The sequence below is a fragment of the Rhinolophus hipposideros genome (assembly GCF_964194185.1).
Source record: "Rhinolophus hipposideros genome assembly, chromosome: 9".
NCBI classification, from domain to species: Eukaryota; Metazoa; Chordata; class Mammalia; order Chiroptera; family Rhinolophidae; genus Rhinolophus; species Rhinolophus hipposideros.
Genome location: NC_138055.1, coordinates 55,115,153 through 55,259,331, shown reverse-complemented (window position 1 = coordinate 55,259,331; position 144,179 = coordinate 55,115,153). Strand labels below are relative to the sequence as shown.

Genomic DNA, 144,179 nt, shown 5'->3' with positions numbered 1-144,179 from the left:
ATTTCAATCTCTTTTGTAAAATGCTCATGGTGTTCTTTGATTGTGTTTCTGAGTTCATTAAACTGCCTTTCTGTGTTTTCTTGCATCTCGTTCAGTTTTTTCAGAATTGCGATCTTGAATTCTCTGTCATTTAAATCACAAAGGTCCATATCTCTAAGTTCCTTTTCTGGAGACTTTTCACTTTCTTTCTGAGCTATCTTGTTGCCTTGGTTATTCATGGCAATCACTGATTTACTATTTCTCTTCCTAGACATCTACAGGAGTGTCTTCTGCAACAGGTTGATAGGTATGCGAAGAGCTTTTGGAGTTCCAAAGCTCTTTCTGCACCAGATTCAGAGCCCGTTTGTTTCAGCAGTTCTGTTTACTCCTGCAGGGATCCGCCCAGATAGGTGGGGCCAGGGGCGGGGTGAGTTGTGAGAGGTGGCCCAGAGCAATGGCGGCGACCACCACCACAGCCAGTCCTGCTTCCACAGCTCCCTCCCCTTTGCCGGAACTAGTTGAGCTGCGAATCTGTGTCTGCGGTCCACAGTTCTCAGAGCAGCAAATATTCTGTCCTTTGATCCGACACTGCTACTTTATCGCTTCTAGCACCGGGCAGGTGGGGGCGGGGCGAGCTCTGGGAGTGTAGGGAGGGGGCAGCTAGTCTCCGTGCCTAGGGCTTCCGTTCTCCGCTCGGCAGTGAGGGCTTAAACCACCGATTTCAGCCCTCTTCCCTCAGTCTCTGCTCCGAGGTCTGCCGTGAGCGAGCGTTGGGTTCAGCGGTTTTGTATGCTGCCCCCTCAGCCCTGCGGGCCGTGAGCGGAGCCCTAGCAGTCCGAGTCCTTCCCTCTCCCGCAGTTGCGGAAGATCCAGGCGCAGCGGGCTCCGAGCACTGAGCTAGGTCTGTGTCCTGCGCCCGCGCAGCTCCGTCTCCGCACTTCTCCTCTCCCTCCTCCCCTGCTCGCGCGATTCACCCACCTGGAGGTGAATTCAGTAGTCGGCCTCTTCGTCTTGCCTGTCTGCTGTGCAAGGAGTCCTTTGTGGAGTTATTGTTGTCCGATTCGTTGTAAATTCCAGGGGAGCGTTACAGAGCCTCACCTCACGCCGCCATTTTTTTTTCGTCTCTGTCTATGAGTTTTTGTTTCTCATTTGTTTGGATTTATAGACGATGTAATACAGAATTGTACACCTGAAATCTATGTAAATTTACTAACAATTGTCACCCCAATAAATTTAATTAAAAAAAAAAAGAAACAAGAACTCATAGACACAGACAACCGTTTAATGGTTTCCAGAGGGTAAGGGGGTTAGGAAGGATGATAGAAAAGGGTAAATGGGGTCAAATATCAGGTGATGGAAGGAGAACGGACTCTGGGTGGTGAGCACAAAATGTGATATATACATGATGTATTACAGAATTGTACACTTGAAAACTATGTAACTTTACTAACCATTGTCACCCCAATAAACTTTAATTTAAAAAATTTGAATTTCTAATTTGCTCTTATGCATCTATTCTAATTTTGTAACCCATAATAAGTGACATTATGTTTAAATGTATTTTAAATTAAATGTATGCCTTTTCAGGAATTTCATGAATATAAATAAATTGCTAAACAGTAGTCCCCCCTTATTTGAATTTTCGATTTTGCGGTTTCTGTTACCCAGGGTCAGCTTTGGTCTAAAAATAATAAATAGAAAATTCCAGAAATAAACAATTCATAAGACTTAAATTGCTTGTGTTCTGAGTAGTGTGATGAAATCTCGTGCTGTCACTCTCTATCCCATCTGGACCTGAATCATCCCTTTGTCCACACTCTGTATGCCACCTGTCCATTAGTCACTAAGTAGCCGTCTTGATTATCAAATGGACTGTCATGGTATCACAGTGCTTGTGTTCAAGTAATCCTTATTTCATGGAATGATGGCTCCAAAACACAAGAGTCGTGATGCTGACAATTTGACTATGCCAAATAGAAGCCATGAAGTGCTTCTTTCAAGTGAAAAGGTATGCATGTATAAGAGAAAACATAGCATGTATAGGGTTTGGTATTACCTCAGATTTCAGGCATCTCCTGGGTGTCTTGGAACATGTCCCTTCCAGATATGTGAGGACTACTATACATCTTATCAGTGATTATGAAGATGTTTCCACTTCTTCAATACTGATTATTCCCAAATTCACACTAATATCTCTCTTTCCACTTTGTTGTTTTCATTATGTTAATTAGCCTAGAAGGCCTTATTTGGTTTAATTTATTTTTAATAGATGCTTGCTCTTGCTGTTTTCTATTTTTTGTTTTATTCTTAGATTTATGATATTAATTTTGATAACTTTGTCTTAGAGATAGAAACTAGTACTATTACTACATACTGTGTCTGGTATATAATTCATATACTTTTAAATATCATTACGTTCTGTTCTTCCCAAGAGCACTGAAGAAAGCACTATGTCAGAAATGGAGGCAAGTTTAATTACTTGGAAATATATTTTTTAGCATCACAAATGGGAAAAACATGATGTATGAGTTTTGTTTGGAAGAAGGAGTTTAAGATGAGATTAGAATGCACCATTAAATGACTTTGAGAAGGTTAGTAAGAGTAAATTACAGGCACAAAACAATGAAAAACATAGAAGCTGTAGTTAAATATTTAGAAGACTTTCTTCTTTCATTTTACTCTGTCTTATTCATCAAAACTTCGATTTCTTTGAGAGAAATAGTATTCTCTTTATGGAGTCATTGAAAGCTTGTTTCACTTGCTTATTCCTCAGGGTGTAAATGAAAGGGTTCAACAAGGGGGCAACAGAAGTAGTTAGCATGAATACGCCTTTGTTAATGGCCACTCCTTCCTTTGCTGAGGGCTTGATATAGATGAAGATGCAGCTTCCATAGGTGATGGAAACCACAATCATATGGGATGAGCAGGTAGAAAAGGCCTTTTTTTTTTGTTGGACAGAGGGGAATCTCAGAATAGTCCTGATAATGTATGTGTAGGACAGAAACACACACACTAGGGTGATAACGAGTGCAAATACAGCCACGAGGATAACCATTTGTTCCATTACCCATGTATCTGAGCATGAGATCTTTAGGAGGGGACCTCCATCACAGCTAAAATGATCAATGGCATTGGAGTCACAGAATTCAAGCTGGAGGCCCAAGCTAAGGGGTGGGAGAATGATCAGCAAGCCAGACACCCAACAACATAGGACTAAGAATGTACAGACCCTATTGTTCATGATGGTCATGTAATGAAGGGGTTTACAGATAGCAACGTAGCGGTCATAAGACATGGCTGCCAGGAGAAAAAATTCTGTTGCTCCGAAGAGAGTAACAAAAAATATTTGACTTGCGCAAGCATTGTAGGTAATGCTATTGTCCCCGGTTGATATACTGTACAGGAATCTAGGAATACAGACAGTGGTAAATGAGATTTCTAAGATGGAAAAATTTCTGAGGAAAAAGTACATAGGAGTTTTAAGATGGGAGTCCACCAATGTGAGAGTGATGATAGTCAGGTTCCCTGTTACACTCAATAAGTAGGTGAGAAATAGAAAGATAAACAGCAGAATTTGCAGTTGTGGATCATTCGTCAGTCCCAGCAGGATGAAAGTTGTTATTGGTGTGTGGTTTCTCATCACTGACTGTTGAAAACTATCCAATCAGCATATAAAAATAAGAGATTTTATTGGGACCTAGATATTTGAATTCTGTGCATATAAAGACTGTGCATATAAAAACCAAGAAATCCGGTGTAAATTTATTTTCTCCTTTCACATTATAATCAATATTGCCATTATTCCAGTAGCCTTTCTGAATATTGTTGTATAAGCGGTGGATTATTCCTTCAGGATTCTTGTTATTGTAAAATAATCTAAGTTTTTCTCAGATAATTTTTATGCTCCTTAAAATGTATAAATGTAGTTGATTGTTTGTAATTCATTACATGGATTGGATTTACACATAAGTTAGGGGAAAAAAAGATGGTGTTACGTCATGTGTACTTAATCCTTCTTCATCGAAGACAAACCTTGGATACAGGACATATCCACATAGTTAAGAACATGAATGCTTTTCAGTTGTTAGTATCAAAAGATTGTTTTAAGGGTAAGATGCTTTCTCCTGGAAAACAAACAAATAACAATGACAACAAAACACAACCCTGGATCCTGAGATTTTCCTTTGATTGTTCTTCTCTATTTATATTCCTTGTTCTTAACTCAAGGTGTTTCGATGTACATCTATTTTATTTATAGTGTGACAAAATGTATTCAATATATTTACAAAAAGACACCCTCATATACATTCATGTTATTTTTGTTAATTGACCACAGTACTCTTTCTCTCAAAGTCCCTGAAGCTAAAAATACATTTAATAATCACTACTTGTAATCTTCCAGGTTGTGTTTTTTTATTAGGCTTTCAATTTCTTAAAAAGATAGTGTCTGTACCTTCTCATGTGACTTCTACTCCATTTAAGCTTTATACTTCTGCAAACTGACTGTCACTTCAAACCCCCAACTGCTTTTTAAATTTTTTATTAACTTTTTTTATTTAAGTGTGGTTGGTATACAATCTTATATTAGTTATATTAATTTCAGGTGTAGAATACAGTGGTTCGACATTTTTATACCTTACAATGTGATCACCCCACTAATTCTGTTAACCATCTGTCACTGTGTAAGCTTATAACAATGTTATTGACTATATTCCTTTCCCCCTTTTCACCCAACCCTGCCTGCCCCTCTTCTGGTAACCATTCCTTTATTCTCTGTTTCTGTGAGTCAGTTATTGTTTTGCTTGTTTGTTTTGTTTTGTTTTTATACTCCACGTATAAGTGAAAACACATGGTATTTGTCATCTCAGTTTGACTTATTTCACTTATAATTCATATACTCTCTTATATATATTCATAATCCTCTCTAGATCCACCCATGTTGTTATAAATGGCAGTATTTCTTTTTTCATTATGACTGAGTAATATTTATTTACACCTACAATAACTTCATTACTGTTGAAGACAATGGCACTTTTCTTTGTAATTATTTTTCTAGCATCTCCACAATATTTTTTAAATAATTACAGTTCAGTCGTCTAATATTTGAATCCTTTGTGAACCAACTGTTGGTGAATCACAACCACAATTATTAGAGAAACAATATTACTTGGAAAGAATAGAATACTAATTCTGAGTATCTTAAGGACAAAATGTACCTACCTCTAAGACCTGTAGTTTGCTTTTAAAATTTCTTCCATTGTTAAATTTGACCCTTTATCCATACTTTAAATTCAACCTGATTCTCAGAGTCAAAGTGAAAGAGTAGAAATTGATACTTCAAGCAAATGGTATCCAGAGAAAATCAGGTATAGCTATGCTGATATTAGATGAAACAGACTTCAGGGTGAAAAAGGTAACAAAAGATAAAGATGGACATTTCATAATGGTAAAGGGGACTATACAACAAAAAGACATAACAGTCATCGATATTTATGCCCCCAATCAGGGAGCACCGAAATATACCAAGCCACTACTAACAGAACTAAAGGGAGAAATTGAACAAAACACTATTATACTAAGGGACTTAAATACAGCATTGACAGCTATGGATAGATTATCCAAACAGAAAACAAATAACGAAATAGCAGCCCTAAATGACACATTAGATGAAATGGACATAATTGACATTTATAGAGCACTTCATCTTAAAACATCAGACTATACATTTTTTTCTAGTGTACATGGAATATTCTCAAGGATAGACCATATATTGGGACATAAAACTAACCTCAGCAAATTTAAGAAGATTGAAATCATAGGAAGCTTATTCTCTGATCACAAGGCTTTGAAATTGGCTATGAAATGCTAAAAGAAATGCTAAAAGAAAGCAGAAAAAACCACAAATACATGGAGATTAAACAACATACTTTTAAAGAACAAGCAGATCAAAGAAGAAATTAGAGGAGCGATCAAAAGATACATGGAAACAAATGACAATGAAAATACATCCTACCAAAATTTTTAAATTTTTAACACTGCAACGAAAGCAGTTTTCAGGGGGACATTTATATCATTGCAGGCCTATCTCAAGAAACAAGTAAAATCCCAAATAAATAACCTCACATTAAACCTTAAAGAACTAGAAAAAGAAGAAAAAATGAAACCCAAGGTCAGCAGAAGAAAGGAAATAATAAATATCAGAGCAGAACTAAATGAAACAGAGAACAAAAAGACAATAGAAAAAATTAATGTGATAAAGAGCTGGTTCTTTGAAAAGATTAACAAATTGACAAACCCTTGGCTAGACTCACTAAGATAAGAGAAAAGCCACTAATTAACAAAATCAGAAATGAAAAAGGGGAAGTTATCACGGACACCACAGAAATACAAAGGATCATCCAAGAATACTATGAAGGACTATATGCCACCGAATTCAATAACCTAGAAGAAATGGACATACAGCCTTTCTAGGCTGAACCATGAAGAACTTGAAAATCTAAACAGACCGATCACCAGTAACGAAATTGAATCAGTTATCCAAAACCTTCCCCAAAGCAAAAGTCCTGGACCAGATGGCTTCACTAGTGAATTCTACCAAACCTTCAAAGAGGATCTATACTAATCATTTTGAAACTCTTCCAAAAAAAATGAAGAAGAGATAGTGCTCCCCAACTCATTTTGTGAGGCCAGTATTACCCTGACACCAAAACCCGGTAAGGACAACACAAAAAAAAGAGAACTACAGACCAATATCTCTGATGAATACAGATGCAAAAATCCTACAAAAAATTCTAGCAAATCGAATGCAACAATGCATTAAAAAGATTATTCTTCACGACCAAATGGGGTTCACCCAAGGGGCACAAGCATGGTTCAACATTCGCAAATCCATCAATGGGATACATCACATAAACAAAATAAAGAACAAAAATCATATGATTATATCAATTGATGCAGAAAAAGCATTTATAATTAAAACACTTAATAAAATAGGTATAGAAGGAAAATACCTTAACGTAATAAAGGCCATATATGACAAACCCTCAGCTAATCTCATAATTAATGGTGGAAAACTGAAGCCCTTTGCTCTACATTCAGGAACACGACAGGGCTGTCCCCTATCACCTCTGCTTTTCAACATAGAGTTGGAAGTCCTTGCCAGAGCACTCAGGCAAGAGAAATAAATAAAGGCATTCAAATTGGGAATGAAGAAGTTAAATTGTCACTCTTTGCAGATGACATGATGCTATATATAGAAAACCCTACTAGAAAAAACTATTAGAAAATCCTATTAGAAAAATTAGAAAAACCCTATTAGAAAAAACTATTAGAAAAAACTATTAGAAACAATCAAGGAATACAGTAAAGTTGCCAACTACAAAATCAATGTTCAAAAGTTCGTTGCATTCCTATATACTATCAACGAAATCTCAGAAAAAGAAGTAAAAACACAACTCCTTTGCAATTGCAGCAAAAAGAATAACATACCTAGGAATAAACTTAACCAAGGATGTGAAAGACCTATATGCTGAAAACAACAAGACATTTTTAAAAGAAATTGAAGAACGCAGAAAGAAATGGAAATACATTCCATGGTCATGGATTGAAAGAATCAACATAGTTGAAAGGGTCATATTACCCAAAGCAATATACAGATTTAATGCAATCCCCATCAAAATCCCATTGGCACTTTTTAAAGAAATAGAACAAATAATCATCAGATTTGTCTGAAACCACAAAAGACCCTGAATAGCCAAAGCAATCTTAAGAAAAAACAACAATGCTGGAGGTACCACACTCCAGACTTTAGCTTGTACTACAGGGCTACAATAATCCAAACAGCATGGTATTGGCAGAAAAACAGACACATAGACCAATGGAATAGAATTGAGACCTCAGAAATAAAACCACATAAATATGGACAGATAATTTTTGACAAAGAAGCCAAAAACATACAATGGAGAAAGACAGCCTCTTCAATAAATGGTGCGGGGAGAATTGTAAAGCCACATGCAAAAGAATTAAACCGGACTGCTATCTGTCACCATGTACCAAAATTAATTCAATGGATCAGAGACTTAAGCATGAGACCTGAAACAAGAAACTGCGAAGAAGAAAACATAGGTATTAAACTTATGGACCTTGTGTTCAAAGAGTATTTTATGAATTTGACTCCAAAGGCAAAGGATGTAAAAGCTAAAATAAATGAATGGTACTGTATGAAACTTAAAAGCTTCCACACTGCAAAAGAAACCATTGACAAAATAAAGAGGCAACCAACTGAATGGGAGAAGAGTTTTGCAAACAGTGCCTCCGATAAAGGGCTAATATCCAAAATTGTGGGGAGCCATGATTTCTTGTTTCTCAGGAGTCTTGTGGTCTGGCTTCTAAAACATTATCTCTGCAAAACGCCAAGGGGGCTTGCAGGCTACTGAAGAAATGAGGTGGGAGTTGCCGGTTTTCCCCGGACACAGATAACTGATGGCTATCAGGGCAAATGGTAGTCTCTTTCGTATGTTAATTACTTTGGGGAGTCTTGTAGTGACTCTGTAGTTTCTTTGAAGTTAGAAATTTACCTTCTGTGAGGTAATGCGCACATGTGATTGTTAAACTGCACGTACCCAAAGGATATATATTGGTGAAGATAATTAAACTAGGGGCTCCAGCATCCCTGGGGACCGGCCGCATCATCATTTGTGTGTGCCCCTTTCTTTCATTTCCACTCCCCCTTTCAGGTACCTTTCGACTCGTGGCGGCTGGCCCGTCACACTTGGCGCCCAACGTGGGGCCTGGATACGGGGGTAACAGTGAGGAACACCGTGTGGATAGGGCCCGGCTCGCAAAGAGGAGCTTATTTCATTGGATGCACGGTGAGTAAGGCACGATCCCCCTCGGTTGAATGAGTGTGTGAGTGATTGTTTTCATTGTGTGAAAGAAGGGCCGAGGTTAGGGAAAAGAGATGGGTCACGCTAGCAGCAAGGACCTTTATGTGAGAGGATTGAAAAAATTACTCGCCGCCCGTGGCAGCAGGGTGAGCAGAGAGCAGTTAGATAAGTTTTTAGAATTTGTAAAAAAGGTTTGCCCTCGGTTTCCAGATAAAGGTACCGTCAGCCTGGAAACTTCAGAGAAAGTTGGAGAGCGATTGCAGGATTATTACACTGCCCACGGACCTCAGCGGGTCCCGGTAAAAACATTCGGGCTAATCAGAAACTGTCTAAATCTTAGACATGAAGGATGTAAGCTAGAAAAGGTAAAGCAAGCAGGGAATGCGGAGCTTCCCGTATCTGCCACTTCTCCGGAGAAAGGAGAGGAGGGGGAGGGAGCTCCTGTGCGGAAAAAGGAGTTTACTAGTCAGAAACCATCAGAAGAGTCCTGGGAGGATTTAGATTTGCAAGATCAAAAAGGCTTGGAGGAGACTGTGGCTAAATATGATAAGGAAAAATATCCTCCAGTAGTGGCTGCAGCTCAAGAAAGCAGAGAGCCCGCAGACCCGATTTATACACTTTCTCAACAAATAAAGACTCTTCAGGAACAGCTTGTGAGGCTTAAGGTCAACAAAGAGAGAGAAGGTCGTCTCGGACCTCCCTGCATGCCTTACACTAGGGAAGATATTATCCAACCTCCCTTGATTGATTATACCAAACCATGGAATCCCGGGGGTGGGGATCCCCCTGTGAATAATTCCACTGCTCCGCCTCCTGAGGTGCCTCGCATATGGGATCCCCCATTTCCACCACCGCAGCCGCTGATTTGGGATATGTTTACAAAGCCCCAGCCAGGATATGTTAAATCAGGGTCAGATTCAATTGTACGCTCTCCTCTTCAATTAGCTTGTGAGGAGGCTCATAAGCAGGGAGAGTCTACAAAAAGTTTTGGAGTGTATCCTCTTTTTGATAGAATTGATCAAGCAGGAAACAGGGCTATGGAATGGAGACCTTTTCAGTGGAAGCAAATTAAGGATTTAAAAGAGGCTTGTACTCAGTACGGCCCCATTGCCCCTTTTACCATGGCAATTTTAGATGCTTTGACTAATGATGCTACTCCTCCAGAAGATTGGAAGCACATAGCTCATGCTTGCCTTTCTGGAGGCGATTATCTTTTATGGAAGTCAGAATTTTATGAAAATTGCAAGACAAAGGCAAACGAGAATGCATTAAGGCATATTCCTGTTACTTTAGATATGCTTACAGGTGAAGGCCTTTATGCACATTTAGATCGCCAGATGGGCTACATGCCCGGGGCTTATGGCCAAATTGCTGCAGCAGCTAAGGATGCTTGGAGAATGTTGCCTGATTCTTCACGTAAGGAAGACCAAGTCACAAAAATAATGCAGGGAGCTGACGAAACATTTCAAGATTTTGTCTCCCGCCTTAGCACAGCGGCAGGACGGACATTTGGCTCGTCTGTGGCTACTCAGGCTTTCATAAAACAGCTTGCCTATGAGAATGCTAATTCTGCTTGCCAAGCGGCTATCAGGCCATTCAGAAAGAAAGGGACCTTATCTGATTTCATTCGCCTGTGCTCTGATGTCGGCCCGTCCTTTTCTCAGGGTATAGCTATGGCTGCAGCTTTACAAGGAAAATCTATAAAGGAGGTTATGTTTCAACAGGCAAGACTTAATGCAGGCAGTCGTACAGGAGCTTGCTTTAACTGTGGGAAGAGAGGACATCGAGCAGCTCAGTGCCCGCATAGAGCTGAGCCTGAGAACTCCACGACTCCTATTGCAGCTTCTATAAAAAAGCCTCCAGATGTGTGTCCTAAATGTAGGAGAGGAAAACACTGGGCCAATGAGTGCAGATCCAGAACAGATAAAGATGGAAAACCGATTCAGGGAACTTTTCAGCCATATGTTCTCCCTGGCCTCCCAGTTAATCTTTGGGGACGAGATGTTATGAGCAATATGGGAGTTTATCTTTTCAGTCCAAGCACTCAAGTAACTCAGCAAATGTTTAATCAAGGGCTCCTCCCAGGACAAGGCTTAGGTATTCAGGGACAAGGACGACAGGAACCCATTTCGCCTAATCCTAATTTACAAAGGACAGGCTTGGGGTATTTTCCCCAGGGGTCATAGATTTACCTGTACTCCACCAAAAAACAGCAGAGGCTATGACTTGGAAATCTGATATGCCTGTGTGGATAGATCAGTGGCCCCTTACTCAGGAAAAAATATCAGCCACTCAAGCGCTTGTACAGGAGCAGCTTGAAAAAGGCCATGTGGTTGAATCTACTTCTCCTTGGAACTCGCCTATTTTTGTTATTAAAAAAAAGTCAGGAGGATGGAGATTGTTACAAGATTTAAGAAAAGTCAATGAGACTTTAGAAGTTATGGGCGCCCTCCAGCCAGGGTTGCCACATCCTTCTGCTATTCCTAAAGATACTTACAAAATAGTGTTAGATTTGAAAGACTGTTTTTACAATATATTACTTCACCCTCAAGATTGTAAGAGATTTGCTTTTAGCATTCCTAGCTCAAATTTTCAAGAGCCTGTGAAGAGATATTAGTGGCGAGTCCTTCCCCAGGGCATGGCAAACAGCCCCACCTTATGTCAGAAGTTTGTTAGCCGAAGCAATTGATAACACCAGAAGACAATTCCCTTCTGTTTATATCATCCATTATATGGATGACATATTGTTGGCTTGCAAGAAAGAAGGAGTATTATTAGCTTGCTTTGTAAACATGAAAGAAAATCTTATGGCCTCAGGTCTTATTATTGCACCTGAGAAAGTACAGAGAAGTGAACCTTACTCTTACTTGGGATTTCAGCTGTTTGCTCAGTATTTTTCTCCACAAAAGATAGAACTTAGAAAAGATCATCTCAAATCTCTTAATGATTTTCAAAAGTTGTTAGGAGATATTAATTGGCTGCGCCCTTCTTTGGGTTTAACTACTGGAGATTTAAAACCGCTGTTTGAAATTTTAAAAGGAGATTCTGATCCGACTTCCCCCAGGTCTCTTACTGAGCCTGCAAGGGAAGCTCTTTTTAAAGTTGAAAAAGCCATTCAGCAACAGCATGTTTCTTTTTTAGATTATTCTAAACCTCTGTGTGTATATATTTTACAAACCAAACACACGCCCACCGCAGTGTTGTGGCAGGAGGGGCCACTCAGATGGCTACACCTCCCTGTGGCTGCTCAGAGAAATCTTACTCCTTATCATGATTTTGTAGCCAGTTTAATTCAAGAGAGCCGCTTAGAAGCTCGAAAATATTATGGAAAAGAGCCAGATTCAATTATTGTTCCTTTTACAAAGGAACAGATTCAAAGCCTGGTACAGTTTACAGATAGCTTTCCTATCGCCTTGGCTCATTTTGCAGGAATTTTGGATAATCACTATCCCAAGCATAAATTGCTTCAATTTTTTCAACATCATGATCCAATTTTCCCTTCAATTGTGTCTCATGATCCTATTTCTGCTGTACCTAATGTTTTTACTGATGGATCTAGTAATGGAGTGGCTGTTTATGCGCTCAATCAACAAAATATCAAAAGGCTACAATCGCCTCCAGCATCAGCTCAAATAGTTGAGCTTCGAGCAGTTCATATGGTATTGCTTGATTTTGCTAACCAGTCTTTTAATTTATTCTCTGACAGCCATTATGTGGTCCATGCAGTCAGGAATTTAGAAACTGTACCTTTTATTGCCACTAGTAATCCTGTTATTCAGGATCTGTTTCTTCAGATACAACAAGCCATTCAGCTGCGTTGTAAAAAATTTTATATTGGTCATATTAGAGCTCACTCTAATCTTCCAGGACCTTTAGCTCTAGGAAATCAAATTGCAGATTCTGCTACGCAGCTCATTGCCTTAACTCAAATAGAAAAGGCACAACAGGCTCATAGCCTTCATCATCAAAATAGCCAGAGCCTGAGATTACAGTATAAGATCCCCAGAGAAGCAGCACGCCAGATAGTGAAACAGTGTCCTAACTGTTCACATTTACAGCCTGTACCTCATTATGGAGTTAACCCTCGAGGTTTACGTCCTAATGATCTCTGGCAAATGGATGTAACTCATGTGCCTGAGTTTGGAAAGTTAAAATATGTTCATGTTTCCATAGATACATTCTCTGGATTTATTGTGGCTACAGTTCAAACAGGAAAAGCTAGTTCTCATGTTATTAGACATTGTCTTGCTGCATTTGCCATGATTGGAACTCCTAAAAAACTTAAAACAGATAATGGTTCTGGTTATACCAGCAAAAAATTTGCTTTATTTTGCCAGCAATTTTCAATTAATCATGTTACTGGCATCCCTTACAATCCCCAAGGCCAAGGGATTGTTGAACGCGCTCATGGCACATTAAAGATTAATTTGCAAAAAATAAAAAAGGGGGAGTTATATCCCCTGACGCCTCATAATTACCTGTCTCATTCTCTTTTTATTCAAAATTTTTTGACTTTGGATGCTTATGGCAAGAGTGCAGCAGATCGCTTTTGGCATCCTTCTGCCAGTCCTCAGGCCTTGGTTAAATGGAAGGACCCACTTACGGGTTCGTGGCAAGGCCCAGACCCGGTCCTCATATGGGGCCGAGGACATGTTTGTGTTTTTCCACAGGATGCAGACAGCCCTCGGTGGCTGCCAGAAAGATTGGTGCGACATGTGGACCCTCTACCTACTGATGATGCTGATGACCCTCAGCAGTGCAACAGACGACCAGACGTATTGGGCCTATGTACCTGATCCACCGCTCCTCCACCCTGCTGTGTGGGATGGTCCTGAAATTCCAGTCTATGTCAATGATACTCATGCTTTAGGATTGCCTTCTGATGGACACATGAAATTGCATTTGGAAAAGAATTTCACTTATATTGGTAAAGGAATAGGTTTGCCTATTTGTATTGCCAAAAATAAGTCAACATCTGGGTGCCTGCGTAGTTCTCCGGTTACAATGCACCTTAATGACTCTTTAATTGGATGGACTATTCGTCTCAACATGCTAGGCGACTGGTCTGGAGGACGCCAGGTTATTCTGCCCGTCCCCCCGTCGCGTCCATCTTGTAATATGAGACTGAGATTAAACACAGAGATTGTTCCATGGAAAGACTGTCCAGGCAATGCTTCTTTTCATTATGACATTCCTGAAACGGACAGATATATTATTGACTGGTCGAGGAGTAATCGGTCAGGATGGGACCGAGAATTGATTGCTGGACTCTGGATTTCTGATGCACAATATCAACAAAATTCTTTGTGGAAACTTATGGGAGTAATGGATGAGGTTATTCAAATGGTTGAGTTTTGTAAATCAGGTACTCCTTGTACTCCTGTGACTGTTTTAGAAGACGGATCTAGAGATTGGTCTACTATTACTAAAACTGTTAATGTATCTGCTTGTGTTCCTTCTCCTTATGCTTTATTGATTGGAAATGTTAATGTAAATTTTACAGAGAATCAGTTTCATGTATCTTGCAATAATTGTTCTCTTGCAAATTGTGTCTCATGGGTACCTCAGGGAACTCAAGTTATGGTACTTAAGCAACCTTCATTTGTTATGCTTCCTGTTAATATTTCTGGTCCTTGGTATGCAGAAAAAAGCTTGCAGATTTTTAAAGAAATTGAGTATGCCTTAAGCAGACAAAAACGGTTTGTTGGACTTTTGATTGCAGGAATTATGGCTTTGGTCACTATTATTGCAACTGCTGCTACAGCAGCTGTAGCTCTTTCTCAAACTATTCAAAATGCTCATTATGTTAAAGAATGTTACTTTGGCTTTAGGAATTCAAGAAGATGTTAATGTAAAATTAGAACAAAAGGTAAATGCCCTTTATGATACGGTTCAGTATATGGGAGATGTGATTCAGAGTTTGAAAGTTAGATCTCATTTGGAATGTCATTCAGAATATCATTGGATATGTGTCACTTCTAAAAGGTACAATCAAAGTCAATATAATTGGAATCGGGTTCGTTTACATCTTCAAGGAATTTGGCATGATGCTAATGTGTCTCTAGATATGCTTCAGCTTCATAATGAGATTAAAAATATGAGAGAAGCTGAGCCTTTGAAATTTGATGCTGCCCAGGCTGCTTCAAATTTTATTAATGTTCTTAAGAATGTTATACCTTCTATGCCAAATCTCACTCATTCTATTTTGATTTTTCTTACATTGAGCATCTGTGTCTGTGTGATTCTGTGCTTACTTCCCATCCTCATTAAGCATTTCATTAATCAAATGCTAGAGTTGCGAGCTGACCTTCATCAGCTTAAGCTTAAGACAAGGCCTTGATCCCATCTCCTTCCTGTGCCTAAAGGGACGGGTTAGCCAAAGACAGGTAAGTTTTAAAGAACCTTTCAACGCCTAAGACAGGGCTTGCGTTGTTTAATACAAGCACCTATGACGGGCAAGTTGATAAGGATATCTTGAAACGCCTAAGTCAGGCACCGTCACCTTGTTTTTGCTATAGGAAGAATTCTGCAGCTTTAAAATAAAAAAGGGGGAGATGTGGGGAGCCATGATTTCTTGTTTCTCAGGAGTCTTGTGGTCTGGCTTCTAAAACATTATCTCTGCAAAACGCCAAGGGGGCTTGCAGGCTACTGAAGAAATGAGGTGGGAGTTGCCGGTTTTCCCCGGACACAGATAACTGATGGCTATCAGGGCAAATGGTAGTCTCTTTCGTATGTTAATTACTTTGGGGAGTCTTGTAGTGACTCTGTAGTTTCTTTGAAGTTAGAAATTTACCTTCTGTGAGGTAATGCGCACATGTGATTGTTAAACTGCACGTACCCAAAGGATATATATTGGTGAAGATAATTAAACTAGGGGCTCCAGCATCCCTGGGGACCGGCCGCATCATCATTTGTGTGTGCCCCTTTCTTTCATTTCCACTCCCCCTTTCAGGTACCTTTCGACTCGTGGCGGCTGGCCCGTCACACAAAATATGTAAGGAACTCATGAAACTTAACAACAAAAAAACAAACAACACAATTGAAAAATGGGCAGACGAACTGAACACACTTTTCTCCAAAGAGGACATGCAAATCACAAATAGATATACGAAAAAATGCTCAACATCATTAATCATAGAGAATTGCAAATAAAAACCACAATAAGATATAACCTCAACCCAGTTAGAATGGCTATCATCAACAAGACAAATAGTAACAAGTTTTGGAGAGGCTATGGATAAAAAGGAACCCTCATACACTGTTGGTGGGAATGCAGACGTGCAGCCACTATGGAAGGCAGTGTGGAGGTTCCTTAAAAAATTACGAATAGAATTACCATATGACCCAGCAATCCCTTTCCTGGGTATCTACCCAAAAATCTGAGAACGTTTATTCATAAAGACACGTGTGCTCCAATGTTCGTTGCAGTTTTATTTACTGTGGCCAAAACATGGAAACACCCAAAATGTCCTTCGATAGATGAATGGATAGAGAAGTTGTGGTATATGTACACAATGGAATACCATGTGGAGTTAAGGAAAGATGAAATAGGACCATTTGTGACAACATGGATGGATCTTGAGAGTATAATGCTAAGTGAAACAAGTCAGACAGAAAAAGCAGAGAACCATATGATTTCACTGGCATGTGGTATATAAACCAAAAACAACAAAAGAACAAGACAAACAAATGAGAAACAAAAACTCATAGACACAGACAATAGTTTAGTAGTTACCAGAGGGTAAGGGGGGTGGGGGAGGGACATGAGGGTAAAGGGGATCAAATATATGGCGATGGAAGGAGAAATGACTAGGTGGTGAACACACAATGGGATTTATTGATGATGTAATACAGAATTGTACACCTGAAATCTATGTAACTTTACTAACAATTGTGACCCCAATAAACTTTAATTTAAAAAAAGTTCAATCAGAGAAAAAAACAAAGAAATTTAACCTTCTGTGTTTTTTTCCTTTCAGAAATACAGTATTACTTGCAATCCTCTTTTCCATCTTCACAATTTATTAAGTAAGGGTGACTGTATCATTTCCTTTTTCAGAAGGCAAGAATCATTTCATTCTTTTAATTTATCTGGGTCTTAACCTCTCAGAAATCTATCCACAAGTGTATGGTGGGAAAATTATGACAAAGGTGATGTTTACCTCCATGGCTTTGTTGTCCATACTCATGTACCCACCTAAATTCCCAACCTCCTTTTTGCCTAACTCCTCAAGGTGTACTGGCCTATGCCTTGATTATGTTGTCCTGTAAGACCTGACAATCGGCTTTTCTTTCTGTAATGCAACTGCATGACTTGAGCTTTGATTGCTGAGGTATCCAATTCAAAGAGGCATCATCTTTAAAGATGGCTATCTCCAATAAATACATTGCCAGATGTCCCGACCGGCAGGACAATGCAACGTGGGACGAGGGGAAGAAACCTGTTGAGGATGAAAAAGGGGAGACAGGAGACGCGAAGAATGGAGGCAAGACAGGGATCTGATCAAGCCTCAAAATTTTATTACGATGGCGGGTTATATATATAGCTATGTCAGATGGGGGTGGGATATGCTATGTCATAGGGTGGCGAGGTACTTGTCGCGGGCTGATAGGCTAGGACAGGGCGATGCCATATGAGGTACAAGGAAATGGGCAGGCTCTGGGTTTGGCGCGCGCGGGCTCTGGGTTTGGCGCGCGCGGGCTCTGGGTTTGGTGACCAGGAAGTTCTGCCTAGGCAAGGCCTGGGGATTTCTATGGCTTCCGACATCTCCTCCCTTTTTGTTTGTTTTAAGGAGGTGGGCCTTGACCGAGTGAGGGAACAGAGGCCTGGTTCCTCCAACGAGCAGAGCTCGTTATTGGATGGTTTTGGGTATCTTTTGTGGAGGAGAGGTAGAGATTTTTTTGATACCAACCTCTATGCAAACCAGGTATGTTCTCAGGAAAGTTAAAGGGAGCCGACCGTTGTGAGTCGAGCCCTTTCCTTGCAAATGCTTTGCTTTGCACTCACCTCGGTGCCCATACCCCTCCCCAACTCGTGGGGGGAGTAGACATACCCTTAGTATTATGTCGTCCCCGTGGGGAGGAAGCCAAGATAGCCTTCTTCGAGGCCGTCCCCTGTTGCTAGCCGCTGATAATGGATTTGGATTGGTTTGGCCAAAACAGCATCGATTTGGTTTTTAATGAGGTCAGTAATGCGCCTAAAAGCCCATGGCCCGAAGGCTATTAAGAGAAGGATGCATAGGAGGGGGCCAAGGGTGGGGAGCAGGTAGGGGAGAAGTCCGTTGAGACCCGTCCAGAGTGGGTTTTCGAAGAGTTCTTTGCGTCTTTTTACTAGGTCCTCTTGTAGTTTTTTGATCTTGTCTCGGACGATCCCAGACTTGTTAGCATAGAAGCAGCAGCGTTCCTGTAAAGCTAAGCAGATACCTCCCTGTTCTGCAGTGAGAAGATCTAGGCCTCGACGGTTTTGTAAGACTACTTCAGCTAAAGAGTCAATCTGATCTTGGAGATCATTGATGGTCCCAGAAAGTGTTTGGACATCATCTATCAGCTGGCGTGATAGTTTATTGTAGGACTGGACTGCAACACCTACTCCCGCGGTACCCGAGGCTATTCCAGCAGTAATTCCTAGCCCTACGAGTAAGGGAATGGCTGTAATAGCACGCTTGTGGCGCCCGGTGGCAAATTCTAGGCTGGGGAGAGGGACAGGTGTGTCTCCTGGGATAATAGAGATATCAGGGAGGAGACTAGCTGAGACACAAAGTCCAGTCCAGTTGGTGGGTAACGTGGTGTAAGCGAGGCTGTTCCCACATATGAAAACTTGTCCAGGGCTAGAACACAAGGTTCCGTTAACTTGAATGATGTCAGAACAGTTAGTAAAAGTGACAAACCCTAGATCTACATCAAAAGTGTTGTTTTGAAATCGTCCCTGATAGCAGGGGGAGGTATTAAATCCTACAGGTTGAACTCTAAGAGGAAGGGAGAGACGGGAACAGTTAGAGATTTGTGTGTTTACTGTGATATTGGAGGGGATTGCAGTAGGTATGGGAGTTCCCATAGTCATGCAAAGCCAGCAGTCCTGGGCAAGAGAAGGGTTGGAATGATTTAAGGCCCAGAAGGTGGATTCGAGAATGTTGTTGGTTTGTGTGTCTAAATCCATATCCCGGGATTTTGGGAGAGCCAAGGGGTGGTAAGTTAAAGGGGGGAATAGGTGGTGGAGTATTTTTTGAATGTGCTCAGTGACAAGAGTCTCTTTTAATATGTCATTTGGCCCTCCGCCATCTGAAATGTGGACAGGCATTTTAGTTGGCCAACAGACTTTATTTCCAATTGTACCACTGCAGCCCGCCTGACTATATTTGTTATTGTCAGAGAGGGAGGTGGAGTCCCAATCGCCTCCGAATGTGGCGGACCTACGTCTCAATAACATGGCTGTGAGATAAGTTTGGTTGTCTGAGCCAGTACAAATTTGGGTGGTTGTGTAGCAGGAAGAATGCATTTGATCAAAATAGCTGCATTCGCTGGGGCAGGGCGGTGGTAGTCCTGCAATGGGGGGAATAATGCGGGGCTTATTGGTACAGGTCCATTGTGTTTCATCTATTCCTAGTCCGAATCCCCCCTTTATATTAGGATTATAGGCGAGGTAGGCTACTTTATTACCGCAATCAGTGGATGCTAAGTATGCTAAATCTACCTGTCCTTGTGGGGCTGGCTCCTCGGTGTGGGCACGGAGGTATCCACTGGGCACTGTGCCTCCCGGGCAGTCACATGGGTTGCCATAGAGCTGTCTGTATAGCTGCTCGCGGCTTACGGGGGGCCCAAACCCTCCGTAAACGGGGATGATGAGGAATGTGAAGAGTGTCAAAGTGAAGGACTCCATGAAGAACTTTATGTCCTGTGAAAAGAGAGAGAGATTTTCTCAGGGAAGATATCCCTGGAGTCTTTATGTGTTATTTGGATTTGGGGTGTTGACAGGCTTAACGAGACGCTCTGGCAGCCATCGCGCGCCGCCTTCCTGAGAATCATAAATGCAGGCTGACCCACGTCCCCAAATGAGGACTGGATCGGGGCCGTTCCATTTGGAGGTTAATGGATCTTTCCACATAACTGTAGCATATTGATTTTTTGTTTCTTGGTGCCAGAAGCGATCGGCAGCCGATTTTCCCTGAGCGTCAAGTTGTAGGAAATTAAGGGTAAACAATGCATGGCTGAGAACATTACGAGGAGATCCTTTGGTCGGATAGGCAGTGGTGGTTTTTAACTTGTTGATGGTGTTTTTGAGTGTCTGGTGGGCTCGCTCTACAATGCCCTGGCCTTGGGGATTGTAAGGGATGCCAGTGACGTGTTTGATTTGGAATTGAGCACAAAAGGCTTGAAATGCCTGGGAGGTATACCCTGGTCCATTGTCTGTTTTTATAGTTTGAGGTTTTCCTAGTGTGGTAAGGCATTGGAGGGTATGGGCTATGATGTTTTTTGTAGCCTCGCCCCCATGAAGGGTGGCAACCATGAAGCCGCTGAAGGTATCTATAGTTACGTGTACATACTTTAAATGGCCGAATTCAGGAATATGTGTAATGTCCATCTGCCAGATTTGTCCAGGGAGTAAGCCCCTTGGGTTAACTCCTAGGTGAGGAAGAGGCAGAAAGGTTATGCACCCTGAGCAACTTTTAACAATGTGTCTAGCCTGATCTCGGGTAATTTTGAATAACAAGCGAAGTGTGTGGGCATTGACATGATGTAAGTTGTGGAATTGGGTGGCTCGCGTTATAGGATCTAAGGTTAAGGGACATACTAAGCGGGTATGATTGTCTGCTATAGCATTGCCCTGTGAAAGGGGTCCAGGGAGGTCAGTATGAGCCCGAAGATGACTAAGGAAAAATGGGGTCTGTCTTTGTAGTATGAGATGTTGTAGTTGTTGAAAAAGTTTGGCAGCGCTGGTAGAGGGCTTGATATATGGCACTGTTTCTAGTTGGGGCACAGACAGGGCGATATAGGCACTATCAGTGTACAAGTTAAAGGGTGACTCCTGTAGTTTTTTAAACACTTTTATAACGGCATAAAGTTCAACAAGTTGGGCAGACTGAAATGGAGACTGCACCTGAAATCTTTGTGAGTTAATGACATATGCTGCTACGCCAGAAGAAGACCCATCCGTGAAAACCAAGGCGGCATTTTGTAATGGTTTAGTGGCTGTTATCTTTGGAAAAACAAAGGGATGTAGTCTGGAGAACTGTAGGAGTTTATTAGGGGGATAATGATTATCTATCTTGCCCTGAAATGATGTAAGGGAAATGATCCAGTCATCGTTATTTTGGGTTAGCCAATTAAGCTGTTCTTTAGTGTAGGGGAGAATGAGCTGATCAGGGTCCCTGCCAAAGTGTTGTCGGCTTTTTTCTCTTCCTATCTTAATAAGTTTGACTACCAGGGATGGGTATGTGACTAGGACCTTAGACGGGGAGGAGGGTAAATGAACCCAGAAGAGGGGATTATCTTGCCATAAGACCCCAGTAGGTGTATGAGGGGTTGCACAAATAATGAGGGAGAAGGGCTGTTTGTATGATAGAAAGGTGACTTGTTGTTGTTGAATTGCCTTTTCTAGTCCAGTATCTATCTGAGATGACTGTTGCGTCCGCTCCCGTGTCTATTAAACCTTGAAATTTTTTTCCATCTAAGTACAGGGTTAAAAGTGGCCTCTCTAAAGTGACCTGTTGTATCCAATAGGCATCTGAGGAGCCGAAGGCGGACTCCCGTCTCTTTGGTGTCAGATATTGTTTATTAGAGGTGTCTAATGGGAGAAGCACAAGCTGTGCTATCCTTTGGCCTTTTACTATGGATACAGGGCCCAGAGGGGCCGAGGCTAAGAGTTGTATGAGTCCTGTATAATCATTATCTATGACTCCTGGGATTATATTCAGGCCGGCGAGGGAAGAGCTGCCCCGTCCCAATATAAGTCCAAATGTTTCCGGGGGCATAGGTCCCGTCGTGGTGGTGGGAACGAGTTGGACCCCTTGGTCTGGGGTTAGTATCGAGTCGGCGGCGGCACAGAGGTCCAGTCCTGCGCTTCCGGGGGTAGCCCGGTGGAGGGAACCGACACTTGAGCTGGGAGGATCTGAGGACTTGGTTGTTGGGGAACAAACCTGACAGCCCCTAGGTTGTGTCCCGATGGAGGGGCCAGGGGCTGGCCCCGACTGGGGTTTCCCGGTTTCCTGGAAAGGGGGATACCTTCAATATCTGTTTTAGAATAACAATCAGAGGCCCAATGTTTGCCCCGTCGACATCTTGGGCACACGGTGGAAGGCATTGGTCTGGAGGGTGTCGGTGGGGGCTGTGATGAATTTTGGGGTTGTGGACCTCTATTTTTTATTGGGCAATCTCGACTAAAGTGTCCAGGTTGTTTACAGGAGAAACATAAACATAATCTAGATTGTTGATTAGGAGGCTTGTTTGAGGCAAAGTCTCGGAGGGCGGCTCCGATAGCGAGTCCCAAGGTATGGGAGGCTCCAACCCCTGAGCATAGTTTAATGTAGTCAGCAAGGTTGCCTCCACGGTGGGGGCGAATGGTTGCCTGGCAAGTGGGGTTAGCATTTTCATAGGCTAAATGTTTAACAAAGGCGCTGTCGTTCTCGCCTTCTCCGACCAACCGTTCGGCGGCGTCGGTGAGTCTGCTGATAAACTCACAATATGGCTCCTCGGGGCCCTGACGAATCTTTGCCAGGGAGGTGGTAGCGGAGCCTCTTGGAGGTAGGCGGCGCCACGCCTTGAGACCAGCGTTCTGAATTTGAGCTAACAGCCCCGGGGGAAAAGTTGCCTGGATTTCATTGGTATGATAGGGTTTTTCTCCTAGTAATTTATCCCGAGTCCATGATCTTGTTGTTCTATTTTCACTATTGCGCTGTGCTATCTCTCGGCAGTTTTCTTTAAACTCTGTGTGCCAGAGGACGTGGTCCCCCCCAGAAAGGGTGGCACGAGCTAATTTAAACCAATCATTGGGTGTGAGCCAACGGTCACTGAGACCTTCAAGAATTGCCAAGGTGTAGGGCGCTGTCGGGCCATAAGAGCTTACTGCACCTTTTAAATCTTTAATATGTTTGATGCCTAGCCGGTGATATTTTTGGCCAGTGGGATCATTGGAGTTGGGAGTGTTATCTTCTGGGTCTTCTGTGTCAGAGGCCTCATCGGCCGAGGGGGGATTATGAGAGTCGGGGGGTTCATTGTCAGTCTCTTCCATTGTATCCTCTTGAGAGGGTGGGCCACGGTTTTGGCTGCGGGTAACTGGAAAGGTCATTAGGGTCTTTTTATTAAGTATTGGGCCTTTTTGAGGTTTTTCAGGGTTTTGGTTAGGCATTAAGGTTTTAAGTTCTTTTTCAAGGGCATGCAGCTCCTTTAGGAGTTGCATATGTTCGCGTTTTTGTTGGAGTGTCTCTCTAAGAGAAGAAATTTCTTGGGTAAAGATATTTTTGCCTGCCTAATGGGATCGGTTAAGGATGGGGTGTTTTGAACTAGGGTGTCTTGAGGGAATAGGGGTGGGTTTGGGTTTAAGACTGGGTCATAGAATGTTGGGAGTTCCTGAGGGGGGACATAAGGGGGAGGGGTATGTATTTTTTGTGAAGGGGCGCGCAAGGTTGGCGCGGCGAGGCCCCAGGGATCTTCTTTTTTATTATAGCGGGCAGCTTGTTCCTCTAAATCTATCTGGTCTCTTGGGGAGAGCTGGTCCTGATTATTAAAGGCCAAAAGGGAAGGGTAGATTTTAGGGGGGTCTTTTAATGGGTGATTCTCTAAGGCAGAGGCTTCCTGATTATCAGTTTGTTTTTTAGGTTCCTCTGGCATGTCTATTGAAACAGATTGGCAGACAGAAGGGGGGCGGGAACTCTCTTTTAGGACTGTTTCCCCTGTCTGTAAGATCTCTCTAACATCTGGGTCTGAGGAATGTATTTTTAGGATATCATTAATCAGATTCCAATATGAGAATGCCGATACAGGGACCTTGTTGGGTCCAAAAACCCGATAGTAATCATTAAAACAGTCTCCAACTCTCTTCCAATATTTTTGATCAATCGTCCTTCTTGGGGGAACCAGGGGCAGATATCAGAGACAAAACTGAAAAACTCACGTAAATCTTTCTTTCTAGCCTTAACTCTCCGCATCTTGAGAGATTCCTTAATACCCTTAAGGAAGAGTTCATGTGAACTCAACTCCTGTCCCATGTCAATCACCTACTCACCAATCTCTCGTCCTTCGCTGGGCGGCTACTCCAACGTCGGGCAAACTTGGAGTCTTTTCTTACGGGTGAATACCTCGTGAACTCCAAACGAGCCTTTTTACTGCCGAGGGGGCTGTCGAGTCTTGTCCCTTACGGGCTCGAAACAAGCCACACTCGCGCCGGGGAGGCCCTCGAGTCTTGTCCCACGAGTGAAAACTGCGTGGGCTCGAAAGAAGCCAGCCCGTGGAGGCTCAGGGAGGGGGGGGGGCCGCGGCGGTTTCCAGAGTAGGTGTCCTCATAGAATCTTCGTACCTCGTGCCCCACGTTGGGCGCCAAAATGTCCCGACCGGCAGGACAATGCAACGTGGGACGAGGGGAAGAAACCTGTTGAGGATGAAAAAGGGGAGACAGGAGACGCGAAGAATGGAGGCAAGACAGGGATCTGATCAAGCCTCAAAATTTTATTACGATGGCGGGTTATATATATAGCTATGTCAGATGGGGGTGGGATATGCTATGTCATAGGGTGGCGAGGTACTTGTCGCGGGCTGATAGGCTAGGACAGGGCGATGCCATATGAGGTACAAGGAAATGGGCAGGCTCTGGGTTTGGCGCGCGCGGGCTCTGGGTTTGGCGCGCGCGGGCTCTGGGTTTGGTGACCAGGAAGTTCTGCCTAGGCAAGGCCTGGGGATTTCTATGGCTTCCGACAGCCAGATACTGAACACCCCACCCACACGTTTTTTGGAGATCATGGTTGATTTCCATAACTGACAATTTGGACCTCTTGTTTTTCTCTCTCCATGCTTTAAATTCCCTGTCCTATGTTTTAAATTCACTGATAAAGAGTTAGCCTGGGAAATCCTAGATCCCTACCCTCAAACCCAATAAAAGCAGAACCCCAGCCTCTCCCCCTACACACACACACACACACACACACACACACACACACACACACACACACGCACCTTCTGCCCATAACCTCTCTGTGTGGCCCCAGGTATGCCATGTGCTTTCTAGGACGTGTGAGTAATAAACCTTCCCCACCCCCACCCCCATATTTCTTGATGGTTATTTCCGAGGTATCTTGTAATCATAAGAAGAACCACAAAGGCCAGTCCAGGCATAACATTCATTATCAATAGGCTCAGACTGGTACAAAATGTGTGGAATGCTTCACTCTGACGTGCTTTTGGGTTCACTCTTCCTATCTAATGATGCAACTCTGGAATCTTCTCTCCCTCCCACTTTCTGTTAGACCACATCCACCTAATTCTATGTCAGGACTTGCTTCCACCTGGCCATTTGAAAATCTGACACAAGTTATTTTAATTGGAAGTATTCCATCCTCTGTCTACTATTTGCTACGCACAGGGCTAGGCTTTGTATCATAAACTCATTTCAGTTATACAAAAATTCTCACTGTAGTTATTTTTATGTAATGTTTTACTTTCTTCCAGAAATACTTAACTATTTAACTTCTTCCAGAAATACTTAACTATACTTGAATATTTAACTAGGTTATTTAATGTATGTAACTCTCTGAATTAGATTCATCAAGGAGGCTTTCACCATGTTGATTCCTGAACTAAGAAAGAGCTAAAAAATTTTAGCCATGCAGTGGGGAATAAGGGTTAGATGCCAGTGAAGAAATTGAAAATTAGAATATTTTTAGTATGGTGATCAAGAGTTTCATATGCATATTAATGTTTGAGATTCACCAAGACAATGAATGGTAGTTTGCTACCCAACCTTGACATCATTTATATCCACACCTCCCTTTCAATTAGTGCTGTTTTTTGTATCACATGCAGTCACTTAATTTATATATTTACATTATAATTTTAGAAACACACGAAGGATGAGTAGAATATTAACTGGCTTCTTTCCCTGTATTTTAAGTCTTATTTTGTTGATATTATGTATATTCTTCAACAAGAGAAAGAACTCTATTTCTAACTGCACCTAGTCCTTAACCAGCAATAATTATTTATAATCGTAGCTATGAAAATATGTGCTATCTGAGTACATAGTCTCTAGGGTTTCTGCTATTTTTCTATTACTGAATAAAATGGTATCTCCCCAGGAGATTTCCATTAGTTTGTACATGAATGACTTTTTTCACTCAGTAGGTTTTAAAACATATCCTGCAAATTACATGGCCCTCTGAGTCTGAAAAAGCTGATTCCTCTCTTCCTATGGACATGTGCTTATAAAATCCCATGAGTTACATATAGCAAGGCCAACCTTGCTTTAAAGAGACTACTGTGTTTCCCCCAAACTAAGACCTAGCCAATCAGCTCTACTGCGTCCTTTGGAGCAAAAATTAATATAAGACCCGGTCTTATTTTACTATAACATAAGACTGGGTCTTATAATATAATGTAATATAATATAATGTAATGTAATGTAATATAAGATACTATAATATACTATAAGATACTACGATATACTCTGATATACTATGATATACTATGATATCATATGATATTACAATATCATATAATATGGTGTAAGACTGGGTCTTATATTAATTTTTGCTCCAAAAGACGCGTTAGAGCTGATTTTCCGACTAGGTATTATTTTCGAGGAAACATGGTAACATAGAAAAATGGACACTCATGCAGGAAAACTAATAAAAAAATCTAATAAGGGAAATGACGCAGACGTGGCACAACTAGATGAAGATACTAACAAAGCTACCAGCCAACATTATATAACGACACCCTGTCACATACACTTACCTCATAACGTAAACTCTCAACGTTTTTAAAGAAACAGATAAATAATGAAAACTGTTTCCTTTGATGACCCTTCCACCCCCAAACTGTGGTCTCTTTGTGTCTCACATCAATCAACAGCTTATGAAAGGAAAGAAAAACAGAGTGGTTTCTTCTCCAACTATTAAATTTTTCATATTCCCTTAATTCTCCTTTTCTACGCAAATGCTAGTTTTGCCTTTGTTAGATAAGATCAGTTTATTAAAACCCATTATTATGGTTTCTCTTATATGCAAGTTGTGAAGATTGATAAACAGAAACTTCATTTAAATTAGAGTTGGGAGGGCCTGCAGGAGAAGTTCTCACACCCTACTACGCATTCTCAATGACCTCCAACAGATAGATATTTTTCTACTCTACTAAGCCAGCAGGAAAAAGGAGCAACCACTTAGCCAATGAAAGACTGTTACAACTCAGCCAATGAAAAGCCATATGTCAAACTCCCAGTCTCCTCCAATGGACTCTCTGTTTACAACAGATCCTCTGAACTCCCCCATTCTTCTGTGAAAGAACTTTCTCTCCTGTGTTCTCTGGAATTGAGCATTGTTTGCCATTAGATTGCATGTCCCGAATTGCAATTCTTTGTTGTTCCTGAATAAATCCTCTTTTCTGGAGAAATATCTGACTGTGTGTTTGTGTAAGGTCAACAAAGTGAAATAGTGTGCTAACAATTTGCTATGCCTTATTTATTGCCTATTTTTTAAAATTTGATTTATCTAAGAAATCTCTCCCAACTGCTCTAGGGCTACAAAAAGGCAATAAGTAGAACAAACTATTAAATAACTGAAAATGGAAGTCCTTGCTGTCATTTTATTTTTTATATCCCCCCTCTGAACACACACCAGGCAAAATGGCTTTAATGAAATACTCTTCAACCAGTGCTTCATGAACCACAAAAATTACCTCTCTCCTCCTTAAGTCATTAAGTTACTCTTGAGTGAGTAAATTAGATATTAAGGGAACATTTCTGTTGAACTAATAGAGGCTTAGGAGGTATGGATTTGTTTCTGCTTAAATTTTTCATCATAAAAGAATATTTACAATATAGAAAATGTTAACATTTTAAGCAATGTAATATTTTGAGGGGGTATAAATTCCAGGGATTTGGCAAATATGTTTCTGTATGTTCTTGATATTACACTGCGTAGGTCACCACTTATGGAAAAAAAAATGTAGCCCTGCATGTGATCTTCGTCTTGCAAAGCACTATTGAATTGATCATGACATGTCCACTACAATTTTCCGTATTAGAAGTTGAAATAAGCTTAACTAACTGTCACAAAATGGAAAATAATTCACGTATCTACCTTATGGTACTTACTCTTTTGATAATTTGTCGTGGTTTCAGCTGGTAGCTCCTTGCTGTGTTTAATTGTGCTGTGTTAAGGGGGATATGCCTCTGCCCTGGTCCACCAGGATCATCAACCTGCATTTACTCTCCAGGCATCTCCTGGAGGGTCTTGAGTTCTTTGAGTTTCCCACTTTCCTATCATATAAAGACTCTCATTAGAGACCTTCTCTTGTAAACCTTGAAAAAATTTTCCTTTGATCTCTGTCATAAAGGGAAGAAAACCTAATGTAAGGGATGAGATAAAAGAACTTCCTCTGGGTTTTAGAAGAGCTCTGATGGTTTTAAGCAGGGAGTTGCCTTTCTTACTCCAAAAATAATGTTATTTATGTTTTCTGCTTGGTCTTCTGAAGACACACTGGGATCACCTGCATGAATAAAGAATCCTCAGAGACCTAGGTTTTATGTCATTAATAAATCTTGTGCATTATGAACTTTGGCAAAGCAACTGAAATAGGCAGCAGCAGGGATGCTCGCCGTCCTTTGAGACAGTGAAATAGAACAACAGCATCAGAAAGAGGCCAGGTGCCCATCTTACTAATGAGAAGAAAAAAGCACAAGCCTGATTCAATTCCCCATCATACTTTCTAAGGATATGGGTATAAGCAATGCTAATAATCAATATATTTTGCTTCACCTAATCTCTCATGATATAAATAATTATTAAACAATTAAAGTATGTATTTAATATGAGAATACACATTGGGAAAAACTACTAGGTATTCAATGATATTGTGGAATGAATTTATATTTTTTAATCATAGGAGCATTTATTTACATTTGAAAAACTGGAAAAGTATAACAGAAAAATTCTTTATTCTCTCTACAGATGATACTTTGTAAGAGCATGTTTACACAAATGACTCAAAAACAGTTCACTCAATTAAAAACCACTGACCTAATGCTTTCTGTAAAATATCTGCCCTTGAAATTTTGAAATATGTGTGTTTAAAAGGAACCCATCAGAGAATATTTTAGTAGCAAAATAAGGTTTGGAAGACTGGTTAAAAAATGTTGCTTGTGGTCACTTAAAAAAAGGGTAATAAAAAGTACAGTAACTTGGAGATGAGATGACATTTTAGAAATTAGGAAGAACTTGTACGGTTACATATTAGTTACTTTAAAATTTTATGATTTGATGATGGTAGATCAGGGCTCATGATTAATAAACATGTCATGATTAAGAAAGAAAGTTCTATGGTAAAGAAAGTAGGGGGAAATGTAGCACATTGCCGGAATAAAGTTTCTTTTTTTAAATTAGTTTTTATTACAGCCCCATTGCTTTTATGGATTTATTTTCCTACCTTCATTTTATATTTTAATTAAGGCAAGTATTGGCTTTTAAATTATCATTGAGTTTCATATTTGGTATGTCAGAGTAGTTTAGCACCAGAACTGCCATCTTAAGGGTTAAAAAAACGATTTTCTGAACAGCCCCTAGACCAGAACAACCTGATCGTAAACACCTGCATCGCAAGGTCAAGATGTTCTGTTGAGAAAAGGCTTATCTTGCAGCAAGGATGTGGGCAAGGACACAGGACCAAAACTAGGCACAAAGCCCAGTCATGTAAATATCTTTCCTGTGTAGAAAATTACTGAGAGCCTTAACATGCTATATAATTCCCTGGCTTTGAGTGCTCTGGGTCCTTGTTGAAACCCGCTGCGTCGGGCAGTGACTCGGACCCCAGCTAGCTGGAAATAAACCTCGCTGTGTGATTTGCATTATCGTGTCTTCTGTCCAATTGAGGGGTGGTCGATTCCAGACCTTAACAGGTATACAATAAAGTTGTATGTATCATTAGGATTCATGTTGTGAGAGACAAATATATTTTATAGGAATAGGCTGTTGTCATGCCAATGAGTATTAAAATTTTTGATCTTGCACATAGAGGGGGTTTAAACAGTGAGTTGATTAAGAGTTATAAAAATTATGACTTTCTATGTTGCATCTGAAATGACAAAATTGAATCATGCCAAACAAGTAATATTATGCAACTACAGAAATGTTTAGTCATACACATATTATTATTTTCTTTGTTTCCCTTTTCTTTTTAAAATAATTTTATTATTTTCCAATTACAGTTGACATACAGTGTTATATTAGTTTAACGTGTACAACATAGTGATTAGACATTAATATAGCTTACAAAGTGATTACCCTAATAAATCTATTACCGTCTGACACCATACATAGCTATTACAATATTATTGACTATATTTCCTATGTTATAGTTTACATCCCCATGACTAATTTGCAACTACCAATTTGTGCTTCTTAATCTCTTCCCCTTTTTCACCACGCTTTCAATTCCCCTCCCATCTGGAAACCATCAATATGTTTTCTGTATCTATGAGTTTATTTGTTTGATTTTAGATTCCACATCTAAGTGAAATCCTATGGTATTTATATTTGTCTGTTTGACATTTCATTCAAGTTCACCTATGTTATTGCTAGTAGGAAGATTTCATTCTTTTTATGGCTGAGTAATGTTCCATTGCATTTATGTACCACCTCTTCATTATCCATTCATCTATTGATGGACACTTAAATTGCTTCCATTTGTTGAATGTTGTAAATAATGCTGCAATGAACTGTTAAGGTCTAGAATCGACCACCTCTCAATTGGACAGAGGACACACGCGATAATGCAAGTCACACAGCGAGGTTTATTTCCAGCTAGCTGGGGTCCGAGTCTCTGCCCGACGCAGCGGGTTTCAACAAGGAGCCCGAGCACTCAAAGCCAAGGATTTATATAGCATTTTTAAAGCATCCAGTAATTTTCCATAGCTTCAAAGAGTATACATATCATGGGCTTGTACCACATTCTGGGGGTTTGGCAAGATAAGCGAGCTTGTACCCCACCCAGTCGGCGGTTAACAAGATAAGCTCTTTTCAAACAGGATATCTGGTCCACACCCTGTTAAGGTCGTCCAGAAAATGGCTTCCTTTCTTATGCTAACCTACTCTTACATTCCCCCCTTTTGTTGTTTATAATGAGGAAACTTGCTCTTGCACACTGATCGTAGAGGCCCTCAGGGGCAGGCAATCTCTCATACTGTTGTCTTAGGACCATGAGCTGGACGGTATTAAAACGATCTTTCACAAAATTAATAAGCTTGTTTAAAATGCAAGGGCCAAAGGTTAAAATAAGCACAAGCAAAACAAACGGGCCAACCAAGGTAGAAACTACGGTGGTGAACCAGGGGGACCTATTAAACCAAGCCTCAAACCAGTTCCCTCTCCCATTTTCTCTTGGCTAACCCTTCTCTCTCCTTTGTTATGGATTCTTTCACTATACTAGTATGGTCAGCATAAAGGCAGCACTCTTCCTAATGCGACATACAGTTCCCCTTGTTAACAAAGGCAAATTTGAGGGAATTAGGTCGTGATACTGACCATTTCTAATCTCCGTCATTAGAGGTGACACAGTCCCATTTTTTACAGAAAGAATATTGGACCCCCCACAATGTCGGCCCTTAGAATGTTTTGGACAGGCATAAAATCCATAGCTACGGGCTAAATTGGGTGCTGTGGACCTGTATTCCAGGTTGATATCTCTGGAGCAGAAGTATAGGTCTGGCCACCCCGTGGACAGTGGGGCCACACGGGTGGTTTCGCTGAGAGTTGCACCAGTCTCTCCACCGGTCAGGATCCATGTCTGTTTATAAGGCCGATGGGCATTGGTCTCCGAGCCCCCAAATGTTATGGTCCCCGTGCGGCTCCTTATCCAGATGTTGAACAGAGTCAGGGCTAGCAGCCACTTCATCGTTGAGCGAGGCAGGGGGCGAGGCGCTTCCCCGAGGTCGGGAGAGCTGCAGCTTCAGAGGGTTATCAGGGTGTCGCCGCACGGTCCACTCCCCAGCTTGTGTCTGCTCCAGCTGATCAGCTCGGCACACGTGAGAGTGATGGACCCAAGGCCTGATGCCGTCAACCTTCAAGGCAGTGGGAGTAACCAGAAGAACCATACAAGGACCTTTCCACCTTTCTTCCAGGGTCCTGGACCTGTGTCTCCTCACCCATACCCAATCCCCTGGAACAATGCCATGTTCCGGGTCCGGTGTGTCCTTGGTCTCATACAGGGAACGCACTAGGGGCCATATCTCATACTGGACCTCCTGCAGGGCCCTCAAAATGGCCAGATAACTTGGGGCTACATTGGGGTCATGATCTGGTAGAGTACGAACAATAATGGGGGGGGGGTGCCCCATACAGAATTTCAAAGGGTGTCAATCCATGTACATATGGTGAGTTCCGAACCCGGAAGATGGCATAAGGTAAGAGGGTCACTCAGTCCCCGCTAGTCTCGATGGCCAATTTGGACAAAGTCTCCTTAGGGTCCGATTCATTCTCTCTACCTGCCCTGAGCTCTGGGGATTATATTCACAATGTAACTTCCAATTGGTCCCCATGGATCGGGCCAGTCCCTGTTGGACTTTACTGATGAAAGCTGGGCCGTTATCAGAACCCAAAATCTCGGGGATCCCATATCTGGGAATAATTTCCTCTAGCAACGCCTTAGCAACAACCTGGGCTGTCTCCCGTTTCATGGGGAAGGCTTCCACTCAGCCTGAAAATGTGTCAACCATTACTAGCAAGTACTTATACCCATACCGCCCAGGCTTTACCTCAGTAAAATCCACCTCCCAACTCCGTCCCGGTGCTCTCCCCCGTACCCTTGTACCTGTATGTAGGGGTTCCTTCCTCCTGAGTTTCATAGCCTGGCACCCAAAGCACTGATCCACGATCTTCTGGATCTGAGCTGTTTGTCAGGGGAACTGGAGGTGGGCGGGCAGACTCGAGAATCGTCAGCAACTTCTTTTTTCCTAAGTGGATGGCTTGGTGCAGGTTGGAAAGGAGAAACAATCCTAGTTTTGCCGCAGTATCAATCTTCCCTCTGCATCCCGACACCACCCATGCTGATCAGCCTCCGGGCAGTGGTGGTTCCGAATCCACTGCAGGTCTTCCGGAGTGTAGTCAGGCCTTGGGGGCAGGCGTGGGAGCTCGGGTGCGGGCAGGGTGAGTGCCAAAGCTGGTGAAGCTACTGCTGCTGTCTTGGCAGCTTTATCCGCCCGCCGGTTTCCTTCAGCCTCCGGGGTCCGGGCAGACTGGTGCCCAGGGACGTGGACAATTGTAACTGTCTGGGGCTATTGTACGGCCGCCAGCAGTCTCTGTACCTCCGGGAGATTGCGCAGAACCTTTCCTTCCTCTGTAACAAAGCCTCTCTCCTGGTAGATAGCGCCGTGCACATGGACAGTGCTGAAAGCGTAGCGGCTATCAGTATAGACAGTCACTCGTCTCCCCTCGGCCAGTTCTAGCACCTCCGCCAGCGCGATCAGTTCGGCCTTCTGGGAGGAGGTCCCCGGGGGAAGCAGGGCGCTCCAAACGATGCTCCCGCTCTGGTCTACCACTGCCGCGCCCGCCCTCTGCACCCCGTCCATGATGAAGCTGCTTCCATCAGTGTACCATACTAACTCACCGTTAGGAAGGGCAGCGTCCTGGAGGTCAGGGCGCACCTGGGTGACTTCTGCCATGATCTCCTGGCAATCATGCAGGGGGGCTTCCAGATCCGGGGTCGGCAGCAGGGTGGCTGGGTTCAGAGCGGTAGGTTCGGAGAAGATGATCCGGGGTGCATCTAGCAGGAGTCCTTGGTAATGGGTTACTGCGGGCATTGGTCATCCACCTACCGGGGGATACGTCAGGACCCCCTCGATTGCATGGAGGGTCACCACCTTCAGATGTTGCCCGAAGGTGAGTTTATCTGCATCCTTCACCATTAGGGCTACTGCCGCGATGATCGTTAGGCACGGGGGCCATCCTGCTGCAACTGGATCTAGCCTCTTGGATAAATAGGCAACCGGATGTTTCCATGGCCCCAGGCGCTGCATCAGCACTCCTTTTGCTATCCCCCTCCTCTCATCAACAAAGAGGGTGAAGGGCTTCAGGGGGTCTGGCAATGCCAGGGCTGGGGCTCTCAAGAGAGCGGCCTTGAGTTCGTCAAAGGCCTTCTGTTGGTCCGGCCCCCAGGCCCAGGAGGCCTTATTGCCTCATACAAAGGCTTTGCTAGCTCAGCATACCCCAGAATCCACAGCCGGCAGTAGCCTGCCATCCCTAAAAACTGGCGTACCTCTTGGGCTGAGGTCGGGACTGAAAGTCTAAGAATAGTCTCTTTCATGGCCCCTGTCAGCCATGTGGTTCCGCTTCTCAGTTTATATCCCAGGTAGGTGACTGTTTGCCTGCATATTTGAGCCTTCTTCGCACTGGCCCGATAGCCCAACTGCCCCAGCTCCTGGAGGAGGTCTCCAGTGGCCTGTCGGCATTCGGCTTCACAGGGGGCCGCCAGAAGCAAATCATCTACATACTGCAGGAGCGCAACTGAATCATGGCTCCGGCGGAACGAGTCCAAATCCTGATTCAGGGCTTCATTAAACAGAGTAGGAGAGTTTTTGAAGCCTTGTGGTAGTCGAGTCCAGGTCAACTGCCCAGGGGTTCCCGTATTGCCATCATGCCATTCGAAGGCAAAAAATGTGTTGGCTGATGGGTGCCAGGGCTATGCTAAAAAATGCATCCTTTAGGTCTAGGGTGGTATACCAAACGTGTGAAGGGGGCAAGCGACTTAGCAAGGTATAAGGGTTGGGGGCCGTGGGGTGGATGTCTTCGACCCTCTTATTCACTTCCCTCAAGTCCTGGACTGGCCTATAATCTTTCCCCCTGGTTTCTTAAGGGGAGAAGTGGGGTGTTCCAGGCAGAGTGGCAGGGTTTTAGTGTCCCAGCTTCTAGTAGGCGGTTGATGTGTGGGGCAATCCCTTTCCGCACGTCGGTGGAAATAGGGTACTGGCAGACTCGGATAGGCTGGGCCGAGGCTTTGAGTTCGACCACCACCGGTGTTTGGCGGGCCGCCAGACCCACACCCGCTATCTCCGCCCACGCCTGAGGGTATGTTCTAAGCCAATAAACCATGTCACGAGGCCACTCTGTAGAGGGAGGGTTGTAGGAGTTGTCCTGCAGGGTGAACAGGCGATGTTCATCCGCAAGAGACAGGGTTAAAACATGGAGGGGCTGTCCCTGGCCATCCATTGCCTTGATGCCATCCGGCTCAAAGTGGATCTGGGCCCTGATCTTAGTCAGGAGATCGCGCCCCCACAAAGGGGGCAGGGCATTCAGGGATAACCAGGAAGGAGTGGGTTACTTGGTGGTGGCCTAAGTCCACCTGGCGCCTATTGGTCCACCGATAAGCCTTGGACCCAGTCGCTCTCTGCACCAAAGTGGTTTTCTGAGATAAGGGCTCCGTAGACATGTTCAGAACTGAGTACTGGGCTCCTGTGTCCACCATGAATCCTACTGGCTTCCTCTCCACATACACAGTTACCGAAGACTCAGGGAGGGGATGCGAGTCCCATCCGCCCTACTCACTGTCCATTCCTGCCAGCAGAACCCGAGTGTCCTGCCTGGTCTGGACCTGGCGCTTGGGGCACTCCCTTTTCCAATGTCCATATTCTTTGCAGTTTGCACACTGTCCCCTATCTAGTCTGGGCCGCGGTCTCCGAGGTCGGGCTGGTCGGGCTGGTCTGGCTGGACTCGGTCCCGCTCTGGCTGTGCCCTGCATGCCTGCCAGCAAGATCTTGGCCATCTCCTTCTGCTGCCTCCTGTTTTCCCTACTCTGATGCTCTCTGTCTTTCCTCTCTTTCTTCGGGAGTCTCTCGAGTGTTGAAGACTCTCTTCACTATTTTCATTAAATTCCGAATGGTCATCTCTCCCAGTCCCTCCTGCTTATACAACTTAGTCCTAATATCTGGGGCAGCCCGGTTTATAAAGCACATAATTACGGCTGACTGATTCTCCTCTGCTAGGGGGTCCAACGGGGTGTACTGTCTATAAGCATCATAGAGGCGTTCTAAAAACACTGCCGGGCTTTCATTTTCCCCTTGCATCACAGCTTTTACCTTAGCCAAATTGGTGGGGCGGCGTGCCGCCACTCGGAGACCTACCATAAGACTCTGGCGGTAGACTCGGAGACGCTCCCTACCTTCTGCGTTCCCAAAGTCCCAATCCGGTCTATTCAAGGGAAAGTGCTCGTGGATCAGGTTCAGCAAGGTTGTTGGCCGCCCGTGTCACCAGGGACATTCTTTCTGGCCTTGGTGAGGATCCACTCGTGCTCCTTTCTTCACTTCCACGCCATAATTAAGAGCCTTGGAGCGGATTTCAGGAAAGTGCTTCAGGAGCAGAGCCTTAGGTGTTACCTGAGCCTGTCCCATAATTATCACAAAAAGAAACCAAGAAAAGACGAAAGACACAATGCCAGCAAATACACAACTTTGCACAGGACTTTTCAACACCCACTTGCTGGTCAACCACACCACATTCACAGGCACCGTTTCAATCACACCAGTCACACCACACTCAGGATCCTTACCCAGGACCCGTCCAAACGGCGTCCACTGCGGACGTCTCTGGGCCACCTTCTCGTCTGGGACGTCTCCCACGACTTCCAGTAATGGAGCCTCCAGGGTCGTAACCCGCTCCTTCCTTCCCATGAGAATTCTCAATTGGGACCGGGCAGAGACCTGTTTCAGTCTCTCTGGTCAAGGACCTGTTTCAGTCCTCTCCTCTTGGAGGTGGCCAAACCTCCTACCGCAGTTCCTTTGTAAACCTCGGTATCAGGAGTCGTCTGTTCCCTTGAGACAGGGGGGATCCCGGACGAGCCCCCAAATGTTAAGGTCTAGAATCGATCACCCCTCAATTGGACAGAGGACACACGCAATAATGCAAGTCACACAGCGAGGTTTATTTCCAGCTAGCTGGGGTCCGAGTCTCTGCCCGACGCAGCGGGTTTCAACAAGGAGCCCGAGCACTCAAAGCCAAGGATTTATATAGCATTTTTAAAGCATCCAGTAATTTTCCATAGCTTCAAAGAGTATACATATCATGGGCTTGCACCACATTCTGGGGGTTTGGCAAGATAAGCGAGCTTGTACCCCACCCAGTCAGCGGTTAACAAGATAAGCTCTTTTCAAACAGGATATCTGGTCCACACCCTGTTAAGGTCGTCCAGAAAATGGCTTCCTTTCTTATGCTAACCTACTCTTACAGAACCACTAGATGCACGTGTCCTTTTGAATTAATGTTTTGGATTTTAACTGATAAATACACAGAAGTAGAATTACTGAGTGCTTGTCTCTTGTTATACCTTTTGTTTTAAAGTCTATTTTGCCTGGTATAATTATTGCTATCTCAGTATTATTCTTTAAATAGGACCTGGCTTTCAGAATAATAAAAACAGACATTGATAACATATAAACATGCCTATATTAAAGAAGGAGATGAGGTGTTTGAAGAATTTATTTAAGGAAGGGCAAAGAATTTTATTCAGCTTTGCTTTTAGGGGTATATTTTTCACATAATCACATTCATTTATTTGAAGAAAAGTGTAGTCACACAGCAACCTAGCAGTCTGTCCCCTCCAATCTTTCCTTAGGGAAAGGTGACCCTGCGGGATTGTCCCTCATTGGGGTTGAGTTTATGCTACTCTAAGTCTCCATGTTTCGTCCTTGTAAGCAGGGTCTGCAGTCAAAGACGGGTAAGATTTCTCACGGGAGAAACAACCTAAGCCAGACGGGACCCCCCTAGGACCCCAATGAGTTAATGTAAAGTTAGGAGGTAGCTGTGCCCCTCCTCTTCTGAGAAGCTGCTGACGCATGCCTCAACTATTGTCCTTTACCCTCAGGTGTAATGGACCCATTAGAACAATAACATCTCGCCCCTCCTGTTTGGCTCATGGGATAATCTTATCTTGTGAGACTTGTTCCCCCAGGGATTGTATGCACCACACCTTGGTCTTTTGGGAGATGGTATGCATCTGTTGCTTTGGGACGATTATGGGATTTGGAATGAATGATTATTAATCAATGATTAATGAATGATAGGATTTGGAATGAATGATTACTGTGTGAATGAATGATTATTGTGTGGTATAAGAGTTTTGCAGACCCTGCCCCTAATCATGTGATTTCTATTGTAAAAAATCAATAAATACCCACGGTGACCCGATTCGGGGCTCCAGTCCCTTGAGGCTGTGAGTCCCTTGGTCATCTGTGATTTAACTATATTTGAGTCTCTGTCTCTTTATGATAGTTTAACCCTCGCCGCCTCCCTCGCCTTCCCAGGGATTGTGTTGTGCAGGACGTGACAGAAAAGGCCATTCTCTGGACCATGTTCTTGAAGGCTTGCTTCACTTGCTGATTTCTTAGTGTATATATGAAAGGATTCAAGAGAGGAGCCACTGAGGTATTGAGCACAGCCACTCCTTTGTTTAAAGTTACCCTCTCCTTTGCAGAAGGCTTAATGTACATGAAAATGCAGCTACCATAAGAGAGGGAGACAACTATCATATGGGAGGAACAAGTGGAAAAGGCTTTTTTCCTTTGACTTGTGGAAGGAATTCTCACAATTGTCTGGATGATATGCATGTAGGAAAGAATAACTAGTGTTAAGGTGACCATAAGTGTTACCACAGCTAGAAAAAATGCCATGAGTTCTAGAAAGCTAGCCTTTGTGCAAGAAAGCTGCAGAATTGGAGACGAGTCACAGATAAAATGATCGATTATATTGGAGGCACAGAAATCCAATTGCATCACCAGGATTATTGGTGGAAAAATGATCAGGAATTCAGCAAGCCAGGAGCTAAAGACAAGAAGGATACAGACTCTGCTGCTCATGATGGTGGTGTAATGTAGAGGTTTGCAGATGGCCACATAGCGGTCATAGGACATGGCGGCCAGAAGGTAAAATTCTGTCACCCCCAAGAAGATAAAGAAAAATAGCTGAGCCATACAACCATTATAAGAAATGGTTCTGTCCCCTGTCACAACAGCGACAAGGAATCTGGGAATGCAGACTGACGTGAACGATATTTCTAGGACTGAGAAGTTTCGAAGGAAGAAATACATTGGAGTCTGCAGATGGGGATCTGAAAGCGTGAGGGTGATAATGATCAGGTTCCCAGTTACACTTAGCATGTAGGTAACAAGAAGAAATATGAAAAGTACAACCTGCCACTGTGGGTCATTTGTCAGTCCAAGAAGAATAAACTCTGTTACTTCTGTGTAATTTCTCATTATTTTCCTTCTTTACAATGATATTCTTTGCTTCAGCTGTAAAATAGAGGAACAAATAAAAAGGCTACAACAAAGAGACTCACACACACATGCACGCACACGGCCACACTCACCCACGCTTAAAAAATCATTCTGCCTTTTTGTTTTATAGAAAAATGATTTTGTAGTACATAGAAACAAAATGTTTTTAAACATTTATTACATCATCTATTGATTCATTACTCCTATGTTTCCTTCATTGTATTCTCACACATTTCAGTCTAAATCTTTGTCCTCTGAACATTTTGATACGTTCCTGAAAACAAGAAAAAAAAAGATTAAAACCTCAAATAAAACTCTGAGAGCTTACCCTCAAGGATACCACAATACCCTTGAAGATATATATTTTGTTGCTCTCCATATGCTTTTTAAATTTTGCTATTTTGAGCATTTGTTTCTCCTTCCCCATTCAAACTTCTACAATCTTTGGAGACAGCTCAGTTGCCCATCGGTGTAGAATAATATGTACTTGATAAATAATAGTATACAGAGGTATTTAATGATGGGGAAGTATCCCCAGTCTAATTCCAATATCTGCACTGCAAGGAATTCTAAGTTTAATTAATAATCTATTATAAGATTGTAAATATACTCTTAATGTATTTTTATTAACTGCCTAGTATCATGAGTCATGAGTCTGCTCTCTCTGATATTAAAGGAGAACTTTCACCTAAGACCCAATGTTACTTTATTTTTTTATGTTTTTATATTTTAAAATTTATTGGGGTGATAATTGTTAATAAAATTACATAGATTTCAGGTGTACAATTCTTTATTACATCATCTATAAATCCCATTATGTGTTTACCTCCCAGAATCAGTTCTCCTTCCATCACCATATATTTGATCCCCCTTACCCTTATCTCCCACCCCTACACCCTTTACCCTCTGGTAACCACTAAACTATTGTCTGTGTCTATGAGTTTTTGTTTCTCATTTCTTTGTCTTGTTCTTTTGATGCTTTTGGTTTATATACCACATATCAGTTGTCGCTTCCCACGCAACAAGTGCAGTGAGGAGGCGAGAAGGGGCGGTTTGGGTTAAGCTTTTAAGAAAGAAACAAACAGAGACTTAATGCTGTTAAATCTCTCAGAAGGCCAGGGGTCTCTCAGTCTCAGAGGACTGGAGCCCTGAATAAAGCCGACTAGAGGCTTTTATTGATAAGTATACAAGGGAGTAGCAGTGTTTTTGGCACGGTTTGTGAGACTCACTTGTCACGTTATAGAAACATCCCAAGCCAATTATTTTAACCTTCAAACAGCCAAAGCACAAGTTCCCATGATGTCTTAATTAAGGTATGTACCTTCTCAGGGTCAAGTCTCTCATATTGTAACAGCTCCGTAGAGATAAGTGGAGAGAACTGATCTTTGTTGTTCTCATGACTTCTCTCACAAACAGCTGGAAGGGAAAAGCCAGGGCGCGCAACAGACTTTCCCAGGCAGGGGGAAGGGGAGGCAAGGCCCCTTCCCTTATTCTTCTAAGGTAGCTCATTAGGGGTCCCCACTAGGTTCTGCCTGGCTTAGGTTGTATCTCCCGTGAGATATCTTACCCGTCTTTGGCTGCAAACCATCTTTTGGGGACCAGACAGAGAGACATAATGTGTAAACACAAGGGTGGAACAGAGTCCCAGAAAGGTACAATCTCACAGACTCTTCTTTCCTTAAGGAAGGACATGGAGGGACAGTTGGCTAGGCTGTTGTGCGACCACAATCAGTGAAATCATATGGTTCTCTGCTTTTTCTGTCTGTCTTATTTCGTTCGCTTAGCATTATACTCTCAAGATCCATCCACGTTGTCACAAATGGTCCTATATCATCTTTTCTTACCGACGAATAGTATTCCATTGTATATATATACCACAACTTCTTTATCCATTCATATATTGAAGGACATTTTGGTTGTTTCCATGTCTTGGCCACCGTAAACAAAGCTGCAATGAACAATGGAGCACACGTTTCTTTATGGATAAATGTTTTCAGATTTTTTTGGTAGACACCTAGGAGAGGGATTGCTGGGTCATATGGTAATTCTATTTGTAATTTTTTGAGGAACCTCCACACTGCCTTCCATAGCGGCTGCACCAGTCTGCATTCCCATCAACAGTGTATGAGGGTTCCTTTTTCTCCACAGCCTCTCCAACACTTGTTGCTATTTGTCTTGTTGATGATAGCCATTCTGACTGGGGTGAGGAGATATCTCACTGTGGTTTTTATTTGCATTTCTCTGATGATTAGTGATGTGGAGCATTTTTTCATATGTCTATTTGCCATTTGTATGTCCTCTTTGGAGAAATGTCTCATGAGGTCCTCTGTCCATTTTTCAGTTGGGTTGTTTGTTTTTTTGTTGTTGAGTTTCATGAGTTCCTTATATATTTCAGATATTAGCCCCTAATCGCAGGCACTGTTTGCAAAAACCTTCTCTCATTCATTTGGTTGCCTCTTTATTTTGTCAATGGTTTCTTTTGCTGTGGAGAAGCATTAAGTTTCATATAGTCCCATTTATTTATTTTAGCTTCTACTGCCCTTGCCTTTGGAGTAAAATTCATAAAATGTTCTTTGAACCCAAGGTCCATAAGTTTAGTACCTATGTTTTCTTCTTCGCATTTTATTGTTTCAGGTCATGCTTAAGTCTTTGATCCATTATGAATTAATTTTGGTACATGGTGACAGACAGTAGTCCAGTTTCATTCTTTTGCACGTGGCTTTCCAATTCTGCCAGCACCATTTATTGAAGAGGCTGTCTGTTCTCAATTGTATGTTTTTGGCTTCTTTGTCAAAAAATTATCTGTCCATATTTATGTTGTTTTATTTACGAGGTCTCAATTCTATTCCATTTGTCTATGTGTCTGTTTTTCTGCCAGTACCAGGCTGTTTTGATTATTGTAGCCCTGTAGTAGAAGCTAAAGTCAGGGAGTGTGATACCTCCAGGATTGTTCTTTTTTCTTAAGATTGCTTTGGCTATTCAGGGTCTTTTGTGGTTCCATACGATCTGATGATTATTTGTTCTATTTCTTTAAAAAGTGCCATTGGGATTTTGATGGGGATTGCATTCTGTATATTGCTTTGGGTAAATGGCCATTTTAACTATGTTGATTCTTCCAATCCATGAACACGGAATGTATTTCCATTTCTTTGTGTCTTCTTCAATTTCTTTTAAATATGTCTTACAGTATTCAGGATATAGGTCTTTCACATCCTTGGTTAAGTTTATTCCTAGGTATTTTATTCTTTTGCTGCAATTGCAAAAGGAATTGTTTTTTGTATTTCTTTTTCTGAGATTTCATTGTTAGTATATGTTAGGGTCCGGAGTCAACCCCTCCTCAAGCGAACAGAAGTCACACGATAATGCAAGTCACACAGCGAGCTAGCTGGGGTCCGAGTATCTGCCCGACGCAGCGGGTTTCAACAAGGACCCCAAACACACAAAGCTAGGGGTTTTTATAGCATAACATTTTAAGGCTCTCAGTAACTTTCCATGCAGGCAAGATATTTACAAGACTTTTGGTCCTGTGTCCTTGCTTACATTTTTGCTGCAAGATAAGACTTTTCTCAACAGAGCTTCCTGACCTTGCAATACGTGGTGTTTATGATTAATGACTAGGTATTTTGGTCTGGGGGCTGTTCAGAAAAGGGCTTCTTGACCCTTGAGGAGGCAGTCCTGGTGCTACAGTAAAGAATTTCTTAACCCTTGAGGAGGCAGTTCTGGTGCTATAGTAAAGGGTTTCTTAACCCTTGAGGAGGCAGTCCTGGTGCTACAGTATTCTACAGTATATAGGAATGCAATGGACATTTAAAAAAATTTTTTTATTAGTTTCAGGTGCACAAGACATAGTAATACTTAGACATTTATCATTTATATCCCTCACACTGTGGACCCTCCCTCCCCTATCCATTATCTCTCTGACATCGCACCGATCCATCACATTTCTACTGTCTCCACTCCCAATGTTGTACTCTGCCTCTTGTAAGTATATGCATACATATGTATACCTATATATATATAAAATTATAGTTGGCATTCATTATTGTTCAGCTTCAGGTGTACATTGCAGCGATCAGGCATCTACATCTTCCCTGAGGTGGTCTCCCAAATGGGAGACGTGTCCATCGAATACCCCACAAATCTTTACAACATTATTGATTATGTTCCCCAAATTAATTTTCAAAACCCCTTGGCCATCTTGTGGTTACTGACTGTTTTCTAATCCCCTCACCTTCCCCCTTATCCCCACCCCCCTGCACATCTAATAACCCTCAGTTTTTCCTCTTTGTCTCCAAAACTGTTTCTGATTAGTTCATTCACATATTCTTTTCTTTAGATTTTGCATATAAGTGAGATCATATGGTACTTGTCTTTCTCTGTCTGACTTATTTCACTTAACATAATGTTCTCTAGATCCATCCATGTTGTTGCAAATGGTAAGATTTCTTTCTTCTTTATGGCTGCGTAATACTCCATTGTATAAATGTACCACAGTTTCTTAATCCAGTCATCTACTGATGGGCATTTCGGTTGTTTCCATATCATGGCTATTGTGTAAAGTGCTGCAATAAACATAGGAGTGCATACTGATTTTTGAATTGGAGTTTTGGATTTCTCTGGGTAGATGCCTAGGAGTGGAATTACTGGATCATAGGGTAGTTCCATTTTCAGATTCCTGAGATACCTCCATACTGTTTTCCATAGTGGCTGCACCAATCTGCAATCCCACCAACAGTGCACTAGCATTCCCTTTTCTCCACATCCGCGCCAGCATTTGTTGTTTGTTGATTTATTGATGATAGCCATTTTGACTGGAGTGAGGTGGTATCTCATTGTGGTTTTTATTTGCATTTCTCTAATGGTTAGTGAGGTTGAGCATCTCTTCATATGTCTTCTTGCCTTCTGTATGTCCTTTTTAGAAAAATGTCTCCTCAAGTCCTCTGCCCATTTTTTAATTGGGTTGTTTGTTTTTTTGGAGTTGAGTTGAGTAAGTTTTTTATAGATTTGTGATATTAATCCCTTATCAGATATATCATTGGCAAATATCTTTTCCCATTCAGTAGGATCCCTTTTTGTTTTATTGATGGTTTCCTTTGCTGTGAAAAAACTTTTTAGTTTGATGTAATCCCACATGTTTATTTTTTCTCTTACTTCCCTCGCGAGAGGGGATATATCAGTGAAAATCTTACTCAGGGTAATGTCCATGAAGTTTCTTCCTATATTTTCTTCTAGATATTTTATGGTTTCAGATCTTACATTTAAGTCTTTAAGCCATTTTGAATTTGTTTTTGTATATGGTGTAAGGAGGTGGTCCAGCTTCATTTTTTTGCATGTGTCTGTCCAGGTTTCCCAACACCATTTATTGAACAGACTGTCTTTACCCCATCGTACATTCTTGCTTCCATTGTCGTAGATTAGATGGGCATATAGGCATGGATTTACTTCTGGACTCTCTATTCTGTTCCATTGATCTATGTGTCTATTTTTATGCCAGTACCATGCTGTTTTGATTACTGTAGCCTTGTAGTATAGTTTGAAATCAGGTATCGTTATACCTCCCACTTTGTTCTTATTTCTCAAGATTGCTGAGGCTATCCGGGGTCTTTTATGGTCCCATATAAATTTCAGTATTATATGTTCTATTTCTGTGAAAAACGTCGTTGGTAGTTTGATAGGAATTGCATTGAATATGTATATTTTCTTAGGCAGTATGGACATTTTAACTATATTAATTCTTCCTATCCATGAACATGGAATGTGTTTCCATCTATTTATGTCTTCTTTCATTTCTTTCTTCAGTGTCATATAATTTTCTGAGTACAGATCTTTTACATCTTTGGTTAGATTTATTCCCAGATATTTTATAGTCTTTGGAGCAATTGTAAATGGAATTGTTTTTTTAATTTCTCCTTCTGATATTTTATCATTGGTATATACAAATGCACCTGATTTCCGAATATTAATTTTATATCCTGCTACTTTACTAAATTCATCTATCAGTTCTAATAGTTTCTTGGTGGAGTCTTTAGGGTTCTCTCTATATAGTATCATATCATCTGCATATAGTGATAATTTTACTTCCTCCTTACCAATTTGGATGCCTTTTATTTCTTTCTCTTGTCTGATTGCTGTGGCTAGAACTTCCAGCATTATGTTGAATAGAAGTGGAGAAAGTGGGCAACTTTGTCTTGTTCCTGATCTTAGGGGGAATGGTTTTAGTTTTTCCCCATTGAGTACGATGTTAGACGTGGGTTTGTCATATATGGCCTTTATTATGTTAAGATGTGATCCCTCTATTCTCACTTTCTTAAGGGTTTTTATCATAAATGGCTGCTGTATTTTATCAAATGCTTTTTCTGCATCTATTGATATGATCATGTGATTTTTATTTTTCATTTTGTTAATGTGGTGTATCACATTAATTGATTTGCGGATGTTGAACCACCCCTGCATACCAGGGATGAATCCCATTTGATCATGGTGTATGATCTTTTTAATGTTTTGCTGAATTCTGTTCGTTAATATTTTGTTGAGAATTTTTGCATCTATGTTCATTAGAGACATTGGCCTGTAGTTTTCTTTTTTTGTGGTATCTTTGTCTGCTTTTGGGATCAGGGTGATAGTGGCTTCGTAAAAAGTGTTTGGGAGTCTTCCTTCCTTCTGGATTTTTTGGAAGAGCTTGAGGAGAATAGGTGATAATTCTTTTTTGAACGTTTTGAAAAATTCACCTGTAAAGCCATCTGGTCCAGGGCTTTTGTTTGTTGGGAGATTATTGATTACTGATTCAATTTCCCTGGTGGTAATCAGACTGTTCAGGCTTTCTGTTTCTTCTTGAGTTAGCCTTGGAAGGTTCTATGCCCCTAGAAAATTGTCCATTTCTTCCAGATTGTCAAATTTGTTGGCATATAGTTGCTCATAGTAATTTCTTAAAATTTTTTATATTTCTGTGGTGTCTGTTGTCACTTCTCCTCTTTTATTTCTGATTTTATTAATTTGGGTCCTCTCTCTCCTTTTTTTAATGAGTCTGGCTAAAGGTTTGTCAATCTTGTTTATCTTCTCTAAGAACCAACTCTTGGATTCATTGATCTTTTGTATTGTTTTTCTGGTTTCTATTTCATTTATTTCTGCTCTGATCCTTATTATCTCCTTCCTTGTGCTCCCTTTGGACTTATTTTGCTGTTTTTTTTCCAGATCCCTTAAGTGTGAAGATAAACTGTCAATTAGTGATGTTTCTTGTTTCTTTAGGTAGGCCTGCAGTGCTATGAACTTCCCTTTTAGGACTGCTTTCGCAGCATCCCATAGATTTTGGGTCGTCGTGTTCTCATTCTCATTTGTCTCAAGATATCTTTTGATTTCTTCTTTGGTCTGCTGCTTGACCCATTCATTATTTAGTAACATGTTATTCCGCTTCCATGAATTGGTGTGTCTTCCTGTTTTTTTTTCCCTGTAGTTCATTTCTAATTTCATAGCACTGTGGTCAGAGAAGACAAGTGGTATGATTTCAATTTTCTTAAATTTATCAAGGCTTGTTTTGTGTTCTAACATATGATCTATCTTGGAAAATGTTCCATGTGCACTTGAGAAGAACATGTATTCTGCAGCATTGGGGTGAAATGCTCTGAAAATATCAATTAAATCCAACTGCTTCAAAGTATCATTTAAGGCTGTTGTTTCCATATTGATTTTCTGTCTGGAGGACCTGTCCCTTGTTGTCAGAGGTGTGTTGAAGTCCCCTACTATGATAGTGTTGCTGTTGATCTCTGTCTTTATGTCAGTCAGTACCTGTTTTATTTATTTAGGTGCTCCTATGTTAGGTGCATAGATGTTTACTAGGGTTATGTCCTCTTGTCGGATTGATCCCTTTATTATTATATAATGCCCATCTTTATCTTTTAATATGTTCTTCGTTTTAAAGTCTATATTGTCAGATATAAGTATTGCAACTTGAGCTTTTTTCTCACTTTCATTTGCATGAGATATCTTACTCCAACCCTTCAATTTCAGCCTATGTGTGTCTTTTGATCTGAGGTGAGTCTCTTGTATACAGCATATACAACGGTCTTGCTTTCTTATCCACTCAGCCACCCTATGTCTCTTGATTGGAGCATTTAATTCGTTTACAGTTAAAGTGATTATTGATAGGTACATAGTTATTGCCATTTTTAAATTTGTAGTTAGATTGTTTTCATCTTTCTTCTATTTACAGAAGTCCTTTTAGTATTTCTTGCAATGCTGGTTTGGTGGTAATAAATTACTTTAGCTTATTCTTTTCTGGGAAGCTCTTTATCTCTCCATCAACTTTAAATGATAGCCTTGCTGAATAAAGCAATCTAGGTTGTAGGCCTTTGTTTTCCATCACTTTGTGTATCTCCTGTCACTCCCTCTTGGCCTTCAGTGTTTCTGTAGAAAAGTCATTTGATAGTCTTATGGGAGTTCCTTTGTATGTAACCTTCTGTCTTTCTCTTGCTGCTTTTAGGATTCTCTCTTTGTCTTTAAGCTTTGCCATTTTAACTATGATGTGTCTTGGTGTGGACCTGTTTGGGTTTATCCTGGTTGGAACTCTCTGCACTTCCTGGGCTTGTCTGTTGGTTTCCTTCATCAGGTTAGGGAAGTTTTTGGACATTATTACTTCAAATATGTTCTCAATCCCTTGCTTTCTCTCTTCACCTTCTGGTATTCCTATGATGCGCATGTTGTTGCACTTGATGTTATCCCAGAGGTCTCTTAAACCATCTTCATTGTTTTTTATTATTTTTTCTTTCTGTTGTTCTGTTTGGGTGATCTCTGCTAACTTGTCTTCTAAGTCGCTGATTCGATCCTCTGCTTCATCTAACCTGTTGGTAATTACTTCAAGTGAATTAATTTCGGTAATTGTGTTCTTTAGTTCTAACTGGGTGTTCGTTATGATTTCTACATCCTTCTTTATGTCATCTCTAAGCTCCTTAAACATTCTTATCACCAGTGTTTCTGAACTCTGTCTCTGATAGGTTGGTTACCTTTGCTTCATTTGGTTCCAGTTGTGGAGGTTTCTTCTGTTCTTTTATTTGGAACATGTTTTTTTGTTTCCCTATTCTGGCTGACTCTCTGTGTTTGCTTTGATGTATTAGGTAGATCCCCTAGAGTTCTTAGTTCTTGCTGGGTTATCTTATGTAGTATGTGTCCTTTACATTTGACTTGCACTACTTCGTTCTTCTCCTCTGCGTGTGCTCCAAGGTGACTCTTGTGTTGTGTTTATTGTCCTTCAAGTAATCCTTCCACAGGTCTCTTAGGAGTCTCTTAGCCAATGTCATGTGGAGCGAGGAGGGTCTGGCCCTGTGGTCTGGTTGTTTTGATTCTCACTCTAGCTGCTTGTCCAGCAGACCCTTCTCCCTGTTCTACACTTCTGTGGTCACACTGCTTTTCTGGGGTTCAGCTGGCTTCACATGCAGATTCCTCAGTTTGCTTGCATCTCTGATATTAACCTAGCCTTTACTCCAAAGTCTCCAGAAATCTCTGAAAATAACTAGATTTTAACAACCATTACTTCCAAGCCTCTGCTCTTCAGCGGAATCCTCAGAAGTCTCCAATGGACTTTTATACGTTCATTTTGCATCTTGACTATATTCGTTGATTGTTTCTAATAGCTTTTTTGGTGGAGTCTTTAGGGTTTTCTATATACAGCATCATGTCATCTGCAAAAAGTGATAATTTAACTTCTTCATTCCCAATTTGGATGCCTTTTATTTCCTTCTCTTGCCTGATTGCTCTGGCAAGGACTTTCAACTCTATGTTGAAAAGCAGAGGTGATAAGGGACAGCCCTGTCGTGTTCCTGAACGTAGAGCAAAGGGCTTCAGTTTTTCACCATTAATTATGAGATTAGCTGAGGGCTTGTCATATATGGCCTTTATTATGTTGAGGTATTTTCCTTCTATACCTATATTATTAAGTGTTTTAATCAGAAATGGATCTTGTATCTTGTCAAATGCTTTTTCTGGATCAATTGATAGAATCATATGATTTTTGTCCTTTATTTTGTTTATGTGATGTATCACATTTATGGATTTGCGAATGTTGAACCATCCTTGTGCCCCGGGGATGAACCCCACTTGGTCGTGATGAATAATCTTTTTAATGCATTGTTGTATTCGATTTGCTAGAATTTTGTTTAGGATTTTTGCATCTGTATTCATCAGAGATATTGGTCTGTAGTTCTCTTTTTTTGTGTTGTCCTTACCAGGTTTTGGTATCAGGGTAATGTTGGCCTCATAAAATGAGTTAGGGAGTACTGACTCTTCTTCAATTTTTTGGAAGAGTTTGAGAATGCTTGGTATTAGATCCTCTTTGAAGGTTTGGTAGAATTCACTAGTGAAGCCATCTGGTCCAGGACTTTGATTTTGGGAAGGTTTTGGATGACTGATTCAATTTCGTTACTGGTGATCAGCCTGTTTAGATTTTCTAGTTCTTCATGATTCAGCCTTGGAAGGCTATATGTTTCTAAGAACTTGTCCATTTCTTCGAAGTTATTGAGTTTGGTGGCAAATAGTCCTTCATACTATTCTTGGATAATCCTTTGTATTTCTGTGGTGTCCGTGAAAATTTCCCCTTTTCATTTCTGATTTTGTTAATTAGTGTCTTCTCTCTTTTTATCTTAGTGAGTCTAGCCAAGGGTTTGTCAATTTTGTTAATCTTTTCAAAGAACCAGCTCTTTGTCACATTGAGTTTTTCTATTGTCTTTTTGTTCTCTATTTCATTTAGTTCTGCTCTGTTTTTTTGTTATTTTCTTTCTTCTGCTGACCTTGGGTTTCATTTGTTCTTCCTTTTCTAGTTCTTTAAGGTGTAACGTGAGGTTATTTATTTGGGATTTTTTTTGTTTCTTGAGATAGTCCTGTAATGATACAAATTTCCCTTGTAAAACTGCTTTCACTGCATACCAAAAATTTTGGTAGGATGTATTTTCATTCTCATTTGTTTCTATGTATCTTTTGATCTCTCAATTTCTTCTTTGACCTGGTCGTTCTTTAAAAGTATGTTGTTTAATCTCCATGTATTTGTGTTTTTTCCTGCTGTCTTTTTGCAGTTGACATCCAATTTCAAAACCTTGTGGTCAGAGAATATGCTTCGTATGATTTCAATCTTCTTAAATTTGCTGAGGCTGATTTTGTGTCCCAATATATACTCTATCCTTCAGATTGTTCCATGTACACTAGAAAAAACTGTATAGTCTGATGTTTTAAGATGAAGTGCTCTATAAATGTCAATTATGTCTATTTCATCTAATGTGTCATTTATGGCTGCTATTTCGTTATATATTTTCTGTTTGAATGATCTATTCATAGCTGTCAATGATGTGTTTAAGTCCCCTAGTATAATTGTGTTTTGGTCAATTTCTCCCTTTAGTTCTGTTAGTAGTGGCTTGGTATATTTCAGTGCTCCCTGATTGGGGGCATAAGTATTGATGACTGTTATGTCTTCTTGTTGTTTAGTCCCCTTTACCGTTATGAAATGTCCATCTGTGTTTCTTGTTACCTTTATCACACTGAAGTCTGTTTCATCTGATATCAGCATGGCTACAGCTGATTTTCTCTGGATACCGTTTGCTTGGAGTGTCAATTTCCATCCTTTCACTTTGTCAGTGCTTGTCCTTGTAGCTGAGATGTGTCTCTTGGAGACAGCATATGTTTGGGTTTAGTTTTTGGATCCAATCTGCTACTCTGTGCCTTTTTATTGGTGAGTTCAGTCCATTTATATTTAGGGTGATTATTGATATGTGAGGATTTCCTATCATTCTATCATTAGTTTTCTGGTAAGGCTGTCTCCATTTTTTTCTTGGCTTTTTGTTGTCTATTATTTCTGTGTGGTGGTATTCTATGATGTTTCACTGTTTCTTCTTTTATTACAGTATATATTTCAGTTCTGGTTTTTTTTTTTTAGTGGTTACCCATAAGTGTATGTAAAAGAAAGTTTGATATTTAGAGTATTCCATTTTCTTCAGCATGCTTACTTTCTCCATTCCCATATTGCGGTTTAGGCCTTTACTCTCCCCCTTTTTATGTTTTGGTTGCCACAAATTGTCCCTGTTGATGGTGGTCGAATAGCCTCCTTTAGTATTTCTTGTAGTGCAGGTCACGTATTAGAAATTCCCTCAGCTTCTGTATGTCTGGAAAGGTCTTTATTCCTCCTTCATATCTAAAGGATGTCTTTGCTGGGTGTATTATTCTTGGCTCATAATTTCTCTCTTTTAATAGTTTGAATATTTGGTTCCACTCCCTCCTGGCTTGTAGAGTTTCTACTGAAAAATCTGATGATAATCTAATGGGCTTTCCTTTGTAGGTTACTGTCTTTTTTTCCCTGGCTGCCTTGAGGATTCTTTCTTTTGTGTTAATTTTAGACAGCTTCAATACAATGTGCCTTGGAGAAGTCCTGTTGGGATTGAGGTAATTAGGTGTTCTATTTGCTTCTTGGATTCAAAGATCCAGTTCTGTCCACAAGTTCGGGAAGTTCTCATCAACAATTTGTTTGAATATATTCTCTGTTCCCTTCTCTCTTTCTTTTCCTTCTGGTATGCCCATTATTGTTATATTGCTCTTTCTGATGGAGTCAGAAAGTTCTTGTAGAGCTCTTTCATTTTTTTAAAGTCTCAAGTCTCTTTCTTCTTCCATCTGTATAATTTCCAGGTTTCTATCTTCGATGTCACTGATTCTTTCCTCCATCTGGTGAACTCTACTACCTAAGCTGGCTATTTCATTTTTAATTTCCTCTACTGAGTTCTTAATCTCCAGAATTTTTTTTTTTTAATTTCATTCTCTTTGGTAAAATGCACATGTTGTTCTTTGATTGTGTTTCTGAGTTCATTATATTGCCTTTCTGTATTTTCTTGCATTTTTGAGTTTTTTTCAGAACTGCAATCTTGAATTCTCTGTCACTTAAGTCACATATTTCCGTATCTTTAAGTTCATTTTCTGGAGACTTTTTACTTTCTTTCTGAGCTTTCTTGTTGCCTTGGTTATTCATGGCAGTTACTGATTTATTATTTCTTTTCCTGGACATCTACAGGAGTGACTTCTAAAACAGGTTGATAGGAAGAGGTCTTTCTATGTGTTGGTAGAATGTTTTATTTTGTCTCCTACTGCAGCCCTTTTTTCTCTCTCACACTGTAGTGTTATGTTTTCTCTGCACTATTCCAGCTTCTCACACAATGGGGGGATTCCCTGGAAGGCAGTGTTCTCCTCTGTTAGCAGTTCGCCTGGGTCACAGGACGCAGTGTCCGTGTGGGTATGCAAAGAGCTTTTGAAGTTCCAAAGGTCTTCCTGCACCAGATTCAGAGCCTGTGTGTTTCAGCAGCTCTGTTTACTCTTGCAGTGATCCGCCCAGATAGGTTGGGCAGAGGTGGGGTGAGTTGTGAGAGTGGCCCAGAGCAATGGCGGCAACCACCACCACAGACGGTCCTGCTTCCACAGCTCCCTCCCCTTTGCAAGAACTAGTTGGGCTGCAAATCTTTGCCTGCGCACCACAGTTTCAGAATTGCAAATATTCTGTTCTTTTAATCTGATATTGCTACTGTTCTGCTTCTAGCACTGGGCAGTTGGGGGCGGGGCAAGTTCTGGGAGGATAGGGAAGGGGCGTCTAGTCTCAGTGCCTAAGGCTTCTGTTATCTGCAGCAGTGAGAGCTTAAACCACTGTTTTCAGCCTTCTTCCCTCAGTCTTTGCTCTGAGGTCTCTACCATGAGCGTTAGGTTCAGCCGTGTTATATTCTGTCCCCTCAGCCCTGTGGGCCATAAGCGGAGCCCTAGCAGTCTGAGTTCTTCCCTCTCCCACAGCTGCAATAGTTCTGGGATGCTGCGAGCTCAGAGCACTGAGCTAGGTCGGCGTCCTTCGTCCACATGGCTCAGTCCCTGAACTTCTTCTTTACCTCCTCCCCTGCTCGCGCATTTTGCCCACCTTTAGGTGAATTCAGTAGTACACCTCTTTGTCTTGCCTGTCGGCTGTGTAGGGAGTCCTTTGTGGAGTTATAGTTGTTCCATTTGTTGTAAATTCCAAGGGAGATTTCCAGAGGCTCATCTCATGCCACCTTTTTGATGGCGTCTTTAGTTATTAAATTTATTGGGGTGACATTGGTCAGTAAAATTTTATAGGTTTCAAGTATACATTTCTACATATAAAACATCATCTCTATATTGCACTGTGTGTTAACCACTCTGAGTCAGTTCTCCTTCCAACAAAGAGGCAACCAACCAAATAGGAGAATATATTTGCAAACAATGCCTCCAATAAGGGGATAATATGCAAAATATATAAGTAACTTGTACAACTCAACAACAACAAAACAAACAATCCAATTAAGAAATGGGCAGAGGACTTGAACAGACACTTCTCCCAAGCCATACCAGTGGCCAACAGTTATATGAAAAGATGCTTAACTTCATTAGCTATTAGGGAAATACAAATGAAAACCACAATGAGACACCACCTCACCTCTGTTAGAACGGCTATCATCATCATGACATTTTCTTTGTCAATGATAACCTTACCTGGTCTACAGACAACTTAGACCTAAACTGTTGATTTATCAAATTAAAATTTAATTATGTTGTGTTTTTTTCTCCTGTTAGAATTTGAGATAATTTAGGGCAAGAATCATTCTTTTTCATCACTATATCCCCAACACCTGTCATTAAGTAAAGCCTGAATGAGTTAATCACACATTAGATAGCCCTGTAATAACTCTAATATTTAACATGAACTTCTATTCCAAAATTATTACAATGAAAGTTGGTGTGAAAATGAAAGATATCAAGTAGTCTGGAATTTGAGGTTTAAGAAAAATGATTTAAATCCCAGTTCTGAAGAAATCCACAATCTTTGTGACACTGAACTCTCAATTTTCTTCTGTTCATTCGTTTTTTTTTTTTTTTTTCATAAATTTATTTATTTATTAGTTTCAGGTGTACAAAACAAGGTAATACTTAGACGTTCATCATCCATATCCCTCACACTGTGAACCCCCTCCCCCCATCCACCATCCCTCCGACCCCACACCGAACCATCACATTATATATATAAAATTATAGTTGGCATTCATTAATGTCCAGCCTCTGGTGTCCAATGCCATGATCAGGTATCCACAGCATCCCTGAGGTGGTCTCCCAAACAGGACGCATGCCCGTCGGATACCCAACAAAATCTCCACAACATTATAGAATACCTTCCCCAAATTAATTTTCAAAAACAAAAAAAAACAAAAAAAAAAAACAAACAAACAAACAAACAAAAAAACCCCGAGGCCATCTTGTGGTCACCAGCTGCCTCCAAATCCCTTCACCTTTCCCCTTATCCCCAACCCCCTCCCACACACCCATCTAACCACTCTCGGTTTTTTCTCCGCGTCCCCAAAACTGTCTCTGATTAGTTCATTCGCATAGTCTTTTCTTTAGATTCCATATATAAGTGAGATCATATGGTACTTGTCTTTCTCTTTCTGACTTATTTCACTTAACATAATGCTCTCTAGATCCATCCATGTTGCTGCAAATGATAAGATTTCTTTCTTCTTTATGGCTGCGTAATACTCCATTGTATAAATGTACCACAGCTTGTTAATCCAGTCATCTACCGATGGGCATTTTGGTTGTTTCCATATCTTGGCTATTGTGTAAAGTGCTGCAATAAACATAGGAGTGCATACAGATTTTTGAATTGGAGTTTTGGATTTCTCCGGGTAGATGCCTAGGAGTGGAATTACTGGATCATAGGGTAGTTCCATTTTCAGATTCCTGAGATACCTCCATACTGTTTTCCATAGTGGCTGCACTAATCTGCAGTCCCACCAACAGTGCACTAGCGTTCCCTTTTCTCCACATCCGCGCCAGCATTTGTTGTTTGTTGATTTATTGATAATAGCCATTTTGACTGGAGTGAGGTGGTATCTCATTGTGGTTTTTATTTGCATTTCTCTGATGGTTAGTGAGGTTGAGCATTTCTTCATATGTCTTCTTGCCTTCTGTATGTCCTTTTTAGAGAAATGTCTCCCCAAGTCCTCTGCCCATTTTTTAATTGGGTTGTTTGTTTTTTTGGAGTTGAGTTGAGTAAGTTTTTTATAGATTTGTGATATTAATCCCTTATCAGATATATCATTGGCAAATATCTTTTCCCATACAGTAGGATCCCTTTTTGTTTTATTGATGGTTTCCTTTGCTGTGAAGAAACTTTTTAGTTTGATGTAATCCCACATGTTTATATTTTCTCTTACTTCGCTCGCGCGAGGGGATATATCAGTGAAAATCTTACTCCGGGTAATGTCCATGAAGTTTCTTCCTATATTTTCTTCTAGATATTTTATGGTTTCAGATCTTACATTTAAGTCTTTAAGCCATTTTGAATTTGTTTTTGTATATGGTGTAAGGAGGTGGTCCAGCTTCATTTTTTTGCATGTGTCTGTCCAGGTTTCCCAACACCACTTATTGAACAGACTGTCTTTACCCCATCGTACATTCTTGCTTCCATTGTCGTAGATTAGATGGGCATATAGGCATGGATTTACGTCTGGACTCTCTATTCTGTTCCATTGGTCTATGTATCTATTTTTATGCCAGTACCATGTTGTTTTGATTACTGTAGCCTTATAGTATAGTTTGAAATCAGGTATCGTTATACCTCCCACTTTGTTCTTATTTCTCAAGATTGCTGAGGCTATCCGGGGTTTTTTATGGTCCCATATAAATTTTAGGATTATATGTTCTATTTCTGTGAAAAACGTCGTTGGTAGTTTGATAGGAATTGCGTTGAATATGTATATTGCCTTAGGCAGTATGGACATTTTAACTATATTAATTCTTCCTATCCATGAACATGGAATGTGTTTCCATCTATTTATGTCTTCTTTCATTTCTTTCTTCAGTGTTGTATAATTTTCTGAGTACAGATCCTTTACATCTTTGGTTAGATTTATTCCCAGATATTTTATAGTCTTTGGAGCAATTGTAAATGGAATTGTTTTTTTAATTTCTCCTTCTGATATTTTATCATTGGTATATACAAATGCAACTGATTTCCGAATATTAATTTTATATCCTGCTACTTTACTAAATTCATCTATCAGTTCTAATAGTTTCTTGGTGGAGTCTTTAGGGTTCTCTATATATAGAATCATATCATCTGCATATAATGATAATTTTATTTCCTCCTTACCAATTTGGATGCCTTTTATTTCTTTCTCTTGTCTGATTGCTGTGGCTAGAACTTCCAGTACTATGTTGAATAGAAGTGGAGAAAGTGGGCAACCTTGTCTTGTTCCTGATCTTAGGGGGAATGGTTTTAGCTTTTACCCATTGAGTATGATGTTAGCTGTGGGTTTGTCATATATGGCCTTTATTGTGTTAAGATATGATCCCTCTATTCCCACTTTCTTAAGGGTTTTTATCATAAAAGGTTGCTGTATTTTATCAAATGCTTTTTCTGCATCTATTGATATGATCATGTGATTTTTATTTTTCATTTTGTTAATGTGGTGTATCACATTAATTGATTTGCGGATGTTGAACCACCCCTGCATACCAGGGATGAATCCCACTTGATCATGGTGTATGATCTTTTTAATGTATTGCTCACTTTCTAAGAGGTTTGGTGAAAAGAATATTGCATATAATTTGTCTGATAGAAAGAGAGTGTGTAGAATATTACCAACAGATGTTGATTCTCTTCCCTACTTCCCAAAACACTAAAGTCAGTTCTAGATCCTCCAATAAAAACTTAGTTCTCTGGAAAATTGAACTCTCACCAATTTATCATAGTTTCATGCATTTTACTTGATATGTTTTACATAGTCTGTTCTTTACCTATTTTTAGTTTTTGGAGGTATTTAGTTACTTAATGAAAACTACCTCTGACTAAAAAGAATATTAATTGTAGTTACCTCATTAAGTTGTTGACAGGATTAAGTGAGCCAATAAATGAAAACAATAGATCTGGAATAAAACAATTGCTGAAAATTTTTTATTTTATTTTATAGCCCTTTCCTCTTCATTATATCACAATTATTATTAATAGTGTAAAGAATTTGAATATATATGAATTTCTAATCATTTAATATATGCAAGCAGGTATTTATATTTTGTTGCCAATCCCTGGGTGACTTGATTTCATGCAAATGCCACATAGAATCAAATTTTTTTAGTAACAATCATTTCTATAACCTGGTAAGAATGAAAAGTTTAGAAATCCACATCATATTCTGAAAACTCTTTCCATCAAACTAAATACCCTATGTCCCTTCAAAAATAATCACTTCTTATCAGATGTATCGGTGACAAATATCTTCTCCCATTCAGTTGGATGCCTTTTTGTTTTATTCTATTACATTCTTTTGTACACCTGAAACTAATAAAATAAAAAAGTAAACTGCTTCTACTCAAAATCATAATAGTTAACCTAGATATTTTACATCATCTAAGTACATTTGAATAAAACATTTGAATGTAAAGAACATTCTGAAACAAACATTCAGCTTTATCAAATTAGTGAGATTAATATTTGGGAAATTTTAATATAAGAATAAAAAAGGGAAAGTATATAATTTTAAAAGGAAAGAAAATTTTAAAGGAGTATGAATAATAGGAAGCACTGGTAAGAATTTTATTCTTTTAACACTATTAGTACTTTCATTTACTAGACAAAAATATAACCTTTTAAATACTGTCCTTAAAGGCTTGCTTCACTTGCTGGTTCCTCAGGGTATATATAAATGGATTCATCATAGGAGCAACAGAGGTATTGAGAATTGCCACTCCTTTGATCAATGATGCCTTTTCTTTTGTGGAAGGGTTGGCATACATGAATATGCAGCTTCCATAAGAGACGGAAATGACAATCATGTGAGAGGAGCATGTAGAAAATGCCTTTTTCCTCTGACTGGCAGAAGGCAGTTTCAGAATTGTCCTGATGATGAACGTGTAGGATAGAATTATTAATGCCAAAGTGAAAAGCAGAATCACTACTGCAGAGTAAAAAGCAATCACTTCTAGGAGCCAGGTGTCTGAGCAGGATAACTGCAGGAGGGGAAAATAGTCACAAGCAAAATGATCAATGATATTGGAGCCACAGTAATCTAACTGGAGAAAGAGAATAACTGGTGGGAAGATATTTAAGAATGCTGCCAGCCAAGCACAAAAGACAAGCAATATGCAGACTCTTTTGTTCATGATGCTTGTATAATGCAGAGGTTTGCAGATGGCTACATAGCGATCATAGGACATGGCAGTTAGAAGATAAAATTCAGTTATCCCCATGAAAATGAAGAAAAACGATTGCACTGTGCAATTACTGTATGAAATAGTTTTGTCTCTGGTGATAATTGTGCCCAGAAATCTAGGAATACAGACAGTTGTAAAGGATATCTCTAGTACAGAGAAGTTCCTGAGGAAGAAATACATGGGGGTCTGTAGATGAGAGTCCACCAAGGTGAGAGTGATGATGGTCAAATTTCCAGTAACACTTAATATATATGTGATTATTAAAAAAAGAAAAATCACAACCTGAAGCTCTGGGTCATCTGACAGTCCTAGAAGAATGAATTCTGTGGGCACTGTGTGGTTTTTCATTGCCGATTCTTTTTCCTTCCCTTTAGAAAAGAAAATATATTTTCCCTACAGAACATTGAAAACAAGAAAACCCCAAGATTGAGGATAGAGTACAAAATTTAAACTATCCATGATGATGAGTAATCTATGGAATTCAAAATCACCTTCAGCAACTGTCTCTAATTTCTATTTGGCCTTACATTCAAGGAATGAATATTATCTAAAATTAAATATTGATCTTTTTTTTTTGAAAATACACAGACCATGGGTAAAAAACTTGTGCTCTTATTTAAACAGAGATAATTCTTCTAATGTTTCTTTAAAATCAAACTTCTAATTATTGTTTAAAATATTTACCTTCTTTTTAAAAATATGGATATATTCTAATTGATTTTTTCCTTTCCTCAATATTATAAAAAACAGTCTAGATTGTGGGTAATCTAAGTACAGAGTTTGAAAGTTTACAGAGGTTATTTTGACCTACGTTCATATCTGGCACACATCGCTTAGGAAACTTTCAGAAAGTTAAACAACTAGTCAACATAGTAATCACCTCACTTTAGAACATACATGTTTATCCGTAGGAATGTTTTGCTGGCATTCTCTCCTGCATTACTTTCCTAAGGATTTGGTTGATGCTATCACTCTCCCCACATCATTTTTTTTTCTTTTTATGATATAAAGGCCAGAAGATCAGGAAGGTAAACGTCTATTAATATTATTAAAATAAATAGTTGCCTAGAGATAATTTAATTTATAGAATGCACAATTCATTTTTTTGTTTACAGTATTACTATAGCAAAGGAACAAGTAGATGGTCAAAAAACAATTCACTGAGAAGGAACAAGGAGATGTCAAAAAACAAAAAACAATTTCTAATAGGGAATGTCTTTTCATAATCTTAATTCTGTAAGAGAATACAATTAAACTTGGAAAAAAACAATAACAGCTTCATTTCTGGATTCCTGCTTGTGGACTATATTAGTAGTCTTCTTGGTAGTAAAGTTATTTAACTTTTAATATTGAAAAGGATGTAAATCTACGAACACATATGAAAATAATATATTAAAACATTGGAATAAAAAGGAATAATATATTGAAGAAAAGGAAATTTACTTACTTCCTCGTTCTTCTTGATGATTTAGCCTTATATTTAATCATCTAGTTTGCTTAAATATTTACATAATTTCAGAGCTGGTAAATTGAGTTAGCGAGTTGTTTGATTGCTATCAAAACAAGTGTGGTGATTTAACTTTTTCGTGGCTCTCAGAGGTCATATTTCTCTTTGTTGTTAGACTAGTAATATTTGACTCACAATATCGTTCATTCCTGGTATTGTAAAATTTTTGGAACATTTTAGAATAATATAACTCATTCCTGCTTTTTGTCTCTCATCCACACTCCATGTATAAGCTCAGGTACACCTGTGTGGACTAGTAAAGCCCTTTTCATACAATGTCAAACATTTATTAAACATTTCTTTGATTTATACAAATATTTTAAAAGAACATTTTGTAATTCTATGATTATACATCTATAAATCTAAATATTGTTTTCCTTTGGCTTATGAGACATATTTTTCTGCAAATTCTGTTTTTAAAAATAGAAAATTCTTTTGTGTGTATGTCATGCAAATGGACTTATTTTATCTGTGCCCCTTTTTTGGCTCATGGGAATTCATTAAGTAAACAAAAAAATCAAAGTGGAACATCATTAAAAGACAAGGGTGAATCATTTTTATAAACAATGATGAATTATAAAAAAACAAAATGATTGAGTTAAATGAGGCAAATATATAAACCAAGTGTGATATTGAGTGTGTGAATGTTTGATTTAGAATTTGATTCTTCTATGATTGTACAACAAGTCCACGTTATTTTCCCAGAAATTCTGTACTTACCTCAGGACGGTTCATGTGCTTATATCCCTTGAATAACGAGAAGAGTTCTTTGCTATACCAGAATGAAAAGGTAGAAAACACTGCTTTGGATTTCTGGTATGACTTAATTGTCTTCTGAAATGGACAACATATTAAAGTCTGATGAGGCGTTTTATCCCTGTATTGACTCTTTGAATTCAGGGAAATCTTTCCCACGGTCCATGACTAATATCACAGCAATGTTTGCTGTAAGTTGCTTTTATTGCTTTTGACTACTTTCCATCACTTTGTCATGTGCTTCCATAAATCTGAACATTAAATTCCCTTGCCTATATTTGTGAATATGACATCTTCTCATTGTGAAAATGTTTATCAACCAAGAAAATAAATATTTGGAAATCAGTCACTAGATATTTTTCACATTTTTCACATTTTTTTCACATTTTTTTTGGCAATGAGAGATATAGATTTTATTACTAGAAGAATATAACACTCATATACTATATATACCTATTTGTGTAATGTGAATTTTACATTTAGCAATTTATCCTTATTTTTCTCAGTTATAAATATGGATATAAGTCATGTGTACATTTAATGCCAGGAGTGCAGATTACTTATAGGATTTAAAGATGAGAGTATTTGAAAGAGGGACAGAAGGAAGAAAAACAGGAAAGAATGAACAAACCACTAGTTAACACTTACAACAATACATAGACATCTAGATGTGTTGAATTTATAATAGATACACATTAAAATAGGCATTAAAAGTATTAGTTCATAATATTTAATTAGAAATAGTGAAACTGATTTTCTATTTATGAAAATTCTATTCATTTCCCTTTATTTTTGTATACAAATAGGGAATCTATTCATATTTTGTATCTTAAGCTCTTTAACAATAATACATGTAGCAATATTTTTTTTGAGATTTTGTTGATTACCAGACATTGACTTTACATTTAAATTATCTCATTTTTCCCAGACAACAAAAACCCTTTGAGATGAGTATTATTATTACTCAGATAAAATGTCTGAAGCAGAAAGAAGTTAGTTAATTATTTTGTCTTTATCTTGTGTGTATTTGTGAGCAATGTAGTCTTTATTGAGTTTCTTAAAGGAAAAGAAAGTTTCTATTTCACAAAGCACTGCATCTCATTAGAAAAATTCTATTAGACATGTTTCTTTTCCATAATATCTTTTCTCAGACTCCTAGATGCTAGAGTCCCACCAACAGTGCACAAGGGTTCCCTTTTCTCCACAATTTTGTCAACACATGCTATTTGTTGACTTTTTGGTAATAGCCATTCTGACTGGTATAAGGTGGTATCTCATTGTGATTTTGACTTGCATTTCCTTGATGATTAGTGATGTTGAGTTTCTTTTCATATAGGTTAGCCATTTATCCAGTTCTAAAAAATTATTTTTAGTGAGAAATGGTACACAGAGCCCACGATCTGGATGCTTATGGACTCCTTACTATTTTGTGTATCATTATTCCTTGGAACGTTCATGGAACAGAGAAAGTAAATCCATTTAAAAACATAAAAGTCTCAGATTGACATTTCTTAATTGCTAAACTATACAACACACACAAAATAGTTTCTGAACTGTTATACTCCTATTATTATGAAAACAACCTACTAAATAAAGTTCAAAAATTTTTTGCAGTCTCTATCCTATTGATGGCCAATTGTCATAATGCTATCTTGAAATATTACATCTCATGTCAATTATTTTTTTCCTCCTTACATGGTTATCAATTTGTTTTAGAATTATATTCACTTATGTATATTCAACTTTAGGGGTTCCCCCTATTCTTGCTCATTTAATTTTGTCTTTGGAAACTGTGAAGCCATATTTCAAAAGTTAAAACTATTCAAGTAATTATATGTAGAAATATATCACTTACATTTTTTATAAAACTGATCTATCTCGATGCCTGAATGCATGTTTTTCTTATAGAAGCTTTATGTTATACTTTGATATCTCTATGGTTAATAGTCTTCTCATGTTGCTCATTTCCCAAGATTTCCTAATTATTAATGCATGCTTGTTTTTCCATATGAAATTTAGTATTGATTTTAGTGCTCTTCCATTTGGGACAAATGTCCAAGAAATTCTAATGCTATTTGAAGTATTAGTGAAAAATAGGGATGCTGTATGGCATTTCTATTTTGCCACAAGTGGAGATTCATAGCACAAACTATGATTCTGGAATAACATATTGCAGTTATACAATCTTCTTTTGAACAACACTTTCTGGTGTGCTATTGGGTCCTAGTAGAGATTAAAGGCCAAACGATAAGACATTGATTGACCATTAGATTTGAGCTTCCCATAATGAACTGAGTGTTATTGGACCCTCTGAGCTATAATATTGTTTATTCCCAGCAGCAATCTACCATCAAAGAGACATAGTACTAGGATATCAGACTTGAGCAGGTCCCAAAGGCACAAATAAGGTTAATGAACAGATGACTCAGACACCTTTGAAACAAATTTCTGCTGCACTATATCCTCTATCCATATATAGGGCCTTGTTGGGAGTACTTAACAAATAGTTGATGAAGAAATAAAAATATGTGCCTGGCTACAGATGTTCTGTACAATATTGTAGTATCCACTCAAGAGTGAATGATTGACAGATAAAAGATAAGCCGTGTGAACAATATATTTTTTTAAAAAAAATGCTGGTGTAACTATGTCATTGTCAGTCAACGTTGATGTTACTGAAAAAAGTATACTTCAGATAGAGAGGACTTAGTGGTTTTTCACAATGATAAAAATTTACATCCACCTAGAAGATATAACAATTCCAAACTTGTGTCTCAAAAAAACATAGTGTTAATATTTTTAAAAATAAAAAATCAACGTAACTACCAATAGAAACAAACAACTCCATACTTGTATAAGAAGATTTAAATAGCTCAGTAATGATACAAACAGTACAAGTAGATTTAAGTCATGTGATTAATGAACTTGACCTAGTTGATTACATAGAACACTGCACTCAACTATTATTACATATAGTTTTCAAATGTACAAGAAATGTTTATTAAATTCTGACCATATCCTAGCCCACGAAGTGAGATTCAACTATCTAATTTACAAGGTATTTGTGGGGACAGAGTCCCAGAGAGCAGTTTCCAGGCTCTCGCCCTCACTGGAAAGGTGCTGGCTCAGGTAGTAGATGGCCATCAGCTGTAACCAGTTAGCCATTGGCCACTGATATAACTGCCATGGCTGAGCTAGCAAGCGCGGATTGCAGCTAGCAAGTGCAGTTGGCAGAGAAGCGAATTGCAGATTGCTCATTGTATTGATCTTACTTCCTGTGTCTTGCCCAGCTGCCAGCGAGACAGGCTTGCAGAAAGACCCCTCGTTGGGGTACTGGCAAATGTTTGCTTTTGTGTCTCAACCAGCCGCCAGCAAGTATATAGTGCTATGATTCCCCTGTCTATGGCTCCATTGGTGTTCCTTTTTTGGCCTCACCATATCAAGCGTTCTTGTGCAGGAAGTGGGAGCTGAGTCCCTGCATTACAGTATTTAAAGAAAGTATGCTTTATGATACTGTACAAAGATTTGTTTGAAAATTTTGTTTCACAGGACCCATTTACACGAGATTTAAGAGATTAAGGCCAATACAGCTCAGTGGTCTTTCCCTTTGGAGGAAAAAAGAATGGACCATGCAACCAACGTTTGGGCTTTTCAGGGTCTGCCTGAGGACTGGTGTCTGTCTAGCCCATTTTGGAGCCTTTCTGGGACCTGACATACCTTAGATGCCTGGAAGCTGGTGAGAACGAAAAAGAGTGGATGGCATACTATTGCTTCAAGTACCTGAGTTACAGCAGCGTGAAACAGAGAGTGCAAGAGATTAGAAGTTTCATCTTTAAAAAATGGGTAAGGATACTGAACAACCAAGATGACGCAGTAGATAAATGTTGTGTTTATCTTCTCTCACAATGAATCAAATTACAACTAATCTACAAAATAACTGTTATTGAGAATCACCTAAAATCAAGCTGAACTGAAACCTTTCAACTAAGGACTTGCAGAAGAAGCCACCTCCAGACTGGTAGGAAGTTCAGACTTGTGGAACGGGCTGGTCCCACACCTGTGTGGACCATTAAAGATCTGAAGGGCTATTTCAGCTATGGGGCTCCCTTCCCCATCCCCTAGAAAGTGAGAGGTTCCAGCCCAGGATTCCAGTGCTGGGGAGAGAAGTCCCCACAGTTTCTGGTGTGAAAACCAGTGGAGATTGTGACTGAGACTCAGTGTGGCTGCACTCACAGGTGCTCCTCTTAAAGGGACCGCACATGCGGACTTACTCACCAATGGAATCACTGGCTCTGAGCTCCCGTGCTGGAGCAGCAACTGGAAAGGTGGCAGGGACAAATGGTGGGGAAGTGAGTTGTCTGGCTTGAGACAGGGGCTGGAGAGGTGGCTTTCACCTGGACGGGGGAGCTGGAGGAGACCACTGTTTCTTTGTTGAGCCCTATACCCTTCCTGGCACGCAAATATAAGCAGCCACCATATCTGAGTCGCTGTTCAGTCACCCCGTCCTAGCTGTTGGAGACCTGGCCCGCCCAACTTTCAGGCACACTTCCAGTGTCTTTCTCATACAGACCACCTGCCTTGCTTCAAGCTGCACTTTCCTAGCATCTCTCAAAGGTTCACAGAACCCAGACAAGCAGTATCTGGCTTGAGTGTGTCTTGTGCCTCTGGCTGAGCAGCCGTAAGCCAGTGTCGTGCTGGGTGTCCGGCGGGGAGGCCTGCAGGGACTCTGCTCCTTCTCCCCACATAAGAACGCAGGACATGGTGAGGCCAAAAAGGAACACCCACGGAGCCATAGGTAGGGAAGTCATACCACTAGGTCTCACTGGAGGCTGGGTTTACACGACGTGCGACCTGCTGTCCGCTTTGCTGCCAATCGACCAACTCTCCTCTACTCTCCTTACTCTCCTTCAAGTCTCCTCCTTCACTCTCCTCGGCTCCCCTCCGTAGCCGCGGCAGTTATATCAGTGGCCAATGGCTTAATGGCTACAGCTGATGGCCAACCAGCCACAGCTGACGGCCATCCACTATCCGAGCCAGCACCTCTCCAGATGAGGCCGAGAGCCTGGAAACTGCTTTCTGGGGCTCTGTCCCCACAGCCAGCATTAGCGGCAGCCGGACTTGGTTCATGGCATGGCCTCTCATGGTGCTTCCAAGCACAGTATGGGCAGCAGCCATCTGCAGATTTCTTTCTGGCTCTCACTGGGTGGCCCTGGGTGGGGCATGGGCTGAGGCTGAAGTAAATCTACAGTGGATCCCCTCCAAGGTGCTCCTGGGCCTGGCGTCCCCAGTGGCCAGCTTCAAAATGAGCTGGAGCATCACCAGCCGCCTCCAAGTACGAAACACCCAAGGGGTGGATTGGGCAGGCACCAAAGTCCTGCTGAGGCAGATCCTGCTCTGTAAGATCAGTCCCTGCACAACAACTCTCTACTGTAGCCAAGGCCAGTCCTTACAACCAGTGAGCCGAAGGGTCAGTCCCTTACATTGATGTGAAATTATCAACCAAGGCTCAACTACAAGAGGAGGACACAGAACATACACAAGGGACATACCTGGAACACGTGGCTCAGGTGACTAGAAAGACTGCGCCACTGAACCCCACAGCACAGCTACTACATAAGGCCACTCAACTAAGACCGGAAGACATAGCAGCCCTACCTAATACATAGAAACAGGGAGGCAGCCTAAATGGGGAGACAAAAAAACATGTCCTACATAAAATAACAGAACAAAGCTCCAGAAAAAGAACTAAGCAAAATGGAGACAAGTAATCTACACATGCAGAGTTCCAAACACTGGTTATAAAAATGCTCAATGATCTCAGGAAGAACTTCTTCAGAGAGATAGGAAGCATAAAAATGGAGATGGAAACCATAAAAAAGAACCAGTAAGAAATAAAGGATACAATAATTGAAACAAATAATATATTACAGGGAATCAGCAGTACATTAGATGAAGCAGAGAATCCAACCAGAGATGTAGAAGATGTGGTAGCAGAAAACACCCAACCAGAACAGCAAAAAGAAAAAAAGAATCCAAAAAATTGAAGAGAGTTTAAGGGGCCTCCGGGACAATATCAAGCATACCAACATTCACATTATAGGAGTACCAGAAGGAGAAGAGAGAGAGCAAGGAATTGAAAGACTATTTAAAGATATGATGACAGAAAACTCCCCTAACCTGGTGAAAGAAATGGATACACAAGCCCAGGAAGCACAGAAAGTCCCAAACAAGATAAACCCAAAGAGGCCAACACCAAGACACATCACAATTAAAATTCCAAAGGTTAAATACAAAGAGAGAATCTTAAAAGCAGCAAGAGAAAAGCAGTTAGTTACCTATAAGGGAGCCCCCATAAGACTGTCAGCTGATTTCTCAACAGAAACTGTGCAGGCAATATTCCAAGTGATGAAAAGCAACGGCATACAACCAAGCTTGCACTACCCAGCAAGGCTGTCATTTAGAATTGAAGAACAGATAAAAGGCTTCCCAGAAAAGAAAAAGCTGAAGGAGTTCATCACCACCAAACCAGTACTACAAGGAATCTCAGAGGGACTAATTTAAAATGGGAGGGGAGTTGAGGATGGGTGAAAGGGGAAGGGATTAAGAAGTACAAATTGGTTGTCATACAGTAGTCATGGGGATGTAGGGTATAGCATAAGGAATATAGTCAATAATATTTTATAACTATTATGTTGCTTTGTACACCTGAAACTAATAAAAAAATTTAAAAATGGGCAAGTTCTTCTAATTAGAAATCTCCAAACACAACTGTGAGGAGCTACATCCTCTGAATGTTTTGAGAGGCCTTCAGAAACTCTAGGCGGACTGAATAGTGAATGGTCTTACCCTGTATGAATTCAGTTTAAAAGGCTGGGAGAATTAGTGGTTTTTTTCAAGTGTGTAGATTTCGAAACAAAGTTACAAGGAACATAAAGAAACAGAGAAAAATGGCCAAGTCAAAGAAACAAAATAAATCTCCATTAAACAGACACTAAAAAATGGAAGAAAATGAACACCTACTAAACAATTCAAAATAGCTGTCATAAAGATGCTCAGTGAGTTCAGGGTAGCAGTATGTGTTTTAGTTTTATTGCACCTATCTGGAATTTTTAAAAATGCAAATATTTTCTAAAAAATGATAGACAACATGGAAATTTGATAAATAATGCTTCATATCATGATCAATATTTATCTTGAAAATACGCTCTAACTTTTGCAAAGTATAAAGATCTCTACATTTAATGTGCAGTGCACTAGTACATATAACCTCTCAGGACTGTATTTAATATACAATAATACAGGACATGTAGATCCTTTTAACATAAAGGAATTATCAATGTCATCTTGAAAATACACATGAAATTACACACTATTTTTGAAACTCTGCATTTGATATCCAATGTGATATTATGCACCTTTTAGGGACTGATATTAACAGATTTAGAACTATGTTTACATTGCACTATAGAGAATATCTCAAAGAAATACACTTCATTTCCAGAAAATTCTGTAGGAGAAATCAACTTTTCTATATTTTTGAATGTCAATTAAGAATGTATTGGAGAAACTTGGATATGAAAATAGAAGAAATGGGAATATATTAAATTAACTATTATGTGGCATATGAAGAGACTATAAAGAACAGACATAATACAGATGTTTAAGATTTTCAAGATTTTACTTAATTGCCCTTTTAGAATGCCCTTTATTTTTGACAAAATGAAAATTCATTTATTTGTAAAAAATAACTACTTTATAGACTACATCTTTGAAGGCTTGTTTTACTTGCTGGTTTCTGAGGGTGTAAATGAAGGGGTTCAGCATGGGAGCAACAGAGGTAGTGAGAATAGCTACTCCTTTGATCAATGATGCCTTTTCTTTTGCAGAGGGATTAGCATACATGAATATACAGCTTCCATAAGAAATGGAAATGACAATCATGTGAGAGGAACAAGTGGAGAAAGCCTTTTTTCTCTGACTGGCAGATGGGATTCTCAAAACGGTCCTGATAATGTACACATAAGATAAAATCACTAATGCCAAAGTGAATAGCAAAGTTACCAAAGCAAAGTAAAAACCGATTACTTCTAGGAGCCATGTATCTGAGCAAGACAGTTGTAAAAGGGGAAAATAGTCACATGCAAAGTGGTCAATGACATTGGAAGCACAATAATCCAGATGCAGGAGAAGCACAAGGGGTGGGAAAATGGTCAGAAATCCTCCCAGCCAGGCACACAGCACTAGGAGGGTGCAGACTTTCCTGTTCATGATGGTTGTATAATGAAGGGGCTTGCAGATGGCAACATAGCGGTCGTAGGACATGGCAGTGAGAAGGTAAAATTCAGTCACCCCCATGAAAATAGAGAAAAATAGTTGGGCTGCACAGTTATTATAGGAAATAGTCTTATCCCTGGTGATAATTGCCCCCAGAAATCTAGGGATACATACAGTTGTAAATGAGATTTCTAAGAAAGAGAAGTTCCGGAGGAAGAAATACATAGGCGTCTGTAGATGGGAGTCCACCAAAGTTAGGGTGATGATAGTCAGGTTTCCAGTGACACTTAATATATATGTGACAAACAAAAAGAGGAAAATCACAATCTGAAGGTCAGGATCATCAGAAAGACCTAGGAGGACAAACTCTGTGATCACTGTGTGGTTCCTGTTCATTTCTCTCTCTCTCCCACTCTCACTCTCTCTTTAGCGTTTCAAAGATATTTAGGTGGAAAAAGTATTAAAGGAATGAGATGAAAGATATAATTCATCATGATCAATATCATCATCACTGATAAAATTCTAAAACATTTTCTGTAATCCATGCTGATTTTATTTTCTTCTGACTATCTTGTTTGCATTATGTCTTATACATATTTGTGAGTCTTCCTTTACTTGTTCTCTTATTTTATATCAGAAGTTGGGAAATCTTCATGCAATAAGTCATATCACTGAGAGATGGTAAATAAAATCAATACTTCTAGTTTTGTCCAATTTATGTAAATCTTACATTTTTGTTGAAACAAGCATATGAAATATTCATTTTTCTTTCTTTTCTGTCCTGTATTTTTTAGAAGTTACCACCACCTAAAAATAGAAATGAATGATCTTAATTCCATCAAAAGGTAAAAGTGAAACTTAGAAGACTAAAGTAACAACCCATTATACTTTTTATGACATAAGAAATCAATTAATGATTTTCTTAGAAAATAAAATAGTTTTTATTTTTAATGATTTCATATATTAACTTTATCTTTAATATTAATATTTATAGGTGTGATTATCAAGATAATATGAGAACACTCTATATTATATACTAATATATATTTACTATAAGATAGAGGCAGTAACCTAATTATTTTATTTAACAAACAGAAAACGTGTTCACTTACTTATTGGTTTTTTAAACAATTCCATCAAAATCATTAAAGTTTGACATCTTCTAACACTTGTAAGAAATGTATATATCAAAGCATTTTTATTTTTGACAAAGCTTAAAGTCACATGCAGTATTTATTTATTTTTCATTTTGCACTGAAGCACAAATTGGAAAAGTAACTACTTGCCTCAGATCTTAGCAGCTCTCTCAACCAGTGCATTTTCCATTTGAACATCCTTCTTTCTGAGCTACTAAGCTTTATGAAAAAGTGTTTTATTCTCTTGTAATTCTGCCCCACATATATTTTTAACGTGAGACCACAGATCCATTAGAATATTTCAGAAGCCTATAAGATGTCTCCCAGTCGTCCTAACCTACCAGTTGATTTCCAGTGTTGGTGGATATACTATGCTGTAGATTTCGTTGGCTAAAACTGTGACAGTTACCTCCTTCATATTTTAGATAGTCAAATTTCTGCTCTGAAAGATAGAACTCAAAATCATTGCTCCTCTGTCAGACACTAGCAAATTCACACTAATCAAATTTGATTTTATTTTTTCTCTATTTTAAAGGAAATAGATCATGAACTAGAAAAGGAATATCATAAATCTTAAAAAGATGTGGAAATATACTATAGTCCTCTTCAATAATATTGATCTAGATGTTTAAGAAAGTAATATTTAAAGAGAAAACTGAGAGACATAAGACAACTAGGATCTGGCTTCCCTTTGGTTGCACTTATAGCTCAAAATTTCCAATCTACTTGATTGACCTCAGAAGAGAGTTATGCGCTGATCTCCTGGGAACAAGACAAAGTCCAGGTCACATCTTGGCTACATGATCGACCCTGAGGGATTTCTGGAAGCCATCCTTGGATTTATTAATGGCCTTCTAACTCTTCTCTTAGTGAATCTCCCTTGGGAATGGTTGTGTTCTTCTTTGCATCCCACAGAGGACCTGAAATGTTGACTTCTACAAAATTACTTCCATTAATCACAATTACTTAATTTTCATGAGTAACATAAATAGTTGTGAATTCTACTTTCTTACAAAAATAGAACTCAATCTAATTTATTTAACCATCTTCTTGAAATATAAGTTTTCTAAATACACCCTTTTTTATTTATTCTTAGGCTTTGTTAGTGTTGAGGCAGCAAGAAGCAAACTGTTTTATAGTTTTAAGTTAAATAATAACAACTATAAAGTACATATTGCACTCACAATTTTTTAAAATGCTGTTACATAGGTTGACTATGTCCACAATGTCCTATCCTCAATTGTCCTTCTCAACTCCTGTAGACTCATGCCTATGGCTTCTTTTATGGAGTCAATCCATCTTATATTTAGTCTTCCTCTTTTCCCGCTGCCTTCTCTTTCTTTTGCTGCTTTCAATTTTTTTTCTTTTACTTCTGACAATTTGATAACAATATGTTTCAGTGTGGATTTCTTTAGCAAATTTCAAGTGTACAGTGTAATTATTAGTAACTATAGCCACCATGCTGTACATTAGATCTCCAGAATTTATGCATTCCACATAATTGAACCTTTGTTCGCTTTGACTAACCTCTCTCCATTTGTCAATCACCATTTCACTCTGCTTTTATGAGTTCAACTTTTTAAGATTCCACATGTAAGTGAGATTACACAGTATTTTTCTGGATCTGGCTTATTTCACTTAACATAATGTCCTCCAGATTCATTCATGTTAGCTATTTGTATGACTTCTTTTGAGATATATCACGTATATTCAGATTATTAGCTTATTTTAAAAATTGGGTTATTTGGTCTTTGCTATTGATTTGTTTGAATTTCTTATATATGTTACATGTCAATCCCTTATCAGGTATAGTATTTGCAAAAATGTATGTTGTCTCTTCACCCTGTTGATTGCTTTGCAGCTTTTTAGTTTGATGCAATCCCACTTGTCTGATTTTGATTTTGTTGCCTGTGCTTTTGGTATCATATCCAAAAAATCCATTACCCACACTAATGTCAAGGAGTTTTCCCTGTAGTTTCTTCTAGTAGTTTTATAGTTTCAAGTCGTTTTTTCTAAATTTTTAATTGGGGCATGTGTCTTTCCAGGACCCATCAGCTCCAAGTCAAGTCGTTGTTTTCAATCTAGTTGCAGAGAGGGCACACCTCACTGGCCCATGTGGGAACCGGTGCCCCTGTTTTTATGAGAACTGTGCTCTAACTAACTGAGCCAACCAGCCACCATATAGTTTCAAGTTTTACATTTAAGACTTTGATTCATTTTGAGTTGATTTTTGTGTATCTTGTGATAAGTGTCCAATTTCATTCTTTTCCCAAGAATATTTGTTGAAGACACTATGCTTCCCCAATTGTGTATTCTTGGCACTCTTGTTGAAGATCTATAAATGTTCGCTATAAATGTTTCTATAAATGTTTCTTGGTTCGCTATTTGGTTCCATTGGTTTATATGTCTGTTTTTATGCCAGTACCTTAATGTTTTGATGACTGTATCTTTGTAATCTATTTTGAAATCAGGAAGTGTGATGCCTGTAGCTTTGGTCTTCTTGCTGAAAAGTGCTTTGGCTATTATTCATGATTGCCAAAACTTGTATGCAACTAAGATGTCCTTTAGTACGAGAATGGATAAATAAATTATGGTAATCCAGACAATAGGATATTATTCAGTGCTAAAAAGAAAAGAGGTATCAAGTCATGAAAAGACACAGAGGAAGCTTAAATGAATATTACAAAGTGAAATAAGACAATCTGAGAAGGCGACTACTGTATGGTTCAAATTGTAGTCATGCCCCACTTAACAAACAGGGATATGTTCTGAGAAATGTGTCATTAGGTGATTTCATTGTTATGCGAACATCAGATGGTGTTATACAAACATGGATGGTGTATGGTCTACTACACGTCTATACAGAATGTTACTGTATTGAATACCGTAGGCAATTGTAACATAATGTTAAGTATTTGTGTATCTAAGCATATTTAAACATAGAAGTGATACAGTAAAAAGATGGTATAAAAGATAAAAAATGGTACACCTGTATAGGGCACTTACCATGAATGGAGCTTGCAGGACTGGAAGTAGCTCTGGGTGAGTCAGTTAGTGAATGTGAAGACCTGGGACATGACTGTACACTACTGTAGACTTTATAAACACTGCACATTTAGGCTACACTAAATTTATAGAACAACACAACATTAAATGAAGCAAAAGAGAAAATGATGTAATCAAGAGGCACAGTAAACACAAGAAGTATGAGTCTTCTGCGGTGTGACATGGCATACTGTTATACGGCAAACTTTTTTTTTATAAGTAGAAAGAGTACACTCTAAAATAATGACAAATTCTTAGTAATTTATTAGTAATTAATAAATACATAAACCAGTAACATTGTCATTTATTATTGTTAAGTATTATGTATTGTACATAATTGTATGTGTTATACTTTTATACAGTTGGCAGCGCAGTACTATTTACTCCAGCACTACTGCAAACATATGAGTAATATGTTATGCTATGACATGACTAGCTGATAGGAATTTTTTGGTTCCATCATAATCTTGTGGGATGACAGTCATATATGTGGTCTGTCCTTGACCAAAACGTCATTATATGGTACATGACTGTATACAACATTCTGGAAAAGACAATACTATGGGGACAATAAAAAAATCAGTGGTTGCTGAGTAGAAGGGAGAGACGACTAAGCAAAGCACAGAGGATCATTAGGGAGGTAAAAATACTCTGTGTTATATTATAGTGATGAACCCATGTTATTATATATTTGTGCAAACCCATAGAATGTACAACATTAAGAGTGAACTCCAACACTAAGATAACCTATGGACTTTGCATGATTTTGATGTGTCAATGTAGGGCCATCCTTGGTTAAAAAAATAATGTACCATTCTGGTGATGATGCTGTTGGTGATGGGAGGCTGTACATAGGTTCGGGCAAGGAGTATATATGAAATTTCTGTACCTTTCTCTCAAGTTTATTGTAAACCTAAAACTATTAAAAAATGTATAATTATTTGTTTTGGCTATTTGAGGTCTAGATTCCATATGAAATTTAGAATTGTTTTCTTTTTCTATTTCTATAAAGAATGCCATAGTTATTTGGATAGGAATTGCATTGAATCTGTAGATCACTTTGGCAGTACAGGCATTTTAACACTATTAATTCTTCCAATCCATAAAATAGGATGTGTTTCCATTTACCTTGTTTTCCTTAATTTCCGTCATCAGTATTTTATCATTTCAGTGTACAATTCTTTACTCTCTTTGTTTACATATTCTTACGTATTTTATTCTTTTTGTTGTTATCATGAATGGGATTGTTTTCTTAATTTCCTTTTCATATAGTGTGCTGTTTGTGTAAAAAAATAATCGACTTTTGTATGTTGATTTTCTGTCTTGCAATTTTACTGGTAACCTCTCTGACCTCAGTCTTTGCTGTGGAACCTGAAGCACCCCTGAGACTTGGTGCTAGCCCTACTCTGCCACCGTCCGGGGGCTGTCCTGCCCACCCAGGGAACCAGGGTAGACAGGTTAATCAAATTGAATAGCAAAGTAAAACCAGCTACTTCTAGGAACCATGTGTCTGAGCGAGACAGTTGTAAAAGAGAAAAACAGTTACATGCAAAATTATTAATGACACTGGAAACAGTCATCCAACTGGAGGAGAAGCATAGAGGTGGGAAAATAGTCAGAAACCCCCCAGCCATGCACACAGAATAAGGAGGGTGCAGAGTTTCCTGTTCATAATGATTGTAAAATGAAGGGGCTTGCAGATGGTAACACAGCGATCATAAGACATGGAAAGTAGAATGAAAAATTCAGTTACCTTCAAGAAGATAAAGAAGATAGTTAGGTTGCACAGTTGTTACAAGAAATGGTTTTACCCCTGGTGATAACTGTCTCCAGAAATTTAGGGATACATATAGTTGTAAATGAGTTCTGGGTAATTATTTTCTCCATATATTTTTCTACATTTACCAAATTATTCAAATGTGCATATTCTACATTTATAATATCAAAATAGCTATTATTTTTAATTCTTAAAATGTCACTATGTTTATTTTTCTCAATTATTTGACTAATTGTTAGTGTCTATTTTAATTTTTAAGTGAAATAATTATATAAACTTTTATTGTAGATTCTTAAGAATAAATAAATTGTCAATAACTTACTGTTCATAATATTATGAACTTAACACCTACCAAGTCACCGAGTTTGACAATTAACAACGCATGGTCAATATTTCTTCAAGTATATGCCAATTAATTATTTATACTCAATATTATTTTATAGCAAATTCCATACATCATATCATTTTATCTGTAAATATTTCAGTAAGAATCTCTCAAAATTAGACTTAAAAATATCAGCAATCACATTATTGCACTTAATAAAAGCAATATTTTCTTTATATTACAGATATCCTGACATTTGGTAAACTGGTAAATTTCCACCTGTTTCGTAAACATCAGAGTACTTTAAAGTTTTAAAATTTGGTTAGGATTAGAATCCAAATACTGTTCATACATTGTATTCGGTTAATAAATTGGTTTAATTTATAGTTTCCTTACATCTCTTTTTAAAAAAGTTATTGACATTTATTTGTCAAAATAGAATTTTTAAACAACATTTATATACATATACATAACAATGTATCAAAACTATGGGCTGTTTGTCTTATTTGTCATAACAAGATAAACAAATAAAAATCATAGACACAGACAACAGTTTAGTGGTTACCAAAAGGTACAGGAGGAGGTGGGTGGTAGAAGAGGGTAAAGGGGGTAAAATATATGGTGATGGAAGGAGAATCGACTCTGGGTGGTGAACACACAATGTAATATAGGTGATGTACTATAGAATTGTACATTTAAAACACATAATTTTACTAACCAATTTCACCTCAATAAATTTAATAAAAGTTGGAAAAAAAACAAAAACAAAAAACTATTGGATGCAGGGAAAGCAGTATTAAGAGAAAAGTTCAAAGCGATAAATGTGTACATTAAAAAACAAAACAAGATTTCAAATAAAAATATTAATTTCTATCTACCTAAAGTAGATAGAAAAAGAACAAATCAAACCCAAAGTTAGCAGAAATAAATGAAAGAGAAAATAGAAAAAAAATTGAAAAATTAACAAAACTCAGGATTGTCTTTTTGCAAAAATAAACAAAATTGACTAATCCTTATCTATCTAGACAACTGAAAAAATAAAGATGAATAAAAAAATCAGAAATAAAAGAGGGACATTATTAACTGATGCCACAGAAATAAAAAAGTATCATGACACTACTATGAAAAATTATATACCAACAAACTGGATGTCTGAGAAGAAGTAGATAAATCCCCAAAACATATAGCCTACCAAAATTAAATCATGAAGAAATAAAAAGACTGTAGAGACCCTTTATAACTAATATGGATATTGAAGCAGTAATCAAAAGTCTACCAACAAAGAAATGCTAAGGGACAGATGGTATCAGTGGTAAATTCTATTAAACATTAAAGAAGAAAAAAGAGTGAATCACCGGAGTGAAAATAAAACCTATAAAGTGGAAGAAAATATTTACAAACTCTGTATCTGATAAGGGGTTAATTTCCAAAATATATAAGGAACTCCTACAACTCAATAGCAAAAAGACAAATAAAAAATAAAAATCATATAATTATATCAATAGATGCAGAAAAAGCGTTCAACAAGATACAACATCCATTTATGATTAAAATAATAAAATGGATATAGAAGGAAAGTACCCTACCATAATAAAGGTTATATATGACAAACCTTCAGTTAATATACTTAATAGTGAAAAACTGAAATCTTTTCCTTTAAAATCAGGAACAAGACAAGGTTGTCCCCTGTCACCACTGTTATTCAACATAGTATCGAAAGTTCTAATCAGAGCATTAGGTAACAGAAAGAAATAAAAGGCATCCAAATTAGGAATGCAGTAGTTAAATTGTCACTTTTTGCAGATGACATTATTCTTTATGTAGAAAACCCTAAATACTTCACCAAAAAAATATTAGAAACAATAAACAAATATAGTAAAGTTTCAGATACACAATCAATGTACAAAAATCCACTGCATTCCTATGAAATTTCAGAAAAAGAAAAAACAATGAAATTTCAGAAAAAGAAAAAAAAAGAACAATTCCTTTTGCAATTGCAACAAAAAAAGAATAAAATGCCAAGGAATAAACTTAACAAAGGAAGTGAAGGACCTATACACTGAAAACTATAAGACATTATTAAAATGAATTAAAGAAGACATGAAGAAATGAAAAGATATCCCATGTTCATGGACTGGAAGAATCTACATAGTTAAAATAGCTGTATTACCTACCTAAAGCAGAATACAGAGTTAATGCAATGCCCATCAAAATCCCAATGGCATTTTGTCGAGAAAGAGAATACAAAATCATGAGATTTATGGAATCACAAAAGACCCTGAATAGCCAAAACTTTCTAAGAAAAAAGGAAAAGGCTGTATCACACTCCCTGACTTCAATTTGTACTATGAAGCAACGATAATCAAAGCAGCATGGGATTGATTGGCAGAAAAAACAGACACAAAGACCAATGGAATAGAATTAAAAACGCAGAAATAAATCCAATATATACAGGTAGATAATTTTTGACAAAGGAGCCAAAACATATCATGGAGAAAACAAAGCCTCTTCAATAAATGCCATGTTTCCCTGAAAATAAGACCTAGCTCTAATCAACTCTAATGCATCTTTTGGAGCAAAAATTAATATAAGACCTGGTATTATATTATATTACATTATATTATACCCAGTATTATATTATATTTATTATAATATATTATATTGTGTTGTAATATTATATATTATATATTCTAGTAAAATAAGACTGAGTCTTACATTAATTTTTGCTCCAAAAGACACATTAGAGTTGATTGTACAACTAGGTCTTATTTTCAGGGAAACATGGTGGTACTGGGAAAATTGGAAAGCCACATGCAAAAGAATGAAACTAGGCTGCTATCTGTCATCATGTACCAAAATTTACTCAAAATGGATCAAAGACCTAAACATAGGACCTGAAACAATAAATTACATAGAAGAAAGCATAGGTACGAAACTTGTGGACCTTGGGTTCAGAAAGGATTTTATGAATTTGATCTCAAAGGCAAGGGAAGTAAAAATAAATAAACTAGAGAACATTATGTTAAGTGAAATAAGTCAGAAAGAGAAAGACAAGTACCATATGATCTCACTTATATGCGGAATCTAAAGAAAAGAATATGTGAATGAACTAATCAGAAACAGTTTTGAGGACCAAAGAAAAAACCAAGAGTTGTTAGATGGGCGGGGGGGGGGGGTGTGGATAAGGGGAAAGATGAAGGGATTAGGAAGCAGCTGGTAACCACAAGATGGCCTCAGGGTTTTTTGAAAATTAATTTGGGGAACTTACTCAATAATGTTGTAAAGATTTTGTTGGATATCCGATGGACATGCGTCCTATTTGGGAGACCACCTCAGAGATACCGTGGATGCCTGATCATGGCTTTGTACACCAGAAGCTAAACATTAATGAATGCCAACTATAATTTTATATATATAATGTGATGGCTCGGTGTGAGGTCAGAGGGATAGTGGATGGGGGAGAGGGGGTTTCACAGTGTGAGGGATATAAATGATGAACGTCTAACTATTACCTTGTCTTGTACACCTGAAACTAATAAATAAAAAAAAATAAAAATAAAAAAATAAAAAATAAATAAAAATAAATAAATAAATAAACGGGACTATATCAAGCTAAAAAGATTCTGCACAGTGAAAGATACCATCAACAAAAAAAGAGGCAACCAATTAAATGAGAGAAGGTATTTACAACAACTCCTCTGATAAGGGGTTAATATCCAAAATTTATAAAGAACTTGTACAACTCAACAACAACCAAAAAACCCACAAAGAATCCAATTAAAAAATGGGCAGAGGACCTGAACAGACACTTCTCCCAAGAAGGCATACAATGGCCAATAGATATATGAAAAAATGCTCAACTTCACTAGCTATTAGGGAAATGCAAATCAAAACCACAAAGAGATATCACCTCACAACCGTTAGATTGGGTATCATCAACAAGATAAGTAATAACAAGTGTTGGAGAGGCTGTGGACAAAAAGGAAGCCTCATACACTGCTTGTAGGAATGTAAATTGGTACAGCCACTGTGGAAGGCAGTGTGGAGGTTCTTCAAAAAATTAAGAATAGAATTACCATACGACCCAGGAATTCTTCTTCTGGGTATCCACCCCAAAAAATCTGAAAACATTTATCTGTATAGTAATGTACCCCTATGTTCACTGCAGCATTATTCACAGTGGCCAAGACATGGAAACAACCAAAGTGTCCTTCAATAGATGATTGCATAAAGAAGGTGTGGTACATATACACAATCAAATATTGCTCGGTCATAAGAAAAGATGAAATAGTGCCATTTGGGACAACATGGAATGATCTTGAGATTGTTATGCTAAGTAAAACAAGTCAGACAGAAAAAGTCAAGAACCATATGATTTCTTTCATATGTGGGATATAAAAGCAACAAAGGAACAAGACAAACAAATAAAGAAACAAAAACTCATAGACACAGACAACAGTTTAGTGGTTACCAGAGGGTAAGGGGATGGGGAAGATGGTAGAAAAGGGTAAAGGGCGTCAAATATATGGTGATGGAAAGAGAACTGACTCTGGGTGGTGACCACACAATGTGATATATAAATGATGTATTATAGTATTGTACACTTGAAACCTATGTAATTTTACTAACCATTGTCACCCCAATAAATTTAATTTTTTTTTAAAAAGGAAAAGATGAAATACTGCCATTTGCGACAACATGGATGGATCTTGAGTTACCACACTAAATAAAATAAATCATACAGAAAAAGTCAAGAACCATATGACTTCAGTTATACGTGGAATATCTTAGGTTAGTGGACAAGTAATTGCAGGTTTTGCAATTATTTTTAATCTTTTAAATTGCAATTACTTTTGCACCAACCTAATAAAACTGAAAGCAACAAAGGAACTAGACAAACAAAAACTTATAGACACCAACAACAGATTAGTGGTTATCAGAGTGTAAGGGGGTAGAAGGGATGGTAAAAGAGGAAAAAGAGGGTCAAATACATGGTGATGGAAGGAGAACTGACTTGGGATGGTGAACACATAATGCTTTATGTAGACGATGTATTAAAAAATGTACACTTGAAACCTATATAATTTTACTAGCCAATGTCATCCCAATAAATTTAATAAATGAAAAATAGATTGAAAACAAAAAATAAAATAAATAAATCATAATAATAATAAATGGGCTGAAGACTTGAGTAGACATTTTTCCAAAAAAGACATATGGATACTAGGAGATAAATCACCAACAGGTATATGACAGATGTGCAGTGTTACTAATCTTTAGGAAAATGCAAATCAAACCCACAATAAGATATCACCTCACACCTGTCAAGATGGTTATTATCAAGCAAACAAAAGACAGCAAGTGTTGGCGAAAATACAGAGAAAATAGAATCCTTGTATATTGTTGGTTGGGAATGCAAAATTGTGCAGCCACTATGGAAAACAGTATGGAGGTTCTTCCAAAAATATTTAAAATAGACCTACCATGTTTTCTAGTAATCTTGCTTCTAGGTATATACTTAAAATAATTGAAACCAAGATCTCTATGAGATATTAGCTCTCCCATGTTCATTGCAGCAGTATTCACAATAGACAAGAGATAGAAACAACCTAAATATCCATGGAAGGATGAATAGATACAGAAAGTGTGGTAAATACACACAAATGGAGTATTATTTAGTCTTAAAAAGGAAGGATATTTTGTCATATGTAACAACATGGGTGAACGAACCTTAAGGACATTACACTAAGTAAAATAAGCCAGTCGTAAAAGGAAAAATACTGTGTCGGTCCACTTTTATGAGGTATCTAATACACTCAGACTCATAGAATGAGATATCACTCATAGAATGAGACTCAATCACTCAGTGGTTGCCAGGGGTTGGGGCAAAGGGAAATGGGGGAGTTGCTAATCAATGGGCATAAAGTTCCAGTTATGCAAGATAAGTTCTAGTGATCTGCTATGCAACACTCTGCTTATAGTTAACAACACTGAACTGTGCCCTTAAAAATTTAAGTGGGTAGCTCTCATATTAAGTGTTCTTACTGCCTTAAAAAATGTAATCTGTACGTATTCAAAACCATAGCAGTGACATGTAGAAAACAATATTAATAATAATTGCTACAATTTATTGACAACTAATTAAACTCCATACTTTACAGATTTATTTCCATCCTTATAGTAAGTTATGTATTCCTGATTTACCTGATTTACAGTTGGGGGAACATGTACTTAGAGGTTATAAAAGTCTTGTTTGTCAACTCTTTGTCTTATTTAAAATACAAATGAATGAATGAAATTAAATTGAGAAACCATTCATAAATTTCTTCTAACATTTTAAATTCCCTTCAAATTTCTGTCACTTTTTTTTTCTTTCTCAGAAAATCCTGTGCTGTATTTTCAATTGAATAAATCTCATAACGATCATTAGGAATCTTGCACCACTAATTAGGATTATAATACATTTTCTACTACTAAAAAACTCGAGAAGAAATATATTGTATATATATATATTTTATAGTAGTTAGAAAGTGGAGCTTACCATCTATGGAATTAGAGAGAGTGAACATAACGTATGTATCTAATGTCTATTCCTTTTCTATTTTCTACAGTAAGTATGTACCTACCTATATCTATTGAGTTAGTATCAGATTTGAAAATACGGGTATCTATTTAGCACCTAAATCTACAAAAGTATATATTGTTAATGATCTATGCTTTTTATCAATACATTAATTTATATGGACATACCCTATTAAAATGAGAAATAAGTAAGATTTCTTTGTTTTTAAACAAAAGCATTTACATTTTCAATAAATTATAAGACATTTAAAATTTGTTTTCTTAGAGAAACTGTAAAATGGTGAAGGGAACATGTGTCAAATATAAATGAAAATCATAGAATTACATTTTGTGTGTATAGTAAGTAAAATATCGTATAAATATTTAAAAAGTATCTCCTCTGTTCTTGGTGATAATTTTTTTCCTAAACAAAACTCAGAACATAATTTTACTTTTAAAGACAATTATTCTTTAAGACGTTTCAACAAAGTGTTCGGAATAATGGGACTCAGAAAAACATAAGAAAGTAATTGACATTAAATGAGAAACATATTAAACAAACAGAATTGTTAGAATGAAAAAACAAAGAGAATGGATGAGGATGACAGGGAGTCTATTGTGAAGAAGCTATTGAAATTTCATGTTTATATTTTTTAAATTTCCCTGCAATGTGTCTCTAATTCATTACACCACATTATTTCATTTGCTTGTGAAAAATAGTCTTCCTTGTCATATCCATGAAGGCTCGCTTGACTTGCTGATTTCTTAAGGTGTAAATAAAGGGGTTCAACATGGGAGCTACTGAGGTGTTTAGCACAGCAACTCCCTTGCTCAAAGACACCCTATCTTTTGCTGAGGGTTTGATATACATAAAAATGCAGCTGCCATAAGAAATGGATATGACAATCATGTGAGATGAACATGTGGAAAAGGCCTTTGTCCTCTGACTCATAGAAGAAATTGTTAAAATTGTTCTGATGATATATATGTAGGACAGAAATATCAATGCCAAAGTGAACATTAGAGTAAACACAGCACAGGAAAACCCCATTATCTCTAGGAATTTTGTGTCTGAACAAGAAAGTTGCAGCAGGGGAAAATAATCACAGGTGAAATGGTCAATAATATTAGACCTACAGTAATCAAGGTTTAAGAGCAACAGGAGTGCGGGGAATATGATTAAGAATGAAACTAACCATGAAGCGAAGACAAGGAGTATACAGACTCTTCGATTCATGATGGTCGTGTAATGCAGAGGTTTGCAGATCGCAATATAACGGTCATAGGACATGGCAGCCAAAAGGTAAAACTCAGTGACTCCCAAGAGAATGAAGAAAAATAACTGAGCAATGCAGTCATTAAAGGAAATAGTTTTGTCCCCTGAAATAATGGTGCCCAAGAACTTGGGTATAGTGACAGTTGTGAATGAAACCTCTAATAGGGAGAAGTTTCTGAGGAAGAAATACATGGGGGTCTGGAGGTGGGAATCCAGCAGGGTGAGGGTGATAATGGTTAGGTTCCCAGTGATGCTGAGCATGTAGGTGATGAGCAGAAAGACAAAAATCACCATCTGAAGCTTTGGGTCATCTGACAGTCCCAGGAGGATAAACTCTGTTATTTCTGTATGATTTCTCATTCTTCAGTTGCTTTTTGGTTTATCTCCTGTCAGACCTGTAGGAGAAAGCACAAGGAACAAACCTGAAGAGTGAATTAACAAATATCCATGTGTGGAGCCAGAATTTGACTGAAATAGTATGTCATTTCACCTTCAGGGCAAATTTAAAGCAAACTGATAATAACAATAATCCTTTTGGGTAGGTACCCAGGAGAGGGATTGCTGGGTCACATGGTAATTCTATTCTTAATTTTTTTGAGGACCCTCCACACTGCCTTCCATAGCGGCTGCACCAATCTGCATTCCCACCAATGGTGTTACATAGATGAGGGGAAAAAGGATCAAATATATGGTGATGGAAGGAGAAATGACTCTGGGTGGTGAACACACAATGTGATGTATAGATGATTTGTACACCTGAAACCTGTATAACTTTACTAACAATTGTCACCCCAATAAACTTTAATTAAAAAAAACACAAACCAATGATGCTTTAATTTCCTCTGTTTTACAGGTGAAAACTCTTTGGTTGAGGCAGATTTAAAAAAAAATTAGTATCACAAAGCTTGACGTGATAGGGCAGGGATTTGTTCCCAGACTTTTCTGACTTCAAACACAACCTGTGAACCTTCAGAGATATGCACACCAAGTTTCTTTCCAATGAGAACCAGCTTTGTGTTATTGTTCCAATCCTTATACAAGTTTTCCATTCTCTGTAAGTTAAAATTTTAATTACACTGAGAACCCTCAAAAATGGGAAAGATACTGTGTTTTTAAATAGAAAGTGACTGCTTTGTCCTTAGCCATCTATCAACTTTTGCTACTCAGCTTTTCCAACTCCTGCTGCTACCTCATTGAAAGTCAGAAATACTAGTCATCGCCGCCAGCAACTTCCGATGTTAGGGATAGAGAGAAGAAAGAAATAGAAAAGAATTTAAGTAGGAAGAACTGAGGTTGATTACATCTGCATCCCTGGCAATATTTTATGACATTTCAGCACACCTATGTGTGTGTCATTTTTATAACCTTTATAGCACTTTTATTCCTATACAACCTAATTCCCTTTTTATTTAAAATAATAATTAATAATCATTATTATTTTATAATTTAGGCTAATAATACATCTTTTCAAGATGTATTTATCTACTTAGGCTAAATTACCTATATAAAGTAAATTTATAACAAAGGAATGTAAAGGAAGCCAAATTTTTTTAACAAATAATTTAAAAGAAAACTTCATAAAACATTGTTTCAGAATTACTTTCCTTGAATTTCTTTGCTATTTATCCTTTTAATTAACTTTACTCCTGCTTAGTAACGTCATTCTTCCTTCAATTAGGGTTTGTTTTTAACACTGAAAGAACTTGTTTTTCAAAACACCTTGAGGTCACAAAATGCATTCTCATCAAATGGACAACATTTAGTTTCAATCTGAAGATTGAAATTTCTGCAATAACTTACTGGCATTGGAGATTCAATTCTGAATAGAGCTATAATGTATATTATAATGTATAAAATATATTATAATATATTATTATTACTATGCCATAGTGAATAATGTTATCATTGTATTTTAACTTTATTTCAATTTTTCTAAATATTTGTTTTTACTCTTAATTTTCCTGTTAATTTTAACACTTTTCTGAATAATACCATGACTTATTCTTTTTGGCTACTGAATAAGCCTTTAAAAGAATGTATGAACAGGTGTGAGGGAAGGTATTAATAGATATTGGAAGAGTTCATTTGAGCATCACTGAAAATGAACACTTGTATAGACAGTCTTCAAGGATTAAAGAAACCTGGTTAAAGAAACTCTAGCAGGAGATGATCCAATATTACAGAATTGGGGGAGTTATATATTATATGGAAAAATGTTTGTGAAAATTCAATGGATTGTATTGATTTTCTAACATCAAATAAGCTTCTGTTTCTTTCTACTTTATGAGTTCAGAGTTGTTCAGGGTTTAGGTTAATACATTAGAGAAAAGGAAAATTGTTTAATTCAATGTGGCTTCATAATTACTCTAAGTTTACTTTGAGCACTGTTCAATGATTCCAGGCTTTGGGCCATTATACAGGGGTCCTTTTTTTGTTGTTTTTTTAATTAAAGTTTATTGGGGTGACAATTGTTAGTAAAGTTACATAGATTTCAGGTGTACACAGGGTTCCTTTAAGAACCTCTCTTGGCCTGAATAAGCAGACTCTCAATAATTCCAAAAGGTTGTCAGAAGGATTGTTTTATTAGCTCCTTTTTACATTTTTTCCACAATTATTTTAGATGAATATTTTCCTGGAGAAACCTGAATAATTTATATTTCTTCATTTTGTCAATAATGGGCAGATTCAATTTTCAGCATTCATACCAGTTGTCATAGAAACAAATCAGGGGAAAGGAGACATCATCAAATCACATTTAATAATAGTTTCGGATATAGTAATACTCATATCTGAAGGGGTTTATGGCCAATATTGAGTAATAACCTCACACTTTCAATTCATTAGCTAGCCACCTACAATTTAAACAAGGAAGAAAAAGTAAATAAATTAATCATAAATTTATAGTATCAAAACACTAGTAATTTCTTATTTATGGCATTTTAGGGTAAATTATTATTACAGAAAGTGTATGGGCTTTGCAGTTAGAGAAATATGAATTAAAAATACAAATGGCTACTTAATGGATTTGTGACTTTAGATGAGTTAATTTCTTTAAGCTTTAATTTTCTCTGTTTAAAATAAAGTTGAAATTTCAAGGGTGTTTTTGAGAATTAATTTAAATAATATAAATGAAAGTACTCTATAAAACATGTGGCACTTAAGATATTTTAAGAGGAGCTGTTTTATTTACTTTATTTTTCTTTTAGTTGAAATTAATTCCCAACTTTGGGAAGATATTCGCAGTAATTGTGATTTAGCAAAGGCATTATTTATTTCAGTGAAATACTAAAGATTTTTATATTTCATCTCATTAAGCCCTTAAAACACACCTATGAAACTTATCTTTATTCCCCAATAAAGAACTGAGGCTCAGAGAGGTTATATACCTTAGGTATATTTATGTAGCTAGCAAATGTCAAATATAGTCACAGACTACCTGAAATTAAAATCTGTTCTCATTTTTCAATTTTAAAAATTTATTTATTTATCTTAATTAAATGTATTGGGAGTGACATTGGTTAGTAAAATTTTATAGGTTTCAAGTATACAATTCTATAATACATCATCTATATATTGCACTGTGTGTTCGCCTCACAAAGTCAATTCTCTTTCCATCACCATATATTTGACCCTTTTACCCTCTTCTACTTTCCCCCTCCCCTTTTTACCCTTTGGTAACCACTAATCTGTTGTCTGTGTCTATGAGCTTTTGCTTGTTTGTTTGTCTTGTTCATTTGTTGCTTTCAGTTTTATATCCCACATATGAGTGAAATCACATGGTTCTCGACATTTTCTATCTGATTTATTTCACTTAGCGTAATAATCTCAAGATCCATCCATATTGTTTCAAATGGCAGTATAAAATCTATTCTCTTAAAGTGCTACATAGCCTATATTCAATTAGAAATGTACAGACACAGAGATTGTAATTTCCTGCCTTTATTTAATAGAGAATGAACACATTGATGTAATAAAATATACTAACCTCTTTTTACACTTTTTAATATATCCAGTTACTCCAATAACTGGCTATATATACTATTTAATATATACTCCAATATATACTATTTAATATATACTATAATAACTCCAATATATAGTATTTAATTTGATTAAATTGATTAAAATTTAAACTAATAAGTAATGAATCAATAAGGTCATGAATCAATGGGAAACTTCCATTGCATTCCATATGCCTGACTTACCTGATTTTCATAAAGTCTCACTAGTGCACAGAATGGCTGGAATATAAAAAATATTAGCAACTGCCTTTGTAATCCAGGGAGACCAGCATTTTTGAAAACATTTCCTCTCATTTAACAAAAAATTTGCTTTCGTCAAAGTTTTGTCTTAAATTTCCCATTTTGTCCAGAGGAGATATGTTTCTTTGAATATAGAAAGTGAGAAAGGAGCAAATATATAAATGTGAAAAATATCAGAATATGTTTTAAAACCCTATGGTATGGTTTCTACATAGATTTTCTTGCATAAGCTACTTAATCTTTTATCTAGTTTCTGACGCTGGCTCAAGGGGACTAATTCCATGAATCAAAATTGCCAGAACAAGAATATACACAACACACTAAGGAATATAAAGGAAAATATACACTAGTTTTGAAATTGGAAAAGTAAGCTTGGGGACAGTGTCCAATGAGACAGGAAAAAACAAAACAAAACAAAACACTAAGTGTGAAGTTTGTTTTTCTGGACATTCATATTTTCAGACATAGATTAGCAACAAAATATCTTAATTCCTAATGCAGATCTCCACCTAAAACTCCACACCATTTAAAAAACCTGGTAACCTATCACATTGTGCTAAATACATTCATTAACTCCATTATTTTTAATTTGCCTTCCAACAACAATTTTTGGTACCATAATATATTGCTAATATATTATGCTTTTTGCCCCTGTCCAGTCTTGCTCACCAGGAATAACAGTTGAAGTGTTTCTTGTTTTGATTAATTAATGTTGTAATTTATATACCAAATATAATAACATTTGTAGTTAGTACCTTCTGTGATTAAATTATAATAATATAATTATGTCCAAATGAAATAAAATGGGTTTAAAAGCCAGTAAAACTATGTAGGTCCTTAGTAAAAGCTATACAAAATTTGCAGGTCCTTACAGAGTTTTAAATATGTGTAAAACAGAGCAAACACAAGTTTTCGTGTGTGTTTTTTTTTTTTAATCAGGCTATCATTGTGGCTATTATAACTAAAGACCTTAGGCAAATTACTCAACTTTTGTGAGCATCAACTTACACATTTGTAAAAAAAAGAGATAATCTTGCCTAATTTGCCAGAAAACTGAAGATTAAAAAAGATATGGTATAAAACATACCTAGTTCAGCATATGGCACAGAATAAATGCTCTCTAAACTGATGGTTGCCAGAGGGGAGGGGGGTTAGGGGGCTGGGTTAAAAAGGTGAAGGGATTAAGAAATACAAATTGGTGTACAAAACAGTTACAAAATAGTCATGGGGATGTAAAGGTACAGCATAGAGGATATAGTCAATAATATTGCAACAAGTACGTATAGTGCCAGGTGGGCACTAGACTAATCAGGGGTTCACTGCATAAATTATATAAATGTCTAACCACTGTGCTGTACACATAAAACTAATAACATAAAACTAATATAAAATAATATTGAATGTCAACTGTAACTGAAAAAAATAATGAAGAACAAATGCTCTCTATAGGTGAGATATTATTTATGAAATTCTATCAAACTTCCAGGAGACATAAGAGTAATGAAGGCTTCCTAAATATTCTTCTTTTACATATTTTTAAAGATAATAATGTTTGTCTAAAAAATGAGAGTTTATAACATAAGACATAACACATGCCTTCAGCATAACTAAGAAATACAGGATATTATGAGCTTCAAATTATTCATAAGTAGGAAAATAAATACCCAACTCCATCAGATGAGTGGGAAGAATTGAACAGATACTACAGATAGTGTGCAAAAAACTATTGTTGCAGATATTTAATTTATTTCATATTTCATATAACTTTATGAAAGAAACTGTTATATTAGTAACAAAAGAGAAAATTTAAAAGTTGATTAAAACAGTGTATACTACTTTAGCTATTATAGTACAAAATACTTTTATTATTCAGAAAAATCAGCAAAACGATTTATGTTCTATAGCCACTGGTTTTATATTCTTATGTAAATAAGTGATTACATAGAAACTACAAGATAGTTTGAAATGAAGACACAACACAGTCAATTTCAGGTTAAAAAAAAAAGATTAAGCAATGAGTTCAGCATTGCAGGTACCTGTGAGATGGATATAGTGGGATATTGTAGAAGTTATAATTTCATTTCTCCTTTATTGAATCTTCACAATGACATTCATTCATGTTACTACATACTTTCATTTGTTTCTAGAAAACACTACTTTATGAACCAAGTTTTTTTTTCCAACTAAACTGTAATTCTGTTTTTTTGGGTTATTTTTTTTTTCATTTTATTGGGGAATATTAGGGGACAGTGTGTTTCTCCAGGGCTCATCAGCTCCAAGTAGTTGTCCTTCAATCTAGCTGTGGAGAGCGAAGTTCAGCTCCAAGTCCAGTCACTGTTTTCAATCTTTAGTTGCAGGGGCAGCAGCCCACCATCCCATGCGGGAATTGAACTGGCAATCTTGTTGAGAGCTCGCGCTCTAACCAACCGAGCCATCCAGCTGCCCCTCTGGAAGCTCAGTGGCAGCTCATTGTCTTTAATCTAGTTGTGGAAGGCACAGCTCACTGGCCCATGTGGGAATCGAACCGGCAACCCTGTTGTTCAGAGTTCCCACTCTAACAAACTGAGCCATCTAATCTAATCGCCCCTAAACCGAGTTTTTGAAAGCTTGTTTTACTTCCTGGTTCCTCAGGGTATTAATATTAGGTTGGTGCAAAAGTAATTGAGGTTTAAAAGGTTAAAAATAATTGCAAAAACTGCAATTACTTTTGCACCAGCCTAATAAAAGGGTTCAACATGAGAGCAGTTGAAGTATTGAAAATAGCTACTCTTATTCAGCCATAAGAAAAGACGAAATAATGCCATTTTAGACAACATGGATGGATCTTGAGATTATCATGCTAAGCAAAAAAAGTCAGAAAAAGTCAAGCACCAATGATTTCACAGATATGTGGTATATGAAACTGAAAACAAAAAAGAAAGCATTTTACTATCTTTAAAAATCAGAAGTCCTCTTCAAACTTTAGTTTTTCATTTTTTCATTTTAAGAGAAATATATACTTAATATTATGAGAATCAAGTGTCAGAGAATCAAGTATCAAATCAAGAATAGGTAGTGACATATGGAATGGCCCTTATGTTTCCAACCAATCCTCCATTTACCCTCAGATCTTTAAATTAACCATTATTAAATATTTACAGTATGTTAGACCAGATAGTTTTTCTATATATTCACTCACAAATGCAGTCACATTCACACATTCAGAGAGATATTTTTCTTTATACACGAATGCAATTTTACTGTACAAAATATTCTGCAATTTTCCTTTTTTTAGTTAACCATATGTCATGAATATCATTTCTTGTGAAATTACTTAGATAAAACTCATCCTTTTAAAACAATTGCCTAGAATACCAGAGGAGACTTGAATAATCAATAATTTCATTGCTGATTAAGATTTAGGGAATTCGGTTGCTACCAACTTCATGTCATTAGTTACAATGCTAAGTTCATTTCTGTGCATTCATGTGCATATGTACAAGTACTGGTATAATACATATGTGACTACTACATTTGGTAGATATTTCATAATGTTCCTCCTATAGTCAAGAATGAGCTCTTTTCACCTCATCCTAACCAACACTAGATATTATAAGTCATTTACACATTTTACTGAGAAACAAAAATTATGCCATAATTGACTTAATAATAAAGACAGTATCATAAAGATAAGATGTGGTCTTTGAGCTTGGGTCTTTGTGCCTGGGTTTTGAGCTTGAAGAGGTCCAATATCTTTGTAAACTTATAAAATTTATTTTACCTTTCTGAGATTCAGTTTCTCTACTCATAAAATGAGAGGACTAGTAGTCCTAACTTATAAAATACTGTAACGATTCAATGAAATAATGTATAAATAGTGTTTAACAAAGTTGTTAGGATATAGTAAGTGTTTAGTACTAAATGTTATATATTATTTTAAATCTCATATTTTCCAATAAATAGATTGAACATTTTTCATATTTATATTTCTCATCCATGAATTGCCTGTTCATAACTTGTGTTCACTTCTCATTTAATAGTAGAAGATAAGTATGTATTATGGATATAAACCTTTTGTGTGTCTTATCTGTTGCAATGTTTCCAGAGCCTATTCTTATATTTTAACTTCTTTATGGTATGGTACAACTCAGCAGATTGTACAGTCGATCATGAATTCTTGGTGACCTGTTCTTTTCAGAGTATCCTACCGTACATACTTAAAAATTATGTAAATAGTTGTTTATATTTGATACTTCTATGGTTTTGCTTTTTACATTTACATTTTTTAATCCATACAGAAGTTATTCTTATGTGAGATGTGGATCCATATTTGCTGCTTTTTTAAACAAATAACCAACTGGCCTAACATCATCAAGCTACATAGAATGTGAGAGTTTGGACAGTGAGTTACAAAGAGCACAAAAGTCATATGAATAGTAGGAAGCATTGATTATTTCTGAAATTCTATCAAACTTCCAGGAGACATAAGAGTAATGAAGGCTTCCTAAATATTCTTCTTTTACATATTTTTAAAGATAATAATGTTTGTCTAAAAAATGAGAGTTTATAACATAAGACATAACACATGCCTTCAGCATAACTAAGAAATACAGGATATTATGAGCTTCAAATTATTCATAAGTAGGAAAATAAATACCCAACTCCATCAGATGAGTGGGAAGAATTGAACAGATACTACAGATAGTGTGCAAAAAACTATTGTTGCAGATATTTAATTTATTTCATATTTCATATAACTTTATGAAAGAAACTGTTATATTAGTAACAAAAGAGAAAATTGAAGAGTAAGTTTATTCTTTACCACTTTATTCTTTACCACTACTAGTTCTTTTATTTACTACTAGTTCTTTTCTTTACTAGACAAAAATATAACCTTTTGAATAGTGTCCTTAAAGGCTTGCTTCACTTGCTGGTTCCTCAGGGTATATATAAATGGATTCATCATAGGAGCAACAGAGGTATTGAGAATTGCCACTCCTTTGATCAATGATGCCTTTTCTTTTGCGGAAGGGTTGGCATACATGAATATGCAGCTTCCATAAGAGATGGAAATGACAATCATGTGAGAGGAGCATGTAGAAAATGCCTTTTTCCTCTGACTGGCAGAAGGCAGTTTCAGAATTGTCCTGATGATGAACGTGTAGGATAGAATTATTAATGCCAAAGTGAAAAGCAGAATCACTACTGCAGAGTAAAAAGCAATCAGTTCTAGAAGCCAGGTGTCTGAGCAGGATAACTGCAGGAGGGGAAAATAGTCACAAGCAAAATGATCAATGATATTGGAGCCACAGTAATCTAACTGGAGAAAGAGAATAACTGGTGGGAAGATATTTAAGAATGCTGCCAGCCAAGCACAAAAGACAAGCAATATGCAGACTCTTTTGTTCATGATGCTTGTATAATGCAGAGGTTTGCAGATGGCTACATAGCGATCATAGGACATGGCAGTTAGAAGATAAAATTCAGTTATCCCCATGAAAATGAAGAAAAACAATTGTGCTGTACAATTATTGTATGAAATAGTTTTGTCTCTGGTGATAATTGTGCCCAGAAATCTAGGAATACAGACAGTTGTAAAGGATATCTCTAGTACAGAGAAGTTCCTGAGGAAGAAATACATGGGGGTCTGTAGATGAGAGTCCACCAAGGTGAGAGTGATGATGGTCAAATTTCCAGTAACACTTAATATATATGTGATTATTAAAAAAAGAAAAATCACAACCTGAAGCTCTGGGTCATCTGACAGTCCTAGAAGAATGAATTCTGTTGGCACTGTGTGGTTTTTCATTGCCGATTTTTTTCTTCCCCTTTAGAACAGAAAATATGTTTTCCCTACAGAACATTAAAAACAAGAAAACCCCACGATTGAGGATAGAGTATAAAATTTAAACTATCCATGATAATGAATAATCTATGGAATTCAAAATCACCTTCAGCAACTCTCTTAAATTTCTATTTGGCCTTATTCAAGGAATGAATATTATCTGAAATTAAATATTGATCTCTTTTCTTTGAAAATACACAGACCATGGGTAAAAAACTTGTGCTAACATTTAAACAGAGATAGTTCTTCTTATGTTTCTTTAAAATCAAACTTCTAATTATTGTTTAAAATATTTACCTTCTTTTTAAAAATATGGATATATTCTAATTGATTTTTTCCTTTCCTCAATATTATAAAAGCAGTCTAGATTGTGGGTAATCTAAGTACAGAGTTTGAAAGCTTACAGAGGTTATTTTGACCTACCTTCATATCTGGCACACATCACTTAGGAAACTTTCACAAAGTTAAACAACTAGTCAACATAGTAATCACCTCACTTTAGAACATACATGTTTATCCGTAGGAATGTTTTGCTGGCATTCTCTCCTGCATTACTTTCCTAAGGATTTGGTTGATGCTATCACTCTCCCCACATCATGTTTTTTCTTTTTATGTTATAAAGGCCAGGAGATCAGGAAGGTAAACTTCTATTAATATTATTAAAATATATAGTTGCCTAGAGATAATTTAATTTATAGAATGCACAATTCATTTTTTTGTTTACAGTATTACTATAGCAAAGGGACAAGTAGATGGTCAAAAAACAATTTACTGAGAAGGAGATATTCTTTCTAATGGGGAATGTCTTTTTATAATCTTGTTTCTGTAAGAGAATACCATTAAACTTGGGAGAAAAAAAACATGAAGAACCCCAGACTTATTTCTGGGTTCCTGCTTTAGCACTGTATTAGTAATCTTCTTGGTAGTAAAGTTATTTAACTTTTAATATTGAAAAGGATGGAAATCTACGAACACATATGCAAATAATATTTTAAAACATTTGAATAAAATAGAACAATATAATAAAGAATAAAAAATTTACTTACTTCCTGGTTCTTCTTGATGGTTTAGCCTCAAATTTAATCATGTGATTTACTTAAATATTGACATAATTTCAGAGCTGGTAAACTGAGTTAGCAATTTATTTGATTTCTATTATACTATCAAAACAAATGTGGTGATTTCACTTTTTCGTGGCTCTCTGGGATCATAGTTCTCTTTGTTGTTAGACTAGTGGTATTTGACTCACAATATCTGTCATCCCTGGTATTGTAACATTTTTGGAACATTTTATAATAATATAACTCATTCCTGCCTTTTGTCTCTCCTCCACACTCTATTTATAAACTCAGTTACATCTGTGTGGACTAGTAATGTACTTTCATTTGCCCTTTTCATTCAATGTAAAACAGTTATTAAACATTTTCTTTGATTTATGCAAACATTTTAAAAGAACATTTTTTAATTGTACGATTATACATCTATAGATCTAAAAACTCTTTTCCTTAGGCTTAAGAGACTTAAATTTCTGTAGGCGTAAGAGACTCATATTTTTCTGCAAATGCTGTTTTGAAAAATAGAATATTCTTCTGTATGTATGTCATACAAATGGAACTGGACTTATTTTATCTGTGTCTTTCTTTTGGCTCAGGGGAATTCATTAAATAAAAGTGAGACATCATTAAAAGACATGGGTGGGGGCCGGCCCGGTGGCTCAGGCGGTTAGAGCTCCCTGCTCCTAACTCCGAAGGCTGCCGGTTCGATTCCCACATGGGCCAGTGGGCTCTCAACCACAAGGTTGCCTGTTGGATTCCTCCATTCCCACAAGGGATGGTGGGCAGCGCCCCCTGCACCTAAAGATTGAACATGGCACCTTGAGCTGAGCTGCCACTGAGCTCCCAGATGGCTCAGTTGGTTGGAGCACGTCCTCTCAACCACAAGGTTGCCAGTTCGACTCCCGCGAGGGATGGTGGGCTGTGCCCCCTGCAACAACAACGGCAACTGGACCTGGAGCTGAGCTGTGTCTTCCACAACTAAGACTAAAAGGACAACAACTTGACTTGGAAAAAAGTCCTGGAAGTACACACTGTTCCCCAATAAAGTCCTGTACCCCTTCCCCAATAAAATCTTTAAAAAATATATATTTTAAAAAAAGACATGGGTGAATCCCTTTTATAAATATTGATGAAGAATAAAAAAATGATTGAGTTAAATGAGACAAATATATAAACAAGGTGTGATACTGAGTATGTGAATGTTTGATTTAGAATTTGATTCTTCTATGATTGTACAATAACTCCACATTTTTCTCCCAGAAATTCTGGACTTAACCTCAAGAGGGTTCTAGTGCTTATATCCCTTGAATTTTGGCAAAGTAGAGAAGAGTTCTTTACTATACCAGAATGAAAAGGTAGAAAACACTGCTTTGAATTTCTGGTATGACTTAGTTATCTTCTGAAATGGACAACATATTAAAGTCTGATGAGGAGTTTTATCCCTGTATTGACCCTTTGAATTCAGGAAAATCTTTCCCACAGTCCATGACTAATATCACAGCAATGTTTGCTGTAAGTTGCTTTTATTGCTTTTGACTACTTTCCATCACTTTGTCATGTGCTTCCATAAATCCGAACATTAAATTCCTTTGCCTATATTTGACATCTTCTCATTGTGAGAATATTTATGAACCAAGAAAATAAATATTTGGAAATCAGTCACCAGATATTATTACCCTGTTTATTTTCACATTTTATGCAATGAGAGATATAGATTTTATTACTAGAAGAATATAATATTCATATACTATATATCCACATATGTGTAATATGAATTTTACATTTAGCAATTTATCCTTATTTTGCTCACAGTTATAAATATGGATATAAGGCATGTGTACACTTAATTCCAGGGGTGCAGATTACTTATAGGATTTAAAGATGAGAGTATTTGAAAGTGGGACAGAAGGAAGAAAAACAGAAAAAAATGAACAAACCACTAGTTAACACATACGACAATACATAGACATCTAGATGCTTTGAACTTATAATAGATACAATTAAAATAGGCATTAAAAGTATTAGTTCATAATATTCAAGTAGAAATAGTGAAACTGATTTTCTACTTAGGAAAATTCTATTCATTTCCCTTTATTTTTGTATTCAAATAGTGAATCTATTCATATTTTCTGTCTTAAACTCTTTAACAATAATACATGTAGCAATAATTTTTTTGAGATTTTATTGATTACCAGACATTGACTATGCATTTAAATTATCTCATTTTTTCCCAGACAACAAAAACCCTTTGAGATGATTATTATTATTACTCAGATAAAGAGTCTGAAGCAGAAAGAAGTTAGTTAGTTATCTTGTCTTCATCACGTGTGTATTTGTGAGCAATGCAGTCTTTACTGATTTTCTTAGAGGAAAAGGGAGTGAGTTTCTATTTCACAAAGCACTGCATTTTATTAAGAAAATTCTATCAGACACGGTTTTTTTCCATATCTTTTCTCAGACTCCTAGATGCTAGAGTCCCACCAGCAGTGCACAAGGGTTCCCTTTTCTCCACATTCTTGTCAACACATGCTATTTGTTGAATTTTTGGTAATAGTCATTCTGACTGGTGTAAGGTGGTGGTATCTCATTGTGATTTTGACTTGCGTTTCCCTGATGATTAGTGATGTTGAGCATCTTTTCACGTCTGTTGCCCATTTCTTCAATTCTCAAAGGTTGTTTTTAGCAAGAAATGGTACATAGAATGCAAGATCTGGATGCTTGTGGACTCCTTGCTATTGATTTATCATTATTCCTTGGAACTTTCATGGAACAGAGAAAGGAAATCCATTTTTAAAAATAATAGTCTCAGATTGACATTTCTTAATTGCTCAGTTCTACAACACACAAAAAATGGTTTCTGAATTGTTATACTCTTATTATAGAAAAAATTTACTTAATAAAGTTTAAAATTTTTTTGCAGTGTCTATCCTATTGATGGCAAATTGTCAAAGTGCTATCTTGAAATACTGCATGTGTGACAATTAAGTTCATGAACTCATTCTAGGAAAAAATCCCACAAACTTCATTGTTGAATATCACTATGGTCACCTTTGAAGTACTCTCCTTGGGAAGTTATGCACTGACACCAGTGCCTACCCCACCCTTCAAAGCAATTTTGGAACTCTTTTTCTGGAATGGCCACCAGAGCTGTTATATTACCCTTGATGTCCTGGATGTCATCAAAATGCCTTCCTATTAATATTTCCTTTATCTTTGAGTGAAGAATGAGGTCATTGGGGGCCAGATCAAGTGAGTAGGGAGGGTGTTCCAGTACAGTTATTTGTTTACTGGCTAAAAACCCTCACAGACAGTGCTGTGTGAGCTGGTGCATTGTTGTGATGCAAGACCATGAATTGTTGGCAAAAAGTTCAGGTCATCTAACTTTTTCATGCAGCCTTTTCAGCACTTCCAAATAGTAAACTTGGTTAACTGTTTGTCCAGTTGGTACAAATTCATAATGATTAATCCCTCTGATGTCAAAAAAGTTAGCGACATCATTGCAACAAGTTTGCAAACTTAATTGTCAGGTCTTGGTATCAATTCTTTGTTTTTATCCCTCTACATGGCTATCAATTTGTTTTACTATTATGTTCACTTATGTGTATTCAATTTTAGGGTTCTCCCCCCATTCTTACTCATTTAATTTTGTCTTTGGAATATGTGAAACAATAAGAACATTTCAAAAGTTAAAACTATTCAAATAGTTATAGAATATCACTTATATTTTTACTACATTGATCTATCTCTCGATGCCTGAATGCATGTTCTTCTTATAGAAGCTTTACGTTATAGTTGATATTTCTATGGTTAGTAGTCTTCTCATGTTCCTCATTTCCCAAGATTTCCTAATTATTACTGCATGCTTGTTTTTCCATATGAAATTTAGTATTGATTTTTAGTGCTCTTCCACTTGGGCCAAATGACCAAGAAATTCTAATGTTATTTGAAGTAGTAGTGACAAATAGTGATGTTATATGGCATTTCTGTTTGCCACAAGTGGAAATTCATAGCACAAACTATGATTCTGGCACAAACTATGATTCTGGAACAACCTATTGCAGATATACAATCTTCTTTTGAACAACACTTTCTGGTGTGCTATTGGGTCCTAGTGGAGATTAAAGGCCAAATGATAGGACATCGATTGACCATTAAATTTGAGCTTCCCATAATGAGCTGAGTATTGTTGGACCCTCTGAGCTATAATATTGTTCATTCCCAGCAGCAATCTATCATCAAAGGGATACAGTATTTAGGATGTCAGACTTAGGTAGGTCAAAAAGGCAGAAGTAAGGTAAATGAACAGATGACACAGACACCTTTGAAACAAATTTCTGCTGCATTACAGCCTCTTCCTCTATCAATATATATGGCCTTATTTGGAGTACTTAATAATTAGTTGATGAAGAAATAAAAATAGATACCGGTTACAGATGTTCTACACAATATTCTAGTGTCCACTCAATAGCCAAGATATGGAAACAACCGAAATGCCCATCGGTAGATGACTGGATTAAGAAGCTGTGGTACATTTATACAATGGAGTATTACGCAGCCATAAAGAAGAAAGAAATCTTATCATTTGCAACAACATGGATGGATCTAGAGAACATTATGTTAAGTGAAATAAGTCAGAAAGAGAAAGACAAGCACCATATGATCTCACTTATATGCGGAATCTAAAGAGAAGAATATGTGAATGAGCTAATCAGAAACAGTTTTGGGGACACAAAGAAAAAACCGAGAGTTGTTAGATGGGCGATGGGGGGGGGTTGGGGATAAGGGGAAAGGTGAAGGGATTAGGAAGCAGCTGGTAACCACAAGATGGCCTCAGGGTTTTTTGAAAATTAATTTGGGGAAGGTATTCAATAATGTTGTAAAGATCTTGTTGGGTATCCGATGGACATGCGTCCTATTTGGGAGACCACCTCAGAGATACTGTGGATGCCTGATCATGGCTTTGTACACCAGAAGCTAAACATTAATGAATGCCAACTATAATTTTATATATATAATGTGATGGCTCAGTGTGAGGTCGGAGGGATAGTGGATGGGGGGAGGGGGTTCACAGTGTGAGGGATATAAATGATGAACGTCTAAATATTACCTTGTCTTGTACACCTGAAACTAATAAATTAAAAAAAAAAGAGTGAATGATTGACAGATAAACGATATGCCATGTGAATAATTTTTTTTAAATGCTGGTATAACTATGTCTTTATCAGTTAATGTTGATGTTACTAAAGAATGTGTACTTCAGATAGAGAGGACTTAGTGGTTTTTCATAATGATGAAAAATTTACATTCACCTAGAAGATATAACAATTCCAAACTTGTGGCTGCATAAAAACCTAGTGTTAATATTTTAAAAAATAAAAAAATCTGAGGGATATAAATGATAAACGTCTAAACATTACTTTGTCTTGTACACCTAAAACTAATAAAAAAATAAATAAATAAAATATAAAAAAATAAAAAATCAATGTAACTACAAAGAGAAAGAAATAATACCATAGTTGTATAAGGAGATTTATTATAAATAACTCAGTAATGATACACACAGTAAAAGTACAGAAAATTTAAATCATGTGGTTCATGAATTTGACCTGGTTGACTTACATAGAACACTGCACTCAACTATCATTACATATACTTTTCAAATGTACAAGAAATGTTTATAAAACTCTGACCATATCCTAGGCCATGAAGTGAGATTCAATTAATTTAGAAGGTATTAATTTAAAGAAAGTATGCTTTATGATACTATAAAAGGATTTTTTGGAAAAAATTTGATGTTTCAACAGGACCCATTTATAGGAGATTAAGAGATTAAGGCCAATACAGCTGAGTGGCCCCTCCCTCAGGAGGAAAAAAGAAGGGTAGAACATGTGTCCAACGTTTGGGCTATTCAGGGGCTGCCTGAGGACCCGTGCCTGTCTAGCTCATCTTGGAGCTTTTATGGGACCTGACATACCTTAGATTCCTGGAAGCTGGTGAGAACGGAAAAGAGTGGGTGGCATACTATTGCTTCAAGGACCTGAGTTACAGCAGAGAGAAACAGAGAGCGAGACACATTAGAAGCGTCATCTTTAAAAAATGGGCAAGATCTTCTAATTAGAAATTTCCAAATACATTCTGAGGAGCTACATCCTCAGAAAAGTGTTGAGAGGCCTCCAGAATCTCTAGGCAGACTGAATAGTGAATGGTCTTACCCCGTACGAATTCAGTTTAAAAAGTTGGAAGAGGTAGTGGTTTTTTCAAGAGTATAGATTTCAAAACAAAGTTACAAGAAACATAAAGAAACAGAGAAAAATGGCCAAGTCAAAGAAACAAAACAAATGTCTATTAAACAAAACCTAAAACAATGGAGGAAAATGAACACCTAACATATAATTCAAAATAGCTTTCATAAAGATGCTCAGAGAGTTCAGGGTAGCAGTATGTGTTTCAGTTTTATTGCATCTATTCGGAATTTTTAAAAATGCAAATATTTTGTAAAACAAAAGATAGACCACATGGAAATTTGATAAATAATGCTTAATATCATGATCAATATTTATCTTGAAAATATGCACTAACTTTCACAAAGTATAAAGACCCCAATATTTAATGTGCAGTGCACTAGTACATATAACCTCCCAGGACTGTATTTAATATACAATAATGCAAGACATGTAGATCCTTTAGATGTAAAGGAATTATCAGTGTCATCTTGAATAACACACATGAAATTACACACTAATCTTGAAACTCTGTATTTGATATCCAATGTGATATTATATACACCTTTTACGGACTGATATTAACAGATTTAGAACTATGTTTACATTGCACTATAGAGAATATCTCAAAGAAATACACTTCATTCCAGGAAAATTCAGTAGGAGAAATCAACTTTGCTGTATTTTTGGGTAAGTCAATTAAGAACGTATTGGAAAAACTTAGTTATGAAAGTGGAAGAAATGGGAAAACATTAAATTAACTATAATGTGGCATATAAAAAGACTATAAAGAACAGACATAATACAGATGTTTAGGATTTTCAAGATTTTACTTAATTGCCCTTTTAGAATGCCCTTCATTTTTGACAAAATGAAAAATTCATTTATTTGTAAAAAATAACTACTTTATGGACTACATCTTTGAAGGCTTGTTTTACTTGCTTGTTTCTCAGGGTATAAATGAAGGGATTCAGCATGGGAGCAACAGAGGTAGTGAGAATAGCTACTCCTTTGATCAATGATGTCTTTTCTTTTGCAGAGGGATTAGCATACATGAATATACAGCTTCCATAAGAAATGGAAATGACAATCATGTGAGAGGAACAAGTGGAGAAAGCCTTTTTGTCTCTGGTAGATGGGATTCTGAAAACAGTCCTGGTAATGTACATATAAGATGAAATCACTAATGCCAAAGTAAATAGCAAAGTTACCAAAGCAAAGTAAAAACCGATTACTCTAGGAGCCATGTATCTGAGCAAGACAGTTGTAAAAGGGGAAAATAGTCACATGCAAAGTGGTCAATGACATTGGAAGCACAGTAATCCAGATGCAGGAGAAGCACAAGGGGTGGGAAAATGGTCAGAAACCCTCCAAGCCAGGCACACAGCACCAGGAGGGTGCAGACTTTCCTGTTCATGATGGTTGTATAATGAAGGGGCTTGCAGATGGCAACATAGCGGTCGTAGGACATGGCAGTGAGAAGGTAAAATTCAGTCACCCCCATGAAAATAGAGAAAATTAGTTGGGCTGCACAGTTATCATAGGAAATAGTCTTATCCCTGGTGATAATTGCCCCCGAAATCTAGGGATACATACAGTTGTAAATGAGATTTCTAAGAAAGAGAAGTTCCAGAGGAAGAAATACATAGGCGTCTGTAGATGGGAGTCCACCAAAGTTAGGGTGATGATAGTCAGGTTTCCAGGGACACTTAATATATATGTGACAAATAAAAAGAGGAAAATCACAATCTGAAGGTCAGGATCATCAGAAAGACCAAGGAGGACAAACTCTGTGATCACTGTGTGGTTCATGTTCATTTCTCTCTTTCTCTTTCTCTCTCTCTCTCCCACTCTTACTCTCTCTTCAGTGTTTCAAAGACATTTAGGTGGAAAAAGTATTAAAGGGATGAGATGAAAGATATAATTCATCATGATTAACATTGTCATCACTGATAAAATTCTAAAACATTTTCTGTAATCCATGCTGGTTTTATTTTCTTCTGACTATCTTGTTTGCATTATGTCTTATACATATTTGTGAGTCTTCCTTTACTTGTTCTCTTATTTTATATCAGAAGTTGGGAAATCTTCATACAATAAACCATATCACTGAGAGATGGTAAATAAAATCAATACTTCTAGTTTTGTCCAATTTATGTAAACCTTACATTTTTGTTTAAGCAAGAATATGAAATATTCATTTTTCTTTCTTTTCTGTCCTGTATTTTTTAGAAGTTAGCACTACCTAAAAACAGAAATGAATGATCTCAATTCCATCAAAATGTAAAAGTGAAACTTAGAAGACTTTTAAAGTACACTTTTTATGATATAAGAAATCAATTCATTATTTTCTTAGAAAGTAAAATAAAATTTTATTTTTAATGATTTCATATATTAACTTTATCTTTAATATTAATATTTATAGGTGTTATTATCAAGATAATCTGAGAACACTCTCTATATATTATATAGTAATATATATTTACTATAAGATAGAGGAAATAACCTAATTACTTTATTTAACAGAGAACATATTCACTTACTTATTGGTTTTTCTTATAATTCCATCCAAATCATTAATGTTCGACATCTTCTATCACTTGGAGTTCCGAGCAACTCACCACAGAATGTGCTCCTTTGGGCAAAGGGACTACCCTTTGGTACGTGGATTATTTGTAGCTGAAGACAATCAATGCCCTACAGACTCAAAAAGAGTTTTTACTTCTTCCTTGACTGCCTTAAATAATTTAGATAGAAGGCCTGTACTAGGAAGAAAGCTATTACCAGAGATAGCTTTCATTTACATAAGGAAGATTTCTCCAACCCATCAGGCAAGTGAAACAAAAGAAAAAATAAAGGGGACTACCTCAAACTAAAAAGTTTTTCAACAGCGAAGGAAATAATCAACACAACAAAAAGACATCCTACCGAATGGGAGAAGATATTTTCCAATGCTGCATCTGATAAGGGGTTAATATCACAAATGTATACAATACTCATACAATTCAACACCAAAAAAACAAACAACCCAATTAAAAAATGGGCCGAGGACATGAAGAGACATTTCTCCAAAGAGGACATAGAGGTGGCCAATAGACATGTGAAAAGACGTTCCACGTCACTAATAATCAGAAAAATGCAAATAAAAACCACAATGAGATGCCACCTGACTCCTGTCTGATTGGCTATCATCAATAAATCAACAAACAAAAATGTGGAGAAAAGGGAAACCTTGTGCACGGTTGGTCAGATTGCAAATTGGTGGAGGCACTATGAAAAACAGGATGGAGGTTTCTCAAAAAATTAAAAATAGGACTACCTTATGACTAGCAATTCCACTCCTGGGTATTTTTCCAAAGAAATCTAAAACACTAATTTGAAAAAATATATGCACCCCTATGCTTACTACAGCGCTATTCACAATAGCCAAGATATAAAAGCAACTGAAGTGTCCATCAATAGATGATTGGATAAAGAAGTTTTGGTACATTTATACAATGGAGTATTACTCTGCCATAAAAAAGATGAAATCTTACCATTTGCAACAACATGGGTGGACCTAGAGAATATTATGGTAAGTGAAATAAGTCAGACTGAGAAAGACAAATACCATATGAGATCACTTACATGTGATATCTGAAGAATAGAATAAACAACTACCTCACAAAATGATAACCCCAACAAGTGTACTACCCATCTGACACCGTACATAGCTATTATAACACCATTCACTAAATTCCCTATGCTGTACTTACATCCCATGACTATACATATATGTGAGTTATATATATATATTTTTAATTATAGTTGACATTCAGTATTATTCTATACTAGTTTCAGGTGTACAGTGTACAGCATAGTGGCCCGGAATGTACAAATTCATGAAGTGAACCCCTTGATAAGTCCAGCACCCACCTGACACCACACGTAGTTTTTGTAGCATCATTGACTATATCCCCCATACTGTATTTTACATCTCCATGATTATTTTGTGACTACCAATTTGTACTTCCTAATCCCTTCTTCACCTTTCTCATCTATTCCCCTAACCCCCCTGCCGTCTAGCAACCATCAGTTTGTTCTGTGTATCTATGAGTCTATTTCTGTTTTGTTTGTTTATTCTATTCTTTATATTTATATATAAAGAAAGCAATAAATCAAATTCAGAGAGTTCAGTATTCTAAAGGATAATAACCAATCTACATGCACACACACATTTATAAACATATACACACTAGATACAAGCAGGAAATTTTAATGTGAACTGGGCAATAGACAATATTAAGAGTTTTTTAGTTAAGGTGAAAGGTTTGATAATAATATAGTGTCATGTCAAATTTTTATTACTTTATTAATCTGATAATAAATTACTTAATTATCAATTATAAGTAACAGATATTCACTACTGGTTCCCAGAGAGTACACTGGGGTGAATGCAAGAAAAATCATGTATTCCATAACCTCAATGATTTTATAGATCACATAGTTTTATAGTAATATAAATAAATAATTAAAATTTTACTTTTATATGTAGATATATAAATTGGACTGTAGGGGAAGGATTTATTCACTGAGGATGTCCTTCTAGGCTTAAAACAATAAAAAGTATTTATAAGAATGAAACCTTAGAAAATCATATTCCACAAATATCCTCTTCTGAATACTATTTTCAAGAAAAAATATAACAGTTAATGTTTCCATGCATACAACTGTTATAGGGAATGATTGCATCATGGAGAAGAAATTGAAAATAGTCATATAAAATTTATTTTCAAACTGCTATTTTTTCATGAGAAAGGGAATTTTAAGAGCTGCATCAATTTTGAAATAGATAAATCACAACATGAATTTCTCCCATGTAGTAACCACTCGCAATGTGCCAAGAGCATTATCACTGCATTTATATTCTCTATATTAATAGTTTCTCATATTTACATGTACTAGACACTGTTCTCAGTTACATGAGCAAAACCCTACGAAGTGGGTAATTTTTATCACTCATTCCCATTACACAGATAGGAAAACAAGAGGAACAGAGAGCTTAAGAATTTTTCCAGAATTACCAGGATTTTTAACTGACAAATTCAGGATGACTCCAGAAACAGTTCTCTTAACAAATACACTATACTATAAAATATATTTGGCTTCTTTATGATTTTGTTTTGTTGATTACTGTTACAAAAAAGAAAAAAAAATTTCTTTTGGGTTATCAAGCAAGTAAGGAGCAGAGATACCATGTCTTAATTCATAGCAGCACTCAGTGAGGAAAATAACTGCAAGTGTTAAAGTGACCAGTGGTTCCTATTAAAAAAGACAGAAATGAGATAAGTTGCAGACTGCACTGAACAAAAAAGATGCACATTACAGGCCAATTTATGGTTGAAAAGGGGTCCTGAACAAAGCAAGAAAAATTTAACAAAATTGTTTCACACATCTCCTTCTACTTTTCCTCTTATGTCAATATCCTGCAGCATTTTCTTGGGAAAAGTACAGTAAAGAGAAAGTTTCTGAAGACACGAAGGTAAAAAATATTTCCCTTTGGCAGTGTTTTTGTTTTAATTCAGATAAAATTCATGTAACATAAAATTTACCATTTTAATCATTTAAAAACCCACAATCAAGTGGTTTTTAGTATACAGTCATGTGCCATTTGACAATGGGCATACAATCTGAGAAATGTGTCCTGAGGTGATTTTGTCGTGTGAACGTAATAGAGTGCACTTACACAAACCTAGACGGGATAGCCTCCTACACACCCAGGCTAAATGGTACAGCCTATTGCTCCTAGGCTACAAACCTGTACAGCAAGTTACTGTACAAAACAACATGAGAAAATGATGCAATGAAGAGACAAGGTAAATAAGAGATGGATGAGGCTGCTGCTGGCATAACACAACATACTGTTTTGAACAAACTATTTTTTTAAATTAAAGTTTATTGGGGTGACCGTAGTTAGTAAAGTTACATAGGTTTCAATTGTACAATTCTGTAATACATCATCTATATATCGCATTGTGTGTTCACCACCCAGTCAGTACTTCCTCCATCACCATATATTTGATCCCTTTAACCCTCATCTACCACGCTTCTTTCCCTTTCCCCTCTGGTAACCGCTAAACTATTGCCTATGTGTATCAGTTTTTGTTTCTTTGTTTGTCTTGTTCTTTTGTTTTTTCCAGTGTCACTGTATACCGCATATCAGTGAAATCATATGGTTCTCGACTTTTTCTGTCTGACTTATTTCGCTTAGCATAAGAATCTCAAGATCCATCCGTGTTTTCGCAAACGGCATTATTTCATCTTTTCTTATGGCAGAACAGTTTGTTGCTTTCAGTTTTATATCCCACATATCAGTGAAATCATATGGTTCATGACTTTTTGTCTTATTTATTTCACTTAGCATAATAATCTCAAGATCCATCCATGTTGTCGCAAATGGCACTATGAAAAGATAAAATAGCAAACTTTTTTTATAAGTAGAAATAGTACATTCTAAAATAACAATAAAAGTATGAAATACATAAACTAGCAATATAGGCGTTTATTATTATTATGTAGCATGATGCAGTGTGTATAATTTTATGTGCTATACTTTTATATGACTGGCAGTGCGGTAGGTTAGTTTACACCAGCATCACCCAAATAGTGAGTAATGTGTTGCCCTACAATGTTATGACACCTACAAGGTCACTAGGCAATAGGAATTTTTCAGCTCCCTTATAATCTTATGGGATCAGCATCGTATATGTGGTTAATCGTTGACGTAATTGGTGTTATGTGGGGCATGACTATATTTGCATCACCATTATACAATTCCAGAATACCTTTAATCACTCCAAAAAGAAACTCCATACCCATTAAAGAGCTCATTTCCCCATCTCCCCTCCTCCAGCCTTAGACATCCATTAATCTACTTTCTGCCTCTATGGACTGCCTATTCTGGGCATTTCATATAAATGGAATCACACAATATGTGATTGTATATGACTTTGTGTCTAACTTTCCTCACAGTGTTGTTTTCAAGGTTCATCCGTGCTGTAGCATGTATCAGTACTTCATTCCTTTTTATGGCTGAATAATGTTCCATTGTATGGATATACCACCTTTTGTGTATCCATTCATCACTTGAAGAATATTTGGGTTATTTCCCCTTTTTGGCTATTATGCACAATGCTTCTATAAACATTTTTTGTACAAGTTTTTGTGTGAATATATGATTTCAGTTCCTAGAAGTAGAGGGTTCTAATTTCTGTACATCATCAATAACAGTTGTTATTATATATTACAAGCTGTCCTAGCGGTTTGAAGTGGCATGTCATTATGGTTTTTGATTTGTATTTACCTAATAATTGATTTTTAGCATCTTTTCATGTGCTTTTTTGCCCATTGTATATCTTCCTTGGAGATACACTCACTCATGTTATTTGCCTGTTTTTGTTGAGTTTCTGTCCTTCGTTTATCAGTTATAAAAGTTATTTTACATAAATTTAACCAAGGAAATACAATACTTGTACAAAGAAAATGAAGAAAACTTTTTTTTTTCTTTGTGGCTGTCTTTTTTTTTTTTTAATTAATTAATTTATTTATTAGTTTCAGGTGTACAAAACAAGGTAATACTTAGACGTTCATCATTTATATCCCTCATACTGTGAACCCCCCTCCCCCCATTTTTTTTTTTTTGTTGTTGAGAGCCCACTGGCCCATGTGGGAATCGAACCGGCAGCCTTCGGAGTTAAGAGCATGGAGCTCTAACCGCCTGAGCCACCAGGCCGGCCCGAAAACTTTTTTAAAAGACATTAAAGAAGACCTAAATAAATAAAAAGACATCCATGTTTCATAGACAGTAGACTTAACAATATTACTTAAGACGGCAATACTCCCAAGTTGATCTACAAGCTCAATGTAATTCTTATAAAAATTCCAACTGCTCTTTTTGCATAAGTGGCAAGCTAATCCTAAAACGTATATGGAATTGCAAAAGACCTTGAGCAGCCAAAACAATACTGAAAAAGAGAAACAAACAAAGAAAAAGAGTTATACTTTCCAATTTCAAAACTTACTATAAAGCCACAGTAATCAAAACCGTGTGATACTGGCATAATAATAAACATATAGATCAATACAATAGAATTGAGAGACCAATAATAGAACCACACACTTATGATCAATTTATTTTTAACAAGGGTGCCAAGATTATTCAATGGGGAAATAACGGTTTTTTATAACAAATCATGTTGGGATAACTAGATATCTACATACAAAAGAAAACTATTTTTTTCTTCAAAATTGAATCACTCTTTTCTATGTCAATATTGGAAAAAACAGTGTTAGATTCACAATTTTGCACATTTTTTTTCTTTTGGAAATATCATTTGCCTTGTTTTCTCAAATGTAACCCATTTTATGTTTTGCTTCTCATTTTATTGTCCAAAGAATCTATACTTAGGTTCATAATTTCTAGGGATATCTTTCAATCCATTTTCCCTAAACTCTACACCTGCTGTGAAATTTCATCTAAAGTAAAAGGCAAGACATAAAATATTGGAAGAGGTTGGATATTATTATTTATCAAGAACTGTAATAATTACATTAAAATTACTAATAATGTAGTACTGTTAACAGAAATTCAAAATTATCTCACAGATATTCTAATGTTCTATAAAAACTTTTATTTCTACCTGACACCATATACAAAAATTAACTCAAAAGAAATCAAAGACCTTAATATGAGCACAGAAACTCCAAATTCTTAGAAGAAACCCTACGGATAAATATTTGTAACTTTGGATTAGGCTATAATTTCTTAAATACGACAGGAAAAGCACAAGAAACAAAAGACAAAATAGATAAATTTGACTTAATTGTGCAAATACAACCCCCAAAATGCACAATAATATTTACAAATCACATATTTAATAAGGGTCTGGTAGTTTTTTAAGAGCTTATTGGAAAGCAAACTGTGTGGATGGAGGCTTTCAGGGCTTTGAATATAATAACATGGACTCACTCCCTTCTATTTGGCATAGAGAAGCAGATGAAAAACAATGTAGGCTTAAGAGTTATAAATTGAAATAGAACACAAGTCTGAACAAATTATTTCTATTCAGGGCTACATGGATATCATTATGCCATCAAATACTTTAATGAGTTTTTACTCATATTTCTCTGATAGCATATTATATCCAATATGGAACTCTATGTATTTTAGTGATTTCTTTGTAGGTCATTTTTTAAATCTGACAGGATACCACTATTATCTCTTTCTTAAAAGGCATTAAATATTTGAGTGAGTATATGCAGGAGTGAGCCGAGAGGAAATCCCAAGAAGAATCAACCGATATTTGTTTTTTAAAAAAGCTCCTTTCATTTATCTCAGATATCCAAACAGTTATCAGTTCCCTCAGCTTGTTCTGGATCCATCTTCTAGAGCTTCAAATTTATTGCCACCGTCACAATTTAACTCTCAATTAACTCATTTAGTTTAAAACATTAGCCCTCTAACTTGTCTTCCTGACTCTCACATCTAAAAATGCATTCTCAATACAGTTAACAGAACAATCTTTCTAAAATAAACATCTGATCATACAGAATCTCAGATTAAAAAGAAAACTCTCATATGAACCACCTACCTCAGAATCACCTACAGTCCATGTTTCTATACTATACTCCAAGTAAATTGAATATATATTTTACGGATGAGAATATGGACTTCGATTTAAATAAGCTAATCAGGTAGGTGATTCTTATTCACTCCAAATTTTCAAGTCTATAGATTTACCAGATAAAGCCTTAGTACATGTTTGGATATACAAACTTTTTATGATTTGAAGCCTACTTGTTTTTTTTCTTGTCTTGTTGAATAGTCTCAACAGACGAAACCTTTTACCCCAAGGGCAGCTAACAGTTATTCAGTTCTGTCTGGGCCAGATGCAGATCTAGAATCACTATATATATATATATATATATATATATATATATATATATATATATATATATATATGTGTGTATATATATATACACACATACACTATACACACACACTATATATATATACATACATACATACATATGCATATACACTATATATACATACACTATACACACACTATATATACATACATACATACATATACATACATACACATACATACATACATACATATGTATGTATCATATATATATGTATGTATGTATATACCGTCTTATTTCATTCTTAAAAACATCTTATAAATAAGAATTATTATTATTCTAACCTATTTTACAGCTGGAGAAACCTACCAACAAAGAATTTGGGAAACTTGCTCAGGCTCACATGTATGTCTGGATTTAAACCCTGGCTGACTGGCTCAAAAGTCTACACTCTGAATTGTCAGGCTTGTGATATTAGCTAGTAATATCTGAAGCAATTCCTTGAGCCCTAGGGGTGGTTCATGTTGTTATTCTTATGCCTATAAAATTTTCTTGTGATTAATATATAATTAAAATATTTTTTGAGGAGGTCAGTACTACATCTTACAGAGAAAATGAAATTTAATATTTGTGTTGATAACTTGAAGAAAGGACACTTACTATAGCACAAGAAGGGAATGCTAATTATAAGGAGAAGTAGGAAGGAAAAAAAGTTTGAGTTAAAGTTTTATGAGAAGGCTAACTACTTGAAGAACAGATAAAGTAAACTTAAAAAATGCATAAAATTTTTTATTTACTTTTTTCTCCAAGACTTTAATATAAAAATGTTTCCTCATTTTTTGAAGAAAAAGAAAATCTTTCGGAGTGTATCCTTGAAGGCTTGTTTCACTTGCTGGTTCCTTAGAGTGTAAATGAAAGGGTTTAATAAAGGAGCAATTGAGGTATAGATAACAGCTATACCTTTGGATAAAGTCACCCTTTCCTTTGCTGATGGTTTCATGTAAATAAAGATACAACTACCATAAGTAAGGGAGATGACAATCATATGAGAAGAACAAGTGGAAAACGCCTTTGTCCTTTTCTGAGCGGAGGGGATCTTTAGAATGGTCTTGATAATATAAGCGTAGGAAAGAATCACTAACAGCAATGTCACCACGAGTGTTACAACAGCCGAGACAAATGAAACCGATTCTAGGAAGTGAGTGTCTGTGCAAGAAATCTGCAGCAGAGGGGAAGTGTCACATATGAAGTGATCAATGACTTTGGAAGCACAGAATTCCAGTTTCAGTCCCAAGACCAGTGGTGGAAAGGTAATCAGAAAGCCAGCGGTCCATGAACTGAGTACAAGTCGGTAGCACACTTTGTTGTTCATAATGATTGGGTAACGTAGGGGTTTGCAGATGGCCACATAGCGGTCAACAGACATGGCAGCCAGAAGGTAAAATTCTGTAACTCCCAATAAGAGGAAAAAAAATAACTGAGATGCACAACCATTGTAAGAAATTATTTTGTTTTTAGTCACGATGGTTATCAGGAATCTGGGAATACAGATTGTTGTCAATGAAACCTCCAAGAAGGAGAAATTTCGGAGAAAAAAATACATAGGAGTCTTGAGGCGGGGATCCAGCAAGGTAAGGAGGATAATGGATAAGTTCCCCATCACACTAAACATATAGTTTAGAAAGAGAAATACAAAAATCACAATTTGCAGTTGTGGGTCATCAGTCAGTCCCAGGAGAATGAACTCTATCTCTCTTGACTTGTTCTTCATTTCAGATTTGAAATAGACATAGGAAAACAACTCCAAAAGGGGAAATAACAGGAACTTTAAAAATCTACAGACATTGGAAAAACATATTCAGAAATGTAAACAAGTTTAACAAGTTGATCCAATTTGACAAGACAGATGACACCTATTAATAAAATGATATCATAGATCAACCTAAGCAGTCTCTAAATATTCCATTGAAGCCACAGTTATCTTCACACTACAAAATTCTTTTTCCCCATTTGAACTTGAAATATAATTTAAATTTGAGCTGATTATTTCCACATTAGCTGAATTCTGTTTCAATGTTTTACATGGAGAAACAGGAATATTACTCAAAGTGTACTTTCTATGTACATTTCACAAATTATTGAAAAAGTATAACATCTATATAATTATACCAGTGTCAATTTGCAATATTTATTCAAAAATCCTTAGCTCATCAAAATGTTTTTTAAATATATGGAATGTATAGGAATAATAAGTTATGTATTTTCTCTATGAAATACTCTAATGTGTACCATTAGTTATTTTGTCCCAATGTAGTACTTCATTATTCCTTTATCTCATTTCACCTAAGTATTACTTTTCTTCAGTTTTAAATACGTTAGTCTTCTCATAATCAGTTGCTTTTTATCAGGAAGTATTGGCTATTCAACCTACATAAAAATATAAACAACAATTCAAATTCAGGAGATATTACCTGATTTGTCCTTGCAGAATTTCTTTTATTTATGATCTAGATATTTATTCCAAATTATAAGTGACTTACCATGGTAGGTATATTGATACAATTTCCTCCCTATGGGAATATGGTAGAAGCAAGAGTTAAAAATAAATGATGAAAAAAAGAAAAAATAAAATAAAATAAATGATGAATATCTCCCTCTATATATTATAAAATATTCAAGATGAACTTTAATTTCAATGTTTTTCTGGACAAGGATTCAAAACAGATATGCAATCTGGAAATTACATACATCTGCTAGTGTCTTCTACTTTCATTCTCACTCATTCAGGACCTAGATATTACAGATAATTCAATTAGAATTCTCCTTTATTGAAGATAAGATTCATTTTCTGTGTTTTCTTTCATATTTAAATAAAAATTATCTCCATAAATTTTATATTAAAATGTGATGCTCTAAATTAAAAGGTGTTTGGGGAAATATCTCAGATGAAAATAACCCAAATTTTATAATAAAGAATTATTGCTTCCAATTGAACACCAACAAAAGTCACAGTTTTATCATTTATCTCATAAGATCCACAAGGGAATTAATTGAAATAAAAAGGGGAAAGAAAAAGAAATGCCCTCTGGAGACTGGTGAGAGGACATACCAATTATGCACCAAAAAAAGAAAGAAAGGGGGAAATAAAAATTACTGTGAATTGCTTTAACTATAAAACTGAAGAACATTCTCCCAAAGGAGAACCAGAAATAATTTAAACTCTATACTTAATTCCAACAAGAATTTCATAATCCACTGGGAAATTCTGTCCAATTCTACTGGTAATACAGTTTATCCTAAAAAAAGGAACCTTTCTCATTTCCATTAGTCAATATATTAGGATTCCATTAACTTGATTGTGACCCACTCCCAAAATTGGGATGAGGGAGGCAGAATTTAAATGTTTCCCTGTTTCCCTATTGTTTTAAAACAATATAAAAAATAAGGATAAACAATAAAAAGTACACAATGAGAATCTTTTATTCTTGAAGCAATTGATGTTTCATCTGCTACTCAATACATTCGTGCATATAGATGACCAAAAAAAAGAATATTTTACTGGATAAGCCAATACAACCATACTTATCAGAACATTAACATTGACACATTATTAACATGTAATTTTCCAATCCTATTCAAGTTTCACCAATTGTCTAGAATTTTTTCTTTATAGAAAAAAGTAATATAGTTTAAAATTACGTGTTTCACTTAATCTTCATATTTTAGTGTATTTTAATTTGGACTAGCTCCCTAGTCATTCGTTAACTTTCAAGAATGTTGTTGAAAATTATGGTCCAGAAATTTTACATTATGTCCCTTAATGTTGGTCTGAATTTCTCCATCATTATGTTCAATTTATTAAACTTTGGCAGGAATATCACAGAAATGATGATGTCGTCTCATGAAATCCTATCAAGGATCATACTATTTAATTTTTTCCCATTATTGATGATGTTTTATTTCTTAATTAATGTGGGTATGTATAGGATCATTAACCATAAAGCTACTTTTTAATTTTTGTAATTAAATTTGTATACTTGTAGATACTTGAATACTATGTAAAAATCTCAATCTTTATAAAACTTCCAGTTTACACATTACTTTATATCATTACAGACTCATGGTTTCCATCTTTATTCATTATTATTATTATTTATTTTGATGCTAAATTGCCCCAGATTTGGCCAGTGTAAGTCCCTTCAAAAGTGTTCCCTTGTCCTTTTGATATGCCCCACTGATTTTTTTAAAACTTTTATTTATTTATTTATTTTTTAAAATTTTATTTATTGTTTTTATTCCCTTCCCCACTTTTATTTATTTTAAGTGTGTTTTTCCAGGACCCATCAGCTCCAAGTCAAGTTGTGGAGAGTGCAGCTTACACTGGCCCATGTGGGGATCCAACTGGCAACCCTGGTGTTAGAGCACAGTGCTCTCACCAACTGAACTAACTGGCCGCCCCATGTGCCAAACTGATTTTTGAGGGCTTCTTTATTTCCTGGAACCACAAAGTGCTCCATTCTCATCTTGTACCTTTTCTGGACTAACCTTGTTATCAACCATTTATTTACAGATTATTATAGTGAAAAGTTATTGCGAAACCAAGATCTAGGTGCTATGGGTGCTACATGCACTCGCTGTTACTAGTAACCACATTTCCAGGCTCTCACAGGGGACAGATTTACACACACACACACATACACACACTTATACATACATGTATGCACATTTACATATATATGTATATACATATAAAATGTATACAGAGGGGTGTATATATATATATACCCACTCATTTGGATATATGGGTAGATATACACATACGTACACACACGCATATACATGTATAGATGTTTATACCTCTATTAGTTTCTATAATCTCTCTCTACATATAATAATGAGTTCACACCAATACGTCATCCTGCACCACTGAGTTTATTCCACTGTCTTCATTTGATGTGCAACTGGAAAACAAGTGTGACTGAAGAGGATGACACCTCCTCCAGATGTGTATAAATTTTGATTCTGTCAGGTACCCAAAGGCCTTTAGTAATCCAGGATAATCTCAATCCAAATGCATGTACTGAGATGATTTGATGTTAAACTGTACATATCAGTGAATGTCTGCCTACCAGAGTTTCTCAATTGAAAATTAGAGGTATTCACCAAGTTTCCTCTGATGCACCCCTCCCTGTCTCCCTGAACCCAGGAATCAGTCAGAAAACACTGAGCTTTCCTGTTTCTTCGTCATCGCTTCTTTTTTTTTTTAATCTTTATTAAATGTATTGGGATGACATTGGTTACCCCAAAACATTTAGCAAAGTTTCAAGTGTACATTTCTATTATACATCATCTGTATATTGCACTGTGTGTTCACCACCCAGTCAGTTCTCCTTCCATCACCATGTATTTGACCCCTTTACGCTCTTCTACCACTTCCCTCCCCTCTCACCCCCTGGTAACCACTAAACTGTTGTCTGTGATTATGAGTTTGTTACTTTCAGTTTTACATCCTACATATGAGTGAAATCATACGGTTGTTGACTTTTTCTGTCTGATTTATTTTACTTAGTATGATAATTATCACTTCTGAATCAGCATTTATCTTAAGGAAAATGAAGGCCCAAAGGCTAATCTTTTCTGCATCTCTATTCCATGTACTATACTGCACTGATAATTCTTCCCTCTCTTATCTCTTCAATTAAAGTCAAGCACATATTTTTCATATATCCCATTCCTTCCAGCTGTTTTCCATGGGAGGGTTGATACATACTCAAATTTCTCTGGAATTACTTTCTTCATAAGTGATGTTAAATATTTTCCTAATTAGAAAAGAAGTTGAAACCCGTCTTCCGATGTCTCACGCCTTGTACAATTCAGCCAGTTTTGTGTACCGTGTTTCCTGGAAAATAAGACCTCGCCGGACCATCAGCTCGAATGCGTTTTTTTGGAGCAAAAATTAGTATGAGACCCGGTCTTATTTTACTATAATGTAAGACCGGGTCTTATATTAATTTTTGCTCCAAAGATGCATTCGAGCTGATGGTCCGGCGAGGTCTTATTTTCGGGGAAACATGGTAGGTTGTTTATTCCTTATGGTTCCACGGGGATGTTTTTATGTATTGTAGCTACTAATCATTTCCAGCTGCAAATATTTCCTCTTGATTTGTGGCTTATCACCACTTTCTGATGTGTTTTGAAAAACTTTCATAGCTACATCTCTGCTAAAATACCTTTAGGCTCTAGTTCTTAAACAATGATTTTGCCACTTATACACGTCTCATTTTAGTTAATATTTTCTCCATATTTTAAAGATATAATTTAATTATCTTTGTATCACAAAGTTGCTGTTGAATTGTTATTTACCACATGTATTTAGTCTACCTTTACTTTCTGACTGCCCTTGAGATGGTCCCTTTGTCTTTGCAGTTTCAGCAGTTTCCTATTCATGGAGTCCTATTCATGATTTTGCTACTGATGAATGTCTTGTCACTTAACTTGCTTAATATTTATTTGGTTTCTTAAAAATGCAAATTGGAGTCATCATCAATTATGGAAAATTAGCAGCAATTATCTCTTAAATTTGTTTTCCCTGTTCTAGGTTTGTTCACCTGGATATCCAATCGAATATATGTTACAACATCTCATTACACCTAGAGTGTCTTGTGTGCTGTGGGGACAAAACCCCAAAAAAGCAGTTTCCAGGCTCTCGGCCTCACATAGAAAGGTGCTGGCTCGGGTAGTAAATGGCCATCAACTGTGATCAGATGCCAGCAGCTGTGGCTAGTTGGCCGTCAGCTGTAACCCGTAGGCCATTGGCCACTAATATAACGGCTGTGGCTACGCTAGCAGAAAGGAATGGGGGCTAGCAAGAAGATGGTGGCTGGCAAGCGCGGACTGCTGTTAGGCAGATTATGTAGATCCTGCTTCCTGTGTCTCCAGCCCAGCCACCAGCGAGAATATATTGGTTTGATTCCCCTATCTATGGCTCCGTGGGTGTTCCTTTTTGGCCTTACCGTGTCCTGCGTTCTTGGGCGGGGAGCGGGAGCTGAGACCCTGCACGACAAATGGCGCAGCGAGCAGGGTCCCCTGAGCGACAGTGCTGTTTCATATTTTCATTATTTTGCCTTTCTACACTGTATTCTAAATAGTTTATCGGGAGTTTTATTTTTCTATTGATGCATTAATGTCTCAAATACATCAATTAGCTGTTTAACTTATATGTAAAACTCCATTTCAATGATTTTTATTTTCGTTTCAATAAGTCCTATTTTCTCCAAATCTTTTTTTCAACAGTTTCTTATCCCTATTAAATTGTCTTACTCTCTTTTATTTCTTTAAGCCCTCATACATTATTATTTAATAGACTTTCTGCGATTCTTCAAACATCTATAATTATTATGAGGCTATTCAGCATTTTATTGTTTCTGCTGGTTACCACTTGTGGTGACCTGAATGCGTACATTATGAGATACTTTATTATGATGTGAAGTCACATTCTTTAGAATGGTACTTGTGTGTGATATGAGTTCTACTAAGAGGATAGGCATTTGCAGCTGCTGAGTTTGAATGCTAATCACTGGGACCTAATCACTGTTACACAAACTTTGAGTTGGTGGTATTCAAATTTAGGAGGAGTGTGCAGTCTACTTCCAAATATATCTAAGTATAGGGATGAGAATAGAAATTCTAAGGGAAGATTTTTTTCCCCCACCTATATCCAAGGTCAAGCGAGCACAGTGTCCACATTTTTCTCTTTGGTGATGATTTTATATTTCTTATTTAGATCTTGAGGAAGATAGTTTTTCCTGGTTGGTTCTGGTTCAATATATTTCCATGCAACAAAACTAAGCACTGTGTATGGAACCCAAACTTTACTTCATTACCCCATTTACTAAGTCTGGTAAAGTCCAATAACTGACCCAACACTCATTTCTTTTCTCTTACCTGTGATGATCTGTTTCAGGACCCGTTCACTCTATCTTTCTATAAATTGCAGATTTCACTTATTTTTCCACCAGCTCAGCCATTCATCTTTATATTTTCTTTCTGAGCTTTTAGGCTTTCTGTATCAGGAAGATTTTTAAAGACATCTGACTGCTGTATTTTAGGAAGTGAAAGACTCTTCTTTTTTAGGTTCCTAAGGCTTGATTTTTATTAATATTGATAACATAACTATGTATATATTGCCATTTCTTTCACTGGGCAGTGCATTAATTTTCCGTGGATACTATAACAAATTATGGCAATAGACATTTTACCTCAATGAAAATTTATTCTCCCACAGTTCTGGAGGCCAGGATTCCAAAATTAGTTTCACTGGGCCAAAATCAAGTTGTTCAGGGCTGTGCGCCCTCCAGAGGTACTAGGGGAAACACCATTTCTTTCCTCTTCCTACTTTTGGGGGCTGCTGCTCTTCTTGGCTTGTGGTCACATTATCCAATCTCTGCTTCCATGTTCACATTGCCTTCTCCTCTTCCATCTGTGTCAAATATCCCTCTGCCTCTCTTTTATAAGAACACTGGTGATTGCACGTAAGGCCTACCTGGATAATCCAGGATAATCTCCCCGTTTTAAGATCTTTAACTTAATCATCTGAAAAGACCTTTTTTGGGGAATCAGGTAATACTTACAGGTCCCAGTGATTAGGTCTTGTTGTCTTTGGAAACCATTATTGCCCTGCCACTGTCATTTAAACAATTTAAAGTATATATACTATATCATCACTACCTCCTCACTAGCAGATTTATTATTTTCATTATTCTGCTTACTTATGCTAATTAGTATGCTAAGAGGGAGTTGATTAATTTGGTGATCAGGATCATGGAAATGTATAAAGTTGAAAATTGTTATGGCCATTTTCTGTGAAAATGAAATTTTTTTCAAGTTATATATCTTGATTCATAGCTTTAAATTTTAAAATTTAATTCTCCAAGTTAATTTCTTTATCTTCATATTCCTTAAATAGTATTACACTTAAATTGACAAACAAATTATAATATGTATTGGGTACTACCTAGTGCTAAGCACAGTACAAATATTATCTCATCAAAGCTAAAAATGATTCCATAATAGAACAATGCTCTTATTATCTTCTTCTAGCAAACTAAGAAATAAATGCTGGAGTGATCAATTCACTTGATTATTATTAAGAGTACAGATAAGTAGTCTGAAGCTGGGATTGTAAAGACGATTTCCAAGGAGGCTATTAATGACTGTTATATTGATTTGTATTTTTTAAGAAATAATAGTTATTTGGTTGTATTTATTTATTAGTTCTAATTTTGAAAATACTAAAAAGATTATGTGAAATCTGACAAATGTATGACTGAACAGGCAAGAAAATTGTTGTTACAAGTTTAGAGGAAATTACCTTTCAGGTGTAAGAGGAAAAAAATCTCAGCAAACTAAAAACAGGTTCTTTTTTCTCCCAAAAAGAAAAAAAAATCAATGTTATAGATTATCTTCAAATTTTAGAATATTTGAATTACAAAAAAAGAATATTTGAATTACAATAAACATGCTCAATATTATTATAGAACAGTTATTAAAAATTTGACACCTGATACACCAACTGACTAAAGTAGAGCAAAGGGAGTATATTGACTGAATCTGAGTCAAATATGTTATTTAGTTTGAGTTTACAATTCTGACATGAAAATGAGTATATCTTTTTTTTTTTTTTTTTTTTCCCCAATAAAATTTTTTTTATTTAAAAGAAAACCAGTAACTAGATTGAAGGACAACAACTTGGAGCTGATGGGCCCTGGAAAAACACAGGGGGCAGCATACAAAAATGAGTATATCTTTAAGAGGATCTGGGGAATGTAGTGGAGTGGGAAGTATCGATACCAGGAATCTGAGTCCCCCACTAGACAACAATTGCACTGGCAGAATTGTCTGATATAATCATTTGGGAACTCCAGTGTCTGTTGAAAGCTTGCAACTCCAGGGGAAGGCTGGGGTGATAAATTGCTGTTAATTTTGGTAATTTCAGCTCTTAACACAGGAGCAGGTCCTCGTCCTGCATTTCCCAGCCCAAGGCAAGCAGCTGTGCATGTGTTCCTAGAGCAGCTTGCAGGAGCCAAGGTGGACAAAAAGGATCCTTTCCTTCAAATATTAGGGATCTATACTCTGATCCCCAGTTGGTACGTTTGACCACAAAGGTATTAAACCTCCCAGTGTTGTTGTAAACCCTTCTCCCTGTGGCTGAAGTGACTTTCAGGGAGTTTAAAAGACTGGTGCTCTGACACACCTTCATTTTTCTCTTTTTTCCCTTTTAGGAGCCAGACATTAAAGACTAAAGCTTTCAAAGTAAATATATAGGGAAAATAAGAAAGTGACTGTGAATGCCCACGGAGGGTCACAGGCTCAGAAAATACCTGAGAAGACCTCAGGTTGATACCTGCCACAACAATAAATTAGTTAAAGAGAAACAGAAACAATAACAAAAGCAGCAGCCCTGGGGAAGTGTCTGAATTCCAGAGTTACCACATTATTGAATTCAAACGTCCAGTGTTCAACAAAAAAATTACAAGTCATCAAAGAAACAAGAAATTATGGCACAGTCAAAATAAGTCAACAGAAATTGTCACTGAAAAAGGACTTAATGACAGATCTACTAGACAAAGACATAGAACAATTAAACATACTAAAATAAGTAAAGGAAGATGTGAAGTCAAGAAAACAATGTAGGAACAAAATGGAAACATACAAAATGAGTTTAAAAACCTAAAATACACGAAAAAGAAATTATGTAGATGAAAATTACAATAACTAAACTGTTATCAAATGTATTATTTTTTGATAAAATACAAAAGACCTTAAGCTTTGTTCTTTTAACCCTCTGATAAATAGAAAATACTGTATCCAAGTTCAAAATATCTAATGTTCTCAAAAGTACAAAAAATATTTCTAAAACTGACTATGAGTGTAGCATAAAGAAAGTTTCAAATTTGACAGGATTAAATTCTTGGAAGTATGCTTTGTAATTATAATGGAATTAAGAGACAATAGTTTAGTGGTTACCAGAGAGTAAGGGGGAGGGGGTGACGAATGAAGGTAAACGGGATAAAATATATGGTGAGGGAAGAACTGACTCTGGGTAGTGAACACACAACTCGATATATAGATGATGTGTTACAGAACTGTACTCCTGAAACCTATGTTACTTTACTGACCATTGTCACTCCAATAAACTTTAACTTAAAAAAATAAATAAAAATAAACATTACATTAAAAAAAGAATCAATAACAAAGAAGTAACTAGAAAGTCTCCAAATATTTGAAACTTGAGCAATACATTTCTAAATAGCCAATTGGTTAAAAAAAATAATCAGAAAGAATTAGATAAATTTTTGAACTATATGATAATAAAATATAGCATATCAAAATTATGAGACATCTAGTAAAGACATGTTTACAGAAAATCTATATAATTAAATGTGCATTACAAAAGACAATTTTTTTTGTACTGTCCAATATGGTAGCCATTAGCCACTGTAGCTATTATATTAAGTACTTGAAATGTGACTAGTGTGACTGAAAAACTAAATATTTAATTTAATATCCACTGTTTCAAATTTAAATGCATATATTGAGATGTGGCCAATGGCTATCATATTGGACTGTATAGATCTATGTAATCTTTTCAATAGCCTAAGAAAAAAGAGATAAGTTGCATCCAAAGATATTTGATAGATGATTGAGATAGAATTTAACTACAAAAAGTTTACCTTTTGCAGTTACATAGTTTGATGAACTTTGACATGAGATCTGACAATTAAGTTCGTGAACTCATCCAGAAAAAGAGCTATGTACCTCGTTGCTGAATATCACTATGGTCGCCTTTAAGTACTCCCCTTGGGAAGCTATGCACTGATTCCACTGCCTAGTCCACGCTTCAAAGCAATTTTGGAACTCTTTTTCTGGAATGGCCATCAGAGTTGTCGTCCTATTATACTTGATGTCCTGAATGTCATCCAAATGTCTTCCTTTCAATATTTCCTTTATCTTTGGGTAAAGAAAGAAGTCACTGGGGGCCAGATCAGGTGAGTATTATACCCCAGGGAGGGTATTCCAACATAGTTATTTGCTTAGTGGCCAGAAACCTCCCTCACAGACAGTGCCCTGTGAGCTGGTGCATTGTTGTGATGCAAATGACATGAATTGTTGGCAAAAAGTTCAGGTCGTCTAACTTTTTCACGCAGCCTTTTTATCACTTCCAAATAGTAAACTTGGTTAACTATTTGTCCAGTTGGTACAAATTCATAATGAATAATCCCTCTGATATCACAAAAGGTTAGCAACACTGTTGCAACAAGTTTGCGACCACTACAGTCAAGATTTAAAATGTTTTATAAACCTTAAAAAGTTCCTTCATGACACTTCTGTAGTTAGTCATTTCTCTTCACTCTCTGGCCCTAGCTACTTATCAGGTTTTTAATTTAGTGTTTTCAAGAATTATAGAACTGGAATCAGAGTTTTTGGATGTTATATCTGGCTTCTTTCTCTTAGGATAAGATTTCTAAGATTCATCTATCAACTCACCAGCTGATATTGGATTGTATCCAGGTTTGGGTATTAACATAAAAATTTTAATAGATAAAATTCAGTTTACTGAGAGAGTAAAAAAATTCATCAGATATCCACCTCAAATCTCACTTTATTAATCCAAAAATAAATTATGCTTCATTGTTGTATGTAAATCAAATATATACACCAGTAGATGCCAGAGTGTAAAACAGTTTACGATAAAGTCTAAAATTTGTTCTGTTATTAATCGGAAGGAACTGCTTGTGATTCTGTTACATATTTCATTGATTTTTCTAAACCACTTGGATGCTCCTCTGGGATACTTTCATTTCAGCTTTTATTTAAAGTAGATTACAGTGGTGTCTTTATTGCCAGTAATTAGAACTTCTGGAACTCTGATCCCCAGAGTTTTTCTTTCTTTGTTTTATTTTAATAGATCCCTTGAGTCTATACAAGTAGAAAATGATAAAACTGCAGCATTTTGTAAGTGTAAAGTTGGCAATGTAGAGTCTCTTTCTTGGAACAGTTGCTTATCTTTTATAAGATAATATCCTGAGTATTTTTCAGTTGATCTTTCAAAAAAATTTTATTTTGTTTTAAAGAATAACTACCTGTTTTGAGAGAGTTTGAATGATTGCATTATAAAAACAAAATTTTGCAAAACTGCAACTGATGGAATAAACGATGGATGGCCATTAAATTATTGATACCTGAGTTCTGAACATCACAGTAAGTATGGAATTGAGGGAATATGGAAGTTATTTACAGAAACACAATACTTGTACGTATACATTGCCTCTTCTCACAAAAACAATTCTTTATAAATTGCCCTATTATATAATATGATCATAACAGAGTAAAATAATTAATTATGTTAACATACATCTTTTCCATGCACAGAGTGGAATGATAAATATAATAGATTCAAGAAAGTAAGTAAGTCAACTGTATTTTTAGCTTACCTGCGAAATCAGAAATTAAGTCAGATACATAATAAGTCCAATTCAGGGAATTAAATTTGACTACTGAATTTTTAGTTTTACAGATTTGTTTAGTGGTAGAGTCATTTTATGGTTGTGTATTAACAAGTATTGTAATCTATTTAATCCGTATACAGTTACACCTAAGTTTCATTTTCTCTAATTTTCTTTGTGAATTAAGTGTTGTCTTGGATAAAGTGATGTGAAGAAAACACTGAACAACTCTTGCCTATAATTTGAAAGAACGTAGTTCCACAACAGTCTGTTCGACCCACATGGTAATAGAAATTGTATGACTAACTCCTAACACATACCTTTTCATATCATAGGTAGAGCAAAGATGAGAGTCACAGCAAGGATGGAAACATATATTTTTACAAGAAAAGCTTGTCACCACTTAGTAGCTGAAAACTGCATGTCTTCAGTTGCCATTAAAAACATTGAAGCTATTCACTAACATTTGGAAAATCACATTAAGCAGAGAAAATCTTAGTGGTTTTCTTATTTTGTTGTTTTTAAATGGGCCCCTCTTTTGAAGGAGAATCCATTCCAGGGCATCCTGCCCTTCCCAAGAAAAGAGAACTTTCCTCAGGCCTCCAGCCAGCTTCCCTGAGATTGCTTACATTACTGCACTGTATATTTTTTCCAAATAAGAAAAAAGTAACAAATAGACTAGCAATATTAATAAGACAAATGCAAAAGAGTAAAGATGACAAAGAGTGCTTAGTAACCTATTTCTCGTAAAAGGTAATGCATAAAATAAAATAGACTGACATGTTTAACATAACAAGGGAATTGTACAACATGGAAGTAAATACAATTCCTACTATGTAGAATGGATAAGGGGTAATACATTCCTGGCGTATTTAATAGTTTTTTAAAGGATATAAAGGAAGTAAAAAAAAATAATGCCCCAAATTATGTAGACACATACAAGAATGCATTTCAAAAAGATTAATTGAAAACAAGGACAAATTTTAAAATTAAAATATTACTTTTTTTGTCGTTTTGCTTTGTTTTATTTGTCACGTATACTGAAAAACAACTGTCCATTTGAGTATAGCAAAGTCAGTCAAGAAATTTAATACCATCATAAAAATAATCGTGTACTTTCAGTACAGAGAAAATTTCAAAACTATTATAATTAGGACCTTTATCTACTTACTAGAAATAAGTATTGCCTTAGTGATTGACCATTACTGAAACTGCAATATTACCCTAAATCCTGGTTTTGAAAAGTCACCCTGATACTTTTTCTAAAAAGACAAACCAACTTAGTACATTTACATAGATTGAATAAAAATAATAGAAAAGGCATTAAAATAATGCATATGCTTTTTTGAAAAAATACATGCACAGTTGATTCAGGAGGGATGGGAAAAAATGCACATAAATCAAAAAAAATTCAAGTTCAAGTTCCAGAGGAAAAATTATGAATATTATAATAAAGAGAACTAATAGATGAGAATGAATTTAGATATGACTGTAGCAAGTAAATTATGAGTCATTAGCAATTTCAGACTGGCAAAAACATTTGCAAATGGATAAATTAAAGAGTGTATGCTTTTTTACCAGAGAATGGGGGGGGAGGGGTGATAGAGGGGGGGAGGGGGTGATAGATGAGGGTAAAATATATGGTGATGGAAGAAGAACTGATTGTGGGTGGTGAACACACAATTGGATATATAGATGATGTATTACACATTTGTACACCTGAAATCTATGTAACTTTACTAACAATAGTCACCCCAATAAACTTTAATTTAAAAAAAAGAAAAGAAAGAAAAACAGACATCCTCTGTGGATACCCCTATAGTGCTGAAGCCATCTTAAAATATCTTTCATAATTGGTGCTGTGATTTGGGTATGTGACTGTGTCTCTTCCAGTTGACTGTTAAGTTCATTTAAAACAATAACTGCATTTTAAACACCTTTGTAACCTGTATAGTGGTCAACTATAACTGCACACACAAAAAAAATGTGCAATAAATATTTGTTCAGTGTTTTATGACAAAAGAAAGAATGTATGCTTTTTTCTGCATTAGGTTAAATACACACACACATATATTTACCGAACAAATATATTTATTTAGTGAATATATATTTATTTCACATTTAGGTTAATTTATATATATTTAGGTCAATATACATACATTTCGCTCATTTATATATTTAGGTTAATCTACATAGGTTATATTATGTCATATTCACATATATTCTTTCTTTTTTTTTTTCTTTTCCTATGTAAATTTGATAAGGCTCACCAAAGAGAAATGAAGAACCAGTCAATGGAAGTGGAGTTCATTCTCCTAGGATTGACAGATGACCCACAATTGCAAATTGTGATTTTCCTGTTTTTATTTTTGAATTACACGTTGAGCCTGATGGGGAACTTAGTCATTATTCTCCTTACCCTGCTGGATCCTCGCCTCAAGACACCAATGTATTTCTTTCTCCGTAATTTCTCATTTCTGGAAATCATATTCACAACAGTATGTATTCCCAGATTCCTGATAACCATTGTGACTAGAAAAAACACCATTTCATATAATAATTGTGCAGCTCAATTATTTTTTATTCTTTTACTGGGAGTTACGGAATTTTACCTTCTGGCTGCCATGTCCTATGACCGCTATGTTGCCATCTGCAAACCGCTGCATTACCGGATCATTATGAACAGCAAAGTCTGCTATCAGCTTGTACTCAGTTCTTGGGTAACAGGATTTCTAATCATCTTTCCCCCGTTGGTCTTGGGACTCAAGTTAGAGTTCTGTGCTTCCAGAGTAATTGATCACTTTATGTGTGAAACTTCTCCTCTCCTCCAGATCTCTTGCACAGATACACATGTCCTAGAATTGATGTCTTGTATCTTAGCTGTGGTGACACTTGTGGTCACATTGGTGTTAGTGATTCTCTCTTACACTCACATCATTAAGACCATTCTGAAATTCCCTTCTGCACAGCAAAGGACCAAAGCTTTTTCAACGTGTACTTCTCACATGATTGTTGTCTCCATGACTTATGGTAGCTGTATTTTTATGTACATTAAACCCTCTGCAAAAGAAAGAGTGACTGTATCCAAAGGTGTAGCTTTGCTGTATACCTCAGTTGCCCCTTTACTAAATCCCTTCATTTACACCCTAAGGAACCAGCAGGTGAAAAAAGTCTTCTGGGATATATTACAAAAGATGTTGTGTTTTTCAAAAAAACAATTGTGAAAAAAATTCTAAAACTCACAGCCTTAACCATAAAATCGAAGAAATGTGTTTCATGCATTTCTTCTGATCATGTTTTTCTACCTCATATATACTTACCTAATATAGGAGGTTCTCTTGAAGAATCTTATAGCTCAGTTACACCTCTTATTTTTTTTTAACGTACTAAAATGCATTGATTCCTACAGGCACAAATGGCTTTTGCTTCAATTTATTCTTACCTAAATGATACACATCCAATCTGCACTTTTGAAAGACTATTCCATTTGAAGCAAGTATATCTGACACTAGAAAACATAAAATAGCATATGGGAAAATATTTTACAAATTTTAAAGCATGCACACATTTACAATGTTGTAACATCAACATTTAATACTATTTCACTGACTCCGTTTTATTTTTCCTATTCCTTACAATTTCTATTATGTAGCCAAACCACAGCTGTAACTGTCTCAGAAACATATTGTCTGGTAATCTCTTAACCAAGGTCCAGTCCTACCAGGGCCATCCAGAGGTATGTCAATAGATCCTTGAAGGCAATTATTTTCTAGAATCTAAGGTTGATTTCTCTCTGCAGGTATTATTCCATTCCAATGAAATGCCACACTGCCTCTGGCCAGGTTCTCACATCTCCACAGCAAAGGTCTCAATTCATTTCTGGATTCTAGTCCAGTCCCCTGACATTTACCGACAACACTGTATTTCATCATACAGACCTGGAAGGATCTTTCTCCAGCTTAAAATTCTTCACTGAATATTCTCACAACTTTCAAAATGAAGTTCAAGTCTCCCATATGAGGACATCCACTAGGCTCGCTGGTGTTCCTACAATATTGTGTCCACGTCCCTGTCATCACCTGTTACACAGCACAAAGATACTTGATTTACTTGCCTCTACCATAAGTAAACTGTAAGCTACTCGAAATCTTAGATGACATCATTGAAAATATTTATTTCACAAATGCACATATGGAGCTCACTATGTACTTTCTAAGGGCTTACATATATTATTTTATTTAATACTCAAAAGAAACCCTGTGAGAAAAGCACTATTCTCTGATTTTACAGATGAGAGAAGTGAAGCTCCGTTGACTTTATATTCCATGCTCCTAGTATGCTACTTGGCAAATTGAAGGGACTCAGGTAAATGAGCTATTTAAGTTCTCTGTTATACCCAAGAGAGCAAAGGGTCCTTTATATGGATGTCTGCACTTTCATGTGGATACCATCTCCCTATATCCTGATTGCCTATCTAATTAGGAATAAAGGTAACTTCCATTTGCATGTATGCTCCAATTCTGGATCAAATAGCTTCTGGCCATCCTCGAATTTCAATGCCACATTGCATTTTACAATTCCTCCATATAAAATCCACTTCGTATGTTATGATCCCAACCCTGTTTCCTGGGCGACTACATTTATGTATTTGATTTTCTTCCAGAGGAAACCTTTTGAAATTTTAAACTCATTTGCACATTAATATACCTCATTTTGAAACAAACACAACTGTACAGTGTTCTCTGCTACATCTGACTGTTAGAAGAATATTGATTATTTGTACTAATGACTGCAATCCAGGGTGTATTGCTTAATTTTGTAGATTAATGAGTAAATAAACAAATGTGATTTTTAAGTCATGAAATTAGCAAACATCCTATTCATTTATTTTGACAAGTATTTTAGTTTATGAGACTTCACTACAGAAAGAGCAATCTATTTTACAGAAGAAACATTTCTGCTTTTAAGAAAACTCAGCAGCTTTCAGATAATAAACCTCTACAGAGAATAATGAAAAAGCCAATGAGATATTACAATACATTAACATTTTCATAGAGAATGCACTTTAGCTGTAGGCAATATCTTTAGCAGTTGCAAACCACACAGAACATTCTACTAAAATAGGTCAGGTAGGATAAAACACAAATTTCAGAAGCTTCATGTGTCCCTGAAGTGGTCTATATTCCAGGCCTGAGATCCCCCAAGCCAGGTAAAGCGGTGAGTGGACTACAAATATGAGGAAGTTTACAATTCCCTGAAATGAGCTGGTGATTAATTGGTAGTACATTTTATCACTGGTTTGGATACAGACTCTTCAGGATGGACACATTTAGCAAACTGGCCCAAGAACAAAGAACAAGCTGATTGACCTCATGACAGGTCCAGTGATATTCCTTCCACCTTTGCCAGGATTTCATGACAGCCGAGCAACTGCTGGGGACCATGAAAAGGTCAGCATGAAGCCTGAGCGAGGCACGAGGCACGAGGAAGCATTTCTCTTAAACATTCCATTTAGACTCAGATTTTCTTTGTCGTGGGTGAAAAGGCTTTGAGGCCAACATTTTAAATTTTTTAAAAAAAATTAACAGTGCACTTGCCAGTGGGTTTAGCTCCTGAATTCCTTCTGTCTGAATGGTAGAGCTAACGTTTTCTGTTAGCTTCTAATTGCTCTATATCTTAACTAGTGATGATGTGGCTAACTCTGCTAGAATGGGTGTTGATTTGAGAGCACCTAAATGTCAAGCTTTGTAACTGTGTTTGTGGGTGTATTAAACTCACATAGAATGACGCCTTGTTAATTGGGGCCTGAAGACAAGAAGCTTGGGGTCCTTGCTCCCTGCTCACAGTCATAAGAGGTGTGTTACCTCTTCTAGGAATGGATGCACTTTAGGTATCGTCTCTGATTGTAGAAAATTGTAGAAAGATGGTCTTTGCAAGCCAGTAGTAAATTTGTAAGTTTAGTTTAAAGCACCTAAAATATATTTTGTACGCATAAAAACTATGAACTATTTCTAAATCAAAAATTTAAGTACACAATGCAATATATAGATGATGTATTATAGAAATGCACACCTGAAACCTATAAAATTTTATAACCAATGTCATCCCAATAAATTAAAAAAAAAATCTACAAGGCCATACTTACATCAATAAATGAGTAAACAAATTTTTAAAAATTGGAATATATTGAACATACTTATATTTAAAAAATGCAGTGTTAGTCTTGAAATTAGAACAGAACCAAAAGATCCAGGTTGCTATGACAATGAGAAATACTGTGTTTTGAAAGCCAGTCTTCACACTAATACTCCCAAACGCAAGGGGCGCTTTTGCACTTTGCTTCTTCAGGCTTTCATGTTTTCAAGGACAAAAAATAAATGTGGGGGCAAGAAGATGTGGAGATCACAAACTCCCACAGTTCCCTCCATCAAATGGTGTATGTAGTGTGTGCTTGAATGTTGAAGGAACGATGGGTAGGGGAGGGAGTGAAAACGAACAAAACTTCAAAAGGATGCCATGGAGATTTCTGAAAACACACAGTAGTAAAGAAGACATACAAAATTACCTAACATCCCAGAACACTATTATGACAATGTAGGTGCTTTTTGTCCAGTCTTCTTTTCTATGTATTTATATGTATATCTTAACATTACTTGATCCATACTACATAACACACATTTTTTCTGATATTATACTTAGGATTTTCTTATCTCTAATTTGAATCTGTAAAACAATGGTGAAACTTCATGACTGAATAATATAACATATTTTGCTATATCATAAATAATTGAGCCATTCTCTCATTCTGGACACATAAAAGTACAGTTTATCTTTTCATAGTAGTATCATTTTTTACAATCATTTTTTAATTTTCAAACAAAATTATATTCTCCTGTTTAAAGGTCAATTATTTGATTACTAGTGATACTGAAATATCATTAGTAGTATGTAATATATGGTGTCTAAGATAATAGATATTGATAATTTTATAAGTCATTTTCATTTCTTCAATGGATTGTCTGTTCATACCCTTTGCCCTTCTTTTCCATATTGTTTTAATATTTCTCATCAACATGTACAAGCTCTTTTTATTATAAGTATTGTAAGTTTGTCTTTTTTATCTTTACAGATTTATTTTTTGCCCGTTACCTTTCAATTTTGTTTATGATATAAACATAAACAACAACATGGTATTCCATTCATTTAAAATCCTCTATTGATTCTTCAAAGTTCACTTGTAAATAGTTACTTACCTGGAAACAGTAATACTTCATAATGAGTGAGTGGTAAAACAATGTTGGTTTCATCTAATTTATTACTCTCATTGTCCCTTCAGAAAAAGCAGGTGGGAAATATTTTAATTGACGGCACTTTGTTTTTTATTTATTTTTTATTCTTTTTTTTTAATTAAAGTTTATTGGGGTGACAAGTGTTAGTAAAATTCCATAGGTTTCAAGTGTACAATTCTGTGATAATATCATCTATATGTCACATTGTGTATTCTGACTCTGGGGGGGGGGACTTTGGTTTTTAAATCATACATTCATAACCTAAACAAATACAGATGTATAAAAGCTATTATAATAAAGAAATCACCAATAAAATTCTAATATTTCAATGGTCTGTAATCTGTGTCGCTATTTTCTGACAATTCTTTATGCTGAAATTCCATATATTCAATTCAGTAATGAAATTGAAAAAATATATTTATAAAATTTCTTTTTAAAAATCCTTACATTTTATTCTCTTTATGAAAATATTTCTCCTTGCTATAGTAACTTACTGCCTTCAAGTCTATAATCCAAGTTTTTAAAAAAGATTTTCATTAAAATACACCTAACATATATTACATTAGTTTCAGGTGTACACCATAGTTATTCAACACTTTTATGCCTAAAGAAGTGACCAGCATGATAAGTCCAGCAACCATATGACACTGTACCATGCTATCACAGTATTATTGACTATATTTCCCATGCTGTACATTACATCCCCATGACTTATTTGTAATCCAAGTTTTAATAACATCTCCTATTGAATATTCGTTTCCAGAAACCATGAGTTTGAGGAAAATATGCTTTGTATAAATGTAACTCGCACATAACCCCAATATTGCTATAATTAGTGTTTTAGTAAACACTTAGAAAAATAACATGGGGTACATTAAATGGCTTCTAAGTAAACTTTGAGATCTGGGAGGCCTTTCAGGAGAAAGTAATAATTATGCTGAAACCAAAAGTATACATAAGGAAAGAAAACTAAGATATACATATATGCAAATAACAGAGTGTTAGATAACCACATGCATTTGGAGAATTAGTATATCTAATGCTTAGAACAGGATTTTGAGATATTCAGCCTGGTTACTAAAATCTTCACCAAGTACTCAATGTGCGACACTGCACAGAATACATAAACCGTTTATGCCTCAGTTTCTCCACATGTAAGTCATACCTCATAATTCAGAAAATATATACTATTAGAACTGTTCAGCACTCAGTAAAAGATAACATTTATTTTGAACAATTCAAAAACGTTGCAACTGATACTAGATGCACTTTTCAGAAGATAGAGGTAACAAGTCTGTAAAGGTTGAAGGGTCAAAACATAAAGGGACCTGTGTGTCAGAATAGTATTTTGGACTTAAACTTGATATTAAATAATTTTGAAAGGTTTTGTGTACAAGAATCACCTAGGTGGTCTTATAAATGTTATTTCAAGTTACCATTCCTGGTGTGTCTGAGTCATTCTGTCTGGGATACTGTCGGTGTTTAATATATACCCTGGTTATTTTGAGATGCTGTTCTTTACATGATACTTCCAATAAAGAGAATCATTGAAATTGTATATAAGGTGTAAATTTTAATATTCAGCTTTTTTTATTTTGGCAAGCTTACTCTTTAAATTTATGTTGAATATGGACAATAAAGAGTCAAGGGGACAAGTGAGAAGATCATTACTTTACACTTCTGAGAAAATTTTGAAATTCAGTATGTAAATGTGACAGTGGGTCTACGATACATATAATAGAGTCAGAGATATTCAGGAAAAAAGAATGAGAGGTTTTATTAAACTTTAGATTGAGGGGATAATGGTGTTAGAGAAATATTACTCTTCCTTATTCATTCTCCATTTCCACACTCATCTAACATACATTGAATGATTTTTAAGGAAGCATTTTATCATCACCTCATAAAAGTTTAAGCCACAGAGAAATTTCAAAAAAAATGTATAGATGAGGGTAAAAGGGATCAAACATATGGTGATGGAAGGAGAACTGACTCTGGGTGGTGAACACACGATATGATATATAGATGATGAATTACAGAATTGTACACATGAAACCTATGTAACTTTACTAACAATTGTTACACCAATAAACTTCAATTAAAAAGGAAAAAAGTATAGTTCTCCACAAATGATCATATTTCTCAATTAAATGAGGAATCAAGTTGAAGAAAAAAATGCTTTCATCATTTAATTATTATATTTATTACTTGCTGCATTCCTGGCTTGATAGGTATTCGAGTATAGCTTAGGTTCTAATTATTTAAAAATTCTTTTAGGAGTCCCTTACATCATAGGGAGATGATGTATGTATTACCATGTTTTCCCCTTAACCTCCCACAATTCCTCTTCCTCACATGCCCTCTATTCCCCTCAGAAGTCAAGGAATCCTGGGGTCCTGTTTTAACATAATAAATGTTACAATTAATAAATAATAAAACAAATAAATAACAACACAAACATAATAAATAAAAAAATGAACACCTATGTGGATAAAAAAAAACTCTTGGAAATATTTGCCTGTACATATGTGTGTGTATAGTCACCTGTAAGTAAATTTCTTCTCAAAAAGCCAAAGCAAGGAAAAGTAATACATATTGTACTTTATCTGAGCTATGAGAGTAGCCATAGGTTTTCAACCAGGAACTTATTTAACTGTTCTAGTTTATTGGTCTTTAATATTTTGTTGAGCAATATAGTAATCAGAGCTGCCTGCCTCTCCATCCCCAGATATTGGAAGTTTTTCTCCACAAGACAGAACCCTGACTGTTTAGAATGCGACACAGGAGTGCTGATGTTTTCCTATCTCATGCCTTGGAACTTCTTCCACCCACTTTCCCAGTAACTTTATCAAGGAATCTTTCTTAAATTGTTTAGGAGAGTTATATCTTCGCGTCATTGGAAGGCTTACTCTTACTTTACATTTTCAACTGGACCTCCTAGGAGTACGTTTCAAGTGGAAAGTACAAGTGCATGAGATACGGATTAATCATTACTTTGACCTGAGCCACTTTACTCCCCAGTTACAGCAATTCTAAGGATTAAATTTTGTATTTGAATTAATTAATTCTTCCATTTCCTCTAGAAAAATAATTTGCTCCCAAATTTTAATTTTATTATATTGTGATAATCGTGCCTCTGGATAAAAGAAGAATGGCTAGAGAGAAGGGGCTTGGAGAGAGACAGAGGGAGAGATCTGCGGGAGCAGGGAAAGGAAGAGAGGGAACAGATTTCAACAAGATGAGATACAGTTTTTTCAGAATGTCTGAAACAGCCTGATTTGTATACAGATCTCGTCTCCATTTTATAAAGGTCTGGATTATATCTTCATATTGTAAAAGTAAAGCATCATTTTATTTTCTTTTTTTTATTTATTGGGGTGACAGTTGTTAGTGAAATTACATAGATTTCAGGTGTACAATTCTGTATTCCATCATCTATAAATCCCATTGTGTGTTCACCACCCAGTCAGTTCTCCTTCCATCACCATATATTTGATCCCCCTTATCCTCATCTACCACCCCCAACCCCCTTACCCTCTGGTAACCACTAAATTATTGTCTGTGTCTATGAGTTTTTGTTTCTCATTTGTTTGTCTTGTTCTTTTGTTGTTTTTGGTTTATATACCACATATCAGTGAAATCATAGGGTCCTCTGCTTTTTCTGTCTGACTTATTTCGCTTAGCATTATACTCTCAAGATCCATTCATGTTGTCACAAATGGTCCTATATCACCTTTTCTTACTGCCGAAATCATTTGATTTTCATGTGTTCATGTATATGGATTCATTTTATCTCTGAGGAAAGTCAATCCAATGACCTGAGGTAACTTTTCTCAGACCATGTAGACGGTGAAATAAGACTTCCATTGCCAGGACCACAAACTTACCTTCATTTTATCATCATCTTCATCTTCTTTATCATTGTCATTGTCACATTTCTAAAACATTCCAGTGTGAGAATAAAACTGATTTAAATTTCATATTGATCTATGAAATCACTTTATTCATTCTCTGATTTAATATATTTTTCAAAAAGGAGGGAAAATACTCTTCTTGCTCATGACAGAACTGTATTAAATCTTAGTTTATGTTCAATTCCTTTACTCTACCACTCAGTTTTTATACTGCATTGATAACTAATGATAATGTGATATTTGTAATAATATATTCAGCATTCACATGATAGTCGATAAATTCATTTTTATGATCCTGTGTTAATCATGGGATCAAAAATATATAAACTGAAAATTACCAGGGACTAGAGGGTGGAAAAATGGGGAGATGTTGTTCAATGGTAATTCTTTGTGGTTTCTTTTGTGAAAAAATCAGAAAAGGCAAAATTAAGTTATAGTGACCAAAAGGACAAGACTGGATACCTGGATCCAGTGGCAGGCATGAGGGAAAGGGGACGACTGGGAAGAGGGAAAGGGAAATATTTAGTATAATGTAAATGTTCTCTGTCTTTATTATTATGTGATGTCAATATTTGTTCAAATCCATTCATTTAAAATGATCATATGCATCATGGCATTGTACACCAGAGGCTGGACATTAATGAATGCCAACTATAATTTTATGTGTATAATGTGATGGTTCAGTGTGAGGTCGGAGGGATAGTGGATGGGGGGAGGGGGGTTCACGGTGTGAGGGATGTAAAAATAAAATAAAATAAAATAAAACTATAAAAAAAAGAAAACTAAAAAAAAATGATCATATGCACTTTTATGTAAGGTATACTTAATAAATTTGATTAAACTGGATTGATCAGGCATTTTAAATTTACTTATTAAACAGAATGGATCAGGCATTTTAAATTTACATATAGTTTAAAATATATCAAAAGATCCCAAACCTATCTGTAAATAAATTATATAATACCTGAATTTCTTTCATGGGTTACTATCATTTGTAGGCCTAATACTATAATGCAATATAAGCAATTGAACTCCAAAGCCTGGAGTTCAATTATTTCTACACAAAACATTAACTAATAATGTTCACAAATACCATATACATAATCATTGTAACTCAAGTTGAAACTTATTAGAATCTCAGTTCCTTTGCATATTTTATATTTCTGATTACAGAACCTTTGAAACTTTCATTTCCTTATTCATCTTTCAGGTTTCAGCATAAATTACTTTTTTTCTTGGAAGGCTACTTTGAACTTTAAAATTATTTAATTTCTCTCTTTTTCATCACAAGTGCAATTACATGACATAATAATTATCAGGTTTTGAGTTTGTCTCTTACAGTTTTAGCAGACAAAATACTTAGGAGCATATGCAATGCTTAACAATTATCACACATATTTGAAATAATTAACTAAGTATATCTAGCAAGGTTCATTTTTTGAAAGCATTCAGTACATGAAGGTATCATTAATGGGAAGAGATATTTCTACTCAAAGATGGAATTTAATATTCTGGATTGAAGAAGGCAGTTTACTACTAAAGAGTAAAAAGATCTACTCAAAAAAAGAACAGAGGGAAGCACAGAGATCAGGAAGACTTAGTAAACCTAATACGATATAAATAGTTGAGGGGAGAAATGGCATAGATATGAACAAATAAACTGAAAATTGTTTTCAATTTTCCTATTCACGTTTCAACAACATATTACTTACATCCCACTTTTGTCTCACTGTTTTCAAAATAACAAAACCTGTGCAGCATATCCTTGAGAGCTGCTTTCACCTGCTGGTTTCTTAGGGTGTAAATGAAGGGGTTTAGTAAAGGTGCAACAGAGGTATTGAGCACAGCTACACCTTTAGTTAAAGTCACCCTTTCCTTTGCTGATGGTTTCATGTACATAAAGATGCAACTCCCATATGTAATAGAGACAACAACCATGTGAGAGGAACATGTGGAAAAGGCCTTTGTTCGTTGTTGAACAGAAGGAAATTTTAGAATGGTTTTGATGATGTATGTGTAGGAGAGGACCACTAACAACAAAGTGACTACAAGTGTCACAACAGCTAAGACAAAAGCCATCAATTCTATCAACTGTGTATCTGTGCAAGAGATCTGCAGGAGAGGAGAAGTGTCACAGAGGAAGTGATCAATAGTTTTTGAAGCACAGAATTCCAGCTTGAGTCCCAAGACCAATGGGGGAAAGATAATTAGGAATCCAGTTAACCAAGAGCTGAGTACAAGCTGACAGCACACTTTGTTGTTCATAATAATCGGGTAATGCAGCGGTTTGCAGATGGCAACATAGCGGTCATAGGACATGGCAGCCAGAAGGTAAAATTCTGTAACTCCTAATAAAATAAAAAAGAATAACTGTATTGCACAACCACTGTAGGAAATTGTTTTATCTCCAGTCAAAATGCTTATCAAGAATCGTGGAATGCAGACGGTTGTGAATGAAACTTCTAAGAAGGAGAAATTTCGGAGGAAGAAATACATCGGAGTCTTGAGATGGGGGTCCAGCAGAGTGAGGAGGATGATAATTAAGTTTCCCATGAGGCTCAAGATGTAGTTTACAAATAGAAACAGGAAAATCACAATTTGCAACAGAGGATCATCTGTCAATCCAAGCAAAATAAACTCTATTTCCATTGAATTGTTCATTTCTTTTTTTTCCTATCAAAGCTAGAGAAAACAAAATTAAATCGGAGTTAAAAAAATAATTTTCTTTATTCTCAGCCATAAAATGTTCCTTATTCAAAAACTTATCTATGTGCAAATATTTTCACAAACTACCTTGAGGTCATCAAAATGAACATGTCCCCTAATGTTAGTCATCTTTATAAAAATGCTGAGTTTCTTCCCGTGACAAGATTGAAATAAGGCATACTTACCACTTAATAGGGGGCTTTTCAGTCATTTGAAATTTAGCTCCACAATTTAGTGTTGATCTACAACCCATCTTTCAAAGACTTTACCCTACCAGACTATTTAAATAGCTCAGATTTCCTATTTTCTGAATTTAGCAAATATCTCAAGTAGTTTTTATTCCATTTTTCATCATCGTTTCATTTCATATACCTTTTATTACATTTTGTACCATTTTCTTTCAGTTTATTTTTTTAATTCCTTCCACTTGCCTATTCATATACTCCGTCAGTGGCCTCTAGAATCAACTTAGAAAGTTCTAAGTAAGTCATTAACAATGCCTCAAATCTGAATGACTTAGGAAATGAAACAAACAGAAAAACTAAAAGTAGTCTTCCTATATTTTAATCTTTTTAAAATTTACTCAATGTATAATAGTCTCATATTACCTTCTTTATAGTTGTGTAGATTATATTAAGATCACATTAAGAAGCTATATCTTTTCCCCAAATTAATTTTCAGAAAACCCTGAGGCCATCTTGTGGTTACCAGCTGCTTCCTAATCCCTTCACCTTTCCCCTTATCCCCAACCCCCCCCTCCCCCACCCATCTAACAACTCTCGGTTGTTTTCTTTGTGTCCTCAAAACTGTCTCTGATTAGTTCATTCACATATTCTTTTCTTTAGATTCCGCATATAAGTGAGATCATATGGTACTTGTCTTTCTCTTTCTGACTTATTTCACTTAACATAATGCTCTCTAGATCCATCCATGTAGTTGCAAATGATAAGATTTCTTTCTTCTTTATGGCTGCGTAATACTCCATTGTATAAATGTACCACAGCAAGAAGCTATATCTTTTCATTTGAGTATAAAATGCTTTTAAGCACAGTTCTTGTCACTGACTAGTGCTACAACAGTATTTCACAGTTATTAACTGTATCTGGTTTTTTGCTAATTATATTCTTTGTTGTAAAGCAAGACTTCTTTGTCTTAGCCAATTTTCAGAATTTCCAAATGATATTCAAAAGGTTTTCTTCCCCCCCCTTCTTAAAAATATAAACTATGATGGACAAAGTGAAATGCCACATAAGAATTTTCCTTTTCTTTTCAATTAAATTTATTCAGATATATTCCTCTATTCTTCTAGAAACCAGATATTATTTTATTCACACATGTACTTTTTAAAGCTACTGAATTCCTAGAATATTTGTCTTAAACACATCTGAATGCTTGTCACCAGTTTTAATCTGTCTATTCTTCATGAATAATGTTAGTCCTTGCATTCCACCATAAAAATATTTCTATTTGATTGTCCCTTGAGTTTTTTCCATTAAAATATAAATCTACATTTTTATTCATTATCTGTGGAATGTTATGACTTGGTTGACTAATTATAACTAGTAAAAACATTAATTCATCATTGTTTCCTATTTTTCATTTCTGAGTTAGTGCTAAACACACTAGTTGTCTTTAACCTTGAAGTGGATATAAATGTTTTGTTAGATTTCCTCAAGAATAAAAAAATAAACAGCAGCTAATTGTTATTAAAAATAATTACTGCTCCTTATTTTTATCTCCATGATGAATCCAATGCAATTACAAGTTCATAGAGGTAAATAAATAAAATGATTAGTCATTTATACATGAAAAGCTACATGTTATTATGTTTTACATATATTCATAAGAAAATTATATAGGAATTTTTACTTCTCCATCAAAGGAATAGATCAAATGAGACAATTTAAAGACTAATTTAATAATCTTGCATTTCCAAAATATTTCCCTAACTTCTAACTCAAAAAAAGACAGTTAAACTAAAAATTTGACTTACCTTACACAGGCCATATTGGACTAACTAAATTATGAGTGATGATCATTTCCGGACATTATTCAGTTATTAAAAGGATATTTTAAAAACCAATTGTTTTCTTCAGAAGGATTCAAATAAAAGGCAAAATGTGTTGTTGTTTTTTTAATATTTCCCATTTTTCATTTAAGTTCATATTCACTACACATCTCAATATTCAGATACTAAAGAGTATTGATGTATTTCTATCATCCTTTCCATTTTGGTTAAATTTCAGAAAATTTTCCTTAACTTTTAACTGGAAATGTTATATCAAAGATCAAAATCTAGGAAGAAATACAATATTTAAGTACAGAAATTGAACATATCCCATGATTCTAACACAGCTAAAGTTTTATCTTTTGGCTCAATAAAGACACAAGGGAATCTATTGAAATGAGCAAACAAAGAAGATAGGCAAAATATTTCCCCAAAGACTGGTATTCAGGAAATACTATTTATGTGCCAAACAAACTTCCACTCAGTTTTTTCTTTTTTTATTTCTGGGGAATATGCAACAAAAACATTGCTTGTTTTTTAGTCCCGAGGGGACTATGGAGAAACCTGCTGGTCAAGTTTTCTCCAATAAGAAGTTTTCTCTTATACACACACACACACACACACACACACACACACACACACTTATACTACACCATGTGCTCTCCCATGTACACTGTACCATGTACCATCCTGTATGGCATAAAATAAAGAATCAGCAATTAATCAGCCTCAAGTCACAATCTACAATGATGATTTTATTTCTGCAAATAGTGACTTCTATTTCTTCAGAGTATCACACTCTACACATAAAGAAATAACTGAAGACATCCGTTTTGGACTAGAATGGCAAAATATACTCATGAACACAGAAAAAAAAAAGAAGTTTTCTCTTGTGATTACTAAAATAATAATAGTAATAACAGTAATGATAATAATATGCCTATAGAAAATTTCAATGTGTGAAATAGATTCAATATTAAAATGAGGGTTTTAATTGTATGTTACTAGAAAATTGTCTGAGTTGTTACTTTCTTTGAATTTTAAGATGGTGTTTTTGTATTAATATCGGGGGGGGGAACGTATGGTGGCACATTTAGTTTATGACATGAAGGCCTAGTTGGGAGAACTTAAATAATTGAAACATTTGAACTGTATTGATATAAAAGAATATGCTCAAAATGAGTAAAAGGGATCGGTTACATATATGATATCAGAAAACCAGCTATAAAATTATTATTAAACAAGGTCTCCTATGATTTTGTCATGACACCCCGAAAAGTCTTCAAAAGTAAAATTTAAAAGACTTGCTATTGGTATTTAAATATGAAGAAATTGCTTATAGCCATCCATTCTTAACAAAGCTCCAGGTGTAATAGCAGAATTCACAAAGTTGAATGGCAGCCCAAACACTGGTTTTATATGATAAACATAACATCAGATTAACTTCTTGGGGGGAAAAACCCATAGCTTCTCAACTGATTTGAACCTTTGTTAGAAAATCAGCTATATATACAAGTGTTTTCTATTTCTGAACTCTATTCTGTTCTACTGATCAATTTATCTACTTTAGGAAATTCCACATTGCATTGATTACTGTAGCTTTATAAGAAGTATTCAAATGAGGTAGTGTTAGTCCTCTGATACAGTTCTTTTCTAAAGCTGTTTTGCTGATTCTAGGTCCTTTGTATATCTATATGAATTTAAGAATCAGCTTGACAATTTACACACACACACACACACACACACACACACAGAGGCATCTTCAGGGGTTTTGCTTGAGATTGCATTGAATCTATAGATCAATTTCAGGACAATTGACATTTGAAAAATATGGAATCTGACCTATGAACACTATATTTGACCCATGAACATATTTTATCTCTTCATTTTATTGTAGGTATTCTTAATTTTTCTCAGCAGTGTTGCGTAGTTTTCAGTGTAAATGTCTTGGAAATTTTTGTCAGATGGATCCCTAAGTATTTCAAGTTTTATAATTGAAAATTGCATTTTTAAAATATTTTAATTTTCTATTTTAATTTATAACATATAGAAATAGGGTTAATTTTGTATTTATTTTGTATTCTGCAAATTTTATAAACTCATTTATTAATTATAGTAACATACTTATAGCTTTCACTTGATTTTTTCAATTTGATGTTAATCCTTGTTATTCCTCATGTTAGCTGTGAATAGACAATTTATTTCTAATTTTCCAATCTAGATGCTTTTTATTTTCTTAGACTAATTGCAGTGGCTACAACTTCGAGTTTAATGTTGAATAGAAGTGAAAAAAGTGAACATCCTCATTATTTTTCTTGATCTTGGGGAGAAAGCATTTTTTTTAACTTAAGTACCCCTAGCTATGGGTTAATGTTAGGTACCCTTCATCGAGTTGAAAGAGTTCTCGTCTCTCCTTAGTATTCTCAAAGTTTTTCACAGCAATTAATATTGAATGTTATTAAAATAAAAACTCATCTGTTTACATTTCAATTATTTTTCAATTTGTTAACAGTCAATTACATCAGTTGTATTCTAAGGTTAAAACAATAATGTATTTCAGAGATAAATCATACTCAGTCATGATTTATTATCATTTTTATATTATTAGAAGCAATTTTATATAGCTTTAAAGAATTTCTATATCTGTATTCATGAAGAGTATTTTCAGTAGTTTTATTTTCTTCTAATGTATTTGTTTCTTTTTGGTATCATAATAATGTGGCTTAAGAATTTGCAAAGGGAAATGGAAATAAGAAAAAGGACTATTGTATACATGATACTTTGTTTTACATAAACTTAATGGTAACTACTCACAAAATTCCAGAACTGAGACACATGACTTAAAAAAAGATGAAACAGAAGCAAAAAAATCATAGAATAACACCAAACTAAAATAACAAACAGAAACACAAAGGCAAAGAAACAATGAAGATACCAGAATACAAAACATAAAATGGCTACAGAAAATTCTCATGTCAATAATCACCCTAAATGTAAATGGACTCAACTCATCAATAAATTACACAGAGTAGCAGATTAGATTAAAAAAAAAAAACCCAACCATATGCTGCCTCCAAGAGACACATCTCAGCTACAAGGACAAATACAAACCAAAGTGAAAGGGTAAAAAGCAATACTCCAAGCAAATGGCATTCAGAGAAAAGTGAGTGAAGCCATACTTATATCTGACAAAACAGACTTCAAGATAAAAAAGGTAATGAGACTAAAATAGACATTTCATAATGATAAAGGGGACAATACAAAAAGAAGACATAACAGTCAACAATATATATGCCCCCAATTAGAGAGCACCAAAATATACAAAACAACTACTAAGAGAACATAAGGGAGAAACTGACAAAAACATAATTACAGTAGGAGAACTAAATGTGCCATTGACAGCTGTGGATAGTTCATCCAAACAGAAAATCAATAAGGACATAACAGCCTTCAATGACACAATAGACCAAATGAACATCATTGACATTAACAGAGCCTTTCACCTAGAATATCAGAGTATACATATTTTCTAGTGCACAATGAACTTTCTCAAGGATAGACCATATATTGGGACATAAAATCAGCTTCAGCAAATGTAAGAAGATTGAAATCATACCAAGCATATTCTCTGATCACAAGTCTTTGAAATTGGATATCAACTGCAAAAAGAAAGCAGGAGAAAACACAAACATGTGGAGATTAAATGGCATACTTTAAAAAAATGGCTGGGTCAAAGAGGAAATAAGAGGAGAGACCAAAAGATACATAGAAACAAATGACAATGAAAACACATCTTACCAAAATTTTTGGAATGCAATGAAAGTAGTTTAAAGAGGCAAATTTATATCATTACAGGACTATCTCAAAAAAGAAGAAAAATCCCAGATAAATCACCTCACGTAACACCTTAAAGAACTAGAAAAAGAAGAACAAATGAAACCCAAATCCAGCAGAAGGAAGGAAATAATAAAAATCAGAACAGTACTAAATGAAATAGAGAACAAAAAGACAATAGAAAAAATGAATGCAACAAAAGCTGGTTATTTGAAAAGATAAATAAAATTGGCAAACCCTTAGCTAGACTCACAAGATTAAAAGAGAAAAGACAAAATCAGAAATGAAAGAGGGGAAGTTACTTCAGATGCCACAGAAAGACAAAGGATTATCTAAGAATACTGTGAAGGACTATATGCCACCAAATTCAATAACCTAGAAGAAATGGACATGTTCTTAGAAACATATAGCTTCCTAGGCAGAATCACAAAAAAATTGGAAAATCAAAATAGA

At 36.4% G+C, this 144,179-nt stretch overlaps 9 protein-coding genes and 1 pseudogene across 10 annotated transcripts in view; 1 reads left to right on the top strand and 9 right to left on the bottom strand.

Annotated features, from left to right (window-relative positions):
- The window catches only part of LOC308502079 (olfactory receptor 6C75-like), a gene marked incomplete at both ends in the record, with an annotated part of 20,569 nt that extends 16,950 nt beyond the window's left edge, over nucleotides 1-3,619 (bottom strand). The window contains one exon of the mRNA XM_081059326.1: nucleotides 3,458-3,619. Within this exon, the coding sequence (XP_080915452.1) occupies nucleotides 3,458-3,619 (162 nt within the window). The remainder of the gene's footprint in view (nucleotides 1-3,457) is intronic.
- A 31,684-nt stretch (nucleotides 3,620-35,303) lies between these two features.
- On the bottom strand, nucleotides 35,304-39,297 carry LOC308501896 (olfactory receptor 6C75-like; the record flags this gene model as incomplete). The annotated part of the gene is made up of 3 exons (XM_081058975.1): nucleotides 35,304-35,456; nucleotides 36,010-36,238; nucleotides 38,321-39,297. 3 exons carry the CDS (start codon nucleotides 39,295-39,297, stop codon nucleotides 35,304-35,306), a joined length of 1,359 nt encoding a protein of 452 aa, XP_080915101.1.
- An 18,681-nt stretch (nucleotides 39,298-57,978) lies between these two features.
- Nucleotides 57,979-58,890, bottom strand: LOC308502099 (olfactory receptor 6C3-like; the record flags this gene model as incomplete). The annotated part of the gene is made up of 1 exon (XM_081059345.1): nucleotides 57,979-58,890. The coding sequence occupies one exon, from the start codon at nucleotides 58,888-58,890 to the stop codon at nucleotides 57,979-57,981; it is 912 nt and encodes a 303-aa protein (XP_080915471.1).
- A 9,646-nt stretch (nucleotides 58,891-68,536) lies between these two features.
- Nucleotides 68,537-69,475, bottom strand: LOC308502086 (olfactory receptor 6C3; the record flags this gene model as incomplete). The annotated part of the gene is made up of 1 exon (XM_081059335.1): nucleotides 68,537-69,475. One exon carries the CDS (start codon nucleotides 69,473-69,475, stop codon nucleotides 68,537-68,539), a length of 939 nt encoding a protein of 312 aa, XP_080915461.1.
- A 13,142-nt stretch (nucleotides 69,476-82,617) lies between these two features.
- Nucleotides 82,618-83,559, bottom strand: LOC308502083 (olfactory receptor 6C1; the record flags this gene model as incomplete). The annotated part of the gene is made up of 1 exon (XM_081059332.1): nucleotides 82,618-83,559. The coding sequence occupies one exon, from the start codon at nucleotides 83,557-83,559 to the stop codon at nucleotides 82,618-82,620; it is 942 nt and encodes a 313-aa protein (XP_080915458.1).
- Nucleotides 83,560-92,301: 8,742 nt separating this feature from the next.
- LOC308501895 (olfactory receptor 6C3-like) lies at nucleotides 92,302-93,249 on the bottom strand (the record flags this gene model as incomplete). Its single annotated transcript, XM_081058974.1, has 1 exon — nucleotides 92,302-93,249. The coding sequence occupies one exon, from the start codon at nucleotides 93,247-93,249 to the stop codon at nucleotides 92,302-92,304; it is 948 nt and encodes a 315-aa protein (XP_080915100.1).
- Nucleotides 93,250-101,441: 8,192 nt separating this feature from the next.
- On the bottom strand, nucleotides 101,442-102,373 carry LOC308502095 (olfactory receptor 6C3-like; annotated as a pseudogene). Its single transcript has one exon. The product of its transcript is annotated as an olfactory receptor 6C3-like (transcript).
- An 8,929-nt stretch (nucleotides 102,374-111,302) lies between these two features.
- Nucleotides 111,303-112,241, bottom strand: LOC308502087 (olfactory receptor 6C6-like; the record flags this gene model as incomplete). The annotated part of the gene is made up of 1 exon (XM_081059336.1): nucleotides 111,303-112,241. One exon carries the CDS (start codon nucleotides 112,239-112,241, stop codon nucleotides 111,303-111,305), a length of 939 nt encoding a protein of 312 aa, XP_080915462.1.
- Nucleotides 112,242-126,254: 14,013 nt separating this feature from the next.
- Nucleotides 126,255-127,199, top strand: LOC308502082 (olfactory receptor 6C6; the record flags this gene model as incomplete). The annotated part of the gene is made up of 1 exon (XM_081059331.1): nucleotides 126,255-127,199. The coding sequence occupies one exon, from the start codon at nucleotides 126,255-126,257 to the stop codon at nucleotides 127,197-127,199; it is 945 nt and encodes a 314-aa protein (XP_080915457.1).
- A 9,683-nt stretch (nucleotides 127,200-136,882) lies between these two features.
- On the bottom strand, nucleotides 136,883-137,839 carry LOC308502078 (olfactory receptor 6C6-like; the record flags this gene model as incomplete). The annotated part of the gene is made up of 1 exon (XM_081059325.1): nucleotides 136,883-137,839. The coding sequence occupies one exon, from the start codon at nucleotides 137,837-137,839 to the stop codon at nucleotides 136,883-136,885; it is 957 nt and encodes a 318-aa protein (XP_080915451.1).
- Nucleotides 137,840-144,179: the final 6,340 nt, after the last annotated feature.